At 38.8% G+C, this 144,179-nt stretch overlaps 5 protein-coding genes across 11 annotated transcripts in view; 2 read left to right on the top strand and 3 right to left on the bottom strand.

Annotated features, from left to right (window-relative positions):
- Positions 1–5,339: 5,339 nt before the first annotated feature.
- Positions 5,340–12,710, bottom strand: dtx3 (deltex E3 ubiquitin ligase 3). Of its 3 annotated transcripts, XM_053644046.1 has the most exons (5): positions 11,732–12,710; positions 11,507–11,553; positions 9,186–9,982; positions 8,839–9,056; positions 5,340–7,108 (listed from the first exon to the last, which is right to left on the bottom strand). In XM_053644046.1, exons 1-5 carry the CDS (start codon positions 11,806–11,808, stop codon positions 7,033–7,035), a joined length of 1,215 nt encoding a protein of 404 aa, XP_053500021.1. In that variant the 5' UTR covers positions 11,809–12,710; the 3' UTR covers positions 5,340–7,032. The 3 variants fall into 3 exon arrangements, with proteins under 3 accessions (XP_053500021.1, XP_053500023.1, XP_053500022.1); XM_053644048.1 differs by lacking the exon at positions 11,507–11,553 and having other exon boundaries at positions 11,732–11,804; XM_053644047.1 differs by lacking the exons at positions 11,507–11,553; positions 11,732–12,710 and adding an exon at positions 11,104–11,389.
- A 4,273-nt stretch (positions 12,711–16,983) lies between these two features.
- Positions 16,984–24,749, top strand: ptges3a (prostaglandin E synthase 3a (cytosolic)). The gene is made up of 8 exons (XM_053643867.1): positions 16,984–17,184; positions 19,137–19,250; positions 19,367–19,436; positions 19,822–19,920; positions 20,025–20,114; positions 20,198–20,254; positions 21,063–21,090; positions 21,233–24,749. Coding segments are annotated over exons 1-8 (480 nt in total). The 5' UTR covers positions 16,984–17,182; the 3' UTR covers positions 21,253–24,749.
- A 7,547-nt stretch (positions 24,750–32,296) lies between these two features.
- Positions 32,297–34,861, top strand: mipa (major intrinsic protein of lens fiber a). The gene is made up of 4 exons (XM_053644195.1): positions 32,297–32,888; positions 33,279–33,443; positions 33,600–33,680; positions 34,662–34,861. The coding sequence occupies exons 1-4, from the start codon at positions 32,529–32,531 to the stop codon at positions 34,845–34,847; spliced, it is 792 nt and encodes a 263-aa protein (XP_053500170.1). The 5' UTR covers positions 32,297–32,528; the 3' UTR covers positions 34,848–34,861.
- A 2,551-nt stretch (positions 34,862–37,412) lies between these two features.
- Positions 37,413–90,986, bottom strand: stat6 (signal transducer and activator of transcription 6, interleukin-4 induced). Of its 3 annotated transcripts, none has more exons than XM_053644189.1 (21): positions 90,850–90,986; positions 79,307–79,458; positions 79,032–79,176; positions 75,201–75,281; positions 74,890–75,076; positions 68,545–68,636; positions 68,238–68,386; positions 64,061–64,195; positions 63,567–63,740; positions 56,091–56,178; positions 55,759–55,881; positions 51,792–51,884; positions 50,797–51,000; positions 49,585–49,679; positions 49,368–49,501; positions 48,975–49,148; positions 47,472–47,532; positions 43,706–43,762; positions 43,378–43,407; positions 41,137–41,235; positions 37,413–40,933 (listed from the first exon to the last, which is right to left on the bottom strand). In XM_053644189.1, exons 2-21 carry the CDS (start codon positions 79,438–79,440, stop codon positions 40,867–40,869), a joined length of 2,322 nt encoding a protein of 773 aa, XP_053500164.1. In that variant the 5' UTR covers positions 79,441–79,458; positions 90,850–90,986; the 3' UTR covers positions 37,413–40,866. The 3 variants fall into 3 exon arrangements, with proteins under 3 accessions (XP_053500164.1, XP_053500165.1, XP_053500166.1); XM_053644190.1 differs by having other exon boundaries at positions 37,413–41,025; positions 90,850–90,962; XM_053644191.1 differs by lacking the exon at positions 43,706–43,762 and having other exon boundaries at positions 90,850–90,963.
- A 10,233-nt stretch (positions 90,987–101,219) lies between these two features.
- Positions 101,220–144,179, bottom strand: part of fignl2 (fidgetin like 2) — a 66,215-nt gene continuing 23,255 nt past the window's right edge. The window contains exons 1-3 of one of the 3 annotated variants that reach the window (XM_053644192.1): positions 117,920–118,175; positions 114,543–114,690; positions 101,220–103,381 (exon numbers count right to left, since the gene is read on the bottom strand). In XM_053644192.1, the coding sequence (XP_053500167.1) occupies positions 101,334–103,381; positions 114,543–114,567 (2,073 nt within the window). In that variant the 5' untranslated portion in view covers positions 114,568–114,690; positions 117,920–118,175 and the 3' untranslated portion in view covers positions 101,220–101,333. Of the gene's footprint in view, positions 103,382–111,457; positions 112,004–114,542; positions 114,691–117,919; positions 118,176–144,179 lie in introns of those variants that run through there. The other 2 variants (XR_008388001.1, XM_053644193.1) reach the window with 2 other exon arrangements.

Consider the following 144,179-nt stretch of genomic DNA (forward strand, 5'->3'; position numbering starts at 1 on the left):
TTCCTTGTTTTGCTGTAAAGAGTGGTTATTTTAGTTAAAGTCTGGCAATTATCTTATGACGTCTCTCATCAACTAGACATTTCCATCCATAAAACCACAGCATACCGCAAGTTGTTTGTTTTTCAAACCATTCTGTGTGAACTCTGGAGACTGTTGTGCATGACAGTCCCAGAGATCAGCACTTTCTGAAATACTCAAACCATAGCATTTGTTTTCCCCCCATTCTGGTCTTTGATGTGAACATTGACTAAACCTCTTGACCTGTATCTGAATGATTTATCTGAATGTATGGCCCCATGGAAAAGATGACAATTCACCTATATTTTAGGGGGAAACTGTGCCATGATTCTCCTAGTCTTCTAACCTGATTTGAGAAAGGAATTGTATGATATCTGGCAGAGTTGGAACAGAAATGTCAGGAAGAATGTATGAGGGGTGAGTGTGCTACAGGGGGCCGGATATTACAACTAAGAGGAAAAGCTTTTCAGAGAGCACAAAAGAGGTTGGAGGCAATAATAAAGGCAAAGGATGTGCATCAAAGTTATTAAAAAAACATTTATACCACAATCAGTAAGGGAAATGCAAACTTTGGAAAATATATCATCAGCTCTTTACTATGCATGTCTTACACACTATTTGACCTTTTTTTTTTACTTGGGATGCTGAAGTAACATCTGAAACCGGGCACATAAATATATTGTTGATATAAATTAAATTGCTTTGTTCTCTTCATTTTCTCTTAAGTGTATGTAAACTTTAAGTTAATATTGATGAGCTACAAAGTTCATTTCGAATCCAGAATGTGTTTTCAGATTTAGCAAGGGGTGAGATAGCTAGGAGAGGATCTACAACGTAAGAGATAGAGAGATGGTGGCAGGAGGCACTATTCCAGGGCTGCTGGAGCTCAGATCATGTAATTAAATAGCGCAATGGGGAGGGTGCACAAGGTAGCCCTGCAGAAACCGGCATCTCAGTGCAATAGCCCACAAATGTCAATGTCACACTCATAAAACACTGTTGAAATCTTCTGCACAACTGGCTCAGAGTGTGACAGAGACAGACAGCCACAGGGAGATGCCAAGGAAGGCATGGAGCGAGCCAGCACGTCTGTGCTGGAGGACTTAAATCTAGTTTGGGCTAAAAATATTTTCAATTTCCATCAAAGGACTCATAAGAATGCCTTTAAATATAACAAGCTTAATGTAAGAAGGTGCAAGTAAACTCACCTTACAGATACAGATCAATATTTTCTATTCTTTTCTTTTCTGATCTGCATGATCTAGCTGCTCATTTAGATTGAAACAAAATCTGCTGTTTAATTCTAAACACATGCACGGAGATGCTTAGAACAATCAAACCCGTATTTGCATTCTGGCTGCATTTCAACAGCTCCCTGCTCAAGTCCTCTCGTATAGCCAGCTGGATAATGACATGAGGGCGGTTTCCTGGGGAAACATGCATGCCAAGCAATGACTGAATCAAAAGCTGTGCAATTTTTTTTATGCACACACACGTTGCATCAGCATTTAGGACTGTTTCCTTTTTTTGTTTTTTTTGTTTTTTACACATTTGGTGATGATAGTAGATAGGCCATTGCATTTGTATTATATATGGATTTCTTGAAATAGCTAGAGCTTCAATAAAACATACAGTCCCATTGTTTAGTATTATGTACCTGTGAGCACTGGCATGTCCAAGTTTTTAGACAAGGGATGACATCTAAATATGTAAGACAAGACTGAATTGGTAGAATATTGTATTTGTTCTTGTGGCAAAATTAATGTCCGTATAATGATATTAAAGATCCATCTAGCACCACTGATTACTGGAATATATTTTCTTCCTTCACAAACCCCAGTTCCTTTTCCACATTGGGAAAAGAGAGAGAGAGAGAGAGAGAGAGAGAGAGAGAGAGACATGAAGCAGGATGAGTACAATCAGGAGAGATACCCAGATGGGCCACGATGCACAGTGATAAAACAGCAGATGTCCAAGGAAGCTTTCACACTCTGCTATTGCCCTTGAGTCCAGCTCATCTTTGCAGATATCCAGCATAGTCCATCCTGAGACCTTTAACATCTGGACTTGGTCTGGACAACCACTCTTACACTACACACACACACACACGCACACATGCACACATCTCAGTATCATGGAATACTGCTGCATTCATCTGGTCAGCATTTGAATCTACAGTACACGGGATCAGGACGAGGTACTAATTTCAATAAATGCATGCCAAAAGTGGGATAAAACTCAAGATGCAGCTGGTAAATAGCAGCCATTACTCCACACACCCCCGTGATTCATCTCCCAGACTAATGCTGGCGTTTCTAATAGTCTAATAGTTTCAAATGTTCCAAACATATGGGTAGAGGAGCGGCGCTGTTGGCAACAGCATCACACTTTTTCATCATGCACACAGCTCCAACCACTCTCTTCCACACTCTAGTGGCGATACCAAATGCAGCAATGTGTTCATCAGCAATGCAATTTAAATGCAGCAAAAGAGTATCTTGATTTCAAGGCCTTCATTTCAAAAACTAGTGTTTCCTTTTTCCTGGCTGTTTAATGTCTGGACTTAGATAGGCAATAGTGTTGATTCCAGCCCTTGTGAACTCACCATTGAAGTCTGAATATAGAGTAATTTCACTTCTAAGCTGAATAATGTTGTAGGCACTCGCAAATGCTCAATGACAAGCATTCATATAGACTGTGGTATGTTGCGGGTAAATATTTTTTTTCAAGGCATTCAAAAAAAAATTCTTGGTATTTATCAAGCAACTAAAAATGCAAGACATAATGCAGACATCAATGTAGCTGCATAGCTGCATATATCAATTGTGTGAGCCTTAAGATCACATCAGAAGCCCATTTTAAAGTGGGATGCTTTTAGAATAACAAATACACTGAGCAGAAACTACTCTGCTTTGTTATGCATTTTTCAAATAAGCAGTTTTTTTCAGTCACGTTCGGTGAAAAAACTAAAATATTGTTCTTCCACTACCATCTTGGATTGCAGAGCAGATTTACCAAAGGCAGGGTATGCCATTTCAAGTGTTGTCATTATATGTCAGAGATATGTCTTACAGCTGGAAGGATTTAAAAGCTGATCAGAGAATATGAAAGACATTACAGGCAGTTATATATGCAAAAGGTGGACATACTGTACAAGTTGTGGCTTAGCAGTGGTGCACTGGTGGCTTAGTGGTTAAGGCTTTGGGAAAGTCCTCACTTTTATATTTGCAGTTTCTTGATAATTTTTTTTGTCTTATTAACTACAAGAGAAAAATATGAGACTGACGAGGGGATGAGTGCTTATAGCTTTTGTAACATAACTGATAACATATACTAACTTGTTTTGTGGACATTCTACAGCATTCAATGCAACTATAAATAGATAAATAAAAATTTGTAAACATTGGCAAATTTCTGTAGTATGGAGGAATAATTTGGGATGTGCTTTTATGGGAAAATAATCATCTTCAATGCGGCAACAGTAATTCGTGCACTTCATCACGTCGGGCCACATTACACCACCCTGTCATTGATTATTTTTCTTTAACAGCACTTTATTGTGCTTATTACAGTCAGAAAAGGAAATGTAGACATTGGATGGATATGATTTATTTTCTTTAAATGTGAAATACATAGAACATAGAACCTAAATGTCTCATGTCTACAAATTTAATTGGTCTTCTTCAAATTTAATTGGTCTTCTTTGTTTTTCTGTACAGGGGTGGACAAAGGACTGAGAAATTATACTTAAGTGAAAGTATACAAAGTCTAATTCGAGTAAAAGTTGAAGAATCCAGCCAAAACATGTACTTAATGAAAGTTAAAAAAAAGTTGCTACTTTTAAACCTACTCAAGTATTACATACTAAACAGTAGATGTTTTTACCTGAGGAAATCAAATGAATGCCATGTTTTCATGTGAAAACTGCAATGTTTTGCCAGAAAACGTCATTCGCCATATTCGCAATATTGCATTCGCAATATTTTCCATTAGCAAGAATTTGACTTTCAGTAACTGCTTTATTCAGGTCAGGGTTGCGGAATATCCTGGAGCCTATCCCGGGAACACTGGGCCTGAGCTGGGAAAATCCCAGGATGGAACGCCAGTCCAATGCAGGGCATTATAAACTGAATGCAGTGTATATATACTGTAGTACATATTAAATGATTCAGAACCAATAGCTATAAAAAATCACCAACCTATTTCTTCAGTTAAAACAAGGGTTCCCCTTTTTGGACAATTGGCCCCAAAAGAACATTATTTTATTTGTATTTTTTAATTATTTATAATTTAGGACTTCTAAAATCATATGCTGAAAACATTTAGGTAATATGTTTGTTTTTGTTTTATTGACTACTGTGGTTTCAGTGAATTGATGTTATCGAGGAACTAGTGGTTGTAATGACTCCCCATAACATTTTCAAATAGTAGCACACAAAGTCTGTCCCGATAGAGTGATATTTTTTAATATTCATTTCTAAACCAAATGAATAAGACCACAGAGGAGACTGACAGTTTCTCTCACAACCCCATTTTAAAATCCCCACATGTGGTTGCGACCTCAATTTTGGGAACCCCTGGGTTAAAATAAATCTTGTAATTGAGTCATTTATTTGTTGCCTTACACATCATATTCTACTGGATGTCCTATCAGACCCCTGAATACAAAAGCAATTCAAGAACAAAACTCATCAGCTGTGGGTTCAGAGGCATTGATTACAGGCTTAGTGGCTACAGTGGCTCTCTGACTTGCTTTCATGGAATGTCTGGAATCTGAAGCCACATCCCGTTGATCATTAATAGTATAACCACTATAGAGAGAACATAATCACTAAAGAGAGTGTCCTGAGGTTTCTACTGAAATTTCTCACACAAACGTCATAGCAAATTCATGTCAAGGAAGAGAGTCAATATTCTATACATTTTAATACATAAATGGCTGACAAATGTTAGCCTATGCCTAAAGGCCAGCGTGGTATAATTGTACAGGATAGTACAAATGTCTCATAGATAGAATTCATACTTCTGGAAAAACTGCTCTTCTTTTCATCAGTGCAGTCTAAATGATTGCGTATGGATCTCTTCCTGTTCTGAACATTATCCATATTTATAATCAAATATCCCTAAATTATGCTCTTTTCTTTAATATTCTTTAACTGCCTGGCTGGACTACTGCTGTCTTAGTGACTTCACAAGAGAGAGCAGATCTGCAGATCAACCAATTATGCAGCGATAGCTTTCACTTCCTGTCAAAATTTTACTAAGCAGTGTTTGTGCAAAGACTCCTTAAGCAAGCAATAAAAACTCTCAGGCTGCAGAGCAACTGAACAGAACTCTTTATTCAAGTATGAAAACATAAAGCACATATTGTAGCAGACAGGTCTGTCGCGTACAAATCAACACAGTCATAAAGGCAAATCATGAACTTTGAATAACAATCGATTATCTTTAAGAGGTTTATTTCTTCCTCATCTAACATGAACTGCATAGAATTTTGCATGATCGGTGTCACTATGTCATCCAAAATGTGTTGGTCCCTTAACAGAAAACGAGGAGGGAGATCAAACAAAAAGAAACATTTGAAACAGCTTTACAGATATTCAGTGGAGCTTCTTTGCATTTCATGATGTTATAGTTAATAAACCCTTTCAGAGCCATAATCCTCACATTTCTTTATATAGCAGAAAAGATTTCAAGTCTGTAACGATGAATCAAATCGGACAGGTACTATAATGTTCTCGACTTACTGAGAGAACGTGCTTCAGGTTTCTGGCTATAACCAGTGACCACCTCGTACAGAGAAGTCTTTATCACTTATCAGAACATGCTGAGTTCTTTAGTTAACAGTACAAAAACAGACTGAATGAGAAAAAAAAATGCTACTGCATATTTTTCCATTATACTATTGGGATAAACTTTAACTAATCACATGGACATAGAATCACACTGGTAGTGCGTCACTATAAATGAAGAAAGCCTACTGACATGAAATACATCCAGCGCTTGCTGTTTGCTGGATTTGAGGCTGAAGTGTGATTCTTCCATGGTGAAGAATCCGATTGTGCCTTACATTTGATTTGGGATTAGTCTACAGGTCTTTTTTCCCCATGACATCATATAGAAGTTTTCACATTCAAGTCAACAACAGACATGCAAAAGAAACCTTCCACTTTTCATTTGTTTTTGTGGGTTTTTTTAAAGCTGATCTAATCACAGCAGCAATTCTCGACTTGGGTTTTCCAAACACTAACCAGAACACAAATGACAGATGAATTAATAATAATAAAAACAAGACAAAAGGTTTTTTTATATATATATCTTGAAACATAAGATCTTTCTGGATGAGATAAGAGGAAGCAAAAACGGGGGCATATAGGGACTGACATCAGATTGTTGCCGCTAAACTGGTCTCTACATCCGCAAAATGCTGCGTATCTGGAAAAAGCCCAGAAATCAGCTCCAATCTGTAACAATTAACATACATACATACATACATAACTGCAAAGTGCCTTGTAGTGCTGCTTATGAAAAAATGACCCAGTATGTGTATAGCTAGGGTTTGCTTTCTTGGTCCAGACAATGGCAAAACAAGAACAAGTCACAGAAAACCTTCTGGACAGAAGAAACAGAGAGCAAACAAGAGAAAGCCATTTGCCTAGAACATGAAAACAGTTTACTTCCCTACTACAGCTGAAAGAAGTTAGTCACCACTCCATCTCAAAGTTCAGCAAACCACAGAGCTTTTGATTTCACTCTTAACTTTTCCAAAGTGCCATCTCTGAAGCTAATAAAAGTGTGGAATGCACTGCACTCAATTATAAAGTGTCATTTATTGCAATCACTTTTTGTTCAAACAAAAAGAAACAAAATCAACACAATCTCAGCCGCCTGACCAAACCGGTACTGCAGAATGGCTGTGATTTACATTAACACAGTGAATCACTGGATAGTCTGGGGTCAATGTGGTCCACCTGCCAGGTCGCTAATTGTCCCAAAGTGCTGAGTACCAAAGGATCAATCAGCCGTTATTCCTTTCTCCCGCAACTCCTCTGTCACCCGCACGAGGTATGTAGGATCTGGGTAACCAAAGCTGTAAAAGAAAGAACAGATATAGAATTTTGATTTAAAGCTGCTGTAAATGATGTTTGCTAATCTTGCCAGCTTTGCCCTCTATACCTCTATATAACCCCCCTTCCTTCAACGACATGTGCACATAACTGTATCGTAATATAGCATCATATCCATAGTCTGTGTGGATGTAAGCTTTTCCTCCACATAAGCAATTACACACAGGATTATAAATCAAGAACCTGAGCAAATTGTAGGATTTTAAGGTCTGGGTGTGTCTGTTTTTTTTTTTAGATAGCCAATAAATGACACTTACAACTAAATAGCACCTGATCACATTTAGTAGTATAACATTTTGTTATATTGTACACCCCTGTATATGTATGATGACAAAGTTGAATTGAATTGTTACCTTTTTTTGGCTGGCTAACCAATGTTTTTTTTGGGAGTATAATAAACTACACCAGAATCGACCAAGCAAAGTAATTACTGGTTAAACAGAATCAAATAAATAGAGGTGCCATCATTGCTAGCAAGAAAATCCTAGTAGGCAGAAAGAAAAACAGAGTTTTATCACAAAAACCCTAGCGAGATGGCTTTTTTTCAGCTGTGCAGCATGCATTCGTAAGAAAACAACAAGGCAAAAGTCTAGTGTGATGGTTACTCCATTTTTTACCATGGCAAATGTACATCTTTCATGCCCCACATCATTCACATTCAGTCAGAAAAGCGTTAGCTTTCCGGTGGCTCCCATTTTGGTGTTGCAAGAGGTCAAGACTCATACGTGCTATGGCTAAACCAAAGATCTTGGCACCCTGAATCAAGCTGTCATCAGTTATTAAATTATTCCTACAGAGTACAAAGATATTTTAAAAGGCCAACCTTTATTTGGTCATCTGGATTTTGGTCAAAGGGAACATTTTTATAACATCTTTTGGGAAATATGTGGAAGACAAACATAATACAAACCAAAAAAAGACGTATGTTTAAGGGCCAAATCAGGACAGAGCAAGACCGACCCCAAAAGTAGACCAATGACAATGCCTTTTATTGGTCAGGTCAGTAATGGACATCTTTGGTGATGTCCAAAGTTGGTTCTTACTGGGTTCAAATCTCTCAAAAATTCTTAACTTTCTTAGGCTGTAATCGTGGAACTGAATTGTGTCCGATTTCTCTTCCACACCTTCCATAAGATTAGCAACTACACCATAGTCCTACAGCCTTAAGATAGTGATTAGCTTTCCATATATAGCATACGCTTGTATGGGCAAAATAATACAGGCAAGGAAGACCACCTCTTTTCAGAAAAGGTTCCAATTTCGGACAGTTACAATAATTATCCATGTTCATTTTTATCTTAGTTTTGTCCTAGCATGTTTACAGTGCACTACTACCCATTATACTCCTAAACAGGGAGGGTAAAGACAGTACTGGTCAGAACTAATGTGCATTAAAGTAGGATGTATGCTTCACTTTTTATAGGTATGCTAGGAACAGCGTACAGTACGCGTGACGCAAATTTCACAGACGCATTACGACTATGCGTATACGCTAGCGTTCACGTGAAAAAACGAAGTATACCGGAGCCTTAAGCATGCCCCTGCTTCTAATCAAGTAACGCTGTACTCTTGATGAGCCTCACTATGCTTGAAGGAGATCAATATATCTGTGGCTATCTCACATGACTATGAAACAGGGATTACCACAGCAAATCTGGTTTTATCAACAATACATTCATATAGGATGGCATACCATCGTGGTCCACCCCATATAGAGGTCTTGTGGTGGATATCGTTCCATGTGATGACATTATGCATGCCTGTGGTCATGGAGGTTCCTATAGTGAAAATGAGCCGCTGTTCAAAAGCCCGCCGCAACAGTCGCAACACACGGTTACCCTCGGGGCTGTCCGGTAGGTAGGCCACACGATCTGTGCCTGGATACCGCACCCCAGGGTTCGGGTGCTCTTGCTGGAAAAATAGAATACAATAAAAAAAATATACACAAACTAAAAGGAAGACTGCATTGTGATGATTGCTATTCAGTTCAGTCAAATGGCAGAATAAGACAGCAAATCACAGTAAAGTCGAAATACTTACTGATTGGAACCCTGGTGGGAAACTATAGATAATGCAAATGCAGCCATAGCCCTCATGCCCAGGCAACTCCAGATCTGGGTCTCTTTCCACCATCATGCTACCATTTCCTGGCTGATTCCCAATGAGCTGGCCATAAACGAGCCTGCACACAGGACAAGCCTTCTTCACCTGGAATGCCTGTTCCAGGCAAGAACGGCAGAACGAATGGCTGCACTTCTCCAAAGTAGTCTTCTCCACCATCTCTCCCATGCAGATGGAGCAGATGGCGCTGTCGTCTTCGCTTGAACGGCCTGCTCCTGAATCACAATCCGTCTTTGCTGTGGCTTCGTGCAACATGGGCAAAACGGTGCAGGAGTCCATCTCAGCGCTTTTCCTGCACCTTTGCTGCTGCCTCTGGGATCGACGTGGCTGTGGAGGAGGAGGAGGAAGCAAACTGCCCTCAGCGTCCGTTTCCACCACCCCAATACAGGGTAACAGAGAGCGCTTCCTCTTTGGAGCAGCTTCCTGTTTGGTCATCTCCTTGCGGGCACAGCGGCACAGGTCTATAAAGGCTTTGCGTGTGGCAGGTGAGACTGGGCCTTCCATCAAGCTGGTCCTGCCCTCCACCGGGGAAAGTCTTACAGCACAGCAGCCTCCACGCTCACCACGGCGCACGATGCCAGCGCTCAGTCCCTGTTTATCCTCAAAGTCAAGCAGCCACGGCCTCCCGGCTGCTGCCAGGTAATCCCACACAGCCTGAGACACCAGTACCTCATCACTGCCCTGGCCTGTGCGCACACTCATCTCATCAGATGAAACTAGGCACAGAAATCAAGGTGAGAGGACAAACCCAAAACAATCCTCACTAGGTATGTTTACATGAACCCATTTTCATTGATCTGAATGAATTCGAATCCAATTGCAGATTATGAAAGTACAGTTTATATGTACCTTAAACATTGAAATCCGATTCAAATATGCATTTACATGTGCATTACATATATTTAGAACAAAACTCATACTACTGCACGGCGCAAGATATATATATATTTTATCTGATTGAGAAAATAGTCAGATTCAAACGTTTACATGGCTATTTTTTTTTTCCATATTTACCTGATCATTTCAAATCTACACCACCCCTTTCAATCCGATCGATATTTCATTAGGATCGAGCTCCATCGGATCGATCGAGATGTTTACATGAAGGCTTTTCGATCCGATTTAGCCATCAATCCGATTACTAACGGATTCTTTGGTTGCATGTAACCGTACCTAATGTGTTTATATTAACAAAACAAATGCAGCATGGCTCCATCAAATCTCTTCACACTAAATGTACCTCTACTAAGGAAACCAGGTAGCTAACCATGCTTATTCTATCAAGGTGCCATTATTTCCATACTGATTTATTTTTTGGCAGACATTCTTCAGCACTACATGTACAAATTGCATCAGTAAAAATTCAGCCTAAATGTAAACTAATGTCAATCTAGATTCATATTCCTACAACTTGGTAGCCTATTTTTAAACCCTCCAAGCAGAAGATCGCATGTGCAATCTATTCCTAACTGCACTCGAGAAAACACAGCTTGTCATGTTACCGAGAAACTGGAACCCACAGAGCAGATCCCCCTGAACTGAACATGAAAACAAGGATGTTTATTCCATCAAGCTGACATTATTTTCAGCTTTGAATCAGAGCTCGAGACATTTCTCGGAACTACATGCACGAATTGCGTCAGCAAAAAAAAAGAAAAAAAAAGAAAAGTCGGGCCTAAATGCAAACTAATCTGAACTCAGACATATTCACATTTCTACAACTTGGTAGATTACTTTTGAACAATTCAGGTTGTCGCTACACCAAAACACATACATGCATACTCTTGAACCGCGCTCGAGGAGGGGGAAAAAACATAAAAGTAGCGCACGACGTTACCTTTCTTCTCGAGTTAAACGAGACAGTTAACGAGTCCTTCTTTCCGATGTTGTAGGCTATCAGCACACCTAATCTCTTCACGGAATATTCTAGACTTCTCAACTCTGCTTTTGTGTGTGTGTGTGTGTGTGTGTGTGTGTGTGTGTGTGCGCGCTGCGAGGGGAGTTCATCAGAAGACGTCAAATATCAACAGGCGCTCGCGGCGCAGAACCGAATCAGCTGTTCCTGAACAGCACAAAAACACCGGATAAACAAAGAGCTCGCGCTCCTTTCCCCGCCTCCTCCTCCGCTCAATCAACTGCAAACAGCCGGCATCAAACAACAGTGTTTACTATTATTATTATTATTATTATTATTATTATTACTACAACAATCAATGAGTTACATGGGGAAACTCTTTTACCTTGTGATCCCATAAATTCGCCCTTAACGGCAGGTTTGGATATCACCCTATTACAGAAAAGATATAAAAACAAGATGACTTTTTATTGACACATCAGATAGGCTATGTAGGATCAAAGGACAAAAGAGACGTGTTGCAACTTTCCGTTTTTCATGTCACAATGTTGAACAAAAGAATTAAAAAAAAAAAAAAAGAAAAGAAGGCGTGCATTGTCTTTAATCTCACCTCCTGTGCTGCCGGAAGAGCTCGGTATATTGGTAATCTACAGCACCCGGAAAACGGTTAAGGTCCGATGGAAGCATAAAGACAAGCGTTGCATTGGGGTTACCTTTAGAACACGGGAATTACACGGGATCATGACCGTATCACCGATGCATTTGTTTGGTTAAAGCACACGTCAAGCCGTGCAACGTCCACAGTCCACATTAACGCACGCGCGCTGTGTTTTGGTGTTCAGTTCTCTCTCGGGTTTCTTCCGAGTCCCATCCGTGCACACCGAGGAAATCATGTCCGACTTTATCAGGATAACCGTGTTTATTATTATTATTATTATTATTATTATTATTAGCCTAGTATTAATCTATTTTCCGCTTGCCATAAGTAACCGGTAACATGAAGAGGGTGTCATCTTGATCTAGTTTCCAGGACCCCGTGAGAAGGGAAGCAGGAAGTTCGTCACTCGGATCGTAGCGGATTAAAGTCCAGCAAGAGTCTCTGGGCACTGCACGGCGCCATTTTGAATGGCAGCTTTTCAATAAGTGTGTCGGATTTTGGGGTTGGATACATGCACGAGCCCTCTAACTGTATTCACTAAATTAACCCTGTGAAGCCTGACACATCAAATAATAGGCAGACAATTCACATTTTATAAAATTGAAGTGTTTATTGGACTCTTTTTTACAAAATCCAAAAAAATTATAATAATATAATTTACTTATGATTATTTTTGTATCATATTTGATATATCAGGCAACTATGTCAATGTATTGATCACGGCAATGTTTATTTTAGAAACACAAACAGACATTGTTCATTGCATTTGAAACATTTCAGTTGGTTTAGTTCTTTAAAAAACAACAACAACCCAGGAACCTTTTTACAACTCTAATTCAAAAAAAAAAAATTGGGACATTGTGTAAAATGTAAATAAAAACAGAACGTTATGATTTGCAAATTTCACAAACCCAGCTGCTATTCACAATAGAACATAGAAAACATATCAAATGTTTAAACTGAGTAAATGTACCATTTTAAGGAAAAATTAGGTAATTTTTTATCTGATGGCCGCAGCACGTCTCAAAAAAGTTGGGACGAGGGCAACAAAAGGCTGGAAAAGTAAGTGTTACTAAAAAGAAACAGCTGGAGGAACATTTTGCAACTAATTAGGTTAATTGGCAACAAGTCAGTAACATGATTGGGTGTAAAAAGAGTATCTTGGAGAGACAGAGTCTCTTAGAAGTAAAGATGCGATGGAATCTGGATGGAAGCATATGCTGCTCTAAAACGTGTATATACCTTTCAGCATTGATGGTGCAAGCTGCCCATTCCATAGACACTAATTAGTGATCGACTGATTATCGGTTTCACCGACATTTTTCCCGATATTTAAGAATTTTTCCATTTTCTAATATCGGAAACACGATAAATGGCGTCATCTTGTGGGCGTTTTGAGAATTGCGCGCAGGAGCGCTATTGCAGCACTAAATCTGAGGAAAGACGAGTTAACAAAGGTGTGCACAGATAAAATATACTTGCTTTGCTTTAGTTAATACATTTTATTTAACATAACAGCCATTAATGTACAAATGAGAAATACATAAATGCTTGAAATGTAGTTTAAGCAGCTTGGTGCTAAGAAATAGAGACAAACTCACAGTCACATAAACTGTTTACCTTATCATAGGTACCTCATACCGTTTATTTTAAAAAGACACTTTTTAGTAACAGTGCACTTTTTTTTTTTTTGCACTCTTTCAGACACCTCTATTTATTGGTGTATAAATAACAGGTTTTTTGTTTTGTTTAATATCCAAGGAGGAGAAACTGTTTGTTCAGTTCAGTGATGTTATCATTGTGTCAAAAAGAGAAGTAAAACAATAAATAAATATTGGTTCTGCATATCTGTTATCGGGCACATAAACATGCAAATATCAGTATTGGTTATAACAAAAAAAAAATCACCATGGGTCGATCTCTAGCACTAATGAACCCCCATACCAGCAGAGATGCAGGCTTTTGAACTGAGTGCTGATAAAAAGCCCAAAGTCCAAAGAGGAAAATGTCCCTTTCCTCTTTAGTCCTCTTTAGTTTAGAGGACACAGCGTCCATGGTTTCCAAAAAGAATTTCAAATTTCGATTCGTCTGACCACAGAACAGTTTTCCACTTTGCCTCAGTCCATTTTAAATGAGCATTGGCCCAAAGAAGACTGGCATTTCTGGATCATGTTCACATATGGCTGCTTCTTTGCATGAGAGAGCTTTAACCAGCATTTGTGGATGGCACGGCGAACTGTGTTCACAGACAGTGAGTTCTGGAGGTGTTTCTGAGCCCATGCAGTGACTTCCATTACAGAATCCATCCATCCATCCATCCATCCATCCATCTTCAACCGCTTACTCCTTTTCAGGGTCACGGGGAAACCTGGAGCCTATCCCAGGGAGCATCGGGCACAAGGCGGGGTACACCCTGGACAGGGTGCCAGTCCATCGCAGGGCACACAATCACACACAAATTCACACACCCATTCATACACTATGGACACTTTAGACATGCCAATCAGCCTACCATGCATGTCTTTGGACTGGGGTAGGAAACCGGAGTACCCGGAGGAAACCCCCATTACAGAATCATGCCTGTTTTTAATGCAGTGCCGCTTAAGGGCCCGAAGATCACGGGCATGCAATATTGATTCTTACCCTTGTCCACCAGTTTATGTCCACTAGTTTACCACTAGTTTACATGCACAGCAATTTCTCCAGATTCTCTGAATCTTTTGATGATATTATGTACTCTAGATGATGAGATATTCATAGTCTTTGCAATTATACGTTGAGGAACATTATTCTGAAATTGTTCACAAATTGTAGATTGGTGATCCTCTGCCCATCTTTAATTCTGAAAGGTTCTGCCTCTCTAAGATAGTCTTTTTTATACCCAATCATGTTACTGACCTGTTGCCCATTAACCTCCAGCTGTTTCTTTTTAGTAACACTTACTTTTCCAGCTTTTTATTGAGCTCATCCCAACTTTTTTGAGACGTGTTACGGCCATCAAATTTAAAATTACCTTATTTTTTTCTTAAAATGGTACATTTACTCCGTTAAAACATTTGATATGCGTTCTATGTTCTATTGTGAATAACATATGGTTTTATGAGATTTGCAAATAACTGCATTCTGTTTTTATTTACATTTTACAGTGTCCCAACATTTTTGGAACTGGGGTTGTATTTCTTTTTGAATACTGTACTTCTTTGCCATCGAAAATACACACAAAAAAAACTAATGACTAATACACAAAACTGTGTATTTGGCATTGTGGTATGCATCAGACAGATTGCATCATGAAATGCAATACAATAACAATGCAGTACAAATTGAGGGATTTATTACCTTATATACCTGCTGTATCATATTTGATACACACACTTTCAACACGATTTTACTATAAAATAAGGTACAAAATGTTAAGTAATTATAAGTTGCTTCAATAGAGTAAATATACATATTGAAATATTACTAACAATATAAATGTTATTCTGGCCGTAACTTTTTCGAAATTAGCAAAGATTTCCTTGCCAAAAACTTACATGAGTCGTTACATGAAAGCAGACATTTTTATATGGCCTTTAAAGGCCTACTACTGCCTGCAATGGCCGGTTGGTCCACTAGAGGGCAGAAGACATGTGTCAGATTGCACACAACAGGTTTCTGAGGAAAGTATTGATCATGTTGACGACGTAGTGGTCTCAGAAAATCATGTATCAAATATGATACACATGGCGCTCCAGGAAATGAAGCTTCAGTCTCTAACATATCTAATTCATAGTGAAGGCTTTCTTTGTTTTTCTTTGTTTAGCTTGCATTTTGTGGCTCAACTAGCACTGAATGTATAACAACTAAAGTGCATCACTTTTTAAAAATATCATTCATTCAGATTTATTTTTAAATAATGATTCCTCTGATTAAATTGATTTGGGTCAGATTTGTTATCACAATGTTGCACACTATACACTGTACTATGTGCATTCCTATATACACTGTACAGCTCTGTGTGTGTGTGTGTGTATATATATATATATATATATATCATCCATAAACCCCCCCGCCGAAGTCGAACATCCCAAGGTGGGAAATAACATTGTTACAGTTTGCAAATTACCAGATTAAGAATTTCTGATTCCCACCCCTGGAATACACCTGTTTTAATTGGAAATTTGTTGCATGTAAACACCTTATTCAGAAAATCCACTGAAAGGAGATATATGTGCATGCTCAGTCTGCAAGGAATTGTGGGTGTTAACAGACGCTCAGTGGTAGGCTAGGTATTTAGGAATGGCAACTCCATCATACTTAACCTTAACAACAACTTAACAACAATGAATATAGACCTTAAACGGAATTTGACGTGCATGTAAACATAGTCACTTACAAGGCACCATGAAAGCATCATTAGTGTAGACAATATACCTACCAGCTGGGAGGAAACCAGTGAACCCAGATGAAACTCACACAGACACAGGGAGACCATCCATCCATCCTATTCTATACCGCTTATATTACAGGGTCACGGGGAACCTGGAGCCTATCCCAGGGAGCACAAGTCGATCCATCAGGGCCAATCCATCACAGGGCACACTCACATACACATTCACACACCCATTCATACACTACAGACACTTTGGACATGCCAATCAGCTTACCATGCATGTCTTTGGACTGGGGGAGGAAAGTGGAGTACCTGGAGGAAACCCTGCAGCACAGGGAGAACATGCAAACTCCACACACACAGAACAGCAGCGGGAATTGAACCCCCAACCCTGGTGGTGTGAGGCGAACGTGCTAACCTAGCATAGGTACAGGTATAAGCCAGTTTAGCAAGTGCAGGTTCAAGCTGAGGACCCTGGAGCTGTGAGGCAGCAACTCTACCTGTTGTGCCACCATACTGCCCATGTTCCAAAACAATAAAAATAAAACAGTGTAATGTTAGATGACAGACAAATAAAAACTTTTATATATGTATTTATTTGACCATAGTATTGTTTTGGTATCGGTATCACTTGTTATTGTGTGATACTATTGTCGTTATCGGTCGTGTTAACCTGCTGGGACACGCTGCAAGCTGATCTGAGACCTCACACAACTCTTCCGCCATCACTGTGGAAGAGCAGCGGTTGTGTTACTATGGCGACGTAGCAAGCTCAGTGTGCGCGCGCACGCCTCCTGAACGCGCCGTAGAAGACGCCAGAAAGTGCGAGCTGCGTCATAGCGCGCGCACAGAGCCACGGCGGAGAGACACGCGAGGAGTCAGCAGGAGATTTGCACTAGCGTCCGATTACTGTTGCTAGCCGTTTATTTTTGTGTGTGTGTGTATCAGATCCGACCTCAAGGCTGTTGTTTTTTTAAATATAGATATATATTAAAAAAAGTGTAATTTTGCTGAAAGCTGATCCCGACATGTAAGTTTTCTCCTAGCGAACGAGATGTGCTAACTTGTTAGCTGGGTAGCTCGCGCATAATTAGCCAGCTAGCAAAGAATGTCAACCGAGCTTTCGGTTCAAAACGGTAGAACAGAACACCAACATTCATTTACATTCAAGTGTATATGAAACACCACGACAATACTTGAAGGGACAAAATATATTTAAAGCGGGAGAGGCCGGGGAGAGCATTTTGCTTCAAGTAATGCTCGCTTGCTAATGCATGCTAGCTAATTCAGATGGCTAAACGTTTTTAGAAATGTGTGGCCTCTGCTTAGCGCCTGAGCTAGCTAGTTAGCTAGCTATATAGCAAACTGTACTAACTCATGTGGCATTTACTATTTTATTTTAAAATAGTAGCTCTTCTTCGTACTGCATTGGTAGTCTCTGAGCCACATGGAAAATACGAGAAAATATGCTAGCTAACGCCCACTGCACGATACTGAATTAGATTTACCAGGCTTTGTTTTTCCCCTCTTAATAATCTTTCTGCATGGCTCTCCAAACCTGCTGCATGTGTCTGTCTATACTTTTATAAAGCTTTCCACAGACTCCTGCTGATCATGGCGGGTTTTATTGATCGTTTGCTGTGTGTTAGCTCTATTGTTAGCTAGGCAGTTTTGTCGTGAAAGCGTGATGTTGCAGTATCGGAGCAGCGCTAGATGACGCTAGCTCATCTCAAATCGGCTTAATGCGAGCTCCATTTATTTAAACAGGCGACCTTGAGGTAACGTGCGGCGTCAGAAACGACGTTATCGGCGAAGGAGGATGATAATTCGTGTATCTAGGTTAACAGGACTTTATTTGTGAGGAGTTTTTTTTTTTTTTTATCTGCACATGGCGGTGTTTGGTTGCTAGCTACTGTGCTAGCAGTGCTGTAGACAGGTGCCTGAATGTGGCTAGGGTTGTCACGGTAACGTCCGCTATCCCCTGGCCATCAGGGTCACGCGACATCTAAGTACAAGCTCTGTCTGGGGGAGATCCTGATGTTAACAGGATGAAACTCGCACCGGGACTGGATGAAGTCTTGTCTCCAGGTTATCCTAGGTCACAGGTTCCTCAGGACACAGGAGTACACTGTGTCCTGCACATTTGAGTGTTTTCTTTGCTTTGACACACCTAATTGAACTAATCAGCCATTGTTCAGGTAAAGTAGGTGTGTTCGAGCAGGGAAAGCATTAAGCACTACTCGTGGACCTGTGTGCCAATCCACGGAAACTAATAAACGGTACAGTTAGTCATATTTAAATCTGATTGTTGGTACTAGCTGAAAATTCTGGATCTGTATCAGTTCAAATTTGGTATTTTCCAAATAGATCCCCTGATGTATTAAAGCAAATGTGATGTTGACTGGCCCAGTGCCTAGAATGTGGCCACTGTGGCTCTGATACTTGGATCTCAAGTGGTACTTTCACGCTGGTGACTGAATCAGAGCAAATTTATGCTGTTGGTTCGTTTGGTTTCATATGACACATTATTGAATTAACCAAAACAACAACAAAAATTTGGCCGAGGATTATATAGCACAGGGGAAAAAGTACTAGTAAAGCTTTTGTTCATTGGGCAGAAAAGCAGTGGTGGTAAGCTGAGAGTAAACTAATCTTTGCCAACGGCACCTGGAAATCACAATTACCCAAGCTTGCTTGAAGAGCACTGACTAAATGATTATCCTATATAATAGTATTGAAAAAATTGTGCATCACATCCAGTTTTTGTTTGTAAGTTTTAATATGTGGATATCCTTAATTATCCATGGCATACATGTGGTGGTGTGGCTTGAAAAATGTTACATTTGATTGTTGCATCCTTAGTTTAGATCTAGATCGATCTATCTGCATGTGCAGTTTAGTCCCAAGGTACACTTTGCATGTTGTATTACCTTTGTTCTGTTTCATGGATATGGTCTAAATACTTATTTCTTTATTCAACAGGCAGCCATCAACTGCTAAGTGGTACGACAGACGGGACTCTGTCTTTATTGAATTCTGTGTAGAAGACAGCAAAGATGTTGAGGTGAAATTCAACAAATCAAAGCTTAACTTCAGGTATGTTGTGAAATGCCAACATGTAAATGAAATGGACTGCTTGTCTGTTTGCTTGTGTAGATGCCAGTGTCCTTTCTCATTCTAACTTTTATATATTTGTCATTTTTCCCGTTTAGTTGTGTAGGGGGAGTCGATAGCATCAAATATCATAATGAAGTAGAACTATTTGAGGCCATCGACCCAAATGTAAGTATATTAGCAGTTTTTGGGTTTTTTTGGCCGGGGGGCTGGAGCTGGTGACTAACCCTTAAAACACTGGCACAGCTCTGCTATATCCCTGCTGAAGAAAACAATAGAAACCATCACAGAATTTCTAATGGTCTTCACTACAAACACCATTACAAACCATTAAAACCATTACCAATATTGATCCTTAATGTTATCCACTGGACATAACGTGCCACAAATAGAAGGTAACAAATTACCAGGAGACTCTCAGAGACCATTACAGTTTCCATTAAAACCAATACAATTCCCGTTAAATCCATTACAAATTCTGTGAGGTTTTCTTTTGGGGTTTTTTTTTTGCAGGTATGGTATAAGAAATGAGTTCCTTGTGTGTTTTTTGCAGGATTCAAAACACAAACGTACAGACAGGTCTGTGTACTGCTGTCTACGAAAAGCAGAACCTGGCAAGTCGTGGCCAAGGTTAACAAAAGACAAAGCAAAGGTGGGATTTTGTTTCTTTATTGCTTGAACAAATCAAGCATGAAAATGATTTGGTGGTCAAGAGATGCTGAATCCCTTTTTTTTTTTTTTTTTTTTTAAATGTAGTTCAATTGGCTCAGCGTTGACTTCAATAACTGGAAAGACTGGGAAGATGATTCAGATGAAGAGTTGTCCAGCTATGACCGATTCTCAGAGGTAAGTGTAACTGCTATTTCTATGCTAAGAAATGTTTTACCGAAATAAAATGGCACTGAATGTTTTACTGTTTGTTTCTGCAGATGATGAACAACATGGGAGGGGAAGATGATCTGCCTGAAATGGATGGTGCAGATGATGTAAGACCACTTTCTCATCACGTGACCGAACACTTCACTGTGTAGTCATATTAACACTGATGCACTAAAATAAAAATATCAATCCTGTCCAAAAATTCAGTCCACGCTGGACAGGAAGTCAAATGTTGATTTCTTAAAAAAAAAAATAAAAAAAAAAAAAAAAGAATAAATTGGACTTGCATTAATTATTATTGGTTTTTTTTTTTATTTATACTTTGGGAAGACTAAAAGGATGGTAATCAAGATAAAGTTGTTTTCATTGCACAAGTCATCATAAACATGCATTTGCAATACAGCTCGAGTAGTGCTGGGAAATATGATTAATGAATGGAATAATACAGTGCTCATGGTAATCTTGTTTTAGAAGTGTAATGAAGTGGGGTTTGTGTTAACCATTCTCATAGCAGTTTAATTGCATTGTGGTTTTTATTTAATTCATTTATTTCCTTATTTATTTGTCCAAATTGTATAAATGGCAGTGTCAGAAATAATAAAGTGAATAAAATATTATTTAGGAGTAGAAAATGTTTAGTAGTAATAACAAAAATAATACAAAAGAAACGAACAATAAAGAATGAATAAAGAAGTCTTGGTTAACAGTATTTTTGGTTGAATTTTTATGTATCTCTGTTTAATCTAATACACTTTGAATGGGTTTTATTAATTTGTTTTTGTTGTAAACTCGCTACAAAAATTTCCATTAGCTACTTTTATGCAGTACTTCTGTTCTCATTTTTACGAGCAGCCAAAAAACCAAATGACAATTCAAATATATCTTTGATAAATATGACTTTGTTTGAAATTGCAGGAAGAATCTGCAGATAGCGACGACGAAAGTAAGTGTTTTTTTCCCCCACATCAGCAATAATCTAATACCATAAAAACATGTGCATAAGTCTGTCACACTCTGTGGATAATGTATGTGTTGGTCTGTGTAATATGATATGATTAACCATAATGTCCCTAAATTATTTACAGAGATGCCAGATCTTGAGTGAAGCTGCAAAGGACATGCTGTGGCAGAAAACAAGGATCGTTGTTTAACTGATATTTGACAAAAAAAAAAAGGGTAGTTGTGGGGGGTGAACATTTAATTAAAAAACACAGATCAACACAACAAAATACCTAAATTGAAGCTGTTTTCCAGGCTCTGAGTTTCCCACCAGAGTATACATACCATTGTGTTAATGGCTGTCTTCAAGTCATCAACACTGCTTTCTTTACCTTTTTATTCTGCATGGACAAAGTTCTCCATGATGTTTTGTGGATTCTAGTTATCGTCCATTTACTTAACAGTGGCTGTGGGAGAGGATGGTGCACACACACAGCGAGAGAGAGAGAGATCGCCTTTCCCCAGTGTCAGTGAGGAATCATTATATTGCATATGCACATTGTAATTCCCAGTGATTGGAAAATTACAGTTTCCCCATCCACATTAGACCCCATTACCCAATTCCTGGTTGACAGAAATCTTATTTCAATTTTTATGTTAATTCAAGTCTCAGTTTGTGTGTGTGTGTGTGGGAGTGAAGCATTCTTCTTAGACGTCTGCTTTTTTTTCCAACTGCAAATACTAGCCAAAACATTTACTGGATTTAAATACAGCTACATTCAAAATGGAAGTTGCCTGTTGCGTTTTACTGGGAGACATGTTTTGTTGGCACTCTAGATATTTTTTTTTTCCATGAAATAGGTTGATGTGTAAATGAAATATGTTCAAAGTGCATAGTCCTGTCTGTACACATGGCTTTCCCAAATAATTTCAAGTTAGTAATCCTTTGTCACACTTGAACGTGTAGCAGGCATTTGAGCACTGATATCTTCCATTTATGTGAAGTGATCTAATGTAAGCTTCACCGCTGTACAGAACAAAAGGGTAACTTATCAATAGCTGACCAAATTGTGATTGCACTCCTAATATCAATGCAAGTGTGACTAAAAATGTTTATTGTGCTAACCTGCCACCACAGGTTGAGGAACTTAAGTTTGTTAAACGCAGTGGGGTTTTGTCTACATATTTTTAATAAACTGTCTCTAAACAATTGTTTCACACGTGTTGAGTAACCCATGTAAGTCAAATTTTACTGTTCACATTTATTGGCACCTTTATCCAGTGCAGCTTAAAGGTGAGGATAATTCTCACATTCTGGCAGCTGTCAATTAAAGGAAAAATCCACCCTCAACGACTTGCATGTTAATCTTTATAATGAACATGTGACTTTAGTGTTGGCAAAGATTAACTTTGTAATGAAATTACGAGTCAGGCATGTTGGTCTTTTTTCTTTTTCTAATTTAAGGGTTTCCTATGTTACCCATAATGCTGTCTGCCTACCTGCTGATAGTGATGACATTGGGAATGGGCTGCTTGCACTCAGGGCTATGACGTATTCCCGTTTTGAAATAACACGAAACTCACGTTTCCAGTAGCACTGTGTTTACATTCAGTAAGACAGCAACGTCTAATTTTTTCTTCTTTTTTTTTTTCTTTTTTAAATAAAGGAGTCTTACAATAAAGTTAGCCAATGTTGGGCTAATGTTAGCCTGTGTTTTTGTTTTTATTAATTGTTATTTTCTTACCTTCAAAGTAGTTTATGTATGACTAAGCATGTAGTCTAACACCTTTCTCCACCTTACTAAAAGAGGCTTTATTACGTATATGATGAACGTTATTCGGTTTCAGAAAATCCTGTAGACACCAGGTATTAATAGCATCATTGTCATTATAGAGGATGAGCCTGAAGCAGAAGTATTCGTGCAAGTAGCCCAGTACATAGACTTGTATATAGATGCCACTTTGGCCCATTGCTGCGATATGCCACTGTGTCTGCCATATTGATCCGGGCAAGACTGCTCTATAAACAAAACAGAAGTAAACGGGGGAGCTGTGGATTTTCTGGATAAAAACCACAATAACGTTTACATTTCTTAAACGATTTCAATGGTTTATGATCTACGTGAAGTACAAAAAAATTTGTGTCTCAAGTTCCTTACCATCTCGATATTTAAACTTGGAAAATTATTCGTTGTCAAGGAATTGTTAAAACTCGTGCTTAAAGCATATATTTGGCTTATTTTTCTTGGTTAATAAATACTGAGGTGTCCCTAATATAATATAATGCAATGTACATGAAATGTACATAAAGTTGTTTTTTATTATTATTATTATTATTATTATTGTCGGGAAAAAAATCCTATCTTCTACCCCATCTTTTAACTTTTCTTGTGCTCCAGGTCAGAATTCTGTTAACAAAGCTCGTTTATTTTTAAATACTGAAATAAATCAAACATGGAACCTAGGTGTTCACCTTTTGTTAGCGGGGGGGGGGGGGGGTGTTTTGTTTTTTCCTAGACGGAGGTCAGATTGTTTCCCGCAGCAATGCAGCAGCGCATTAGTCTGTCCAGCTGCATCACCTCATCTGTACCCTCTGCCAAAACACAGGTTCCAAAGCTTCAACTTTCATGCTAATCTTGCAGTCAACACCATCATGTGATCTTGGGTGTCACTGGAAAATGGTAAGTAAGAAAAGAAACTCCTGCCTTTAAATTTTTAAACATTAACAGTGAAACTTGAATGTTACTTATCTTTGATAGTGTTAAAATTTGTTTTCTTCTTCCCCAGTGTAACTGCTAGCAACGGCCCTGTGACATCAGAATGGCTCACAACTGCAAACTTCTCACACGAATAATGAAAATACAGCACCCACCTACAAATTAGCAACAGAATCACATCACAAATGGACTTTTCCTTCTTGGCAGATATTGAAAGGAAAACTCCAGTTTGTGTACCGTGTGCTCTGTAAATGGGAGACGAAACAAATATGGTGGTCCACCAACGTCCAACGCAAAAAGCTCCACCTCTTGTGACTATCTAGCTTTAAGCTAAATTCCAGCAAATTGATGACGCAGAATCCAATTTAAATGTATAACTAAGCAGTTGATGCAGAAAGGCCTTGTTCAAAAGGCCAAAGGTGGCTCTGAAATGCTGAAACCTGGTGCACATTTTATCAGCATGTGATTATATAGGACTCTGATTAGGTTATGGTAACAGTGTTTAATTTAAACTATTACCCTCACTGTTAACAGAAAGGCTGCATATATAGGGTTTACCAGTATACACATGCCTAAAATGAAATGCCTCGCCAAAAAGCCAGACATGCAAGTCCAACATGCAGTGTCTTGCTGACTTTCTCAGTATGAATGAATCACTGAGCTGACTCAGGTCTCAAGTTTAGATTTTTACTTCATTTTTAATTTTGAAGGTAATCAAGTATGAATACTTTCATAACTAAATGAATGCGAATACAGATAGTGGCAGAGTAAGAGGTAGTGTTTTTCTTCTTCTTTTTTTTTTTTGCATGGCTTCTTTTTTAGACGAGAGGAATGCATTGAGATGGAGATACTGCTTGACACTACAAAGATGTAACGACTTTCACTTTCATGCAGGTGCAAGAGAGTGGACAGAAATGCTCAAAGGACAAAAAAAAAAAAAATAGAACATAAGGATGCATTTATAGCACCCTTAGAAAACACCTGGTCAGGTTGCAATGGTTTAAATTAGGCTAGTTTCTTTATATTTGATATAATGAACAAAATTCATTAGAAAGTACGACAGGCATTTATAAACAAAAATAATAACTATAGTCCCACACCCGTCACTATTTGAGAGCAATTAAGAACTTGATGTAGCTGAGGTTGAGAAACTGTCAGAGCCAGAATTCACACTCCATGCTGACAGTGTTAGTTTTTCTGTGTTCAGTGTTTCTGTGGTATGGTTCATATTTAATTAAAAAACAAAACACACCTTCTGGTTAAGGCACAAATCAGGTTTAAAACTACCGATGTAGATATTTTGAGCACTTTGATTGCATTATAACACTAAATTCGCATGTTCAGTGATGCAGTGAATGTTTCTCTCTGCATAGATTACAGAAAGTCATGTGATGTCCTAGCCTAGGACTCTTAGGCATGGTCTTATATGTTGGATAAGACACCATTTGGGTTCAATCGAAAGTTCTGTAAACTTGATTTTTCACTTGAGTCATGCATTTAACTACATGATGAAGCTTTTCTCAAGAACAACAATTACACACTCAAACATAGTTTCATCATGCACAAATTCCACTTAAGATGAAAAAGCAAGTCATTATCATGTGGCGGAACAGAAGCAATCACCTTACTGCATGCCTGAATACACACGATAAGCCAAGTTAGTGGAAAAATGAGGCATGAATATTTCCTCTTTGTGAATCCATCAAAATGACCTCGAGCTCTTTGGATTTCATTCACATTGGCAGTGTTTTAACTGAGCGTTATCTGACACATAATTCAGAGGAGAAACTGAGGAAATCCAAAAGCTGACAAGTTATTAGAGAATATTTACTTCTGAAACTTTTGAACGTTTTTAACTTGCATCGTGTTGCTTGTGATAATGAAGAAAAGGTCTGTGAAGCCCAATATGTTGTTGGTTCAAATATTGTCTTTTTCAAGCTGTTCTGAGGGTATTGCCGTAAACTGTAGAAACAGTAGCAAGACCCCTACGGAAATCTTTTTTATAGACACCCTCACAGAATTTGTAATGGTTGTAATGGGAATTGTATTGGATTTAACAGAAATTGTAATGGTCCCTGTGGGTCTCTACTGGTAATTTGTTGCCTTCTATTGGTGGCATGTTATCTCTAGTGGATACCATTAAGATCCAGTAATGGTAGTTTTAATGGTTAGCCGAGGCTTTGTAATGGTATTTGTAGTGAAAACGATTCGAAATTCTGTGATGGTCTCAATTGTTTTTTCAGCAGGGAAGGCCTTTTCTTGGCGCTGACAGAACAGAACAACCACCAGAGGGAGTCGAAACGTTATTTTCTCACAGAATGCTCCGAGTTTCTAACTCACCAGTTGGAGATGAGAGACGTTTCCTGTACGATCTACCCACTAGAGAGAACCCTTCTGTGATGAAGGCAGAAACATGGAAAAGTTTAACCCATTAACCTCCACTATTCATCTTATTATTTGGCTTATTATTCAGCTTAAGCATATTATTATGTAACTACAGTGAAACTATAGACTGCACTTAGGCAGGGGCGTGGCCAAACATTTTATAATGGGGTTGCCATGATAGACACAATCACTTCACTGCTTTATCAGTCTAGGGCACGGCCAAGTACTAATCTGCATCAATAGAAAATGACATATTGTGGCTCACCTACGTTGGTGCTTGAAAGTTTGTGAACCCTTTAGAATTTTCTGCATAAATATGGCCTAAAACCTCATCATATTTTCAGACAAGTCCTAAAAGTAGACAACGAGAACCTAATTAAACAAATGAGACAAACATATTACACTTGGTCATTTATTTATTGAGAAAAATTATCCAATATTGCATGTCTGTGAGTGGCAAAAGTATGTGAACCTTTGCATGTGAGGTTTAACAAAAACATTCAGTTTCATATCATATGACATTGATATAAATGTCTTAATGGTTCACTAATCTAAATGTCTTAATGGTTCACTCTAGGGAGGCTTTGGTCACCCCTTAGATATGCTCATGCAATCAGATAGCAAAGAAATCCAGGCAAAAGTTGGAGTTGTGCATGGAAGGGTCTGTTATGGCAATAGCCATATTGTAGGCCAAAGGTGACCCAGTAGAAAAAGTGACATAAGGTATAAAATTTTCAGCTGCATTTGTAAACATTTTTGTGCAGGCATTTCTATTTTTAAATTGTCTGTAATGTAAACCTGGTGGAGCTAGATTTAGATGAGTTCACTGTCGACATTTCTGCATAGTGATTTGTGGACCAGGTGATGTGGTCAGCATGTTCCATCATCCATTACTCATTTCCTTTGAAGACATCTGGAATGGCCACCAAGTTCTATGAGTTTAATTGTTTAATTGTTAAAAGGAAATGTCTTCATTTCCTTTGAAGACATCTGGAATGGCCACCAAGTTCTATGAGTTTAATTGTTGTAATGTCTTAACCATAAGGTCCAGCAAAATATTTCACAAAAATCATAATTGAGGGATTGTGAAATATAAAACCTGGGTTTTTTTTTTGGCACTTGCACAGTGCAACATTTTCACATTTTACCCGTTATAAGTGAAGTCTTGTGCTTAGCATTGTGATTGTAGAGTTGGTAGTTAGCCAAAGATTTCCCAGTGGTAATGTGGAGTTTGGGGGTTTGATGTCATGCCAGGAGCATAACATGCTTGGTTAGTGTCAGCATTCTGTCGAAGAGTTAATAACAAAGTCCCCACGCAAGCAGGTTTTTACGAGCCTGCCCCATGCTCTGGATGCTCTGTCCACAAAAGGTGGCTTACCAACACATGAGCAATGTAAATCCACAACACAATAGAAATGCACAAACTGGTTGCCTCTGCAAAACCATCACAACTTTGTCTTACAAAATGCCTGTTTTCATGTGCAAGACTCCCAACTCAGTACTGTCTCAGTCCCAGTGGTGGAAACTAACACAGTACAATTACCTTCTTGCATTTTTTTTTTTAAAATATGTTTTTCTTTTGCACTATACTTTTGACTTAATTACAGCATTTATACTTTCTACATCACTTCATTTACAAACACTACATTTCTTTATAATCATATATGTGTAAAGTCATATTGTGACTTTTTAATATCAGACAGCTTCAATTCCTAACAAATCTACACTTTAGCAGAAGTGACTGAGAATGAGGCCCAGTACCATTACTGTAATCCATATGCTGCTTGTACACTTTAGGGGGTTTGATTCCCGCCTCCACCCTGCGTACTCAGAGTTTGCATGTTCTCCCCGTGTTTCAGGGGTTTCCTCCCCTAGTCCAAAGACATGCATTGTAGGCTGATTGGCATCTCTAAATTGCCCGTAGTATGTGAATGTGAGTATGATTGTGCCCTGTGATGGGTTGGCACCCCATCCAGGGAGTCCCCTGCCTTGCACCCCAAGCTCCCTGGGATAGGCTCCAGGCTCCCCGTGACCCTGTGTAAGATAAGCGGTACCGCAAATGGATGGATGGATATATTACCATACTAGCTAACATTTCAGAGATGATGACTAAAGCCGTTGTTACGTTGTTAGCCTTAGCTAATATTGGTTACTAGTTACCTTCAGTAACTAAAATCAGTCTGTGATTTGAGGCACACCTCTTTTTCTTTTGTCAATCTTTCCTGTACTTAAGGAAATGTAGACGTTTATACTTTGCTACTTTAACTTGAGTGAATAATTTGTAGCTGTACTTTTACCAGAGGATTTATTTATATGAGTAATTGCACTTATACTTGAGTAAAGATTTTCAGTATTTTTACCACCTCTGTTCAGTCCAGATTGAAGGCCTGACGTGAATGTGTAGACAAATGATGATTAATTGAGAATTCATGCTAGTTGTTTTACTAAACTCTCTTAAAATCTCTTCTTTGACAATAACAGTATATTCTCTTCTAAGCTCTAGACATCTGCTATTGATTACACAACAGTTTTTCATGTTGTGTGAACCAGTCCTTTACACTCTTGCACATCTGAGACTGGCTGCACAGTTTACATAATCAATTGTTTTAATCACTGGATTGTACTTTGTCATCTCTAACAAATGTCAGTGGGGGAGCATTCTAATGAAATTGCTCTGTACACATTTGTACACCAGATAAACTTTGTGTGAGGTTCCAGTAACTTCCAGTTGCTAAGTTGCTATAACACTATAACAGCTGTACATCTGCTTACCGTGATAGCTTCAGATTCCTGTACTTGGCTGACAGGAATGGAACCCAATGTGGTTTTCTGCTGTTGTAACCCATCCACCTTAAGGTTCACTGTTTTGTTCATGCTGAGATGCTTTTCTGCTCTCTAAGGTTGTAAAAAATGGGTATTTGAGTTACTATATCTGTCCTCGTAGTTCGAACCATCCATCCATCCATCCATCCATTTTCTTTTGCTTATCTGGGTCAGGGTTGCGGGGACAACAGTCTAAGCAGAGATGCCCCGACCTCCCTCTCCCTAGCCACCTCCTCCAGTTCCTCCATGGGGATACCAATGCGCTCCCAATCCAGACAAGAGATGTAATCTCTCCATCTAGTCCTTGGTCTGCTCTGGGTTCTTCTTCCCGTTGGACATGCCCGAAACACCTCCCCAGGTAGGCGTCCAGAAGGCATCCTAACCAGATGCCTGAACCACCTCAAGTGGTTCCTTTCGGTGCACTCCAATGCACTCAGCTACAAACTGCCCCAGAGCATGCTGGAGGTCACTGCTCGATGAAGCAAACAGGACCACATCATCTGCAAATAGCAAAGATATTATCCTGAGATCACCAAACCAGACCCCCTCTGCCCCTTGGTTTCGCTAAGAAATTCTGTCCATGAAAATCTTGAACAGAATTGGTATCAAAGGGCAGCCCTGGCAGAGCCCAACGTGCTGGAACAAGTCTGACCTGACATTGGTAATATGGATCAGACTCTTGCTCTGGTTGTACAGGGACATAATGGCCTGTAGTAACAGCTCATTTGGGCTGTGCCCGGCAGAGGTAAGGTCCCGACCACCAGGTGCTCACCGACGATGTTGTATTTCACAACAGTCTGTGTAAACTCTAGAGACCGTTGTGTACTAAATTCCCAGTAGATCGACGGGTTCTCAAATACTCAAACCTGCCCATCTGACATCAACAACCATGCCACGATCAAAGTCACAGAGATCATACTTTTCCCCCCATTCTGATGTTTGATGTGAACATTAACTGAAGCTCTTAAACTGTATCTGCATGATTTTTTGCATTGCTCTGCTGCCACATGATTGGCTGATTAGATATATGCATGAATGTGGAGGTGTACAGTTGTTCCTAATAAAGTGGATGGTGAGTGTGTACTACTTGTAAGTTGTTATGTGTTACTGATCTGGATGACTTAAAATGATCCAATCCACTCACTTTTTCCATGTCCAGCATCCTTTCAACACATTCAGTACTATTTGACTTTTCTCTTCTACAGTTGTATATAGTAATGATTTAAAATTCCATTATCCAGTCTGTTTCCTTGAGAAGAACCAGAACTTCCTCAGGGAGTTTTGCTTGCTATTGTCACATCTGGATTGCTCTAAATGGATCTAAATCAGTAAAGCTGCTTTGTGACATTGTCTATTGTTAAAAAGACTTCTCCCACTTTGCACCCAGTGTTCCAGGGATCTGTTCTCCAGATCCTATGAAGCAAATGACTTGTAAATGAGGCAGGTTTTAGTCCCAGGTTTTGGCTGAATAGTTGAGGATAATAGGTAATTGATAGTCTTGGGATTTGGGATCTTTCCCGACCATTAGAGCAGAACTTAACCACCGATCCACCACCCTTTTAATCATTTTTGAAGGACTGGTGTAGAGAAATTGCATATTGTAGGTGAGACAGATCATTAGTGTCTTTGGTCTGAAACTCTTGGAAAAGTCTAAGGAAACTGTAGCTGTCCAAAACTATTCACACCTTCCTTTGTTACCTCTTGTGTAGCAGCTTAAGCTCATTTAATACTGTATATCATAGTGTACCCTTCAAATATACAGTACGAGCATACTGTTCTGAAGCAGGTCAAGCTAAATGTTCTGATGGTTTTACCCTATGATAGCAGTTATTACTCTGATAAATATGCTCTCTAAGAGCAACACATATCAGAGCAGGAAACTGCCAGCACTTTGTTAGCCCTGTGATTAAAAGGCAAATGGATGAGGGCAGCAGTATTCTTTCAGTGTTGTCCTGCTCTGGATGATACAGGCTCAGCTCCAGCCCATCCTCCCCCTCCTGTTCTGCTCCAAACATGGATTTTCCAGAGCTTTATTGCATAGCAGCGGTCAGCACACACAAAGTAAAACTCTGTCTAATCAATTCTGTTCCAAACAAACTAGCACAGTCTTGACCAAGCAGGCTGTGTGGCAAATGATCTTCACACCAGGGGTTATCAAATAACTGTTTTTTTTTTTTTTTAAATCCTTTGCCTTATTATTTAAATTTGTAGAATAATGTTTTAGCTTTATTGGCACCTTAGAGTTTTTAAATCTCTTAACATTTCATTCGCAGTACACATTTTAATACATTTATCATTAGATATAAGTTTACTGATCAGAAATACAACAATTGTGTTCAGTTCAATCATTTCTTCATTCATCTTCAGAAATCAAAGAAGTAAAGCCTTCTATAATTTGCATATTATTGCTTATGTGAAGATGGGTTATTAATTGTTTTGCACAGATTTACTAAAATATGAAGTTCTGGATGAAGAATATTTAAAGGTTACATTTCTGTGAAAGTTCTATTTAAAACGCATGATTAGTATTAGTAGTATTTCAGAATTCCCTTAACCACACACACAGCTATGTATGTCTGGGTCCTCCTGCTTAACAAGACAGTTTGCACACTATTTCGCAGCACTTGATCCTCACTATGAGGGCACTAGAGCTTTTAAAGGCCGAGGGTTTACAATGCAGTCTAGAGAAAGTGACCTCTAAACCATTTCCTTTACTTCTTTAGTTTTCTCTTCACAATGTCCCGGATCATTTGGGGCCTCTTCTCCAGGCTAGGCCTCGTTCTGAATATAATAACAAAGTCAACAGAGATTTTCCACTGTTTTTGTGCATGCATGGTTTAACCAATGGTCAAAAAATCTTAAAAGTAATCATGGTCCTCTATAAATGGTATAAAGGATGAACAACGAGGTTTCTGTTTCAAGCATACTACCTGACCCTAGGAGGGTTGAACTGAGGACAGCGATTGTGGAAGTGTAAGAAAGTGTACACAACTATAAAAGTGATGTGAAAGTATATTGGTACCATTGCGCCTGACAATGAAATAGAGGTTCGAAGGCATGGGTGGGAAAAGGGTTAAGTATTTCTGTTTTGACTCGTATTGTTCACACACCCCTCCCATGGGCCTGCAGGGGGTTGATGGCGTCATTTTGGCCCAAGGGCATTATAAATACCCCCTGCACCACTGGCCCCAACACCGGGGCTGAATGTCTGTAGGACATGCTCTATCTTTGTTTGTCTATCTTTATTAACACTACCCTGCATTCACACAGATGCAGACACCAACAGCCGCCAGTCCCAGACATAAATCTTTATGACAAAAATAGATGATTTCACTCTAAAGTGAGGTGTTAGAGAGGCATTTGTACTTTACCAACTGTTGTTTCTAGTGTACTTCTACCAAAATATATCAGGCTCCTGCAGGTGAATTTAGAGGTGATATTTCTTCTTTAACTCAAAGACACATATCGTTCTCAGTTTACACCCCTCAAGTGTTTTGAACTCGCCTCTACTGCAGCCATGTGGGAGTTCCGGTCCATGTCTTTCTGGCGGGCTGTTTTTGCCGAATTCTACGGCACAATGTTCTTCGTCTTCTTTGGGCTTGGTGCTGCTTTGCGCTGGACCAGCGGTGCTTACAATGTGCTCCACGTGTCCTTCTGCTTTGGGCTGGCAGCTGCCACGTTCATCCAGTCCATCGGTCACATCAGCGGTGGCCATATCAACCCAGCCGTCACCTTCGCCTATGTGGTCAGCTCCCAGATGTCCCTGTTCCGTGCTTTCTTCTACATCTGTGCTCAGTGTTTGGGGGCGCTGGCTGGTGCTGCTGTACTGTATGGGGTGACACCCAACAACATGAGGGGCAACCTGGCTCTCAATACAGTAAGTAACCTGAGCATCTTGGAGAAAGTTTGGTGTGTGTTCATACATTGGACATTTGGGTTTTCCTAAACAAAAATGATGGTACAAATTGTGTACAAAGTCTATTTAGGACATTTTGAGCTATTGCTACGTCTGAAATAGACTGTCCAATGTGTGATTGAATCTAGTCAATATCTGCATGTTTAGTAAGCTAATCAACTGAACCATGCATTTATATTTACATGTACAGTAAACTGAATGAATGTGAAGTGACACGGAATATAAAATGACGATCTGGCCACGATTGCTGTGGATGTGGTCACAATGATACAATTGCAAACTCAGAGTGTTAATTACCACAACAGAAATGCTGATGCTGACTGCTCTGTCCGTATGACTTCCTGTGACTAGCTGCAGCCTGGCGTTAGCCTGGGCATGGCCACTACAATGGAGGTATTCCTGACTCTGCAGCTGGTGGTGTGTGTCTTTGCTGTAACCGATGATCGGCGTAATGGCCGTCTAGGCTCTGCTGCTCTAGCCATTGGCTTCTCCGTGCTCATGGGCCATCTGCTTGGGGTAAGAGTGCAGCCTGGAGAGACTCTCCTACTATTAACGTTCTGTTCTTTCTGTTAGAGACTCATATTATTAGAGTCACAAACGCTGGCTTTTTTGACCATAAAAAGATATTTGTGAAGTTGTGTGAAGTCTAACGTTTCTGTTGAAACATTTTAGATGTACTATACTGGTGCTGGAATGAACCCTGCCAGGTCCTTTGCTCCTGCTGTGCTTGTCAGGAACTTTATCAACCACTGGGTGAGTATGGATTTGGCAGATGATTTTATCCAAAGCAACTTACAAGTAAAAAAGGATATAAGTAAAGAGAATCTGAGCATAGAACTGAGCATAATAGCCCAAAATCTGCTCAGTGAGAACTTACAACCAAAGTCACTAGCACAGAACCTTAAAGGAGCAGTTTATAATTTCTCGAGCTCCCTGGTGCCTGCAAAGTGAGTTGCACTTGCAATGAAAACATTGGCAATTTTGTGCTTCCTCTTCCCCCTAAGGCCCCGTATATACCTGGTATTAACATGCATTCTGGGCGATCCGATCTTAAATGGACAGCGCTAAGTACAGGTGCTAACGCGATCCAATGTGGCTCGGAGATGCACTGTGATCCGATCACTCAAAGCACCTTTGGAGGAACTTTGGGAGACATATAAGCACATATACCACATTTGTAGTGTGAACGCAATAGCACCCCGATGTGCCACAGAGAGCAAGGACCAACTAATCGAATGCGTCATGAGATAGGACTCGCAGGATATTCTTGCCTGAAAACAAATGTAGAGGAAGACTGACATTAATATATGTACACAACACCCTTCCTCACATAGAAATGCTGTATGAAATCCGATCAAAAGCAGTCGCTGGAGACACATTCAAAATGCCAGGCTATGTATTTCAGATGTCCACATGTAATCAGATCACTCCAGACGAACGTTAATACCAAATGTGAACAGGACTTAAGATCACATTCCCAGTCCCAAAGGTTAAGAGCTGAGAAAGTCTGTTCTGGTTCAGTGGTGGAGCTAATTTGTGGGCCAGAAAAAACAACACAGAAGCCAAAAATGCCAAAAATCTATTACATATATTGTATATACACATCTGCTCTAACATATATTTGAAATATTACAGGGCTTGAAACACAGCATCTTTAACTGAATTTCGATAGCCTTAACTGAAATGTTGACGATCAAATCCTAAATATCTATTTTTTTTAAACATCTCTGACAGGTGTATTGGGTTGGCCCTTTTATTGGCGGTGCTCTGGGTGCTCTGCTCTACGACTTCCTGCTGTTCCCACGCATGCGTGGCTTCTCTGAAAGAATCGCCGCGCTCAAAGGCAGTCAACCTGCCGAAGCTGAAGGCCAGCGGGACACACGGGGCGAGCCCATTGAGCTCAAAACACAAGCTCTATAAACAAACAGTCAGGAAAGGTTGGCATTCTTACCCTTATCACCTCACCAATTACCTACACGCTTCACGACCCGCTGTGCCCACATTTATCCCTTTTTCAACCTCACTCTGCATCCGGAGTCTGGGCGTGTTGAAACATCTCCCACATCACTTTAACCTCACCCCTTCAGACTGCATGACCTAGAATGAGGCTTAGTAGAAGACTTTGGCACGTAGGGCGGCGCTCTGTGGCTAAATCTGCTCAGGACAGGAGCGTCTCTCGGAGTTGTAGTTGACTAGGAGTGCGCTACAGTAGTGGACTGCATTCTGCATGCTTTTCCGCTTTCACAGTGTTCTTGAGTGTTCGCTATTGTTTTAGCAAGTTTTTGCTTTTGTTTTGTTTTTATCTTTTACTACATTATATCAATTGAAAGTAATTTCAAGGCAACTGAGACATACTTCCAGTTGTGTGCGTGTGTGTGTGTTTTATTGAGTTTTTATTTTGGCTTTTTATTCCCATTATACTGTGTTTGTATAAGGTTTTATATTTCTAAGTGATAGACACCTCCACTTTATCCATCGGCACATTTTGGTGTCTTAATAAAGCAATAAAACATGAGAGGGCATGCATTACAGTGATTTTGTCATGGATAAGGGGTTTCTTAGGCATAACAAATAGCAGAGTGCCTAAAACCCACCTTCCCCATGATAAACTCACTAACGCATGCCCTCGAGTAGCTTATTGCTTTTATAAAATGGTGACAAAAACAATATGATAAAATCCATGTAAAGCCAAATACTGAATCAGCACAGGGCAGCATAACACACTCAGAGGAAAGTGCTATCTGCCCTCTTCCACATACATGAGTTCACAGATGCCTACGACTGCTTAGTGCCGCTCTGATTGACAAGGGAAATATTAATGCAAATGCAAATGAATGCTTAATGCTTTAATGCTTAATTTGCTCAGTGCTACTCTGGTTTCCAGCTGTGGTGGCTGTGGTATCATTAGGATTCAAATTTGTGATCTGATGAATTTGAAATCATTATTAATAATGTTCACTGTAAACAGTCCTCCATGCAGTGTAGTCTGTTAACAGTAAGCTTTGGTGAAAAGCAACAGAACAGACAAAGATTAGGGCATCTATGGACATAACTTATTCAGATATTAATTGTAATGCGGTCACAGGTGCGCCTATATCGAGGATTTCAGATTTTATCGAGGCGTAGATCATGGCTCAGTCAATCCGAATTTAGAGAGCTGAAACTATCCGTTTTAAAATTAAAATTTTTAATAGGCTTTAGCAGTTTAAACTCATTATTCGAAATCTTTAAATGATAGAAAATGTCAGTTTCTAGTCTCATTTTCCCCCTCATCAACACAACCACAGAAAAGGAAATGTCCCATCTTAGTACACTTGTGTATTATTTCAAACTCATGTTAACTGATGCTGTTTTTGGATTGTGGCTTGTATTCAGCTTGCTCTTTTTTGGCATGCATTTCCTAGTGATTCTCAAACATCCATTTCTATAAGACTTGGCATGCGTAGGTTTATTGTTTCTTACAACTAGTTTGGTTACATCCTGTGTGTTGAGTAGAAGTTTAATAGATAACATCGGATTTGTCATGGACCTCAGCTTATTTTTGTTCTTTTGGTGAAAATGCATGACTCTAGTTTAAGTTCAGCAAATGTTGTTTTGAATGCAAACTGAGTGCATGAAGGTGCAGTGATTTATACCTTTTTTTTTTTCTCTCTTACTGTGGGGGGGGGGGGGGTTATGTTTAACAATTTTTAATGTCTGTTCGCTTTTGTATAATCAGTGCCAGCTTTTCCTACCCAAGGAGGTGATGCTGGTGAGATCTCGAGGTTTCTCCACAGCTTCACTTCTATTAATGTTAAACGTAAATCCTTGGCTTATTTCTTCATTTGTCTTCACGTTGCTGCACGTGTCCTGCTGTTTCAGGAGCAGTGAATACACAGACAAATGCATGCTCTGTTTGAGTGTTTGATGTGCTGCTTTTTATCTCTCTAACCTAAATGTTCCAGTCAGATTCTTCCATGTTTACATCAATAGAAATCATTTTGTTCTCGAGATGTACAGTGTAAAGATTTCCTTATTTTGTAATTCCAAGTGTTCAAACTAGACAAATATACATGAATGATCATTTCATGTCATGAAATGTCTCTTATTTAATAATATCAGAGTGAGGACTGTGTCATCCACATCCTTTTTCCATCTTATTTTCATCTACACTATTCTGTAATTTTGTTACAAAATGGTATACTTGTGTCTTTTCCTGAACTAGACAGGGAAATATCTGAACATTTATATTACAAAGTTACTGCGTATTTCATTTGAACTTTTATTCTTTACAGCCTTTATAACTTTTTTTTTTTGAAAAAAAAAAAGAAAGCATTGTTTTACACTTGCATTATTTAACTAGTTACATTTGACCAAGGAACATTTTATTTAATTTTTTTTTTAATACACGACTTCTCTTCCATAAAAGCACAAAATGTATGCATGGGAAGAAATTAGGAGCAATTTAAGACGACTGCAGTGTGTGTTCATTACAGAAGGCTACTGTCCACGTAGATATTTATTTGCATTTCATTTTGACTCCACGCTTCCTCTTTACAAATCACTCATGGCACAAATGAATATTTTACAAAAAACAAAAAACAAAACAGTATTATTACATTGTAATATCACATTTCTTAACAGAAAGGACATGATTTTTTTCAGATTTAGTAATAATAATCAAAAAAAAAAAAAAAAAAAGACAAAAAAAAAAAAGACTACATGTAAGGCTACACGTAAAACACTGCATTATGATTAAAGGTCCCCTTAATATGAAACACGTGTATGTGTGTAAGACAGAACATGCACCTTGAAGATTTTGGTTATTGAGTCTAGCCCAGTGGTGATCGATCTTACCGGGAAAGGGCCGGTGTAGGTGCAGGTTTTGATTCCAACCAAGCAGAAGCCACACCTGATTCTACTGAAAGATAAGATCAACTGATTAAACAGGTCGAATCTGGTGTGCCTCCTGCTTGGTTGGAATGAAAACCTGCACCCACTCCAGCCCTTGGACACCCCTGATCTAGCCTATGGATGAACAAGTCCAAGCTTATTAACATTTCTTACATAAATCCCTTTATAAAGACAGAAATGATAAAAGTACAGATAGGTTGTATAGAGCTACTGCATAGATTATATCTGCTCATATACCGTCACTTTTATTATGAGTGAATTTTATTATATTCGCAGAGTAGCACTTTGTGTTTGTAAATACTGAATATTACAAATGTCCCAAAAAGGAATGAAAGTAAGGAATGAAAACCACAATTGAAAGTGTGCTAGAGGACAGAGAATGCAGGAAATGCATCAAATTTGACACTGTTGTCAGGAATTGAAGCCATTTTTATTTGACTAAATGGAGGTGATAAAGACACTGAAGTTACGGAACTGCCTGACAAATCTCGACCTGGAGAATTAGAATTTAAATGTGTGGCGGCCTGGGAAAAACCCTTCACGTATACGTATACACTATACGTAGTTCTGTAAACAGATTTCATGAACCGAAACACATCTCTTCTCACTTCTCTTTTTAGAAAACTGCATTTAAATATTCTGCTCCATAGACAAACTATCACTGACAAATTGCAAAGAACAGTAAGGTTTACAATGGGGCATTAGCTATCTCAATTTGATTAAATACAAGCCTCATTGTCATCGCTCCACTCGACTGATCTCTGTTCACGCTAACCTCAGTGGTGAAAATATCGCTGATTAATTCTCAGTTCTGTTTCGGTATTAATGTCTTGTAGTCCATTTAAACATTTCTACTTTGTCCGCTGTCATGTGTTGTACAGTGTGTAAGTGCTCTTCTCTGTTTTGATGATGACATGATGGCGCAAGAGCGTCAGACATTGTGACAGCTGGAATCTGATTACAGAATGAATTGATCAGGCTTATGTCCGATTCATTTCGGCACACAGCTACGTAACAACTTGATCAAAGCGTGACATTTGTCGTGTGAGGAAATGACACAGCTAGCAGGGTTTTAAACCTCTTTACGAGACTGACTCCATACACTGCTATGTTTGTTAAACTGACTTCTCACCCAGAATGTTCTCTTCAGGTAGACACCAAGGCAAGAACGGAAAATACTCTAAATAAAAACATTTCCACATCATTTTGGTAAACATATATTTACTCCTTTAAAGAAGATCTGTCAAAGCATATTATTGGCAGAAAAAACAATTTTTCATAATTTCTGTCTGTTTTCCAGACAGCCAAAGGGTTTTCCCAGACCACCAGAAAAACATCCACCTCGTTGGCATAGGAGCCATTCCAGGAGCACCAAGATCAGAGTTACTGACTACCAACTCTACAAAGTTTAGTGCCTCTGAATACCTTTTATGTGACAATCATTAAAGCCCTTATACTATGACGTGGCACATCCATGCCAAAGAGGAAAAGGGATGAAGAGAATGAAAGGAATGAATGCTTGCTTAAAGCCACAGTCAGGAATTTTATATCAGACAAGTGGAAGACCAACACTGATTGTTCTAATATCATAGAGAGAACTGTTTTGTATGCCCTCATTTACTTAGAACAGAATCAACTGCATGTGTAGTTAGTAAGCTTATTACAGGTGATTTTCAAAGAACTCTTGCCTAAATGATGTCAACCTGTGACACATTTTTCCGTGTGCTTATTTTTCTTGATAGACACTCCCAGAAGCAAAAATAAAGTAAAACTGAATCTTGGTACATGTATGAGTGAGTGTGCATCAAGTGTAAAAAAAAAAAAAAAAAACAGTTGTATATATATGTATACGTGTGTGTGTATAATATAATATATATAAGCACACATACATACATATGTACATATATAAGCACATATATACATGTGTGTGTGTGTATATATATGCCAACATACTAAGGCATAGTGCAAGCAAATTTAATACCTGTGGTATAGTTTCAGTCTGCAGGTAATCACATTAAGGCTGATAAATAAATTCACTCTGAGAGACAATGCCCCAAACTGCATATTCATTACGGTAAACTTGAAAACACATGGTATTTTGCTTACATGAACAGCACAATCCCCAGTAGACCATGTTAGTAATCGCAATTTTTTCCCCCCAGAGTGTATCAAGTTTGACCACATGCAAACCTTTAGTAGAAGTAGTAGGTTTTCTTAATCACTCTAGGACATGTATAAACTGGCATTAGTCTCTGATTGCAAAATCGTGCAGATTCTTCAAGTCGTTCGTATTGCACATTTTGTAGGAGCGTCTGCCAAATGACTACATGTAAAGGAATTTAAAAACCAACAGCCAGTGAAATACAAATCCTGATTTAGCCCTTTTTTTGTAAACACTATGAAAGATGACATTACGAATTCCTCACTGTGGCCTTAAGGAAGTCTGGCATATGACAGAAACTGTGCAAGCTGAGCTGAGTATGTATAACTTCCTTCCTATTAGACGAAAGAAATAAGAAGCATAGAAAGACTGTCTTTGGTTTTTACCATCACACCATTTACAGGCTTAAAGGTACTATAAGCGATTTTTTTGAGTATTTATTTATGTCACACCACGCCCAGTGTGGACAACAGAAAGCCACCATTCGGCCTGATTATTCACATCCACATTTACCACAGGCTACTGTTATGACAAATTCAGTTTTCGTTTACTATTTATATTTTATATTTATATATTTATATTATTTAAATGGAAATTTCCTCTTAAACGTGCCTTTAAGCCTGCATATACAACCCAAACTTAAATATCACAGATGTGATAAATAAAGTTCAGGCAAAAGCGTGCGCACTGTTCTGTACATCCTTAGTGTAGCAGGCCACTAGATATCCTTGATACAACGAAGATGAGCCAGGTTCCATCCCCAGGGAGCTTACTAATTCATTCAATGCCCCAAAGCATGTCTGTGTGTTTTGTTTTTTTTTTCGCACATAATGCTCTGCTTCCGGTTCTGCGCTGGGCTTCTCCTGCAGGCTGCAGTCTTTCGTATCATAACTGAGTGTTCAAATTGGAGAGAATTTCCTCCAGCTCCATGTTACTTGGTGGTTCTGGTGTCCTGATAACAAAAAGGGGTTCCAACTTACCAAATCTGATATTTGCAGCTGTTTTTTTTTTTTTTTTTTCTTTTATTGTTGGTAATTAAAATCCCTGAATGAAATGAGACAAGATAATAAGATGACATGCAGTGTGAAAAAGAAAAGCAAGCTTACGATTAGGGCTGGAAGCGTGTGTGAACATTTGCTGTGTGTGATGACTCACATGTTATTGGTGTAGATGATAGGGTACAATTCTCCTTGGTTGGTCATGGGGGTTTCCGGATATGAGGAAGCATACGGAGTCGCAGGGAGAGAGACAGGACTGCGCAAAAACAGTGAGTCACCCATTTTAAACATTTCAGCTATAATATTGGATCATTAGACAAAGTTTTAAAGGTATAGTTTGGTATAGGTATATTTTACACAGTTTTCTTATTTTTTGATCTGAACTTTTGGACTGAAATTGCAGCACAGCAACAACAGCGGGTGCCGTTAATGTAGATGTATCCCTTCGCAAAACAACGATTAGTATGGTCAGTGTTATAGATTTACCCAAGAACTGTCCCTATATTAACTGATCTAAAGCCAATACTGCTATAAACCAACTGATAAGTAGAGAAGGGGCACTTTACACTGTTCACAGTGTGAGCAGCCATGTTGATTTGACGTCACTCCATAAATGGGGAAAGACTACCCCAAGTTGACAAGTTGAGGAGGGTTTTATTCGGTGGTTTTTACTGGCTGTGGACGGGGAATTACAAGTTGCATCCTTGCCTCGAACACACCAAAATAAAATCTAATTTCTCATTTGTGAAGAAACCGTTTTGTAAAATAGCATGTTAAACATCGAACTATGTGGAACTATATTATATTATCTGCATAACTTCCATCTTTCTGGTACACTTCTGCTTTCCATCTTTGGTACATTGCGTCAAGGGACTTAAATGATACCAGAGGATATCCGAGCTGTCCACCTCCATAACATTACCTCTTTCAGATACGTGGTAAAGTATGGTCACTGACGACATTACTTTTTACGGATGTGTCAACATGTTTCCTGAAAGTATTTTGCTATAGCTTCATTACAAAACTGATGAATAAAACACGAAACAGAAGATTCAACATGTTTTGGCTAATTGACACCATTTGAGGGAATGGGTTTGATTTTTCTCCAAACAAGTCCTTTACCAGGCACATACAGATGTATATGTTTTCAGGTCACAATTACTTTTTAACCTTAAATCACGTTTTTATTGAACCTTTTATCATGTCAATCTACTATTTTAAATAAACTAATTAAGTAAAATAAAGAGAATTCTTAAGAAGAATTGAGAATTTTATCCATTAAAATAAGCTCTATCAAAACCCTTCAGATGATTCAGAATGCAGCAGCACACCTTATTTTCAACCAGCCCAAAGGGACCCATGTCACACCCCTCTTTGTCTCCCTCCACTGGCCTCCTGTAGCTGCCCACATCAATTCAAGGCCTTGATACTTAATCCCCTTCGTCCCGTTTGAGACATAAAGGCCTCCCCCTTGTGTTGTCACCTTAACGTGGTGGGTTTACGTGCCTTTATGACCCTGAGTAACTATGTCGGAGGGGACTTGGTCCCTGATAGGTCTAACCATGCCGAACAGGTATCAGGAGAGGGGCCAGATGAAGGACAACACCCGGTCCTCCAGGTTGGGGGTTGGGCGTGAGGCCAACTACCTCACCCCGTAAAAAATATCACTAAGTTAAAGAAACCAAAGCCTTGATGCTCACGTACAACACCTTGTCTGGAACAGCACCTCCCTACCTCAACACCCTCCTTGAGGTTTATGTTCCCTCCACCTGGTAGTGCCTACTCAGCGAGGCATAAGGTCCCTTTCCAGAACCCTCAAACTGACTGCCCCTTAGTGGTGGAATGAACTTCCAACCTCAATCGAGTCCGTACATGATTTCGCAGAGGTTTTTTTTTCGGTGACTGTTGCAGCCAAAAATGCTTGATTTTGCTGTGGCTTTTTTTTTTCTTTTCTCCCCAAAATTTGTGATGCAACTTGCAGAGATTATTTGTGATTACACCTCTACACTACTCTTTGCTCCTCTACAACTCAATTAGAAATCTTGCATGGTAGCACTACTTTGTTCTGTACTTTGTATTGTTTTCTGCTTGATATATCGTTTTGCTTGTATTTCCTCGATTGTAAGTCGCTTTGGTTAAAAGCATCTGCTAAATGAATAAACATAAGGTACTAAAACAGCTAAAGCTGAGTGAAGATCAATATTTTGCAGTGGTAATAATATAATATGCTTTAAATCTCATTGTATATCATACAGATGATTATCAGCACATGCTTGGTGTCTAACATATTACATCATGTTTCAGTAAAAAACCAACAGCCTATGATTTGTGTCACTATTTCTACCACCAAGCAGCGGCATCATTAAGGTGCAACAATTGTATGAACAGTTGTACTTACGTTTGCATAGGAAACATTGACTCCTGGGACCTAAAGAAACAGGAATAGTGATTAAAACATGAGTTAAAATGTCATAATGCTTATTAAGTGGACTCATTTTTAATAATAAACAACAAGAAAATCTGCCATTTAAAGTTTCACTGTATTAAAATAACTGTGTTCAGTGACTAATGCTTGCATAGCAGTACGAGTAAGATGTCGTTTGTATTTAAACACTGACAAACACTGACAAACGTTCTTTAGCCTGATTTACATTCACCAGGCCAGGTATCTAATAACAAACCAACAGAATGAGTGTGTGAGAAAATGTGAGTGTTTAAATATTTACATGTGGAATTGTTCCTGCATTGATTCAATCTGAGGTATCATGGCAGCTCCATGCTCACTGGACACGAAACACACACAAATCCAGCATAAATATGACAAATACTCTAATTTAATATCTGCCTAATTCCTGCCTCAGAGCATCTTGACTTCAAATATAATAAAAAATATCCATGAATCCATTCGTGAATGTTTTGAAATAATTGTTTAACGGTCCTTGATGTACTGGAACATATTACTAGAGACTACTGGATATGGATCTGGCATTTAATAAGTAAGTAAGTAAGTAAGTAAGTAAGTAAAGTTTTATTTTTATAGCATCTTTTAAAACAATGTTTACAAAGTGCTTTACAGAAGACACATACATACATGCATATGACAGCTGATAAGAAAATTAAATCAGTAGTAAGAAATGAAATAAAATAAAATAAAATAAAAAGATAATAAGAAAATAAAATAAAAATAAAAGGATACAAATAACATCAAGTATGGAAACTGAATGGTTTGAGGAAAGGTCCCGTTGAACAAATGCTCTTTGAGATACTTTTGAAAAGTGCTAAATGAATCAACTGTAGGTGGGTTGTCAGGGACAGGCTTCCTTAGTTTAGGCCCATGGTGACTAAAGACTGACTCACAACTTTTCAGCCACGTTTTGGGAACAACCAGCAGGTTGCAGTTGGATGACCCAAGTGCTCTAGCAGGAGTATATTTAGTGATCATATTAAAAAGGTATGTAAGAGCACCACTATGAAGACGTTTAAAAACGAATAACAGGATTATAAAAGCAATTCTGTAAGACAGTTAGCCTGTGAGGTGATTCTTCAGTCTAGTACGTGTCAGCATTCTTGGAGCTGTATACTGAACTCTTTGTAAGTGATTAATCAAGCCTTTTGGTGAGCCAACCAAAACACTGTTGCAGTAGTCAAGTCTAGATGGCACAAAGGCATGTTTGAGTTTCTCACTATGTGTGGGGGAGAGAATCTCACGCACTTTTAGAGATGTTACGAAAGTGATAATATGCTGTTTTACAAACGTCGCTAATATGTTTTTTAAAACTGAGATCACTGTCAAACACGGTCCCTAAATTTTTAGCATAGTCATTAGCCTTGAGAGACAAGGAGTCTATATATGGCATAAACAACTATCTCTGTGCGTCATCTTCGATAAGTACCTCTGTCTTATCTTTATTTAGCTGCAGAATATTCGGTGACATCCACAAATTTAGGCTCTCTATGCAGTTCACGAGGGTGCTAATCGACTTGTAGGAATCTGGTGCAAGTGAGAGATAGAGTTGTTTGTCATTTGCATAATGAAGGAAGGAGATGTTATATCGATTAAATACAGTTAACGGCAGCATATATATGGAGCATATGGGGCAGTGGTGGCTTAGCGGTTAAGGTTAAGGTGTATCATGGCTGACCCTGCGCTCTGACCCCAGCTTCCTAACATGCTGGGGTATGTGAAGAAAATAATTTCACTGTGCATATGTATATGTGACCAATAAAGACTCATTATCATTATAACAAGGGACTCAAAATTGAGCCTTGGGGAGCACCACAAGATATCTCATGACGTCTGGAAGTGTGTGTACCCAGTGCAACAGAGTACTCCCTGCCACTTAAGTAGGACCTAAACCAATCTAGGACTAGGCCTGATAAGCGAACCTAGTTTTGCGGTCAGTCAAGCAGAATCTCATGGTCGACTGAGGCGGCACTGAGATCTAAAAGAACTAGAATTGACAGATTACCCGAATCCTTATTTTGTTACAGATCATTTAAAACTTTCAGAAGAGCAGTTTCTGGGCTATGATTGCACCGAAAGCCAGATTGAAATGTCTATGGACGTGACCTCGATCATTTCTAGTGACATATGTCATGCGTATATAGTGAGATATAGCGCCCATTGTATTTATATAAAAATGAATATCATCAACATTTTAGCCGATCACGCTGCCTCTGTCATCTCGTCTGCTCTCTGTGTCAGAGGCGGGGCTCAGGCGAAGAGAAGGCGTTACTCGAGGCGTTATTTAGTGATTTCAAAAAGTAGTTATGAGCTGTATGGACACGACTTTTTCAGTTATTTTACCAAGAAATTGAAGATTAGAGATATGTCTGTAGTTACTGGGCACAGAAGAATCAAGATGTTTCTCTTCAGCAGAGGCCTAACAATAGCGTTCTTAAAGGTATGTGGAAAAATTCCTTGCTGGAGGGACTGATTAACAATGCTCAAGATTTCTGGTAATAATGAATTTAAAACCAACCCGAGGGAGCTGGTGGGTAATGAGTCGAGAGAGCAGCTAAGAAGAATTCTAGAAGCAGCTAGAAGAAGTGATATCACCAGAGCAAGCGTGTTAGGGCTGACCACTGAGAAAGAGGACAGACTACATTTAACAGCATTAGGTGGAGTTAGAAAACATACCAGAAGGACAAGTGCTGGCTATGTTTTGGTTTATTATAGTAATTTTATTGCTGAAGAAAGCTGCAAACTCATTGCACTTTTCAGTTGTGAAAAGTTCTGATCTCTGAGGCGAGGGGTTAAGCAGCCCTTATGGTGCAGAAGAGGAATCTGGGGTTGTCTTTGTGGCTGCCAATTAAACATCAAAAGTAAGATTTTCTGGCAGACCTCCTTTCATTGTTAAGCATTTTCAAGTTGTTTTTATAAATAGCTTGGCGAACCATAAGCTTTGTGCGCATTTGTTACTGTATGAGCAGCCATTAAAAGGCACATAAAAAATTAACTGCTTGAATAATTAGGTCATATTTTGAGCTTGAATTTTTTTGAGATTCCAGTTTTCTTGGTATCAATAACGCAATAATTTTGCCTCATATATTTTTGAGAGAATTTTATTTATTTATTTGTTTTAGTTTTCTTTGGGAGCTCTCAAGTGGTGCAACAGAAAAGCATTCAACCTAAGAGGTCACGAGTTCACAGCCATACAGAAGTCTAGAGAGCATAATTGATTGTGGATTCCAGGTGGGAGGGATGGCATTATTTCCTTGCCTGTCAATCACAACAACACTAGCCAATCGTAGGTGGAGGAGGGAAAATAGCACTTTCCTTTAAGTGTGTTACACTGCCCTGTGATGGAGCATGAGCAGAAGTTTGAAAAGATACTGTGGCTGGATTCAGGTGTCTCAGAGCAAGCCTTCACCCTCCCTGGCTGGTAGTTGTCATGTGATGGAGAAGAGCTGGCTGGTGGGTGGATGGGAACTGGAAGGTGACCAAATTGAGGAGAAAATGGGGGAAAATCCATCCATCTATTTTCCATACCACTTATCCTACACAAGGTTGCGGAGGAACCTGAAGCCTATCCCAGGGAACTCAGGGCACAAGGCAGGGGACACCCTGGATGAGGTGCCAACCCATCACAGGGCACAATCACACACACATTCACACACTACGGGCAATTTGGAAATGCCAATCAGCCTAGAACACACGTCTTTAGACTGGGGAGGAAACTGGAGTACCCAGAGGAAACCCCTGAAGCACAAGGAGAACATGCAAAGGGTGGAGGCAGGAATCAAACACTCAACCCCGGAGGTGCAAGGCAAACAAAGGGTTTTTTTTTTTTAATGAAAATGATTTTCCTACAGGAAATGTAAGGTTCTGCAATTGTTTGAATGTGAAATTTAAAACAATGTGTCATCATTTTAACCAGACATTTTGCCTCTGCAGTTGAAGTATGTCAATAATTTGAAAGTTGACTGTAGTTTTGTAGTAATTGAAGTTTTGTTTTTAATAAAACAGACTATTCATGTTGTATTACTTACTGATCCACCACAGTGGTGAGCTTGAATGGCAGGTATCCATCTGGGTGTGGTGCAGACGGAACTGTGGGAAAATCAAAAGCTTTGTTTACATCACAGCATGGTCGTTGCACAACATTATATGGAAATCTTGGAACAGAACAACACTGAAGTAATCACGTTCAGTCTGAAACTTTTCCACTGAAATACACGGGACAGAATTTCTGTCAGTTTGATTTTCATCTTCCATCTACTGATGATATTTTGGACTAATCAGCAGATCCCCTTTACTAGGTGCATCTCTGTATTACTTTCACCAACTTCCTTTTTTCAGACTTTCTTTCTTTTTATGCCTTTTGTTCTGTCTGGTTATCTTTCACTTTTCATGTATTCTTTTCACCAGTTCTCTTCTCCCTTGCTTACATTATTTCATCCCTCTTTCAGTGTAATGTGGCGTTTAACAGCAGTTATCAGTGTCCTTTTTTGAAAATGTGTAGCTGTAAGCAGCTACTGTGATGTACTGAAAGCTGTGATATCAATGCACACATTGAAAACATCTGACTCCAAGGTTCTGGTTAGATCACTTACATGAATCATTTGCTTAATAATAAATTAGAAAGATTACTGTCAAATCTAAACAGCATAATGGTACAGGCTCAATGTTTTGAGAGAAAAGAAGCACAGAAAAGGACATGTTGATAATTTTTTGCAGTTTATATGTCAAGGTGAGAAGAGCTGCATTTAATGAAGCCAAGTATTCGCTCCAAATAAAATCCAGCTGAACTGGAGCCATACTAACGAACATAACTTGCCCCATGAGAAATCCCATGTGCAGCTGTTCCATATTTCAGGAAGAGGAAATAAATAAAACAAATTGCTATAGTGAATAAACTCTGCCTCAGTGCAGACAGGAAATCAGGGACGTGAGAGCAGGAACAGTGCGAAACACAAATTAAGATTTGCATCCTGTGAAAAATTGATGATTTTTTCATAAGATAAGTGGTTGAGACAAAGTGCACAAATAATTTTTTTCATGTACTAACTAAATGTCAATACAAATACTGAAGAATGCCTGGTATGAAACTTCCTGTCATGCACCAGTACAGTGTTCCTCATTTGGCTTGTTCTTAGCAACAGTATGGATGGAAACTGGTTACCACTCATAACATTTACGATACGGTTGGGCATTATTAAATCAATTTCTTTTCACTTTCTCTCCCTCTCCATCTTTCTATACGTGCTTCAGTAAAATCCTGAAAAAAAAAAGGAGGCATGACCCCTGTGCCTTTCAGTTCCAGAGAATGAGATAATGGCGTCTATGCTCGTCTGAATTCTGAATCAGACTAGATGGCATCATACTGAATATCAGCCTACTTTAAAATGTACCTTTCAGACATTGGATTGCTGATCAAATATTGACAAGCACGTTACGTTTCAGAAAAAAAACATCTATTCTAGGATCATACAACTCACAAACTCTCAAACATCAATACGTGATGGGCGTTATATTGTTCCATGCGTACTTGCCTGTATAGAATTTCTTAAATGCTTCGTTCTTTTGTGTTAGTCGTGCAGATCGTCCCGGTGCATTTGAATATACATGTGAGATCAGGTTGATGTCCCGAATACGATCGCCAAGGCCGACAGAGTCCAGGTCTTTTTTGGTGAATGGTTGGATGTTCTGGATTTTCCTGCATCCAGCTGGAGAGAGAGAGTGAGAAAGAGAGAGAAAGAGACAGAGAGAGAGATAGGGAGACGGAGCGAGAGAGAGAGAGAGAGGTTACAACTTATATGTGCAAATCAATGTCTAAAATTAAGGGTGCCAAAATTAAGGACATACAGCAGAAAAGTGAAACAAAATAGACCTTTGAAATGTTTTGACTCAAGCAAATACGAATCTGTCCTTTTCAGCATACATACAATCACTGAGGCCGACATAGGCGATGGTGATTCCGCCAATTTCAGAGTCACTGAAGCGCAGCAGAAACGTGCCACTGGGTTGGTCCTGCAAAATGATGTGAAGGTGCTGCTTCCCAATAAAGCCAAGGATGAGTCTGCAGTGGACAACAGCACAGATTATTGAGAAATGATGTTGTTATGTTAAGTTTACTGGTCAATCTGAGAACACTTCCCATACCCATCACTCCAGTAGGCCTTTAGGCATTTTTTGGTCAGATCAATCACTCCCTCAAACCACTGCCAGAAGGTGAAGTTTCGCCCAGGCAGAACTTCCTGTATCAGAAATAATGAAATATTAAATGAATATTTGTCTGCATATGATCTCACTGGATGTGTGTACCTGAACACTGATAAAACTGATTTCAGCAGTTACCAGATTATTTCCTATATCATATTCTTGATAAAGGCTGTTCAAGTCAATGTAATTTTATTTGAACAGAACTGAAAAGCCTGCCGTTGCACTCTACACACTGCGCCCACTAATATGGGGAAACTTTAATCATGTGACTATAAGGAGGGATAATCATAACACTTACAGGACTATTCTAATCGAGTCAATATGAAGTGTTAGTCAGTCCAAGAGATAAGAGTTAAATAGACCTGTAATCGAGACCAGCAGTGTCAAGTCCAAGATGAGGACTAGCTGAGGTTGAATCAGGAGCGAACCGTTTTTCTGAGGTCAAGCTTCTACTTCAACTAGGCTTTTTCTCATGCACTGTGTCAATGATTAGTCCGTTTTCCATCCACCCATGCATTCATTTTCCATACTACTTATCCTACACTGGGTCGTGGGGCCTGAAGCCTATCCCAGGGAACTCTATTACCCAGGGTACTATTAATACAGACAATTCGGAAATGCAAATAAGCCTACAATGCATGACTTTGGACTGTGGGAGGGAACCGGAGGACCCAGAGGAAACTCACGAAGCACAAGGAGAACATGGAAACTCCGCACACACAGTGCAGAGGCGGGATTTGAACCCCCAACCCCGGAGTTAAGAGATAAATGTGCTAATCACTAAGCTACAGTGCCCCCATAGTCTGTACATTACTCTCTGTTGAGACCGAGACCACTGCCCAAGGCAAATCCAAGGACAAATGCCAATAAATCTGAGACAAGTCCAAGTCTATACAGAATATGTCTAGAGACCAGATTTAAGCTCCACACTTAAAACATCACTAGGAGAATATATATTATGATTTTAATTAAACATATGCTATTAGACAAAAAAAATGTATCAGCTGACTAAAATGCTGAATTACTGATTTACTGTTTAATAACAGATTTAATAAAATGATTTTATTCATTTTTTAAAATTTATAGTACACTTTTAAACACTACTGCGCATGTACATGTGCAAGGTCACTTCATTAATAAGAGAAATAATACCTTATTGAACTGAGCCCAGGATACGGGTGTGTTGCTGAAGTCCTCTGAAATATCGGGCTTGTCAAAGATCTTCTGAGCGAGGCAGTGTAAGTTGCATCTGTCTAAAGCGTGTGTGGTCTGCACCTCGGACATGAACTTACAGCTCAGAGCCTCAGACATTTGACTCCAAGGCACTCGATCAGGCACCACGAACGGGATCCTGTTCTGTGGATATGATGACACAAAAACACTATTCATTTACACGTCATATACCGCAGCACTGTTTAATTCTTGAGTCTGAATCTTGAATCAGAAGTTGTTGATTCATTTTCAATAACAGCTTAACAACAGAACTGTACTTACAAGTTTATTTTAACGCACTTGTAATACGTTATTGTTTCTATACTAACAACTTATACAGGGACTTGTATGGTGGATGCTCCAAATAAGTGGATTAAAAATGTGTACTATTGATATAAAGTTGTCTGTGATGAGGTGTTTATATAACACTTTTGGAATGAGTCTCCAGTCTCAGCACTTTGTAACAATCTGAGGTAAAGCTGAAAATGTTTTCCAACACTGAAAAGTCTTCAGGACTAATAAAGTATGTTTTTTGTTGTTGTTTTTACAAAAGAAAATCTTATTAACATCAAGTGAGGGGAAAAAAGATGAGAAACTGGTGAGGGAGTGACTGCTTACGGCTGTTATAATGAAAGTAATAATAGGAATTTGTTTCCTGGATTAAATGTAAACTATAAATGGATAAAAAGCGTGATGTGTCATTTTGAAACGAATAGAACTAGTTAGCATTGGCAAACTGCTTTAGTATCAGAGAAAAAAAAACATTTTGTGACATGTTGTTATGAGAAAATAATCAACTTCGGTGTGCCAACAGTAACTCTGCTTCACGTAGGGCCACATTATGCCACACCGTCGTTGATTATTTTCCTATCACTGCATGCACTGTGATTGATTCCTTAATTATTTAAACAAGAAACCTTGTCTGTGCTACTCACAGGTTCAGAGAAAGCACAGTCCCAAATGATGGTGGCCATAGCATTGTTCTCCTGACTGCCGTGTACGATTACAACAACGGGAAGTGAGATCACCTACAAGAGGAAAAGAAACACGTCAGACATCACACTCAATAAACAACAACAGACCAGGGGCACTGTTTTATAAAATCTTTTTTATAAAATTTAAGTTTTGATTTGTGTAATTGAATGGACACTGTATCCTAGACCTTCAGTGCTTTTTATGCCACAAAAAAAACCCATTCATTTTTTACAAATCCTTAAAGTAACAAGGCATGTTGAATTAAACAATTCCGCATGGCTATTAGGATATTCTATACAGCTGGTAGTCCAACTGGAAAACATCAAACAGCCAAGCCAGAGACTTTATTCCGGTTAGTTCAAGCTCAATAATTCAGTATAAATGTGAAACAGCTGTGTAAATAGTACTTATCCTCATTTTTTTCTCCATCCTCAGCAAATAGACAGGCAAATCTGTCTCAACTCCCTCAGCCATTATAGCACTTTTAAACATTCAGTTATTGTTATAATAGACACACTGTAATCTAATTATATTCCCAATGAGTATATTCCTAATGTATATTAGGGGAGTATAAAATAATGTATAAAAGGGAGTACCTTTTGAGTCCCTCAAGGTTTCTTCCTCATATACTTTCATAGAGTTTTCCCTTGCCACCGTTGCCTCTGGCTTGCTCATTAGGGATAAATTCATACATTTAAAATGTATATCCTGAATTTATATACTTCTGTAAAGCTGCATTGGGACAATGTCCATTGTTAAAAGTGCTATATAAATAAAACTAAATTGAATTGAATTATTAGTGGTGGGAGAGCAGGTTGGCTGTGAGAACATCTACTCTGCCTCCCGCATGAATAAACGGGTTTCCCCTCTGTCTGCCCCTGCAAGGCGAGTTGTGATATCAAACATTTCCGCATTTTATTCAAATCAAAGCTGGCCCACTTCGGAAAGTTCACCAGCCCAATGAAAATGACTCCATTCGCCGGTGAAGCATGTCTTGACTTTTCACAGACAATTTTTTATGTTTCTTAATAGTCATAAGATGCTGAATGTGTAACAACACACAAATAGTTACACTGTGTTTGCTACCACAGAATGCCTGAGATGCTTTGGGTGTGCGGACATTGGATACAAAAAGTTTGGCTGTCCACACAGAGATGCCACCTGGGAAGCTCATAGGGCGACATGGCTGGGTTACAGCATTAGATACTGTAAATGACCTCAAAGTGCAGAATTTCAGTTTTAATCTGGGAGTATTTGATTGTAAATCAGGTGTAGGTGGGGTTAGTAATTACAGCACTTTTTATACTTTGCCCCCGCCCCTCCCCTTTCATTTTAAGGAACAGAAACTACTGGGACAGACTAACAATCATAAATTAAAGTGTCGTTTTTAATAGTTGGTTGCAAATCTTTGACAGTAAATGACTGCCTGAAGTCTGGAACCCTCAGACATCACCCGACGCTGGGTTTCTTCCCTGGTGATGTTCTGCCAGGCCGTTTCTGCAGCTGTCTTTAGTTCCTGCTTGTTGGCAGCCATACATGCCCATGCCATGAAGTGAAGTAGTATGCTTCAGATCATGAGCAGTTCCTTCATACACATTCTTTTCCCATTTTTCTGGTACAAGTTCATCTTTGTCTCATCTGTCTATAGGATGTTGTTCTAGAACTGTATGGGCTTTTGTAGATGTTTCTGCCTACATGCTGATGGGTGTTCTTCATTTGGCCAGCTGTTGTGAAGGGGCATGTCCTCACTTGGATAAGAATTCTTCTGTCATCTACCACAGCTGTCTTCCATGGTCGTACTGGCAAAGACAGCTCTTTGGATTTCATATTGAGAGTTAACCGCAACAGATTCCAAATGCAAATGGCACACTTGCAATAAACACTAAACACTTTATCTGCTTAACTGTAAGTGAAATAATGAGGGAATAACACACACCTGGCCATGGAACAGCTGAGCAGTCAATTACTTCTGGTCCCTTAAAAGGGGGGACCAAATATACTATGTGGTCAAAAGTTTGTGCACACCTGACAATCACACCCATATTTGGGCCTTCTTTAAACTGTCGCTACAAAGTTGGAGCACATTTTGTATGCTGTATATATTTATAGACCTCAATGTACATTTTAAAGTTTTAGTTGCCCTATGGCTTCCTTCTGTTGGAAATAGTACAATAAAAAAATCACAGGTGAGTTTTGCTATGTGTTCCAATGAGCTCTCTACACTCTGCTGAACATCCCTGCAGGTGGCACTAAGTAGTATGTTTCTTTCTTGGGCATTACCAGTTCTTCAGGTTCTTGAATAAGCTGTTGACAAGCAACATCTGCGGTTCCCTTTATCACCAGAGTGATAAAGCTCAAGCATTGCCTCCAATATAGTCACATGCTCAGCATTTGGCAGACAGACTTATCCAGAGCGACTTACAGGAGTATTTTGCGGTCTCTATCTAAAACACAAAAATCCTCATGCTACTACAAACAGGTCCATCAGGTTGTGTACCATCAACCAGATCTATCTTGTGAATATGGTGTGAATGCTTGTCATGTTATCATTGTGTGATAAAATACCATTACTATTATTACCTCAAGAAATACTGCTTACTGCTTAACATACTGCTTCTTTGTAATTTGAGACCTCTGCATCACATGGGTGAAAAATAAATATTTTGCCCAGATTCGGTTTCTGTGCGTGGTAGAAGGCGCTACACAGGAACCTGTTTTTTTGCTGCTAGTGTAATACCTCAGGTAAGCATTGTTCGAAACAGCATTGCTGACATCACTGAGGAAGTCAGCGTATTCTGACAGGTCTTGCCTACTGACCATGACACAATAACACAAGTGATACAATTTGAACAGATTTGAATACAGCACAACAGGTGTATACTAAACACACAAAACTGTGACAGAACATTAAACAGTAACAGGACTTCCATTTTTCTTTTTCTGTGTGTATCCTGGCAGGATGAAATGCCGCTGTAGAGATTCGTATGTCATATTTAAAAATTTTCACTGATTCATGTAGACCAGTGGTGTCAAACTCAAATCTTGCCTTGAAGAGCCATTATCTAAGGCTATTCATTTTTTAAGATATTATCTAGTCTATTGATTACCACCAGTAACCTAGACTCTGAAAGTAGAACAGAATATTTCTAGGAAAAACATTTCAGACTGTGTATCTACTTTCCAAATATTGAAATTGAACATTTACAAAGTATCTCTGCTAAAAACACACATGTCCTTAGTCTTCCATCTTGTCATTGCTCTATATTATTTTTTCTTCTGTATTATTTTATCCCCCCCAACATACAGTATTTGTAGGCCTTGACACTGTGATACATTTTGGGATTGGGAGTCAGCTGCTGAATCGCACTAAAGGGCAATGCCCGACACGTATCTGAATCTATGTTTTAGACACAGATCTGATTACATCAAACACAGTACACAGGAGTAGATTTTATCCAGCATGGAATGTGGGAAATTGCTATGCGATGAATCTGGTGTGAATTCTAGAGAGTGAAAAAATGCTTAGTTCAAAAATGCTTAATAGTGGGCACTACCATCCGTTTCAATATAATTTTTGCTAGGTTGAGTAGGTCGAGTGAAACAAGGCAGCAGGCCATGTTTTGATCTAGACTGTGTAATCTGAGACACTTATTTAAGCATATGTAAACATGTTGGTCGATTTAATGCCAATATATAATTTCTCTCAGTAATAAGATTGTTTAGCGTGTAAACACACTCCCTGTTTTGTTTCTCTATTCTCTGATTGAATTTTTCAGTGCAAACCATTACAAAGTTTTATATATATATATATATATATATATATATATATATATATATATATATATATATATACACACACACATACACACACACACACACACACACACACATATATATATATAAAACAATGCAAAAATGCAGAGGTACCTGGACACTGTAAGGACTGTCACAGCCTGTGATGGTTATTTCTGTAGTGAAAAGCAAAGCAAACTTCTCCTCCGTTACGGACTCCGAGCCCTTCCTATCTGCACGCTTGATCTTCCTGATGGACTGTAAAAGAGAAACAAGGACAGCTTACAACAACTACCACCAGAATTCTGATCAATTAAGTGTTCTTTCCACCAAAATCAGGTGATGACATCACTGCTCGCTAAATCTTATACAACACTGAGAGCAGAGGGCTAACCCAGCCTTCCAGGAAAATAAGAAAGTGTATTGCGTGTTGGAAAAGAAAAAAAAAGAGCTTATGCTGTACAAACCATATTCCTGAAAGTTGCACATGTGCTCTTGCTGGTTGTGTTGTGTTCTAAGATGGCAGTGCTGTTAATCAGGTCTCCTACATTCTCACTGAAATATAATTAAAAAAAAATCATTGAGAGAGGAAATTAGCTCCTATCATTGAGCACAATGATCAAACAGCAACATAAAATCTATACTCTAGTTATCACTCAAAAAAAACAAACGAACAAAAAAAACAGTCTTCTCCCCCAGCCCAAAAAAAAATGCCAGATAAGCCAAGAGGTATAAATCTGGAATGATTAACAGAAGCAGGTATTTTAACTGACACCTCTGGAAGCCCCGCCCTCTTCCCATAGCTCACATTAATAAGGTTTTTCCTGGTGATTATATCTCGAATTTTCCATCTTGGAAAAATATGGCACAATTGCTTTGGGTCAAGGTATATGGATAATATTTTTGAGTTCATTAAGGTGAAATAAACTCCATCATTAGACAGGTATATACTGTAGTTAACATCAGTTGGTAACAAACATCACTGTGAAAGACTGCGCAAAACAATTTAGTGCAATTGCAATTTCGCCAATTCAAGTACTTTTCCACAAAAAAAAAGCACAAAAAGCTCTGCAAATTGCATCGCAAAATGTGAAAATATCCGAAGCAAAATCATTTTTGGCGGCAACAATCATAAAAAAAAAACTCAGCGAAATCCTGCATGGACTGATCGATCTATATAAGGGATGCGCTTTGAAAAGAGGCACTTTTTCAGTTGATTCACAATAAAGGCAGAAAAAAAAAGATTCAACAGGTCTACAGTGTCAAATCTAATACATTTCATTTTAATGATAACGAAAGTGATTAAAAAGCTGTTTGCTCTCCTGCATCACTCAGCACAGATGCATCGAACAGTGTTATGTTATGTAAATGTAAATGTAAATGTTATGAAGCCTGTAACCGGCGTACAGGTGTCTGGGGAGAAAAAAGCTGCTTGCTTGTCTGTTTCAGTTAAGATGTAGACACACTGTAGGCACACTTTCTTATTCAAAGCTTCCTAGAATAGGAAGAAAGTGTATGTAAATGTTTCTTAAGTTGGTTCAACTAAACATGTTGCAGATGATCATGTAAACTGTTCTCATTCTGTTTAAAGATCTTTTTTTTATTATTATTATTTAGTACTGCCCTTCAGAAGCTACATAAGATATTTACATGGTTCGCAGAAGACAAAATAGTAACAATTTACACAGATCATCGCCTGTTCAAAAGTTTATACCCCCCTGGCTCTTAATGTATCGTGTTACCTTCTTGAGCATCAGTGAATGTTTGGACCTTTTGTAATAGTCGTGTACAAGTCCCTCAGTTGTCCTCAGTATGAAAAGATGGATCTCAACATCATATAGCCGCTGTTGGAAAGGGGTCAAATATGCAGAAGATGTTGGGAAAGCAAAGAATGTGCAGGACCTGGAGGATTTTACTGAAGAACAGTGGGCAGTTTAACTGCTCAGGACAAACAAGGGACTCGTGAACAACTATCACAAATCATAAAAACAGTCGATGATCATCCAGATATCCATGACACACAGTACTAAGAATCAAGCGTGTGTAAACTTTTGAACTGGTTCATGTGTGTAAATTCAGTTATTATTGTGTCTGACTATATGTAAACATCTATTACGTGAAAAAGCTTATTCAGGGCGATACTAAATAAAAAACAAAATGCAATTGTTATGATCCCTATTATTTAAAAATAGAATTAAACTTTTGCAGATTCTGCAAGACGTACGTAAACCTTTGACCTCAACTGCAAATGCTATATGATGTACAAACATTCTCAGAACACACTGACAGCATGCCTGAAAAGCTCCAGAAACCATAATGTTCAGAAAATGTTTTGCGAAACTACAATGTTTATCGGATTCATTTCTGCGAAAGAGAAGATTTGAGATGCAAATGACGGGTCTCGCATTGAAAAAGGCGCTTTAAATGCCAACATGTGTCTGCAGTTCACTGCAGTAAACCTCATCATGGTATGAATTCGCATTTTTCAGTAGGATGCATGTGTTACTGTAGTTCCACAGATGCTGCAGGTACAATCAGCTGCAGAAATATTGCCCGCATTTGTATTTTTCTCAAATCTGAGCGCATTCACAGCAGCTCACTTCCCCCAAATGGCCCATGCTGAGTCGTGTGGTGTCAATTTGTAAGCGGTGTCAGCTTTTGTGGCCAGCAACAGGAAAGAAGGTGATGACAAAGAAGGGCATGTGAACTTGTAAAGACTGGTACAGAAGAAGACACAACACAACACTACTAACAGTGCTTAATTTCTAGAGCGTAAATGAAATGCGCTGGAGGTGTCTTCAAAAGTGTTTCATTCCTTTTTCTGGAAATAAACTGCTTCAATTCTGTCAGCTTTTGTAAGTGTGTTTGTTGGTGCAGTGATGTGTGCTAGTAAAAGGTCAAGTGCAATACATTGGAAGTAAGTAATGCAAATATTCAAACTCCAACATGGGTTTGCATACAGGCTGGTGAGACCTTTCGTCACTTCTGTGTGGTATCAGATGTTGTAATGAGGTATTACAACATTTGTGCTGTGGGCGGATACACAAACTGCATGCCTGGCTATTGCCACATATGATACTTTATCTTCAGCTCATCTTAAACAAAGTGGTGTGTAAGCCATTTGAATATGCAAGTTCTTAAGATCACAATGTATGAACGTGCACTGAGGCATGTGTGTGTGAACACGTGGGGGAGGATGAGCTGAAAAGATGTATCTGTTAAGTGCATACATGTACCACACTGGATACAGTACAGCACGTGTGCTCCAGTTTCTTCATTGCAAGCACGCGTGTGAACTGTGAAATATCTGAAAATTGCATTTTGGGACAATTTATAGCTAAGTGCACTATGATTTTAGTTTCACAGTAGGGTAACAAGAAGTCGATAAAATGCATGTGAAGTAAAATGTTTTTAATTTTGTTACTTTTGTTGTAATTTGTTGTTTGCTCTGGGTAATTTTTCTTACCTGTAAATAGCAAACACTTGTACTTAAGAGTCATAAATGACATGAATCATACCAAACACTAAACAAGTTGGAAGTGGTAAAAAAAGGTGGAAGTAATACAAATCCCATTGTAAGTGGTGTGTATAAAAAAAAAGGGGGGGGCAGGATGAAGGTGAACTCACAGCAAACTATGAACTGTGGTGCAAAACAGGATTAACCAGAATCACGCAGCAAGTCGTCCACTCTGAAGATAGGGATATTGAATTGACAGTTGGTAAAGTACTGGAGATTTAGACCGGCGTAAAAGAAGAAGGGTTCATCTGGATTTATATCATAAAATATAATTTCCCCCATTACATTATTATACCATGATATTTTATTCATTTTCAGTGTAAATGTCATGAAGGTACTTTATGGGCAGACTATTAATAGGGCAAGATTGGTAGAACATGGTAGATCATGCCTTAAATGACAAATTCATGTCATCACTTCACCTGCTACTGTCTGGTATCCAGTTACAGTTTAATTCAGCAGTGTGTGCACTGGTTTTTATTTACTACACATCCTCATCCCCATGAAATCGATTCCTAGTTACACAACTGCCTCAATCCATCTTATCTGACCAGATCTGCTGCTAAGGAGCTCCTGACTTCATTACCGCCTACACTGTTAATCTCCCTGATACTCACAGAGAACACGTCATATTGCACTTTCTACAGCTTCTTCTTTCTCTTGTTGCTTATTCCCTGTTCCTGGAAATACTGTGCTTCTTCTCTTCCTGAACGTCAAATCTGTTCATTGGAATTTCATTCCTGGTTACGACATGGAAACCTTGTAAAATTTCATATTGGGCTCCCAAGTTGCACAACAGAAAACCCTTTTACCCTATCATTGGGAGATCATGAGTCAAATCCTGACGATGCCACGGACGGCCAGGAGTCCACATGCTGTCCTGGGTGGGAGGGATGGCGTTACTCTCTACCATGTCAATCAGAGTGACACTAGATAAATCCTAGGCTTCTAGAGGGCACATAGCAATTTCCTCTGAGTGCGTTCAGCTGCCCTGTGATGTAGTTCAAAAACATGCAGTGGCTGGATTCATGTGTCTTGGAGGAAGCACTTACTAGCCATCACCCTCCTCCATCCATTTGTGGTGGGAATTAGCAAATGACCAAACTGGAGGAAAATGTGGTAAAAATCCGAAAATAAAACCCTTCATATCATTGTGGTCTATCGTCCTCCAGGTCTTCTTGCCATCTTTCTGCATTTCCAGAATATGACACCTCTCCAATCTTGCTTGGAGACAATCTCCATTCCAGTGGCACCATGACCACAGCCATCTTGGATCCTTCGACCTGAAACACTTACAGCCACCACCAACCCAAAAAGCAGGCAACATCTTTGATGCTGTCTTCACCAAGAGCTCTACTGCATTGAATCTCACCGTAATATTTATCCACATATGAGACTATTATTTTGTGTCATTCTCTCATCCACTGATCTTCAACCCTTGAGCTCCCACTGCTTGTACTGTTGCTTTCGTAAGTAACTTCATGCTCTTCTAGTCTGCTCTCATTCCTATCTCCAAAACACTGTCTTTCAGATCTGTCTGTCATCCTGGGTGGTGACCCATCATCAGGGGCACCGCTAGGGTTTCTGGGCCCCCTTGCTAATTTGTACTCCAGGCCCCAAGCCCCCACCCCCCAGTTACCTTTTCTTATTGCCATGTATAAAAACAATCATTATCAATAAGTATAACAATTACTGCATATTTAAAAAGAGACTTTAAAGAATTAAATTTGAACAATTTATTAAATTAACTGAAATTATGCATTTATAACTATATAAATTACTATGAAACTATAAAACTACTACACAAATAACTATATATACACAGTACAAGTAATTAACACCATTGTACTCTCTTTCTCATACATGGACACTATAGAAACTTTGTCTGGATGTCTTTATAAGCTGTCGACTTGTAATTTCTTATTTCCCAAGTACCAAGAACAATGAACTTTACTATTATTATTATTATTATTATTACTATTATTATTATTATTCACTGAGTGAATAAGTTTCACACACCAGCATGTGGAAATGAGCTAAATCTTGTATTGTTCTCTGCTTGATACATCGCTTTGCTTGTATTTTCTCGCTCTGGATAAAAGCGTCTGCTAAATGAATAAATATAAATCAGTGACAGGATCATTGAATCAGTGAGTTGAACTTGAGAATCAAATCGGTTCTATTCGTGAATTAAGCATTCAGACTGGTTTTATCAACGGGAGTCTCCAATTCATTGAAATGAATCGACTCAAACAAACAATTCACTCAAGAATCATTACAACACTTCTCTCATAAACTCACTCGGGACAACTGAAGCAGATTTATATGATTACATCAAATTTCGATCGATTCCTCACAGAAAGCTGTTGCAAGACTTTGGAAATCTTGAATATATACAACACTGGACTAGTTTTATTGTCGTTGGTGCTTTTCCATCCTTTTTGAAGCTCAATGATCCATTACTATTGCTTGATTACATGGAAAAACATACAGTACATACTTGGAAATATTGTGTTCCAACTTCCAAGGATAGACATTGTGGTGAGTAACTGATAGAATTTCTATTTTATGTTAATTATAACAACTTCATATGGGCTAGTTTCAGAATCATAGCACAAAACAGGGAACATAAATCACCTTATTTCTGAAAAACTGGGTGAATAGCTGTCTTCCTCGTCTTGCTCTCTCCTCTTTTTCATGTTTTTCTTTCCTCTTTTGGTGTCACGATTTTGTCTGCCATCTACCTTATGCATGTAACGACTCACAACTGTGAAGTGCCGCATTTCTGAACTTAAGGGGACACACACATGCACTTGGCACAGTCTGAGGGCATTCATTATAGCCATTTAAATACCAAAATCATACAGGAAATATAGGGTCCTGCTGGGCCCCCTGTCTGACCAGGACCCCCCCCACCAGTTTCGGTGTCCCAGCCCATCATCTAAAATCTAAGCCTTGTCAAAACCAAACATAGTCCATCCGGCACACACAGCTAAGAAACTTGGTGTGATGATGGAAGCAACTTTTCCAGCAACTTTGCTGTCTCATAGCTCCAAAGCTCATTGTTGGAGGTCTCTGCTGCAAACCTTTGAGTAATAGCATTTCTGCCTGCTGCCAATATTATGTTTAATAAGTACTTCTCTCCAGCCAGTACTGATTCGGCTATAGAGCAGGTCAAAGATAAAAAACAGGACAAGCTACATGTCTGTTCAAAGAATTCCCTTAATAATTATTTCCACTCATAACAAATTGGTTGTATAACTGCGCATGTCCAAGAATCTTTAAACTGCTTACATTGACCACCTTTTTTTCTGCTCAATAATTTTTGGTATTACTTATAAATTTGGTTAAAATGGTCTCTTTGGTGGCTGATTGTTTTTGCATTGTATACACACACTCGAACACTCTTGTCTTTCAGGTTATGAATTCTTGCAGATGCGCTAAGTGCTGTGTTTCACTGTTTCCAATGTTTTACTAAATGTCTAAATGCTTTTAAATATCACACTACTTGAACATTTTTAGGAAAGTGTGTGCTTTCTGTCTCGTGGGTGGTCTGATACGAGTTGCTCCTATTAAACAGAGTACATTTGTGAATCTGGCAATGCTGAAAAATCCATGTTTAAGTTCATTAGGTGATGGAGTTCTTCCTGTAATTTTGTAATAGTGTAACTTTTTGGAAACGAGTTTCATTTATCATATAAATTAGCACTTGAAAAGTCTCACAATTCAAGTTGTTTTCCATATTTGCACCAAAAATAACACCAGCTTATCAAAGGCATGTAATAACGCTTGCAGTCAGAAAATTTATGAGCCTAGTGTTCGCTCCCAATTCTATTTTCTAGACGCTTCCAAGACTGTATATGGTATAAAAATTTGAGAGTTGCTGGCATCCATAACAATAAAGTGAATTATACAACCTCCGATTCCCTCTTACTTACTGAATCATAAACAGTGGTTTGGCTAAAATATTAAACGTGAAGTATATTTGCTTACTCACTGTTAGAGACCAGTGGCTAGTTAAGTTTAAAATGACTTATTTAAAAGCTTAAATGTCTTTAAATCTGAAAAAAAAAACAAAAAAAAACAATCACGTGTTCGGAGTCCAAGGACTGAATCAAAACACATTTCCCAGATTTACTAGCGTTTCCAGAGCGCAAGAGAATTACCATCAGCCTTGATAAATGGAAGCACGTTCATACAATAATGTTCATTCAGTACTTTGCTCTCCGAGAGGGAATTCCCACAAATGAATCTGCCTCGCTGCAAAAGTGCAAAACAGTATTAACTTCCCCATTAATCTTATTATAGGAACTTACACATATTAAGTAAACTGTGGCATTCTAAAACAAATACATCTATATGGCTAAAAAAAAGTGTACTGTTTACTGCATGACCATAAGTGTGTGTAGAGTTAGGGTTTGCCTACTTTGGTATAAGCCCTTGTCCTATGTTTCTGGCCTGCGACTCGGTAATGATCTGTGCCTTCAGGAGCACCGGTTTCCCAGGGGCCACTTTCTCTCCTAGAAGATAGCGCACAGTGCTGGAGAACTTGGATTGGGTCTTAATCACTTGAGGGGGCTGCTTCTCCACCACCAAGGAGCTGAGGAACCATAGAATAGAATGAGAAACAAATCCATATGCTTTCCTGGCATTTTTCTTTTACATAGGAATATATACTGATTCTACTGAAACTTGTCCCAACATGTTTTTATTGATCACATCTCCATCTGTGGCACCTCTGAGGCAAATAACTGCACCAAGTACTTTCTCACATACATGATATACCTGATACTAGTTCACTGGGTCAGGGACTAAGAGTACGATCAGTCTAAAAAAAACTCCTGTTGGGGAAATAAAACCCAGCCCAAAGGCTAAAGAACAGAATAAGTTTAAACTGAGTGTATACAAGTGTGGATGAACCTTTGGATGAGAGTCTGCAGGAGGCGGTTCAGGCTTTCTTCCAGCTTGTGGATGTGTTCACCACTTCCATGATCCCTTTTGACCAACATCAGCTCCTGTCTCAAATTGCCATTCACACCCAGCAACTGTTCACACCTAAAAAGAGAGAGCAAGAGAGAATTTAAGAACGAGAAAATGAAAGGTGTGCATTTGGCAGACAAATGCAGTAAAAATGAAAAAAAAAAGCAATGGGAAAAAAAAAACAATGAAATGGAAGAGAAAAGGAGTTTACTAGCTGATGCCTTTAGTTCATTGTTATTTGGTTTGGATTCACACTGCACATGATTAAACAAGACAAAAGCAAAACAAAGTATGACGGATATATAAGCAGTGTAGTCTTGGCAATTCCCATCCACTTGCTAACTCACCCTGACAGCTACCAACTGGTGAGTGAGGCAAACTCATGCTTCCTCCGAGACGCGTGGTGCTAACCACTGCGTCTATTCGAACTGCTGCTCAAGCTGCCTCGGAAGAAAGCACTATCTGCCCTCTTTCACATACATGAGCTCAGAGACACCTTACAGACTAGTGTCACTCTGACAGCTAGAGAGACTATGCCATCTTTCCCACCCAGAGAGCACAGCCAGTTTTGCTCCCTTGGCTCCTGGCCACAGACAGCTCTGGGAATATCGGGATTCAAACTTGGGATCTCCTGATGACAGAACAAATGATTTTCTGTTGGGCCAGTTTAGTTATTACTGATTCTAAATTAGTGCTCTTGATACTGTGTAAACACTTTGAAATGTAAACATTTGCTCTTGGCTCTAGCCTTAGCTATCTCACTGTTAAATGGCAATATGTTAAAGATGTGCTTAAACCATGCAAATCAACTTGAGAACAAGAACAGACTCAATGCTCTCACTGACATAACATTACCCTCAGGACACTCAGAGCAACCACTTCCTTACACATTATTTAAACTGTTTTTCAGAATTTTGATTTATTTTTGTCACAGGCTTGAATGATTGTTCCTAATGGTGTTTATACTTACTTATATATTTTACTTATATATTTTATATCATTTTTACGCAATCGTTTTTGCCTATTCTCTTAAGAGTGCCAATAATTCAAGAGCTGACTGTATAAAACTGTATATTATATATATATATATATATATATATATATATATATATATATATATATATATGTATATATATATATATATATAAAATATATATATATATATTTTTTTTTCTTACATGGTTGTAAAACCTGCAAAGTCTTATAGGCCTGATCATTCATTTAGACAATTCAGTCAGGATTTAGCACAGAGACAGCGCTGGTTAAAGTGGTAAATGACCTACTACTGGCCTCTGATCAGGTGTGTGTCTATTTGCTTTGGTTGCTTGTCCTTAGTGCACCTTTTGATACCATTGTTCATACTATGCTTCTTGATAGCCTAGAAAATGTTGTTGGCACTAAGGGAATGGCCCTCTCCTGGCTCAGGTCTTATTTGACTGATCTTATTTGACTGATCTCAGGTCTTATTTATCAGTTTGTAGATGTAAATGGTGACTTCTGTACTCATACTAAGGTAAAGTTTGGTGTTCCACAAGGTTCTGTTTTTAGGGCAATTGCTTTTTTACTTATATATGCTATGTCTGGGTAAAATTATTCGTGAACATGGTATTAGCTTCCACTCTTATGCTGATAACACACAGTTGTATGTTTCAGCAAAGCCAGATGACAGACACTAGCTTAATAAAGTTGAGGAATGTGTAAAGGACATTAGACACTGGATGCTTATTAACTTCTTCTTACTTAATTCTGACAAGACAGAAGTACTTGTACTATCCATGGATGGCCTTTCTGGTTCATCAGGTGTAGCAGTAAAAGACTTTAGTGTGATTATTGACTCCAGTCTTTCATTTGAAGTTGATATAGATAATATTACTAGCATAGCTTTCTTTTATCTCAGAAATATTGCTAATAAAAGAAATTTAATGTCACTACATGATGCAGAAAATCTAGTTCATGTTTCTGTTACCTCTAGGTTGGATTATTGTAATGCCTTACTGTTTGGCTCTTCCAGTAGGTGCATAAACAAGCTCCAGTTAGTCCAGAATGAATCAGCAAGAATCCTTATTATAACCAGAAGATATGGCCACATCACCCCTATCTTATCCACCCTGTATTGGCTGCCAATTAAATTTTGCATTGATTATAAAATACAACTATTGACCAATAAAGCACTGAATGGTCTCATGCCACAGTACCTGAGCAAACTTTTGGTCCATTATGAACCGCCATGTCTACTTTAATCGAAAGGTGCAGGCTATTTGTTGGTACCTCAAATAGTGAAGGTTACAACAGGGGGCAGAGCGTTTTCTTACAAAGCCCCAAAGCTATAAAATAAATTTTAAAAAAGCCTTCCAATTAGTGTTTTGGACTCATATTTGTTTAGTCAAACCTTTTATGAATATTTTTTTCTTAGGTAAAGGAGCACTCCCACTTTCACAGTGTTGACAGTGGTGTGGCTGGTCGCTTTATGTCCCAGAGCTCCCTCATGTCTGTGTTACCATTTGGCTCGCCCTTTCAATTATTAATCTTGCTGGAGTCCTTGCTTGCACTTTGCACACAATGTACCTTGTCCTCAACCATTAAGTGACAAATAGCATGCCTAATAATCTCTCTCTCTCTCTCAAGCTACACATGCTACTCCTGAGATCCTGTCCCCTTCTGCTCTCTGGACCTGCCTGATCCATCCTGATGCCCTAGTTCTCATCACTTGGAAATTACTTGCTGTTGCTGAGGATAGCCCCACATGGACAGCCTAAAGATCAATAAGAATACTGTGGATGGTACCACTTAAAAACCATGAAGATGGCTTTGGACTGCAATTGCCATGAACAGTTTTGCACTTAAGTCTCCATCAGTGAGCAGTTGATAACTTCAACAAAATTGACTTCAGGAAATTCATTATAGTTTGAACTTGGTCATACAATTGCACTTTTTGACCACGTAGTACACAGTTATAGAAGGAAATTTTTTATAATTGCACTATGATGAGGATGGGTTCCCTTCTGAGTATGGCTCCTCTCAAGGTTTCTTCTTCAGATCATCCCAGGGAGTAGTTCCTTGCCACAATCACCTCTGAGTTGCTCATTAGGGGTAATTTTATAAATGTAAAATTTATTTCCTGAATTTTTATGCATTTATATTGCTGCTTTGTGACCTTGTCGCTTGTTAAAAGCACTATACAAAAAAAATTAATTGAAATGTACTGAAGATAAATGTCCTTTTAGATTAGCTATAAGAAGAAGGTAATTCCACATTACGGAGCATTATAAAGCAATGAAGACACAATTTTACACCTGTAAGTAACACCATGGCAGTCTATCCTGTTCTGTCAGTGTCATGGTGTAGCACATGTGTTATACTGCAGTTCTCATTTACATTGCAACATGGCTGAAAGCACATTCAACAACAACAAAGTTGTTCACTGGGTTTATCATCAGTGTAAATCTGTGACGGTTCAGTCCTTCACCCTGCTTCGTTTTTTTAAATAGGAAAATCAACCATACACAGTGAATGTGACGTATTTCTAAGATACTTTTTGTCCACTAACTGAATAGAGAATAAATATTTAGTTTCTAAGAAAGACTCGAATGTTTCTTTGCTGTTCTTGCTAAAGTAGATTTTATTTACATGAGTAAGTAGAATTCAGTAGCTTTTCTGGTATCACTTTCCTATAAGGTCAACAAATAAATAATTTGTACTTTCTTGTACTTTGCATTATTATTATTGCATTACTTCCTGATTTGTGAATGATTAGCGTATTATTCATTAAAAAAGTACTAACACATTATTTATATTTATAACAGCAGCTCTGACCGGCTGCAAGACAAATCACAGGTTTATATAAATGCTCTCATAGTAATATGGTTTAATACATTATCGTTAATTCATAGGGACTTGTACGGTGGATGCACTACACAATCTAAGACTAATAATAAACTGATTTTATAATGTGCTGTTAATTAAAAAATAAAAAGGAATATTATTGATTACGCTTTAGTAGACATTAACATTTTTGAAAAGAGTCCTGTGTCAACGTCTATATACCATAAATGGGTATTACACATTCCTTGTGGTAGGTGCAATCTTGAGACAGAATAGCAAGTTTTTGTAAGCTCACCATGTCTGCAATGGGAGGAGATTTTCATCGAAGCCACGGCCAATGGTGGAGCGAAGCTGCTCCCAGCGCCAAGACTTAATACGGTGGATGAGACGAGTTTGGCACTGCTCCAGATTACACACTGCCTCCTGCAGAAGTTGCAAGCGCGTCTGTGTACACACACACACACACACACACACACACACACAAAAACACATCACTCCATTCACATACCAGAACTAGGTACAGCTGTTTATGCCAGGTTTGTCTCCAAGGTACCCCTAAGGCTAAAATGCTCAGTGAAAGGTTCTTTGTGTTGAGTGTTTACCTTCGTGAAGCCTTGATATTTCCACTCCAGCTGCGCTATGCGGTTCTGTTTGGTGACCTGATCTGGCTGTTTGACCTCCATCTCATTCTGGCCTGTGGAGCAATAAACAGAGAATGATACTTTCAGATTGGGAAGCACACTGAAACAAGGAACTACTGTATAATGAATCATATTTGGATATGGCGAGAGTGGAAACAGGATAATGAGACACAAATAAACAAACTGGTCAGAGGAAAGTAAATAGGAACAGTATATATATTTGTGCTATAACAGATTAAAATGGTGGCGTCAGATTTATTTACAAGTAGTATAATTTATATATTTAAACATTTCCAATCATTCTATTTATCAAGAAAATATATTATTGGGTTAATCTAAACACTTACACTAAATATCAGAAACTGTTGCCAAAATTTGGTGAATTTATATGATTCATCAACATGGTCTCAACTGAAAGTTAACAAGAACTCATTTCATAAGTTACAAATATTAAGCGTAAGGCTGTGAATAGCACGGTTCATAGTTTGTACAGATTTCTTATGCCTTTATCCAAATTAAATCCAATCAAATAACCTTTTTGTGCTTTATACTTGAAGAAAAGCCCACAGAATCAATTACACTACAGACAAATCCCATATAAACACATTCAGAAAATATTACACTTTATAATTTCTGCTATATTTTAAACTATATGTATTCTTTATATGTATGTCCATAAAATTATTACGTGTGATAGACATCGTAGTTCAGTACAAGTCTTACTCTATTCTTCCCTATTATGACTGCAGTGTTGCTACTATTCATGTCAGAGAATTTACAAATGTATGTTTACACATTTCTTATAATTCTTCAATGTGATTTACAGTGGTGCTTAAAAGTCTTTGAACATCTGATTGTCATCCCATTGACTGAAAAAACCTGACTCTAATTTCATCTTCAAATTAACTGCTAATCCTCGAGGTTCCCATAAGTTTGCCACTCACGGATATGCAATATTGGATAATTTTCCTCAATAAATGACCAAGTATAATATTTTTGTCTCATTTGTTTAATTGGGCTCGCTTTATCTTACTTTCAGGACATGTGTGAAAATCTGATGATGTTTTAGGTCATATTTATGCAGAAATAAAGAAAATTCTAAAGGGTTCACAAACTTTCAAGCAACATTGTACATGGACAATATCAAAACCAGTGCAAAACTCCTCTCCTGAAGAGTCTGACATTCCTGGAGAGTTATACACACTAAAAAAACAAAGAGAAGAAACTGCAAAATGGCACGCTACTCATAATAAAATCTATGGCCCTTAATATGGTTAGTCAGGTAATAGTTAACAAACCATTAAAGGTAAATGCATTACTCTAAAACACACAGAACTCACAAAATGTTTTAAACATTGCTATCGCTGTATCAGGATTAAACATCAATGCCGTGAAATGAAAATGTCAGTATTTGCAGGAAGTTATGCCAAAGATTGAATTCTACTACTTTTCCCAAGACAAAAAACCACATTTCCTTCCCAAAAATCCAACTTAAAGAGGGGTTATTTGAATGACCCTAGCCTTCCTGCCAGCTCAAACCAGTGTGGAAGTTCACCTCTGACCTCTCTCATCAGCAAGGCGTTTCTACCCGCAGAACTGCTGCTCATTGGATGTTTTCGGTTTTATGCACCATTCTATTCCATTCTCATGTCCGGTGTAAACTGAAGCTCTTGACTTGTATCTGCATGAATTTATGTACTGCGTTGCTGCTACATGATTGGCTGCCTGCATAACCACATGAACATGCAGGTGTACAGGTGTTCATTATAATGCTGAGGGTGTGTGTATAGCCTAGTACACAGATGGTTTCCAGAGAAACAGTATGTTTCAAACAAATTTACATCAGTTTACATACACGCAAGATGAAGCACATTTGTCCAAAGCATCCTATATTTGTGGAAAAGTTTTGCTTCACTTTTACTAAGTGAAAGTTTTACTTTTTCTAAACTTCTACTAAGTTTTACTTGATTCACTTTTACTTTGCTTGTATTTACTCATTTGTAAGTCGCTAGGGATAAAATCGTGTGTAAATGTACTAAATGCACTATCTGTACTGAAATACGCTGTAGTAACTCCTTGGATTCTTTATTTCCAATGCTTAACTATAATGCTTAACTATATTACATGTTTTTGGGGGTTTTTTTTAACTCTCAAAACTAAGGGTTTGTGTACTCAAAGTTAAAGTTCTGCCTTTTATATTTATGTGAACACTAGATAAGTATTTTAACTGCCATCTCATTTTACATTCTTCTGTATTTACTTTTACTTACTTCCCTATACTTTCAATTCACTTTCCCTTTGCACATTTCTATTTATAATCCTACTAATTTATTCACCGTTGAGTCTTTCTTCCCTAAATGTAAGAAATGTGCTCTACAAAAAGGTCAGTCAGAGCTGATATACAGCATATATTGTTTTTACTGAAAAGCCACATTCAAGTGGATATATATTTCCACTTCTGCCTCTACTAAATCGGTGAATCTGATGAGACAGTCTTTGTAAACCATGTAAACAGGCATAAAATGTTCACTGTCAAAGACCCAAGAGCAGACCGTCTGATGCAAAAAGAAGTCTCCAAGAACCCCAACATTTCATCACAGGTTCTGCTAGTAAGTCTGTTGGTGTCAAATTGCATGTATCTACAATTAGAAAGAGAGTGTACAAATTTGTCCTGCATGGAAGGCATGCCAGGAAAAAGCCTTTGCTGTCTCAAAGAGCATTAGTGCAAGACTACAGCTTGCCAATGAGTATATAGGCAAAGACCAGGCCTTTTGGAATAATGTGCTCTGGACAGACGAATCAAAGATAGAGTTGTTTGGCCACATTAACAGCTGCCATGTTTGGTGCTGACAGTTTTTCAGGAGAAGCTCCTCATACCAACTGTGATGCACGGTGGTGGAAATGTTATGGTTTGGGGTTGCTTCGCTGCTTCAGGGACTGGACAGCTTGCATTCATTGATTCAACTAAGAATTCTGCATCATTTCAAAGAGTGCTTGAAGATAATGTGAGGCCATCTGTCCGAAAGTTGAAGTTGAACTGAAAGTGGACCTTTCAACAGGACAATAATCCTAAGCACACTAGCACATCCACCAAGGAATGGATCAAAAAGAAGAACTGAAGGATTCAGTCAATAATGTGGAAGGCAATTCCACATTATGGAATGGCCTAGACAAAGCCTGGATTTGAATCCCACTGAAATGTTGTGTGGGGATTTGAAACGGGAAGTACATGCAAGAAAACCTTCAAACATCTTGCAAGTGAAAGAATATATCGTGGAAGAACAGTCAGAAATTCCAGCGGGCAATTATGCAAAACGCCTACAAGAAGTTATTTCTGCTAAAGGGCAATACTAGCTTCTGAGGCCAAGGGTGTATTTACTTTTTCTACAGAAGAATATCACATCTATTGATATATCAAAAGATACATCTATCTTTTAAAGTCATATCAACTTTATTAACAGGTACTGTTTCAAAGATGATCAAATGCTTGCTTGTCCAAATACGTCAAAAAAAGCCCAAAATTTAAATATATATTATTTTTATTTTGTTTCATTTATAATGTTAAAAATTACTTTTAGCACAGGGGGAGGATTAAGAAGCAGAATTTGCTACTGAAAATAATTCTGTGAATTTACTGTATTTCTAAATGTATTGTGTGGATGGCTTTTTAATTATCCATCCATTTTCTGTACCACTTATCTTACACAGGGTCACAGGCAGCCTGGAGCATATTCCAGGGGACTCGGGGCACAAGGCAGAGGACACCCTGGACGGAGTGCCAACCCATCGCAGGGCATGGCTGTTTAATCATGTAATATTTTATTTCAAGTGCTTTTGCAGTCTTGCAGCGAGAAAAACAGCCAGAAAAACAAACAGACAGAATGAGAAAGAGGAGATAAAGAAACTCCGATAGCTAACAGAGGAGAGACAGCAGGAACTGGAAAAGGAAAGAAAGATCGTGGAAGAGGAGAGAGAGAAGATGGAAGATAGAAGAACAGCAGATAAAGGAGAAACAATGGAGGGCATAAAACGTGGAGGAGGAAGAGGCTGAGAAGCTTGAGCTAAGACGAGAGATTTGGTGGATGCGGACGGACAGAATTCAAGACAAGCAGCTGATGAACGCCTACCAGATGAGAAGAAGATATTGAAGATGAATAGATGATGATGATGATTTTCTTACTTGTAATACAAATCTTGTTCAGTAGTTTTGTTATTTATAAAATGTGGTACCAGGTGTCTTATTAAGGAAGTAGCAATTGCTCTTTCAGCAGTAATAACATGGCTTTGCTTTTTTGGAAAAGGTGTGATTCAAGTGTACTGCTGATATCGTTGTAGCTATTACAACTTTCTATTCCAACTTTTTAGCATGCTACAATACAACACACACACACACACAACACTGAAAAATAAGCTATAAAAACATAAGTACTTGAAAAAAATACAGCAGTTCTATTATTTCCGGGACTTTGCACTGCTGTTAACCATGTGCATGTTGTTACAAAGCAGCAGATTGTGAAGCACCATGTTGAAAATAACTCCAGAAGGGCATGCCTGTGCAAGAAAATCTGCTTGAAAGTGCAAGGGTGAAATTTCACACCTGACACCTCTCTCCACCTGCGCTGATCCAAATGATCTGTCTTAACATGCAGGGCCACGATGTTTGGCTAAGAGCCCATTGTACCATGTTGGTTCTGTGGTGTAGCTTCACCAACATTGCTAACAAGAAAATCCTAGCAGGCAGAGAGGAAAACTAGATGTATACAGTATATGCAGAAATGCTGTGTTTTTAAGCGAAGCATATAAGCTTAGTTTATACAATTATTACAAAATTAAACTAAAACCTGTATACAGTATGTATACAATACATACTGAAAGAAAATATTAAATGGCGACCAGTTTTGAGTAAGTTACTCAAAAAAAGTAATCCACTACAGATTGCTAATTACTACTTTAAAATTGTAATTTGATTACATTACTGATTACTGAATGTAAAAAGTACTCAGATTACTAATGAGTTTACTTTCACGTTACTTTCAAAACCTATCAAATTTACAAAAATCTACTACAAAGTGAAACTCGTAGTTCTTTCAGTAATTTTAGCGTGCTTCAATGTATGATATGATCAGAAAAGGTTGGATTTCTCATAAAACTTGAGTCGGGTGTTGTCACTGTTTGTAGGACTACCAGACCGATAAAATATAAAACTTTTATAACTAGGCTAGTTTCGTGTCGTAAACTGGAACTCATATAGACATTTACACAACTTGTTTTATTGGTCAGCATAAGAGGATGTTACTGTTTCAGTTTCCTCTACTAGTTAAAAAATAAAAAAAATTAAAATTAAATAAATAAATAAATCGGCGTATATCCATTTTTAATCACACTGACTGTGTGAGCTAGCATTTGGCAGAATTGCCAGAGACTGTCAGCCAATAAGACACAAGTGTTTCCACGTATTTTCCTGTAAACCCTGTCTGATTGGTCTTGCCTTCGTTCACTGAAGATATAAAATTACAGGCGGTCTTCTTTTACTGACGTTCAGTAAGAACCGCTCCAAGTGGAGAATTAGTCAGGGATAAAGAAAAAATCTTCAGGGCAAAACGTGATTTAATTTTAAAAATGTATTTTACTTAATATTGTTTTCTTAATTTGTAACGCAAGTAACATAATTTTATTGACATCAGGAACTGTAATCAAATTGTAATACGTTTCAAATGAAATGCATTACATTACTGCGTTATCAGAAAAAGCAATTAGATTTACTTTATAACGTGTTACACCAACTCTGCTGGCAACACAGCAAATTTTATCCGGCACAGAATTTGAAAAAAAAATAGCTCTTTGGTTTTCAATTGACTCACATGACCAAAGTTCATGGATTCATAACTAAGTTAACCTAGTTAATGTTCTAGATTGTGCCTCTTTCACATCTTGTGTCCTTCATGGATTGGATTTTCTGCCAGGCTCATTTTTACTCATATTCGGTTTGAGCACTGGCACATACAGGGTAGAGGTGTAAATTGAACCCCCAACCCTGGAGGTGCGAGGCAAACATGCTAAAAGAACATAGTTTCTCCCCCGTATCACCATATAGCAAGGATTGAAAAACTGTAAACTCTAGTTGTTGGCATCTCTGTGCCTTGCCTCACTGTTTGGAAAAACAAACCTGGTCAATATATTTAGCTTATAATGTTCTTAATGCACTGTCACTAAGTAAAAGCAAATTAAAAAGTCCATAAGACATGAAGACAAACCAGTCAATGAATCATGACAGAATCATGCACTGCTGCAAATTACATCACATACCCTGCATGGGCTCTGCTTCTTGCTTCTCCCAATTGAGCTCTTCCTGGAGCTGGTGAATTTGCTGACGGCAGCCCTGAATCTCCAATACCTTCAGCACCAGGTTGTCCACATCATGGCTGCTGGTTTCTCTGGGGCGCTGTGGGGTACCATTCGATGGTGCAGGCATTTGTGGAAACATCTGCATGGGCTGAGAAGTAGCAGATATCTGCTGTGAGATGTCTGACGTATAGATCAACGCACATCTGATCTAGGCTTTAGTGTGAACTAGTACGTCTTTCCAGTCTTGGCTGGGAAAAAGAGGATTGGCCTACCTGTCGAAGCAGCTGTCTCTCTTTCCTCAGAATATCTCTCACTGTCCTCACCAGTTCCAAAGGCTGTGACTGAAACATGCCCTGAAAAGCGTTTCAGCAGGTTAGGCTATACGTTCTCATACTAACCGCAATGATATTAAAAATACAGTACATATAAATGCAAGACATTTTCAAACTTGACAAGCATCACACACTCTGAAAGAAAAAGCTAATTAAAATAAGATGCTAAACTGAAACTGTGTAGAGAATCGTGATGTGTTTTGTTTGTGTATGTAATAAAAATTGTTTCAGAAATTAAAACAAAATCTAATATAAAATAAAGGCAACCTGAGTAATGACAAAATATATCGTTTTGAAATGAGAATGTTATTTATTGAAGCAAAAAAGGTTATCCAGTACCAACTGGGCCTGTGTGAAAATGCATTTGCCCCTGTAGTTACTAATTCCCCAAATCTATGAAACTGCATTCATAATGGGGTTCAGCTGGATGGGACACATCCAGGCCTGATTACTGCAAACCCTGTTCAATCAAATCTACACTTACATAGAACTTTTTCAACAGCATCAAGTGGATTAAAAGGTCTTACCCAGTAACACACAATGCCAAAATTCAAAGAAATTACAGAAATGATGAAGAAGTTGATTGAAATACATCAGTCAGGGAAGGGTTGCAAAGCTATTTTAAAGGTTCTGGGATTCCAAAGAACCACAGTGAGAGCCGTTATCTCCAAATGGAAAAACTCGGCACAGTAGTGAAACTTCTCAGAAGTGACCGACCTTGCCATCCATGGAAGAGTGGCGAGGTAAAAATCACTGCTAACCCAAAAGAACATTAAGGCTCTTCTGAATTTTGCCGAAACACACCTTGATGATGCTTAAACTTTTTGGGAGAATGTTCTGTGGACTGATGAGTCGAAAGTGGAACTGTTTAAAAAAACAGGGGTCCCGTTACATCTGGTGTAAACCAAACACCGAATTCCATAAAAAGAACATCATACCTATGATCAAGCATGGTGGTGGCAGTGTGACGGTGTGGGGATGCTTTGCTGCTTCAGGGCCTGGGAAACTTGCAATAATTGAGGGAAACATGAATTCTGCTCTCTACCAGAAAAGCATTTGTTTGCAGCTGTTGCAGCTAAAGGTGGCACAACCAGATATATATATATATATATATATATATCTCTGGTATATATCTCTGGTGTCTATACAGTATCTCACAAAAGTGAGTACACCCCTCACATTTTTGTAAATATTTGATTATATCTTTTCATGTGACAACACAGAAGAAATGACACTTCACTACAATGTAAAGTAGTGAGTGTACAGGTTGTGTAACAGTGTAAATTTGCTGTCTCCTCAAAATAACTCAACACACAGCCATTAATGTCTAAACTGCTGGCAACAAAAGTGAGTACACCACTAAGTGAAAATGTCCAAATTGGGCCCAAAGTGTCAATATTTTGTGTGGCCACCATTATTTTCCAGCACTGCCTTAACCCTCTTGGGCATGGAGTTCACCAGAGATTCACAGGGTGCCACTGGAGTCCTCTTCCACTCCTCCATGATGACATCACGGAGCTGGTGGATATTAGAGACCTTGTGCTCCTCCACCTTCTGTTTGAGGATGCCCCACAGATGCTCAATAGGAATTAGGTCTGGAGACATGCTTGGCCAGTCCACCACCTTCACCCTCAGCTTCTTTAGCAAAGGCAGTGGTTGTCTTGGAGGTGTGTTTGGGGTCGTTATCATGCTGGAATACTGCATACTGATCATGCTCTGGTTCAGTATGTCACAGTACATGTTGACATTCATGGTTCCCTCAATGAACTGTAGCTCCCCAGTGCCGGCAGCACTCATGTAGCCCCAGACCATGACACTCCCAGCACCATGCTTGACTGTAGGCAAGACACACTTGCCTTTGTACTCCTCACCTGGTTGCCGCCACACACGCTTGACACCATCTGAACCAAATAAGTTTATCTTGGGCTCATCAGACCATAGGACATGGTTCCAGTAATCCATGTCCTTAGTCTGCTTGTCTTCAGCAAACTGTTTGCAGGTTTTCTTGTGTATCATCTTTAGAAGAGGCTTCCTTCTGGGACGACTGCCATGCAGACCAATTTGATGCAGTGTGCGGCGTATGGTCTGAGCACTGACAGGCTGACCCCCCACCCCTTCAACCTCTGCAGCAATGCTGACAGCACTCATATGTCTATTTCCCAAAGACAACCTCTGGAAATGACGCTGAGCATGCACACTCAACTTCTTTGGTCGACCATGACGAGGCCTGTTCTGAGTGGAACCTGTCCTGTTAAACCGCTGTATGGTCTTTGCCACCATGCTGCAGCTCAGTGTCAGGGACTTGGCAGTCTGCTTATAGCCTAGGCCATCTTTATGTAGAGCAACAATTCTTTTTTTCAGATCCTCAGAGAGTTCTTTGCCATGAGGTGCCATGTTGAACTTCCAGTGATCAGTATGAGGGAGTGTGAGAGCGGTGACACCAAATTTAACACACCTGCTCCCCATTCACCTGAGACCTTGTAACACTAACAAGTCACATGACACCGGGGAGGGAAAATGGCTAATTGGGTCCAATTTGGACATTTTCACTTAGGGGCGTACTCACTTTTGTTGTCAGCGGTTTAGACATTAATAGTTGTGTGTTGAGTTATTTTGAGAGGACAGCAAATTTACACTGTTACACAACCTGTACACTCACTACTTTACATTGTAGCAAAGTGTCATTTCTTCAGTGTTGTCACATGAAAAGATATAATCAAATATTTACAAAAAATGTGAGGGGTGTACTCACTTTTGTGAGACACTGTATATATATATATATATTATATATATATATATATATATATATATATATATATATATATATATATATATATATATATATAGTTTCTGCAACTGCACTGTTCAGAAAGTAGGCACAAATTAATTACCAGGGATGAAGGTTCTTTGGTAGGAAATGTTCAACTGAACCACAAGACAACAGAACTGGTGATGGAGATGGAGGCATCAGGTACCAAAAATATGTACATCCACCATTAAGAAAGTTCTACACTGCCATGGCCTGAAACCCTGCCATACAAGGAATAAGCCCCTATTTTAAGACTACAATAAAAAAGCCAGACTGAAGTTTAAAAGGCAATGCCACCAAATACTAACAAAATGTATGTAAACTGCTGACCCACTGAAAATCTGATATAGTACATAAAAGCTTAAATAGTCTGTCTCATAGCTTTATTTTGAAATGAACTCTTATGGAAATAAAGTTAATAGCCTAATTAACTTAACACAAGAAATACATGCTAACATGAAAAGTGTGGAGCTGTGAAAAATTTAGTTAAATGTATTTAGCCTGGGTGTATGTAAATTGGTGTATGGTTACAAATACTACTTAGCTGTACGGTAATTTGCAAAAAAGTTTTTGACGTAAATTATATTCATTCATAATATAACGACTTTATCCTGCTGTGTGTTCTGGAAACCACCTGGGGCAGGGCAAGGAAACATCCTAGATGGGATGCCAAACCTCACAGGGCTTCACACTTAGGGGCAATTTAGTGTCACCAATCAAACTCTGTATAGACAGTAACCTGAGTTCAAGATCGATCTCTAAACTCTGGATCTGTAATACAACAAATCTACCCGCTGTACCACTGCACCACCTATATCAGTTTGATTTCAAATGCTATTCAAATCTCTTAAACCAGCAAAATACTTCATTTGAATGCTAAATAAATATTACTTTTATATTTTATGAAAATCACCTTTGACCTATTTTATAAACGTCATCTGAAAGATCAATATGGCAAGTACCATGTTCCTGCAGATGTGCTGGAGCTTGACCTTCTCCACCACATTGGGATTTTGGAACACCACTTCCTGCAGAAGCTCCACCATTCGCTCCAGCAGCTGGAGAGCCTGCGGTTCTTGTTCCAGATTGTTCACGTCAAAGTCCTCCCTGAGACCAAACACACACACACACACACACACACACACACACACACACACACACACACCACATGCTGGATTATCATTGTGTAATTAGCACATTATTCATGAATATCATGAGTGAGAGAATAGAGCTGTACCATCTCTGCTCCTCGATCCAGCTAGCCAGGTAGTGCCTGACGTCTATGGGGAAAGTATCTGTGGGGTAGAGCTCCACCAGGGTCTCATTGGTAAAATAAGGGAGCTTCTGGGAAATCTGCATCCACAGCGCCATAGTGAGGCGAAGCTGCAGCTGTCACAGAAAAATACCACCATGTTACAGCTGAAAGTCTCATAGAGCTGTATTGGGAGGACATTTATTCCCCCCTTTCCTGTTCCTCTGAAGCTCATAAATGTCTTCTTCCAGGGGACTTACTTCCAGGAAGAATTGAAAGCTTTCAATATGTTCACAAACCTGATCCAACTGATCCCCTAACTGTTAAGATGCTACCTGTTAATGGTGTGCTACCTGGTGTGGTAGGCTATCAGAATTGTGAACTGTGCTATGTACTCTGCATAAATGAGCAGGTGTACACTTTATTACACCTCATTTATTGCTCATTTATGCAGTTATCCAATCAGCCAATCACATGGCAGCAGCACAATGCATAAAATCATGCAGATACAGGTCAAGAGCTTCAGTTAATGTTCACATCACTGATGTTCTGTGGGAGTTTTTTGGCAGTTTACAGAGAAAGGTGTGAAACAAACATCCTGTGAGCAGAGGGTCTGCAGGTTGAAACACCCTGTTGATGAGAGAGATCAGAGGAGAATGACCAGACTGGTTTGAACTGACAGGAAGTCAGTGTAGTAACTTAAATAATCACTCTTTACAACTGTGCTGAAGCGAAATGCATGTCACAATGCACAACACATCAAACATTGAGGTGGATGGGCTACAACAGCAGAAGATCACATCAGGTTCCACTCCTGTCGGCCAAGAACAAGGATCTGAGGCTATCATGGGCACAGGCTCACCCAAACGGGACAGTTTTTGTGCATGCTGAGATGCTTTTCTGCTCACCATGGTTGTAAAGAGTGATTATATGAGTTACTATATCCTTCCTGGCAGCTTGAAGCAATCTGGATATTTTCCTCTGACCTCTCTAATCAACAAGGCGCTTGTATCCACAGAACTGTTGTTTTTTTTGTTTGTTTTTTTGCACCAGTGTGTAAACTATAAAGACAGTTGTGTGTGAAATTCCCAGGAGATCAGCAGTTTCTGAAAATACTCAAACTAGCCCATCGGGTACCAACAACCATGCCACAGTTAAAGACACAGAGATCACACTTTTTCTTCATTCTGATGTTTGACATGAACATTAACTGAAGCTCTTGACCTGTATCTGCATGTTTCTTTTGCACTGTGTTGTTGCCACATGATTGGCTGATTAGGTAACTGCATAAATGAGCAGACATACAGGTGTTCCTAATAAAGTGTACGGTGAGTGTATATATAGAGTATACATGCAGACAGGATGTTTTGGCTTTAAAATAATAAATATGACATCAAGCTCTCATACAGTGCCCTCCACTAATATTGGCACCCTTGGTAAACATAAGCAAAGAAGTCTGTGAAAATTGTCTTTATTGTCTTTTGAAGTTTTATTTTAAAAAATTCACAAAATCTGCTCTCATTGATATCAAACAATTGGAAATGGGCATTTTCAATGCTTGTGCTATTTTCTTACAGCCATTTCCCATTTTGTGAAACTCAACAACCTTTTGCTGCACATATCAGCTGTATTCCTTGGTCTTACCCATTGTTATGAATGACTGAGAGAATGTGGCCTATGTGTTCCCTCATATCCCTCATATATTTCCCAAATGCCAAAGTTGAACAATTTCCTTGGTTGAACAATTTCCTGTTCCTAGTCACCCAGGAGTACTTAAAAAAGATGTAAAATATAAATGGGAATATACGTAAACTATATTTTTCCTCACATGAATTCATAAGAGTGCGAATAATTGTTACACACCTATATTTAACAAAGTTGGTTTTTTTTGATAAACCTGTGTTGTGTTTGCAATTGTTTGATATTCATGAGAGCAGAGCATTTTTGTGAATTTTTTTTAAACAAAAGATCAAAAGGTTAAACATTAATGACAAGTTTTTCACAGCCTTCTTGGCTCATATTTACCAAGGGTGCCAATATTAGTGGAGGGCACTGTATTTCTCCTTTTGCATGTTTTTCATCATTTCAGATCCTTTTTGGGGGTAAAGTTAGTGAGTGAATTTGAATGAAGTATGTATCAGCAAGTACTGGGAATATTACAGATAATACGGTCTACTATGCACTTTTCAAAAACAGCAAGAGGGTGTTGGTAAGGCAGGACGACATGGTGGCTGAAAGAATCTCAAAGTGATGCAATTTAATAATACAGTATTTTAATCAATGAAACAGATGTTGACCTCATTGTTATTATATCATTTATGAAAACAGAATATGGATCTAGGATACACATTTTAACCAGAGAAGAAAAACATCACTGATCAATTTTGTCTTTTTTCTCCAAATAATTTTATGCAAAATATTTATAAGATCACTTACAAATAAATTCATGACAAATTATTTCATTTCCGATTGCCAAGATAAACAGAAATGAAAAAAAAAAAGGCAGTTTCCTTGTTTTCCTATTTCCATTTTGAAAAGAAAACTGAATGAACGTGATGTATAGCTACAACGGACCAGTTACACTAGCTCATTGTTCTGTTCTTCTATGCAGCTGCTGTCAACACTTCAGGAACAGCTCATGCTGTCATTCTGAACAGAAGAACACAACAGCATCAAGTTACGCCTCATGATATTAAGTGTTTTTCTGAGGAAATGAAGCAAGAAATGTCAAAAGTCATCTGAAAACTTCCACTGCCAACAAAAATTTAATAAAATGTGCCATTTTTAGACTTTTGTTTCCAATTTCCATCTCTAGAGTTCTTATGCAATATGTAAAAGCAACAATCTCCAATTGCTGCTATAATAAACATCCACCCATCCATTTTCTGCACTGCTTACCCTACACAGGGTCGTGGGAAAGCCTGGAGCATATCCCAGAGGACTCAGGGTATGAAGCGTGGGACACCATGGACAAGTGCCAATCCATTGCAGGGCAAATTCACACACACACACACACACACCCCCATTCACACAATAAACAATTTGCACAATTTGGAAATACCAATCAGTCTACAACACGTCTATGAACTGGGGAGGAAACTGGAGTACCCGGAGGAAACCCCTGAAGCACAGGGAGAACATGCAAACTCCGCACACACGGGGTGGAGGCGAGATTCGAACCGCTAAACCTGGAGGTGCGAGGCAAACATGCTAACCACTAAGGCATTATAGACATATTAGACATTTCCTTGGTTAATATAATGATTACTGGTGAGATGATTTGTTTTGTGCTACACTGTTGGTTATTGATGTTATGGATACCAACTGTTTTCCCATGTACCAAGACATTTTTTTCTCAGTCTCAAAGGAGGTATGTAAATTATACACACACCGATTCTTATTCTTAGTGGTCATAGGTCATAGGTTAATTAACAGTCATGTGAAAGTCTGATATTGTGATGTGCAAATCTGTGTAAAGTTCAGGACCTGTTGCCTCATGTACATTGGTAAATAGTGTGAAAATTTTATGCAAAATATATACATATATAATAATCTTGATCCGTAATTTTAAGAGGTTACATTTCTTTCTGAAACAAGTAAAGAAAAAATAGTATGGCTATTATTTTCCTGCTAGCTGGTTTTACAGGGGAATCTTATTTGTATAGCATGAAATTTAGCAAAACCCTAAATTAATAAAATGCAAGAGTTTAAGGACTTTTTGTGTAACATCTTACAGATCAGCACTCAGCATTCATCTAAGGTCTCTTCTATGTGCTGTAAATTTATTTTTTATGACGCCTTTAACGGCTTTCGCTTTGACTCAAAGCTAACAAGTTATGCGCGTGTATATATTCGAAAAAGTAATCCTCTAACTTACAGGAACGTGCTCTCAACAAGAACAATTGCTTAGGCATTATGTTTACCATTTTCCATCTTGTCCCCACAGGGTTTAAGGTGTTTGATGGACGTTATCCTGTTATGTTATGTACACCCAAAACTCTCCGTCTAGGGATTAATAAAGTATTATCTTATCTTATCCTGAGACGTGGTATTTTGTATAATTGTCGAGATGTGAATATGTCTTAAAGGTTGAGCTTTAAAAATAAATAAATAAATAAATAAATAAATAAAAGTAAACCCACAGGCTTAATAACACTGCCACACCAAATAAGTTTCTGTACTATTGAGAATCACAGGTTTAAAAAAGATCAGTGTGTCAGGCTTAGTTAACAAAGGGTTGTCGGCATTGTATAATTTACGTACAGGAACAAGGCTCGTCCTAACTTTTATTTGTGCAAAGGAGTACATCCTGTCACCTTATCTCCAGTTAACATGAGGAGACCAACCACACAACATAACAATAGAGGGTATGTTTTGGCAGTGTTTTAGTTGCAGTCATGGTATAGGGAAACCTATAGCCTACAGGAAGACCAACTAAAACATAAACACAAGACAATACAACAGCCACCAAATTAACATATTATATTCTCTTCTTAATCCTGCAACAGGTTTGGTTGGGTCGTATAATTCCATGTAATTTTGCTTTAGCTGGTTGTGTAACTGTTATGTGAAAGATCCAAGATGTAAAAGTACTGTATCTAAAAACATTAGATTGAACTGGTTGTGGCTAATGCAGGTTTGACATGGTGTTCAATGGTTATTTTTAGCTCCTTGTTGCTATAAGATGCTACATGTTCGTGTCATAATAAAACAGAATAAGAAAACCCCTTTTGTCTTCTGAAAACATTCACAAAACTCCCTTTTATCTGTCATAGAGCCTGTTATAAGACCTGACATAAGAGCAGGAATTAGAAAGGTTACAAGGGAAATGAAAATGAAAACCGAAAAATGACTTTATTCACTATATCCGAAAATCCAAACATCTCTAAAATGTTCCAGAGTGAAAACGCTAGTTTGGAAAGGACTAAACCGGTGATAAAGTCATTTTTCCGTTCCAGAGTGATTTCAAGAAAATGTAGCCTAAACTTAAACATTTTCCCAATAGGCCAAAAGTCCTGACCAGAATTTGTCACTTCCTGTACACCTTACTACATGAAGATAACATGACGTTAAACAGCCGCTATAGCAACGTTTTCATAGAAAATCCATGTTGAAAGTATTTTGCCTACACTTCCGCAAGCAGCAAATCACATTGCAGAGTTGAAGGGTACTCTGAAAATGTTCAAAATAAATACACGTTTCTGGTTAAAATGCAGCGTTTGGTTTTATTTATACACCAAGCTTCCAATAAGCTTCCTACAAACAGTCCCTTCAGGATTTTGTGATTGCAGAAATGAACGCAAAATCAAGCAAACTCCACAATATTCGGAAGAGCTTGCAATTTTTCAAATTTACCGCAGATTTGGGCCAAGATGCATCATGTGACGTCATCACAACGCGCATTCAGCTAAAGCCATCTTTGAGTCACGTGCGTCGAACATGACTACAACTGAAAGGTCTCATTTACCAACAAACATCACTGTAAAAGACCATGCAAAACAATTTTGTGCCAATTCAAGTAGTTTTCCGCAAAAAAAAAAACGCCGCAAATTTCATCACACATTTTGAAAAAAGCCGCAGCAAAGTCAAGCATTTTTTTGGCTGCAACAATCACAAAAACACTCCGTGAAATCCTGTTTGGACTGCAAAAACTGGTTTCCGACTCAAGAAGGGCATGCAACACTGAAGCAGGAATCTAAAAATATCATTTCTATTTGGCAGGCATGACTTAAAAGGATGGGTTTGATAAAAACAAACTGACAAAAAAATTTCTATTCACTTCACATGATGAAAGGGTGAGAATGATTAACTATTCAATTATCATACAATAGCACATTAGCTGATGAGTCACACTTTTTTTTAGTCTCATATTTCACATACACCACTCTAATCTCGTTCTAATACGTTATCATTTCTATAGTAACAGATTACACGGGGACTTGTAAGTCGGACACTCCACACAAGTGGGTTAAAAATGTGTGTAATCACCGATATGGTGAAACTTTGTGCTTATATAGCATTTATGGAAGGAGTCTCTGCTATCAGTGCTTTGTAACAGTCAGAGGTAAAGCTGTAACTAATTTTTCTGGGAACGACTGTTTATAGCTGCTATAACACATGTAATAACAGGAAGTAACTTGTGGCTGTTCCACACCATTAAATCTAACCATAAACACATAAACCTTGGCCATCAGTGCTAGCAAACTGATGTGGTATAAGAAGAATACAACACTTCGGAAGATGCAGTTATAAGGAAAATAATCAACTTCAAAAACTTCTTCAAGTTCGTTTGCATCACACCAACCCATCACTGATTATTTTACTAAAACAGCACGCCCCAAAGTGTTTTATTTCTTACCATAATTTTCAACATCTACTGCTGTTGTTGTGTATGTAATATACAGCTTAGAGATATTTTCAATTTTCAGATATAAATGAGTTCTTTTCATTTGGCACAAAATTACCTATCATTAAGGCTCCAGTTATTGTGTATAATCAACGACAGTGTCTTTACTGACAATAGTTTAGCGCTTGGTGTAATAAATGATTATACGTTTTTATTTTACAGATTAAAAAGCCGCCACACGTCAGTAAGAAACGCGCCAGACTGGAGTTAGGTACACAGGGACTAAAGCCAGGCTTTGATTAGTGTCAGTGCAGTTAAAGCTTTTATATAAAGAGACAGGCAGACAAATCCAAAATGTAGGGCAATATCACGGTCACAAAACAGGTGAGGGGTCAGGCGATCGGCAAACAACATAAACTAGGCAAGGATTGAGAAATGCGAGGACAAAACAGGATCAAAACCATGAAACGCAGAACAAGGCTCAAAGCCTCGGTACGGGTCTGGCAATAAACATGCAGAAACACGCAATACTTCGTCCCAAACAAGGACACACCAGGGGTTTAAATATACAACGTAATCTAAACGGATAGAACGAAACAGCTGAGACATTAGGAAATAACTAATAACATAACAGGGGTGGAGGTCATAACAGGACAGAAACAAAAACAAAACACACGTGTAACAGTAAACCGTCAATGAAAACACAGACGCGCACGCTGTCTGTGCGCTGAATGCACGGGCAGGCAGAGCAAGGGGAAATCCGTGACACTTAGACAAATTACACTGACTGGTCTATTTAAAAAAAAATAAAAAATAAGTAGGAATCGACATTCTACACTCAAACCGTGATTAACCAAATTTCGCAAATTTCGTTTCTTTAGTTTCACAGTGGAGCTTTGAGGCTACTGAAATTAAAATATTATTAATAACTAGCATCAGATATCATATATTTTAAACAACTTAAACATTGTCAATCATGGTTGTCTGTGAGCTCGTGTATGAGGAAGAGGGCAGAGAGCACTTTCCTCTGAGCATGATACACTGCCCTGTGACAGCATGAGCTCAAAAAAACTCAAGCAAATCTGCTTTACATGTTGCCTTTACCACCTTTCTCTACAACTAAATGCTAACCATTTATGCGAGTGTGTGTGTGTGTGAAACAGAAAGGATAATCCTCAATCTTAAGAAAGAATGTGCTCTCTTATTTTTGTATTGCGTTGCACACTAACAAAAACATCAAGCAGGAATACTGATTATGAAGATTAAGAATAGGCAAACGTTTGATATTAAGAAACTAGCCAGACTCGTATTTGGTACACATGGCCAAATGCCAGGCTTCGTTGAGACAGATTACACTGACTGCTCTATTTAAAATAAATATTGATCAGGTTTTTTTGTTTGTTTTATAATGCAGCTCTGACATTAAAAAGTAATAGAAGCTTATGGCATACTAGCATAATGTATCCTATATTATAAACAACTTAAATGCTGTCACTAGACAAACATGGGCCTCTGTGAGCTCACCTACAATGGATATAAAAGTCCACACACCTCTGATAAAATTGCAGTTTTTTTGTTAAGTGAAAAATGAAACCGAGATAAATCATGTTGAACATTTTTCCACAGTGACATTACTAAGAACAGGAAATCCCTCCACAATAAACAAAGTGGCTGTGGCTCAGGTGGTAGAGCGGGTTGTCCACTAATCGTAGGGTTGGCGGTTCAATTCCTGGCCCACATGTCTCCACATGCCGAAGTGTCCTTAGGCAAGACACTGAACCCAAGTTGCTCCAAATGGCAAGCTAGCGCCTTGTATGGCAGCTCTGCAGCCATTGGTGTGTGAGGGTCTGAATGAGAAATAGTGTAAAGTGCTTTGTAGAACAGTGAAGCATGGTGGTATCAGCATCATGCTATGGATTTGCTTCTCTTCAGCTGGGACTGAGACTCTATTCAAGATAGAGAGACACATACCATCTATCTATTTTGGCACAAATCCTGCAGGACTTTCTTAGACAGTTGAAGATTTCACCTTCCCGCATGATAACCCAAAGCACAAATCCAAGTCAACAAGATTAACATGTTGGAATGGCCGAGCCAGAGCCCAAATTCTATTGAAAATCTGTGGAATGACTTGAAGAGGGCTGTGCACAGGACATCCCCTCACAGTTTGATGCATCTGGAGCATTTTTTCAAGGAAGAGTAGAATAAAAAAATATTGCCAAACCAAGATGGGTGTGCACACTTATGCAACCAGGTAGTTGTAAGCTTTTTCTTTCCCGATTTTTGTTTCATTATGTCACAAAATGATCTGACATGATTTATCTTGGTTTCCTTTTTTACATCACAAAAACCTGGCATTTTAACAGCACCGTGTAGACTTTTTATATCCGCTGTATGTGGAAGAGAGCTGATAGCACGTTCCTTCGAGTGTGTTACTTCACCTAGTGATGCAGCGTGAGCAGCAGTTAGGAAACATACACTGGCTGACTTCATGTTTCTTGGAGGAAGCATATGTTAATCTTCACCCTCCTCAGTTGGTAGGTGTTGTATGATAGTGAAGAGCAGGCTAGTGGATGGGAATTGGTAGGTGACCAACTTGAGGAGGAATGGTGTGGAAGGGGGTGAGGGGAATCCTGATTGGTTGATTATATTGCAGCTAAACTGAAAATCTATAGAAATTACATGCCCACAAAGCTTTTTTATATAAAGAAAACACATGCCAAAATTCAGTGGTGATTTCTAGCTTTAATAAAACAAATCTCAACTATATCACATGAGTGCTTTGATTTCCATCATTCCTATGATATGGCAGTAGTGCTCGTAGCAACGCAAAACCAAAACACATAAGAATGTATCAAGAATGAGTCATCAAGAGAGGCTTTTAGTGAGGGGAGTCCCACAGAGATGTGAAAGGTGCAGCATTTGCATTTTGTTGCATGCCTCTGACTGTATATGAATCACGAGTTATAGCTTTGCTTTGTCATTAGGTGCAATCATAGCCGGGTCAAAATGATGATATAATATAACATTATGGTTATAAATTGTCGCAATTAAATTTTCTGAGATATTGAAGCATCACAATACCTTTTAATGCATTTTTATACAATCACAAACTCAGGTTTAAAGTAGCTTATTTGATGTTGTCTGGATCTTCATATATTCTACTTATTGTATAAATCATAGAAATATCTTCAAGTATCATGCTACGATATTTGAGTCACATCACCCACTCCTAGTTACAGTGCAAAACACACGTCATAAAATTGCATAATGTTGTTCTACGTTGTACAGTATCCCATGAAAAGCAGAAATGATAACCAATGGATGCACATAACCGCCATACACACACTCAGCTTTGCATACTTAAAATATATATATATACAAGTTTGTTTTGGTGCAAGTATCCGTTTTAGAGTATTAACGTCAATTGTATAAAACGGGTTGCTGAATCTCAATACAAGCAATGGTAAACGAAATGAATGCTCATAGAAAGGAATGCACAGTATGGGAAAATCATCCACATACATCAACATTTCTGCATGATACATGTTGAGGACATACACAATGTACAGTATGATATTATATTTAGGGATGTGACAGTGTGAAGGTACAGTGTGATGCTATATAGATAATGACGAGGTCACAAAAATCAGTTTGTTCTTAGTCAACCTAAACCATTCAAAATATGCTCAGGGTTTTGAAGAATAAATAACAGAAAGAAGAAAGCAGGGGGAAGAAAATATATTGTTTTTATAAACGACTAAACGGCTAAGACTGGTCAGCTTTGCTGTGTTTAAATGTGCTATATAAATAAAATGTACTTACTTATTTACCTACATTCTTGGCACTTACTAAGCACAAACCAGTGCTTTAAATGTCTGAACTGCGATCACAATGTCATACAACATTTAACGTACAGATATAATATTACATCCAACCTATTATTATTACAAACAATGGTTAAGAACAAATCAGATTATAAATACACCAATACTTTCTCAAACCAGTTATTGAAATGTTTAACCTGATCTCAGTGCTACATGGCATTTCATGTACACATACTGTGTGCGTGTGTGTGTGTGTGTATATATATATATATATATATATATATATATATATATATATATATATATATATATATATATATATATTATATTATATACACACACACACACACACACACTTTGATATAGTTAGTTAAAGCTGTGAGATTGGAATATACAGTTCCTGATACCAACCCAGTACATTTGTGCATAAGTTTTGTGACCTCTGTCAGACTTCACAGCTCTTGGTCAGTCATTGGTGATAAAGGTGCTTCCCTTTAACCACAAAATACACTTAACAAACTGACCTGAAGTCAGTTAAGCCTTGTGCCTTTATATAGTTCATTATGACCAGTCGTGTACTAATACAGTGTTCAATAGTCAGTCATGTACTAATGCAGTGTCCAATAGTCAGTCATGTACTAATGCAGTGTCCAATAGTCAGTCATGTACTAATGCAGTGTCCAATAGTCAAAACAGTACTACAGCAAACAACACCCTGGAGGTGTTTATTCTGAAGTGGTGGATAAACCAGGTCCTATATAAAAGCTGGGTGGGTCACACAGAGGAAATAAAAAACTATAGCACATGCAGTGGAGAAGGAACAGAAAGTAGCAGGCTTTCAGTCTCTCTAAAAAAATGATTTGTTTCATGATTATAAGTAGCCACAAATTACTACATAACCTACATAAGGCTGTGACTACTACTAAACTCGTGACACTGAGAGACATTTTGTCTAAACATGTGTCAAAATCCACAGGTCTCAACTTGACCAAAAGATATAATAATTCCTAAAAAGGCCTGTTCTTCTAGGCCTGGCTTTCTCGCAGCGTCAAATCAATCGCGTGTAAAGTGGCTTTACTGTAAACTAGTTGAACTTAAACGACTGCGATAGAGTTAAATAAATACGTGTATATCTGTGTTGCGATCTTGTCCCTGGTGGCATCGCTTATATAAAACAAGCTGCGCTGAATACGAGCTAAATGCGTCGGTTTAGTCGGTGTTTTATCATCATCAGCCTTTTCTCTCTCTCTCTCTCTCTCTCTCTATTCGAGTCTGTTTTTACTGTACAGAGTGACAGCGGAAATGTCTGATATAAAGAGAAAAGGAAGAGAAAATGGTGCCCTTGTTAAACTTACCTTTCGTTGTCGCCAGCTCTTATAAGCATGTAAGAGAAATAAGAAGTGTGTGCTCCTTCCGCGTATGCGGTGTGTGTGTGTGTTGTTGTCTCCCTTCCCAACTAGACTCTACTTTCACTTTCCTGTCAGTAGCACATACAAGAGCTTGTCCTGCCACCCGGAGGACACACACACACACACACACACACACACACACACACACACACACACATATCATTTAGACAAGACAAAACTGAATAATTTGTTTGTTTTAATTGTTTTAATTGAGACAGTAATATGTTTAATGTGTTCAGACAGATAAAAACAATTCTTGTCTTTTTTTAAAAAGCTCTGTTTACATTAGAACAAGTTTTAACAGTCAGTCCAAACACTTCATTTTGTTGATGCTAACATGTCGACGGAATAACCGACTGGCAGTGTGAGCTGACACAGTGCGACAGTAAACTAAATTACAGTCGCTGCAGTCCAATTACCGTAATGTGTGTATTATTAGAATGTAAATTTAAGACTCTGGCGTCATGGTGTGGGCGGGGCGAGATACCGTCATTTCAGCTCGAAGACTGAACTGTTTCCAGTAAGAGGTTTGTTTCGAAACATTTCCGGGTTTTTTTTTTTGGTTTTTTTTAACTCTCTTTTCTCCTTTTCTGTTTTTCTCTTGGAAATGCCCACTTCCGACTCAGGTGAGAGACTGAGAAGACATACAGTTTACTCGGGGTTTTTTTTTGTTTTGTTTTGTTTTGTTTTTAACAGAAAACATACAGTTCAGAAATGACAGAAATGAAACCTGTCGGTGTATACTTTGTAAGAATCCCTTACTGTTGTGTCACATTTCTCCTTGCCCCTTCAACATAAGCATTTGGGTGTGAAATTTGCACGATTTTGCAGTATTTATGATCCTAAAAATAAATTGAACGAGAATAAAAATTGGATCAGGGTGTAATCCAGGTGCTATATCCTGTCATTTCCAAAAGAGGGCAGCAGCTCACCATGTGTTAAATACGAGCTCTCTCTCTCTCACTCGCTGTCTCTCTCTCTCTCTCTCTCTCTCCATCCATCACAATAACTAGCGGTTTGTTCATGTAGCTGAATGTTTCTCAAGTGGGGTCTGCCATGTAATTGCTATTTATCAATCACGCTGTCTACTATCTATCTATCTATCTATCTATCTATCTACTACCATCTATTATAATAATAATTATTCATTTTCAGTAACTGCTTTTTCATGATCAGGGTTGCGGTGGACCCACACACTTGTTCACACCTATTGGCAATTTTAGTGTAACCAATTCACCTACATGCATCTTGGTCAACATTGGGAGGAAACCAGAGAACCTGGACGAAACCCACACAAACACAGGGAGAACATATGAAACACCACACAAACAGTAACCCAAGATGAGGATCAAACCCAGAATCCTGGAACTGTGAGGTGCTGTGAGGTGACTCACTGCACCAAAGTGCTGCCCCAATCATTATTATTGTATAAAACTATATATTATGATAGTTATACAAGAAGTGTCAAAATATACAGCCCGCTGGGCATGACTGGTCCAATAATCCGGCCCATAAAATAAATTTAGGATCCTCAATCTAAACTGTGAACTGTAAGCCAAAGATTTGAAAATAAAAGAAAAAAGAGTTGTTCTCTGATATATATAACTAGGGAGGAAAATAGAGCAATAAACTTGGGGCCATGAACTCAGCTACTGAAAAAAATTTCTTTCCAAATAAATTTAGAGGTTTCATTTCAATGGGGTGAATACTTATGCAATCACACTTTTTATGTTTTTATAGGTAAATAATTTTGGAAACTGGGGGCTCCCCCACTTAAGTCCTCTGTGACAGGCTCCAGACTCCCCAAGACCCTGTGTAGAATAAGCGGTACAGAAAATGGATGGATAATTTTGAAAACTATATTGATTTTGCCCCACATCACTATTATGGGCTTTATTTTTTGTGGATTTGTGACATTGTTAAGTTTATAAAGATTGCTACACTACAAAATGCGGAATGTTCAAGTGAGTGAACACTTTGCAAAATTTATATGTTATTGGTCACTAAACTGTTTGGGTTTTTTTTTTGGTCCAGCCCATCTCTCATTGGATTAAGTGTAATGTGGCTCATTACCTAAAGTGGGTTTAACATCCCTGATTTAGAGTACTCAATGTAACTTGGCCAGGATAGACCGTTGAGGGCGCTGTTTGAGAGGGTGCTTAGACCCCGTCACATACAGTTATATTATAATGATGTTTAAAACCTTATTTGTCTAATAACTTGATTGTTAAAAATGCCTGTTGCTTTTTGTTTGTTTGTTTTTTAAAGTTTATTTCCTCATTTAAAACTCAATAAAAAGGAAGTACATGTAATTTCAACTAACTTATTGTAATCAACCTGAGAAGGATGCTGTTAACAACACAGACTGTTTCGAATCTATATTCTAACACAGTGTCATGATTGTACATGATTTGGGTTCTGAAAAAGTGAACATTTCAAGAATAAAAAAAATGTAGAATGGCTTAAATGTATCTATTTACCTCAAAAGGTGTGTGGGCTCACTGATCTTTAATGTTTGGGACTGATTTATTGGATGATGAGAAATTGGATGAATCATCTGCTGCCTACATCTGGTGCACAGAGCTTTCAGTCAGGTCGTCTGTAAAAACTGTGGGAAAGTCCAAGAAATACAATCCATAAGCCTCTACAACTGACAAAAAAAGGTTTCATGGATCACTAAGATGTTTTAAAGAACCAGAAGTGAAACTGACTTTAACAGTATAATGTAAATCTTACAAAGCTGTGCTGTTTTTAGACATGTATTTATCAAATTTTTATAAAAGGTTTTGTGAGTAATATTTTGTGTGTCTGTGTGTGTGTGTGTGTGTGTATGTGTGTTTTGGTGGGGGTGTAAGGTTGAAGAGGTCTATTTGAGGGCATTCCTCATATCACTGCTCATTTCCTGATAGCACCGTGATGACTTTGGCCTGCGTGTTGTGATAGGTCAGCAGAACCGAACGCAACCTTCATGAGATTGTTTTTCATGTCCCATACAAACTTAAACAAAACCAGTGGTTAACCTGATCAATCTCTCACTGATTGGCTGTGACAGGATCCCACGTCAGGTTACACAGTTGGTAAACATTAGATTTTATCAAGATGTGTAACTAAATACCTAAGTAAGGACACAATTTTATTTTTACGACTTGTAAATATGTTGGATAGACAACATGGGGCAAAAAACCCCCCTACAAATCCTAATCCTTTAGAAATCCTTTACAATGTTGTGCACATAAATCGATAATCAGTAATATGAATAATGGTTTTCACACACAGGAAAATTTGAGGAAAGATATTTTGGTCAACCATAAACCATGCAGTAAGGTTAATTGACCATTTGGGGTCCTTTACCACACTAATGAAGTGGGGAGAAGTAGGCTTATTTATGTTAAAGTTGGCTCTGCTACATTCTTTGGCCCCTTCATCAGCGCTTGTGAAGCTGTGATTATTTCAGGGTCCTCTTAGGTAAAGTCGCTTTACGGAGGGGTTAACACATCTGGAATCAATAGCAATAGGCTGAGTAACTAGAGGTTTTTGGGGGGGAGAAGGGTCTACAGGTTAGGCTAGTTACAGCTTTGGCCCTGAGGGTCTGTATGTCCCTGACTTCAAAATAGACTTGATTGCTCCCAGCTGGCAGCTCTAACTCACCCGGTGTCAGAGCTCTCCTCTGATGTCAACCTTGTCAGTATCAAGGCTAGACAGGACAATGTAGAGCCAGAAACAAAGCATATGGGCAGAGATACGTTTTCTGGCTGCGTTATATTATTTGTGGGAAAACTGCAGAGTTGGACGCTGTATCAGTTCCCTTCCTTTGGTGAAAATGATAGCATAACTCTCAGAGTCTAAATTTGCAAACAGCTAGACTGAATGACAATCTATGTATACAAACACTGTCATTACATATTACAGAAGACAATGAAACAAAGCTGATAACAGTTCATACAGGATTTCGTGGAGTTTTTTGTTTTTATTGTTACGGACAAAAACGTTTGAATTTGCTTCGGCTTTTTACAAACATTTGTGAGTTTTTGTGCTTTTTTTTTTTTGCAAAAAAAAAAAACTACTTGAATGATCAAAATTGCAATTGCACAAAATAGTTTTGCACGGACTTTCGCAGTGATGTTTGTTGGTAAATGAGACTTTTAGCTGTACTCATGTTCAACACGCGATAAGCATAGATACATTAAATGTCTCTCTTTCAATAAAATTGATCACAGTTATTTATACACCAAAATGTTTCTTACCACATGATACGTAAAAAATTCTTCAGATTGGACTTATAGTACTTGTTGAAGAGGTAATTCGGTAACACTTTCTATGAAGTCCATACATATAATGACCTATGAATACATTTATAACTTGCTATAATGCATCCATAAGGTATTATATACTGTACATCTTTAACATTATTTATGAAATGGCTTTACAGTTTATAGTACTGTTATTTTTTAAATTGCTATCAGAATGCAATATAAGCAGTGTTTATAACACCAGTACTGCCCCAGTTTATTAGTGCCTTATGCTTAGTCACAGACACATGGACAAGTTCATGGTTATTGACAAGACGTTTGTAGTATGATTTTCTTTGATAATCTCTGAAGAAAATCAGGTCTCATAATGCACTGTACAAAGCTGCTTGGTTTCTCTGGAAGTGGTTTTATAATGTGTTAAGAACTGTACTTATATCATGTTAACATTTCATCATACATATTATAGATGGCTATAAAGACTAATGCCTTTTATTATACACCTAACAATGTGTATAATGCTTTATGAATGCATTATGGCATGATATGAATGTGTTTATATTTCATTATAAGTATGACCTGTTACTGATCATTCTTTAGGAATAAATTTTTAAGCACATTTCCATGGTTATTAGAAAGAAAAAAAAGCATATGTCATGTGCTAAGATCTATTGAACTCTTGGTAAAAGACACTAATTCATTTGCTTAATTATTCAAAAAAGGCATATTGAATTTATTCTGCAAGTAGACTATTAGAGAATATGTACAGCTTTAGTTATATATAAAGAGCAAATGAGAAGCTGCTAAGCCCAAGCTCTCTGTCATCTCTCATAAAAAGAAGTTATAGTGAGAAGAATTCACAGTGTAATAGAGTAATTACAGTGCATTTTTGTTAGAGACAAAATAACCTGATTCATTTATGACTCCTGTTGTCTTTCTTTCCCTTTTCTGCTCTTGTAGTATGCTTTTAAATGCTGATGTAATTCCTTCCTTCAGCTTCAGTCAATTGTGATTTCAGCTGAAAAATGCTGAGAGCTGCAAAAGGTCAAGTTCACGCTGTACAGGTCAGATATCCATCATAATGCACTAGCACAATTGTTACCATGGCAAACCAGATTATGGTGTAGCAGTATTATTAAATAAATTTACATTTAGATTAATGTAATAGTATTGTTTCAAGTTTTGGAAATACAAAAGAAGGAAACCAGTTTATGTCCTAAACCCATGTAGATTAAAAAATCATTTCATCCTCCAATATTATTTTTATGTTAATTTTATTAGATATAGGCAGCAATTTGTGAAAATATATGCAAAGAATTAAATATCCTGATTTTTCTGTCTCCTTGCTACCAACTTTTCATTTTAAAAAAAGATTTCTGTATGACACAAAGTCAATCTCAGTGGCCCTTCCTAAACCATGATGCTCATTAAAACCTGTACAGATTTACTCTCAGCTACTGTAAAATATTTTCATTTTGAAAATGTTGCTAATAAAATGCCAGCATTGTTATCTATTTAAAATACACACCAATGATTCATTTAGCATTATGCAATATCTAAGTAAAAGCTATGCCTCTCAACCTGAGACAGTTTTAACTATAAAATAAATTCCAAGTACAAATTTATTATCATGATCACTTATTTAAATGTGTACAATGATATTTTTTATATTTAGGTTGCTATTCCTGATCTTTCCTCCAAAGAGGAACTAGTTCCAAGTTATTTATAGGCTGACTGACGTCTGGATTCAATCCATTCAAATTAAGTGAGCAGACAAACAGGCTACTAGCTATAAAAACTCAATAAAAAATACCTAACTTTGATAATGGTAGGTTGTAATTTCCACCGCTGTAAGTAACTACTGTAGGTTTTAAAAAATCGCACACCCACTGGGTGTCCCAAGACCCCACTTTGAGAACCACAGGTCTAAATCCTTCACTGCTACAGGATATGATTTTTTTTTTTTTAACTCACCTAGCTCTAGCACGAGTCTTACCTTGAATTCTTCTGAAATATTCAGTGTGTTAAACAGCACTTCAAGCGAATCAAAAGGCTGAGGAAGTCTTGCTTGAGAAAGTCAGTCTTGTTATGCAGAAACTGGTTGCTTTTCTCTCTTCACAGCCTCCAGAAGGTGAGTGAACCAGCCCATTTATATCATATGAAAATATTAGTAACATGTCATTTCTTCCTTAACCCTTGGTTACACCTTCCCCTGCTTTGAAAACAGTGCCAATCCTGCTGAATAATCTTTCAAAACACTGGCACAACGGGTCAAACTGGTACACAGTCTTTGCCAAGTGGTACGTTATTTATACAATAAACGTTTGAGATTTGTCTTACTTTTGTGTTATAGTCTTAAAACCTCCTATCTGTGACACAGCATTAGTAGCAGTAATTCAGAAACTTAAATCTCTACTAGTGCTTTACCACAGGCAAAGATGATGTGTACTAGTTTGACCAGTTCTACCTGTGTTTTGGCAGCTGGTCAAACCAAACTAGATTCTTCAATGAAAACGTTTTCTATGGAATTGTGTTCCAGGGCTTGTCGAACACTTCACACACAGATTTGGCCCTAAGCAACCTACAGTCATTCTGGAAAATGTCAAGTGTAATGTCTGGACATGAAGCACAAAAAGCAGCCTCAAAATCTGGACAACAACTGACAATCCTGTTTTATGTTCATTTACATGTGCAACATATTACCATTGTATAATAAGACACAGCTATTGGTAGATGCAACTTGTGTTTTATTATCCATCCATCCATCCATCTTCTACCGCTTACTCCTTCTTCAGGGTCGCTGGGGAACCTGGAGCCTATCCCAGGGAGCATCAGGCACAAGGCGGGGTACACCCTGAACAGGGTGCAAATCCATCGCAGGGCACAATCACATACACATTCACACACTACGGACACTTTAGACACGCCAATCAGCCTACCATGCATGTCTTTGGACTGGGGGAGGAAACCGGAGTACCCGGAGGAACGTGCTAACCACTAAGCCACCGTGCACCCTGTTTTATTATTATTATTATTATTATTATTATTATTATTAATAACAATAATAATAATAATAATAATAATAATAATAATAATCAGATAGAGAACAGTTACTATTCTGAAAAGGGTTGGCGCCTTCATAGTCCTTTATGATTTATATTTTAACAAAGAATGACTCATAATTCTACCTCAATAATTATCAGTCAACAAAGTTTTAAACATATATTTGCAATAGTGTATAGCAAGCCATTTCACAGTATAGTATTTCTTCTATAAGCTGGATATAGTATTGTACTTTAGTACAGATAAATGCTGTTACTTTCCATGGACTGCCTATTTTTGCAGAAAGAAGAGCTGGATAAATAATAAATTATATATTTTCTTTACCTGTTATTTATTAGGCACAGCCCTATAGTGATATCATGGTACTTTATATACAGAGATGTGGCACCTCAGCTATTAAAGGTATGTTTCTTCACTACTAACTTAATCTGAAGCTCCTGAAACGCATCTATATTTTTTGTAAATCTTTTATTAAATCTAGATTGCTTTTTTCTCTTTTCTTTTCGCCTCGTACACCGAGGTCATTTGAGGACAGAAGTGCCGAACAAGGTCAGGCCACTTATCTTGGTAACCTGCCAACTGCAGTCATGTAAGCTCCTCAACCACACACAGCGTGAGAAATAAACCCAGGTCAAAGGTTGACATATTCTCTTTAATAATGTGTGATATTTTCTCTTAAAATACAGCCTTTTTTGAGGTAGACCATTACAGTTCAAGAACATTATCATTTTCAAAACAGACATCAAAAAGACATGAAATAAATACTTTCATGTACAATATGTTGCAAAAAAAATGAGGTAGAAATGGTTACAGAAAATGTACAAGAACAAGAACCTAGACCAAAGTTACTGTACTAACAGATTCAAAACAGCTAATAAATGCCAATTTTGTTGAACAAACTGCTTCATGAACATTCCTGTTCAATTTCAACATTCCTGTTCAATGAAGAGTTGGTATGCTCATATTTGGAACAAAAAGGATACGAATCTCATGAGTCATATAAAACATAGTCTCTCAGACTTTGAGACTAGAAGTGGGCAGTGCTCTGTATTGTGTCTATACTATAACATGTGTAGTCAGAGTGCAAGACTGCTGGTTTTTGTACTTTAACGTCGGTCCAGATCAATGTGTATGCAGAAGATCATCACGACTGACCCACATTCTATGTCATGACAGAAGCCACCAGCTAAGATTGAATGGTGCTATAGGGTTCAAGGAAAATGATGACCAAATGCAAAAAATGATGATGGGAAGGAAGGAGTGAACTACAAGCTCCATCAATCCCTTACAATACAATCCCTTGTAAATGTGATGTATGATTATAATGTTCAGAAATGATTTGCGTAACTTTTGCAGAACAATGGCATTGGCGCAAAAAGTAGCATTTGGAGTAAAAGCCAAAATCATTAACATTGGTAGAAGCTTTTGGATTGTCTACATGTAGAGTGTGTCAGCAGTGTGTGTACAAGAAACTGCATGACACAATCGATTATTAGACATGATTAGTTGCCAGTTCTATACACATCTGCTCTGATTAATCTTTGGGCTGGTTTCTATGATCTGAAGGGTTATAATGCATTACGTATGTATCACGTGTTTATGAAATTGATCAAACATATGTATTCATTAAAATCAAATTCGTCATGGTTTATGTAAAATGGTGGCTTCTAGTTCTAAACAGTTTGTCCAACAAAACCAAGCATCCAACCTGCCATCTACAAGAACGTTTCATGAAGACAATCATCACTCCATCAAAATCTACATCCAAAATAAATGGAAAGGATGAAGGAAGTTTGTATTTATATAGAATTACAAAAATTGTGGATTTTTATGGCATCAGATATCCCCTGAAATACCTGAATTACATTCAACGTTAGTCTTTGTAGCATTTTCAAGTTTTCTCCTATGAGGTAATACCACAGCTGCAGTGTGTGCATGTCTGTGACCACTCTCTCTCTCTCTCTCTCTCTCTCTCTCACAACTCTGAACCATCTCAATATTCACTACTAAGACCCTAAGGTTACATACATTCGTTATCATTTCTGAGGTAAAGAAATTTTTCCTGAGTATTTCAAACAAGACTACATATACTAAGAAAAAAAAATAGTACGCAGAAGAGAAAATGAGACTTTTTTGCTTTTGCATTTCCAGGGTCCAAAGAGACTGTCTCAGGAAATCAGAAATCTGGATGAGGAATGTGAAATGGACTGCTCGAACTCGTGGTTAGGGGTTATGGGTTTAACGCCCCAGAAAACTGTGGACTCTATATTCCATGTGTGTGTTTGGTTTGTACAACAGATTGTACAGACAGTAAGGGCCAGTCTCTCTCTTACTTCCTATGTCTTAATACTATTTGGGTAGCAATGCATACACTTTTCATGAAAAGACCGTGCTTTGACAAAGTGCACACGACATGACCACGGTCTAACAATGAACTTGTTTCGCACAATATTGTTGGTTTCAAGCAGGTTGCATAACGGTGGTTGCCTTTTGGTAAAATGCTGTCAATAGGGCAGGTATCATTTAAAAGCGATATGGTGCTCTTTCATCATTTTTGGTCAAAAACCGTTCATTTGCTCCAATATGTCCCAAACCGTTTAACACCAAATGATCAATTTAGAGTAAATCAAAATAATAAAAAATATAATGCCATTGGAGCAGACAGGCAATAAATAGAGATCCTGAGAATTGCAGTTAATGGATGCATTATTAATATAATCCAGGTTCATTCCAGGATCAAGGCTGATCAGAATTCTAGTGAAATTCCAGAAAATATTTAAGATTTTCTATTAGCAAACAACTAACAATTTCCCCCTCTGATAAATGCCTAATATTTCATTTCTTTGGGGAAAAAATAAAGTATATGTTTATTTATAGAAAAACAGCACACCATGGCATGTTTCCAAGACAAAAAAGTGTTCATTCTAAAATGCCTTTTCACCGTAAAATTTAATCTCCCAAAAACAACCCCAACCCCCCCCCCCCCCGCCCTTTTTTTGGCTGCAAATTATGTAGCTACAGAAAGAAAACAGAAAGAGGAAAAAAAGCAAAAAGTACCCACGAGGCTTTCTACCTCAGCACAAAGATAAGCAGTCCTGATTCCAGTGGCTGAGCTGTCTCTTAGTGGCTATACACCTTGCTCCATTCCATACAAGTGTCCAGTTCTTTGGGTGCCCCTTGCGGTCGCACCTTGCAGAAAGCGCTCTCGAAGTCTTTGAAGGCTGGCGAGGAGAGGGGAGCACCAAGGCCGTGCATCTGACCAGTGCCTGAAGCTGATGCTGAAGCCAGGACCTGCTGACCGAGCTGGAGCAGTTCACGTACAGTGAATCCATCGCAACGCTGTAGCACAGCAGCCAGCTCCTGTTCACTCAGACTGCAGCCATGAGGCCCAAGAGCTTGCAGCAGCAGCTGCCTGCGCCCACTACCATCCGGCAGGCTGACATGGTAGCGCTTGGCCATGCAGTGCAGCAGTGGCTCTTTCAAAAGCTCTGGGTGGCGCGTGGAACACACCACCAGCACCAAGCCACGCTGCACCTTCTCCAACTGAGCCTGCAGCTGCTGTCTGAGACCCTCGTCATCCTCGAAGGCCTCTAACTCACTCAGCAGCAATACCGCTGGCTGGCGCGCTGAAGCCACTGAGAATAGCATGCCCAGAAGCTGCTCGGCCTCAGCCTTCCACTTCGAAACCAACGTGGCACCACTCAGCCTGAAGAAAGTGGCCCCAAGCTGAGTGGCCATGGAGTGCACCAGTGTAGCTTTGCCACCTCCTCGTGGTCCAAACAGTAGTGCTGTTCGGGGAGGCCGAACGGAACTGTCAGAGCGCAGTGCTGGCCACAGCAGCTCCTCTTCCAGAACTGCTTTAAGACGAGCATGGCCAACTAGATCTGACCACAGTGGAGGAAGCGTGCAGTCCTGTAGCTCATTGTTTACCACCTCCAACAGTCGCTGCTCTGTACTCTTCAGCGGCTCAGAACGCTTGAGTGAACGCTGTTGCTGTAGAAATCCATGCTCGGCTCCTCCGTTCTCTCCTGTCATGGCTGTTGGGGGGCTGTAGTCACCAGCTGTTCCATATGCTGGCGAAAGCAGAGGCTTCAGGCCACTGTATTTGCCCACCTCGTCACCTGCAATGCCTGGCTGAGACCCAGGTTTGGTGGGCTTGAATGCCTGTGGGTCTGCATTTGCAGCAACAAACCCATTCCCTCTGCATTCTGCTTTGTCACCCACACTGTATGGTGAGTCTCCACCAGACTTTAAGGCTTCATAGCTATATTTCCTATAGCGTGAATTCCCATCCCCCTCTTCCTCTTCAGGGGTCATTTCAAATGCCTTCCTCTTTAGTGAACCTGCTGTCTCCGAGCTGCCCAGGCTACTGTTCTGGTAACTGTAGCTACCTCCTACCACTGTAGGCCGTGAAGTGATGGGGGTTGGAGCAGCTATACCAGACGGAAGGTAAGGGGGAGTTGGGTGGCTGTAGGTGGGCGCGAGGCTGGTCTGGTGGGGGTAGGTAGCAGGGGGGTAGTTATAAACAGGTGCAGAGGGTGTGTAACTGGGCAAGAGGGTGGGCCCAGACTGCAGGGCATGAAGTGGTGCTGTTGGAAGTGCTGAGCTGCCTTGGGGGCAGTATCCTGACGAGAGGTAGGTACCATTGTAGCTGGGCGGGTAGTCACTGGAATGGGGACCACTGCATGAACTGCTCCCACTGTAGCCTGAATCTGACAGATTGCTGCTGCCTGCAGAGACGCTGCCTGAGCCAGGTGGCATTGTGGGTGCAGGTGCCACCTTCAGACCATCGTGGGTAGAGGGGGGAACCAAAGGGTAAGTTGAATCAGTGCTGTGTGAGAGGGGCCAGGGCTCCAGTTCATTCTTCTGGCTGCCATTGAGAGCCCCAAAGGCGCCAGGCTCAGGGTAGGCACCCACAGCAGGGCGCTCATAGGCTGAATCCAGCACACCTGAGTACTTTTCGGCATAGCGCTTAAGCAGGTTGGAGGCAGTGAGGGCTGAGATGTCGTCATTGGCCCAGGCATAGCTATAGGACCCGCGGCCACGTGCCGAATACAACTCAGGTTTGTGGGCGGGTGAGGAAGTGGTGGAGGACACATCCAAATGCTGCTCGGGCCACTGGCTCAGGGGCTGGGCATGCTCCGGGTTCCAGTGCATCTTCAACAGACCTGTTTGATACAAACAACCCAAGTCACAACACAGAACACTGAGGAGACAATATTATTTTGAACACATTGCCCATTTTGGATGATTGTTGGCTAGGTGGGCATGAGATGATAAAACAACATTTAACTAAATTTAAGCCAATTGTCAAACACCTTTTAATCCTTTAAAAAAAAAAAGAAAGCTATAGATGCATGTATGATATATTAGTTTTACAGTATAAAGTGATTGAATATAACTTTATGAAAACCACAAATCTTTATGAAAAGAGTAAGAAATTATTTTTACTTTGTTGCTCCAGTATATTACTGTATTACTTTTTACTGTATTGCTCCAGTGTTCAAAAGTTGTACAAAACTACAGTTTTTGTAATACATTTCAGAATTCGGCAATTGCCCTTAGACTTCCATGACTGTTGTTTTGAAGTTTCCATTCATTTTTTCAGTATTTGAAACTATTTGGTCTGTAGTCATAGCTCATGCAATACAGTTCAGTGGATAGAGATTATACAGAGTATTCCTTTACATTTTGATGTGTCAGCGCTTATGAACTATACATTTATACATGTTCTGTATACTGGGGTATAATATATTCGGTAGTAAAATTTTGCCTAGCTCTAGTGAAGACTGGTTGCTGGTTTTTGTGATTGTTAGTTGATAGGACCAAACTTGCACAAACACACAGAGAAAGAAAGAAAGAACATCTTTGTATTCCCCTGAGTGTAAAAGGGGTGGACTTGTGTTTTCCCCACTTAGAGCACATAGTTGCCATGTGCTAGCATCTGCAGCCCTCCCTGAGGAGCCATTGTTATCACAAAGTGTATGTTTGACTGAACGCCTGCTGTCCATCCCCTGCACCACATCGGCCTGTCCACAAAGCAATTCTCTAAAAGCCTTGTCCAGCCAGGACAGAACGGGAAAGAGAATGGGGAGGGAGACAGTGGGGTAAAGAAAAAAGGGGGGGAGGGGCAAGCGGCATAGAATAGATGTGCTATTCATCGGCTGCTTCCCATGAAACACTGGGAGAGTGGAATGTCTTTTCCTCTGGCTATCTGCGGCTCTGGACCCTGTGATTCATTACACTGCCTTAATGTTGAAGGGATGAAAGAGAGACCAATAGAGTAATGACTGGGGAGAAAAACAAAACAAAAATTTCTCTCTGCAAATGTGCCCCCCAACCTCCCCCAAAACACCATCTCAGTGAAACTCATTTTTATTATACACCATTGATGGCTCAGTACAATCAGTGAGATTCTATGGTGTATGCATTTTCATCAAGTCGAAAGAAATCACACTGAAATCCATATTGGAAGGTGATTCGCTTCTCTTTGCACAGGTATTAACTTGAAATTCCTTGCATAGCTCGGCATTATTGAACTGTCACAAATCGGCCCGAGGTGAGACCTATAGCGAGAAAGTGTAAAGGTAAAAGAATAAAGTCTGTGCGGCTTTATTACAGGTGAATTTTTTTATTTACATTTTTTTTATTCAGAAAGTTATGATTCATTATTCATACTTCTGCAATTGTGTGTGGGGCACCACTTGCTTTATTGCCATTTAAAATCAAACCTCTAATATGCTGCCTTCTCCTTCAGGCTTTCTCCTAAACTTTGCCCTCCCCCTTTCCTCTCTCTCTCTCTCTCTCTCTCTCTCTCTCCAGATGGCCACTGCATTACCTTGTGCTTCATATTTAACTCCAATGGCTTCAACGTTCCCACACTGCAAAGAAGTCCTGTGTTTAAATATACGTCCTACTATATGAAAACGAGAAAGAGAGCATGAAGAGGGTTTGAGGCTTGGAGTTGGAGGTCATTGTCCAGGTTGCAGAAACAGTAGACGTCCTGCAGGACATTCCCATCTGCAGGCTGGTAGGAGCAGAGCTGTGCGGAGCCCAATAATGGGGCCAGTGTGTGACAGAGATGGATGGCAGCCCAGGGGAGCTCATAAAACCTGCAGCAGGGAGGGGAGGGGAGAGAGTGGACAGCAGACGCACTGGCCAGTGTGTGTTTGTGTGAATGTGTATATGTGTGTGTGTGTGTGTGCGCATATGTGTGCGGACATGGCTTGACATTAAGGAACTCAGCCAAACTGCCGTCCACTCCATCAATATACACGAGGCTGTGCACACAGGCTCCCATATGCATGCACAATCACATATAGACACGCTCTCTGGCCAGAGTGCCTGCTGTCCACTAAGCCTGTCACCCACCAAAACCCCTCCCTTTCCCAGACACAATCTCACGGATGAACCATTTGGTATGGAAGAATATATTCCTGCTCCCATGAAGCATAGGATAAAGACCAGGCGTTGACCTTCATCCCCAGTACCTCCACAGCTCTCTTTTGTCCTCTAACCTCACTGAACATTATTCCATCCAGCATTAAATGAACTGGACACAAGCTGCAGCTCGCAATTACACCTTGGTGTGCGCTCAGATCCTGCTCTAATCTGGCTGGGGTTTCATCCACACTCATGAGTCAATCATAGCTGTGCTGCAGATCATTTATTCTAGCCCTGGAGAACGAACAGTGAGTACAGTATGGTGGATTTTAGAAAACGAAATCATTTTGTCAAAGAGCTAACTACTAATGCGTTTAACGTAAATGAAATATAGACACTTTCCCTCAAAGTGTAGTCTCTGAAATTTGCTTCTTTTTTTTTTTTTACTGAAGCTGCAATTGTAAGTAAAAAGGCTTTAAGGTAAGATTTCCATCACGTTGTTAGCAAAGTCAGTTGTGACAAATCTTGAGCACCAAACCGACTGATTAATATCATTTCAGGAACATTGTGTAGATTTCATTTCTGCCAACAATGTTTTGAGAAAAAGCATTATTAGAACATTTTATGAATGTCCTGTAGTGCAGCCTTCAGAAGGCAAAATGTTGCATTAATAAAGTTCAAGCAAACCTCAGTGACTCTCTTTGTGGTTAGATTTGCTAACAAAGACTTAAAAACACTTAAGCTCACTCCATATATGTCATTCCAAACACAGCGATATCCATATGACCAGCTCTGGGTTACATGTCACCCTCTGTAGCTGTAATCAACATGGGAAGCTTGCGAGTAAACAGAGGCGTAGCAGTTGGGTTAAGAAAAGAAGATTTCTCTCACCACCAGGCCCTATTGTCCACATGGACCCTTGCAGCCGCTGCTTTGTGAGAGGCAGACTCAGAGGGCCTGACGCAGCCACTCTGCACAAGACTCCAGGCCTGGCAGAGAGACAGATGTTTCCGCTGACCGCCTTACTGTCTCTGTGTCCATTGTTGCAATGGCCAGTCCAGCAGACGTCCCCTTAGCCTGACAATTCTGTTGGTTCTGAGACAAAGGAGAGGGATCCTATTGTCAGAGGCCTGCCTAATTATGGAAATCTTATTAATCTATTCAGCCGAGGTCCACCGACAGCTTTTGTGGTGCTCTGGGATTTATTGAGGGAGTTTGGGGTGTATGTGTGTGTGCACTTCGTATTGCATCTCTTTATTTTGTAAGGAGTGTGTGATGAAGATAGTGTGCAGGCACTGTTTTGGGGTTTGACAGCGTTAGAGTTCAGCATGGAGTATGTTGGGGAGGTGTGAACCACAGCCCCACAGTCAAACCACCTGCTATCTGATTTTAGATAGAAGCCAATACCACTGTTTTCAGTAAAGCAGAAGACGTGCCATCAAGAAATGACTGAAGACTCTTCACTCTTAAGGCTATTCTGTGATGCTCATATACTTGCGGTTACTCTTTCAGGTTCAGTTTTTATTAGTGTGTACTATTAGGTATCTTGACAAATCATTTCTTGTATGATAGCTTGGTTTAGTTGCTGCTCCCTCTGTTCTTACCACAACCACAATTACCACAATTTATTTTGCCCTTGTTTTTCAGCAGCTGGTAAAAGGCAAATGTTTTCTGCAAACTCGACAGCAAATAAAGACAAGAAATCTTTTTTTTTTCTCAATCAAATTCTCCTCACATGTGTGCTTGAAAATCAGAATCTGATTTTCCAAAAATATGACTAAGGTTGGTATCAGAAATTGTTGACAGCACCAAAAATAAACCACCATTAAGGGAGGTTAAAGGACGAAAGCAATGATTGTTCCCTTACTTTGTTTAGAAATAAATGTAATCAGTTTTTGTCTAAAAATTTACCTGCACTGCAATACTCAGCATACGCATGGATACGTAGTGTGGATATGCAAATGCGACTATGGATCAGATTTGGTCATTTGGAATTTGTTATGCGGTAACTGTCTAAAAAAAAATCCGATTTAAGGAATAAATCAGACTTGCCTTGCTGTCTGCGAAAACAACTCAGTCGCATCTTCAAACAGTTCAGTGCTTGGATTGGATTCCACCTCAGTCAAACGAATAACATAAATGTTATTCATAAATGTAAAGAATTTCCATTGTGATCAACTAAGCCCTTGTTTTTTTTGAACCCATAACAATGTTAAACTCTTTCAGCAGAGCGTGTGTGTACAAGCAAGCTACTCCAGTTTTCTGTAACGTGAGAAGAGCAGGCCAGAAGCAGTTTCACAGCTCCCATGGGGACCACAAGCCATCTCTCTCTCTCTGTCTCCCTCTTTTTTTCTCTCTCTGCTTTTGTTTTCCTGTCTTGAGGAACAAAACCTACTCTCATGCTACATGCCTTCTGGGATAGGCGACCATTAAAGTTGGCAGAGTGTGGAGAGAGCTGCTATGAGTGCGAGCAGGAAGAATCAATCCAATCAAGCAGGATCATTCACACACTCCTGCCCCCTCATATCCTAATAAACCACTCTAAAGATGGAGACCCTATAATACTCACCGATTTTTATTTTTTTTTTTAATCCATCTGTCAGTTTTTAAACAATACAAAATTATATTAAACCTCAACAGACCCCAAGAGAAGAGTATCTGAGTGAAAATGTTCCACAATTTTTCTGGAGCTCGTTGTGGAATACAACAAGCTCACATATGCCTTACAGGAAGCCTTTTTCTGTAATTTACAACAGAGTGCACAAGGAGAAAAGAAAGAGGGATTCGAAGCAATATACAAAAAGTTGCAAATACTTAGAAAGAAAAAGATGGAAACAGAGGGAGGCTGTGTTGTTTACATGAATTAATCATCTCAGAGCTCGAAAGATAAGACAAGAGCCTGCGTTCCAATCATTAGCTGATTTGTATTCGGGTCAGATGTTGGAGAATCAATGATTTAGGCAGAAAAGACTCTAAAGGGCTTTTAAGTATGAAGCGAAAGTGTGGAAGAAAAAAAAAATTACAAATATTATTTAGGATTTACATCAAATCTCCTTTTTGATCAAAATGAAGAGACATTTAAAATGTATCTAAAAATCCCATATATTGTTTATCAGATAAAAATATAAAGCTAGTGCTGGTTACGTTGGTATATCCAATTAGATCATTTTGCCTACCATGTTTAATTCTTTTATGGTTGACAGACAATACGGAGCCACACCTAGAATCCATTACAATGTCTGTAGGGTTTAAAATGGAGGATTAGAGTACAGCTACATTCAAGCCAACAAAATATAACATCTGCAAATTCAGAACTATTTCTACAACTCATATGATGAGACTAAAGTGAGGAGCAAGGTTAGAATTTATAACTTACAACTTTCTTACAACTTGAATCACATTGTCATTATTCGCTTAAATTCACATTAAAAAAAAACCCGGACGCTTCTGCAGAAATACTCTCAAATATAAGAAAAGCTAAATATATTTCACCAAAATAATCTAGAATTACAGTGGGGGAAATAAGTATTGAACGCGTCATTTTTTTCAGTAAATATATTTCCAGTGAGGCTATTCACATGAAATTTTCACCAGACTTTGGTATTAACTCAAGAAATCTACACATTAAAGTCCATAAACGAAGTTATGTGTAATAAAGAGGAATGACACAGGAAAAAAGTATTGAACACGCTAACTGAAATGTATTTAATACTTAGTGGAGAAGCCTTTGTTTGTAATGACGGCTTCAAGACGCTTCCTGTATGAAGAAATTAATGGGCCGCAGTATTCAGGTGTGATTTTGGCCCATTCTTCTAAACATTCTGTCTTTAAATCTTGTTCAATTGGATTCAAGTCAGGTGATTAACTGGGCCATTCTAATGCCTTGATTTTTTTTTCTCTGAAACCAGTTGAGAGTTTCCTTTGCTGGAAGGAATCTTTGTCCTGCTTGAAGGTCCACCCATCTTATTTCTTATTAAAATTATAAATGTAATTTTTCACTTTCGGGGGGTAACCAGATTAGAAAATGCTAGAACTTGTGATTGAGATGTTCAAAAGAGAAGCATACAGTATTTGAGTTCATGTAACGTTCAGAATGTGTGATTTATTTTGCATGTATTTCCTGGCTGAATACTGCAGCGTCTAAGGCTGGAAAATAATAAATAAATGAAGCACCTCATACAATACCCTGTCATTACTTATAGGCCATGTCTAATTGAGCATTGCTGAGAAAATTATTATAAATCTATGTGTTAGTCACAGCGATGTGATCAATCAAAGGAAACACAATCCCTGGGCAGCGTTCACGCTTTCTCTCCGGAGCTCATCTGCTCTTTCTTTTCATGGCCCTAAAAAGATGTAATAACAGAAGAGTTGGAGGGCTCTTACGAGTTTTCACACCTGCTGCCCAGCGCCCTCCCAACCGTGCACACATCTATTCACACAGCCCATGCAAGATCCCTAGAGGAGGGAGCCTATCTACTGAAGTGGCAGTGAAGGAGCTTCTCTATCCTCACTCTTGCCCCACCCCTCCCATCCCTCTCTCTCTCTGCCAGCTCTATGTAATCTCTGAGCGTTTGAAGGCATTATCACTCCTCCGTTTGTCACACTGTAAGTGCATGCAGGCGTGTTAGATCATTCCTGATCCGCTCTGATTAGCTACTAGAACCACAAAACCATGATGTAAGCTATTGAACTGATATGAATACAGAATGATAAGTGCACTACTGGAACATTTTGCAGCGCGGCACTTGTTACAGTTAAAAAGAAAGAAAGTGCCTTATGAACACAGCACAGCTTTACTTTATGACCATAATACCATTTAAAAGATTTAAATATTAGGCAATAATATAATAAAATTAAGCTACTGGTGTTTTTATAATAATAATAATAATTATTATTATTATTATTCCTGAACCCAAACAAGCAGGTATATGTGTTTTGTATCATATTAACATACCTTAAAAATAATTATTATTATTTCAGAGTAACTTTGATAGTAGTTGATACCATAACCATAAAGTTGCATTGACTGAATGTACATTCTTTAATGTTGATGAAATCTGTAGGTACCACTTTGTAGCTGATTATTAGTGGCCAGCCGCACGAAACAACAGCTAGTTGCATTGCTAGATGCTCATAATTTTAGAAACACCCCCCCCCCCCCCATCAGCTAATTTGTGTCCACAAATGGCCAAAAGCCAGGCAACCCCTCCCCTTTAAGAAAAACAGGGTCCCTATTCTGTGTGGCTGCAGGCTGGGTTTAGGTCATTGTGTCCACTAATATATCAAAGAACAGCTGTCCTAAGGCTCGGTGATGACCAATCGCCCCCCTCCATCTGTCTCCCTACCCTTACCACCAAACCTCTCCTGAATCTCCCCCTTTTTTCCTTCATCCCCTTCTCTGAATCCTTTTCCTCACTGTTCTTCTACCCCCCACCCCCTACCCCCCCTTTCCAATCCCACCCTTCGTGTTTCATTCCCACTTGGCTAAATCCTGTGCCCTCTCTTTCTCTCTTTGTTTATTTATTGACTCTACAACTGAGTGGGGATTTTCTTGCGTGCCAACAAAACAAAATGTTAGCGGCCCTAAAGCCAGATTCCTTGAGGCACTAGATTCTGCATCGTGTCTATTTTTGCCTTAATTAGGAGCTCTATCCATTGGGGGGGTTGGGTTGGGGGGGGGGGGGGACTGCGGGTTCGGCTACGGAGATCAGGCAGGCAGGCCACCCAAATGAGTCTAAGCAATAATTAGGAGCGTAATTGCAACAGCCCCGGGTCTTAATGAGCTCTCCTGCATGGCGGTGAGTTGATGAGAGAAAGGCGAAAAAAAGCAGAAAGCTTTTCTTTCTCCGTCACCCTGTTAGCTCCTCATCCCACATAGCGCGCACCTCTGTGAGGCCTAATTAAACCCCATTCACACCCGCCGCTAATGACCCCCATCCTTATTCACACAGACACTTCAGCGTGCCGCCTGTTTACTCAAGGGCCCCTCCAGAGCCGTATTCATCTTCGGTCGCTCTCATTAGGGTTGTGAGATGCGCCACTCATCCAGAAGAGCCCAGCATACCCCATTCTCTCAGAGCTTCAGAGCTTTAATGACTTAACAGATGCAATCAGAGTGCTTCAGTAGGCCTGGCATTTTTTTTATTTTTTTTTTTGCAAGGCAGAAAAGAAATGAGGTCATTGTGAAGAAGAGGTGCCGGCTGTATTCATTTCGCTCTTCAAAAACAAAAAGGATCCGCTGGACAGCGGGCCTCTGAGCAACAAGAGTTAGGGCACTCGTGGGCTGCTGGCCTGGGACTGATTTAGGAGTGTGTTTGAAGTGTAGATTACAGATTCTTTGCACCAAATCCCTACAGGAGTATCCGTGGCCCCAGGAATCTCTCTCAGATTTCCCTCAGGTTTGTCTGTTTAAAAGTGTAAGAAGAGTTAACACACATGAATGGTGTGAGGAGACAATATGTAGAAATGAGTGAAAAAGTAACTGAATATGTGTGTAACATGTGTGTCTGTGTGTATATGAGTATGTATGTGCGTCCATGCATGTAAGATTGTGTATGTGGTAACCACTTATGCCTGGGATGTGTGGTCAGGAACAGTGCCTGATGGTGGGAACGTTCAACTGTTCCACAAAGAAAATTCCAGCAAGGATGTTATACTATTCACATGTATACCACATGGGGTGGGCTTTCTCATGTGCAGCTTACAGGTGGATTTGGCACTTTGCAATATTTAAAGCAATACGCCAGCATTTTTCTATTTCATCCCCAAAGGAATAATGCAAGAATTATTTGTACTGAGAATAAAAAAATAAAAATAAAACCTGTTTATTTGGAAGTTACTAATTATGAAAGTCTAAAGTTAGCTGTTACATATCATTAAAACATTTCAAATACATCAGTTATACAAATAAATTCCAATTAACTTTCAATAAGGTTTCACCATACACATATCTGACCCACAAAACTGTATGTAACACATAAAACCAATCTCTAAATCTTTAAAATTATGAATTATACAGATTTGCTTCATTTACAAATATCTTGGAGTGAAAAATTCATGACCATGCTTGACAAAATTTGCACAGAGGTTTATTTAGTGCCACAACAACTGCTCTTAAACCTGCATTATAAGTGATTTCTGATGAAACAGGTTTTCAGTATATCTAAATGTGTAGAAATTCTTGTCTGTGGTAATTAAAAATAAAATAACACAGGAGAGGAGACAAAACTAGGACACAAAAACTGCTTTTAATATGCAGTCACCTACAATAAAACTATATGTAAACTATCGGGATATTAATATCATATCGTCACATTGTACAGTTCTTGTACACCACTGAGTAAATCTGAGAAAGAGAATCTAAGCAGAACGTATCAGGACATGTAAAAGATAAATGGCCGTTAAGTCTTAGGCTAATGTCTTAGGGAAGGAATCTGCGTGTGTTTAAGTGGTTAGAGCGTAAACATGAGGGATATCTAACACCCACATGTGCAGTCCTAACATTCACACTACATGCTCAAGAACACAAACACACGCACACACTCAGAAGAACATCCTGTTCTCATCAGCCAACGCCAACAAAGAGCAGTAACACACAATGAGCAGGCTCTGTCCAAATCCACTGGTCACTTCAGAGCGGGCTCAAAGGCTCAAATATGATGCGTCTCTGAGGAATGCAAGATATTCCACCAAGTCTTCGTGACATTCTTGAAAATCAATACCCAAACTGAGAGGGCTTGTGAAGTACAAAGTGAGAGTTTATTGAGTAAATATATGGCTTCATGCTGTGTTTACTGCATTATAATGATGCAAAAAGCTTGCTCAATTGAGCTCATTATAGAACCAAAGGAGAAAAAAAAGAAAGCTTCCATTGCGATTATGTCATTCTGGGCAAGGCAAAAATGTGGCCTGTCAAGAACTGTTCAGTAAGGATCCGTCTATCAGAATGACTAAATTGACAAGTCTGGGCTTAAGCCGGTAAGTAAATTCCAGTACAAAAGATGCTCTGAGCAACTACTGCCTCGCTAACTTTAAGAACAAAAGTGAGATCATCAGGACTGATAATTGCAACATGTACCTCACCTGACACCGTCCTTCTTTTAATGCATAACACAATTCTCGTCTGTATCAATCAACAGCAAGAGAATATAGGTGTAAAAGTATTTAAACAACATAAAGTGAGCAGGACGAACAGCCATTTGCCTGCTGCAACACACACACACACACACACACACACACAATCCCATTCAAGCATAAAAAGGCCTCCGTTCATTATTATGTAATTACATCTCCAATTGACGGTATGGCGTGGCGGTTTGATTTCTCTCCCTCTTTTCATGTAGCTGTCACACCGATAAAGCGGAGAGGAGGTGAGCCGAAGAGTCGGGTTAAAGCAGCTCCTCGGGCTGCTCGCTGAGAAAAAAAGCACCATGCTGGCTAACAAACAAAGCTGTTTTGATCAGGGACTGCGAGGAGCTCAAATGAAGAGTGGTGGAGAGGGAGGGGGGTGTGGAGATGTGGAACGGGGACTAAAACTGGACATGTCAGTTATTAGGTCGCCCGAGCAGAGAAAGCAGGGAAAACTGGGAAGGTGAGTGGGATTTGTGAGATGACACTGTCAGAACTGCAGGGATTCTACTGCTAAAGCCATCAACTAACCTCCCTCCCCTCCCTTCTCCGCCTCCCACACACACACGCATACACACACACACAAAATTATACACCCTTTGCTTTTTCCCTCCAGCATGCACATTCTGTGCAATGCTCTATATCTATATCTAAGGTATACAAAAATAGTCAATTAGTCTTATACAGCTTATTCACAATATTTGTTATGTGTTAATGATTTTCCACCTGGAATGTAGCACCAGTACTTTAGCACATACTTCTCACTGCAAGGAACATATGGAAATGATGTTAAATATAAAGCATGCGTGAACTTACTATAGGGAACAATAGGACTCAGCATTCTGCGGATGTGGTCTAGATTAAGGTGACACTTCTGCAGAGAAAGCCAGGTTAGCGTCTGTGCGTCTGTAGTCCATCACCGGCATGTGCTTGCACTAGGACACTAAACATCCAGATCCACTTCCTGGGACAGGACGAGATTCAGTTTAGCGACAAAAGAAATCCAACGTACTCAAACACCGATGTGTATTGCGCAAATATGCCAAATGCTGAAAGTTTGATAAACAAATCCGACTCCAAACGGAATCTGATATTCATGGAGACTTGCGCTCGGACTCGCTCCCTCTGTGGGCTGGACACACACAGGGGGTATTCATTAAAGGCCTGCACGTAGGCATTAAGCTGATTGTATGGCTGTGTCCAGCTTCTAAAGAGGCCTTTCTAAATCTGCCTCACAAAAAGCCCCATGCATACCACAGTGCAGCAGCCAACCGCAATAAAGAGAGCACTATCACAAGACTGTGCACATTTCAAACCAGTTTGTTCAAAGATCTCAGCACTTGCTTTACAACCCACATTTTCACTTTAACACACTTACTTTTCCCAATACAATCCTCAAATTTCTTATTCTCTAAAATACCTAAGTGTAATAAAGACAAACACCGTGAATAAATAAAAAATAAATACCTGCAATTAATTAATAAATAAAGGTTATTCATATTAATTAATAAATGAACTGTTCACATGAATCCAATTGACTTGAATTGCTGTATTGAAAAAAATAAAACATTTTGGGTCCTATAATATTGAGAAAACTGAAGTTCTAATCGACATTTTTCTGATGTTTAAGTTATTCTAGTTACTCTATTTTAAATTATTCTTAATTGAGATTGAAGTTTATTCAAAACACAAATAATAAGAAAAGTAATAAGAAAGTAACTTTAATGGGTTATAAGCATAAACAGATAAGCATAAACAAATAAAGGATCAATTCTCATCAATGTATTGATGAAGGTATAACGCAGAGAAATGTATATAAACATTACTTACAAGGGAAAAAGTTCTCATATCTGAATTACAGATATTTTTCACTTTTATACCATCTTATTAATTAATAAGGAAACAAAAAATTGTGAATTGTGGAAAAAGTGACTATCCCGTGTGTCCACTAAAAAAGCTCTAAAACACTGTAATCTTATACAACAATCTAAAGCACTAAGATCTCAGATGATGACAATGAAAGAAATTCCCCTGTAAAAACACTAAAATATACAACAGCAAATTTATATATATATATATATATATATATATATATATATATATATATATATATATATATATATATATACACACACACACACACACACACACACATATATATATATATATATATATATATATATATATATATATATATATATATTATATATATATTTATATATATATATATATGGGCTTAAATGCACTGTGCTAAACGCTAAAACATTTTTTAAAAGCTCAAACACTATACTATAAAACAATGAACACTAAAATATACAAGATTGTACTCAAAGACTAAAAAATATTTAAACACTGTATTAAAACAACATAGAAAACACTGAACTAAAATACAGAAACTGAGCTTAAACAAGAAAATCTAAAACATTAAACTCAAACACTAAATCACTCAACCTAAATACTAAAATATTGAGCTTGAGGATTAAAATATAAAACTCTGAACTCAAACACTAAAATATATACACGGAGATCGAAAACACTGAGCTCAAAGACCTAAATATAAAACATTAAATCTACAACACTCACCTCAAACACTAAGTTAAAAAACATTGAATTTAAACACTAAAATATAAAAACATTGAATTTAAACACTAAGATTTTAAAACATAAGCTCAGACATTAAAATAAAAACATTTTGCTTGTATACAAAAACAAAACACTGAACTCAAACACAAAAATTTTAAGCACCAAGTTTAAACACTCGAATATAAACACAGACCTGAAACACAGAAATATAAAACATTGAGCTCAAAGGCTAAAATATAAAACACTAATATCTACAACATCCACCTCAAACACTAAAATATAAAACACTGAACTCAAATGCTAAAGCTCAAAACAACACTCTAAACACTGAGATCTGAAACACTGACATTAAAAACGCTGAAATTAGGTCTGTCATGATTTTAAAATTTGTTTTGGTGATCATCACTCACATAACTGTGATTAATGAGTTGAGCTTGAACTCTTTACAAAACAGTAATACATGCTAATGTGTTACAATAAACAAGGTCCTATAGCTAAATATCTGAGTAAACAGAACATGCACTGTACCTGTCATATTTGATGCATATATATATATATATATATATATATATATATATATATATATATATATATATATATAGTTTATAAATGAATAATAAATCAAGAATGAAAAAAATCAGGAATGAAACATTTTATTGATCTGGAAATGTATGAATTTGGAAATATTAATGATTAATCACAACTATCTCAAATAGTTAAACAATCATTTAACAATAATTACATAGTAATTGTGACACACCTAACAGTTTAAATCACTGTGGTCTAAACCACTAGTTTTCTGAAACGCTAGACTCAAGCAGCTCGGTGCTGAGGATCTCAGAGAGGAATGCCATTCCCTTTCAAGAGAGAGCACTGAGGAGCTAACACATGAATGAAAAATATTACATAATCATGCCAGTCAAACAATGTGGCTTCTCACGGTGCTCCTGGAAGCCACTCGCTCCGCTCTGACACACCATGCAGGACAACACACACTTCCTCTGACATTCAACAGTATTGAAAACATTCAATACTGTTTCTATCATAAAGTACTCTTTATCAATGAACTCAAAAATATAGACAAATTTTTACTTAGTATTGGTGATTTGTTGGTTCCAACATCTTGCATTTTTCTATTTTATTATTATTATTATTATTATTATTATTATTATTATTATTATTAAACTTAATTTGCATTGAAAATGTAAAGTGAAAACCTTGAAGAATGCAGATACCACTGAAAAGATCCATGCATTTTGCAAAATTTAGACTTAATTTTGACGTTGGTACATTTTCTCAGACGTGTGAGAAAGCTCAGAAGAATGAGCACTGACACTGTCCTGTTTTCCCAACTCCAGAAACACAAATGCACACTTCTTCAAACCTTGATACAGTGATCGTGAGAGTGTATAAAGAGACACCTGTGTGCAGGAAAGGAGAAAAACAGTAGAAATCAGACAGATAAGCTGAGGAGGAGAGGAGGTGTGGAAAGAACTCACACAGCACAGTTTCAATCCAACTTATAACTGAGAGCAATGCTGCCTGCTTTCTTCAAATGCATCCTGAATCAATCTATCAGGTAAGAGAGAAAGAGAGAGAACATGACTTACCTATTCATGCCTGCATTTCTCTATCAGATTTAGAACAGATAGATAATCCCCGCTAGTCTGTGCATGCACGACTATGTTTTTCCACGTACGGACTAAACACCACTCTACTCTCTCCCTCTCTCTCTCTATCGCTCTCTCTAGTGACAACACACACATACACTCAAACACAATTCCCTTCCCCCATCATTCCCATCCCCCTCTCCCTCCTCCTTCAGTCCTTTTTGTTAAAAGTATTTAAGCAGAGAGAGAGAGAGAGAGAGAGAGAGAGAGAGAAAGAGGGAGAATGAGAGAAAATGAGAGGTGGGCAGCAGGGTGGGGGGAGCTGACCAATCAGAAAGAGGGAGCAGCAAGGATTTTGTTTGCCATCAGAGTAGGAATGGACGATATTATTGATTTTATTTTTCAATCCAATACCAAGTAATATCATACTAATATCCCAATATCAATACATTTTTCTTGTGTACATACAAAAGGAAATTTTTAATTTCTACAGAAATGTGAATTTCAATAATTATATGTAAAATCAATAATTTGTGACTTTTTAATTATAGAAATAATCCATAACATGTACAATACACGTTCACACTCCTGAGACGGCAGAAGGAGCGGCTCAACATCTCTGAGATTAATGCTGCATTCAAATTACTTTGGAAGTGTGACATTGGAATTGCATCACTTTTGACCTACAAAGTGTGTCCCTGTTTGTCTTTTACTAGCAACAAACTAGTCAGCTAACTGTGATGATTGATGTATATCTAAGGCTACGTCCACATTAATCTGGATAATTTTGAAAATGCATCTTTTTCTCTATGTTCTGGCCTCCCGTCCACACTGAGACGGCATTTCTGTGCAGCGAAAACTTAATTAATGTCACTTTGTACAAAGTAAATAGACTGAAAGTAAATAAATGCCTGATGGGAATGACACAGGCCAAAGCTTGTTACATTTTTTAGGCATGCGCATTATAGGGATGTAAGCGTTTTCAGACGTTTCAGTGTGGATGAGCAATTTTTGGAAAACATTTGAAAATGATAGTGTAGACGGAGAGCGTTTTAAAACAAAAATTCAGTTTTCACATCTATCCGGATTACTGTGGACGTAGCCTAAAGCAAATACTTGTATATACTGAGCAACTAATTTAAAAGTTAAAAAGTGCTGCTTTGTTTTGTAGAGGCTTTTGTTGTGTTCTGATTACTGATTACTGGATGAATGAGTAAACCCCCCCGGGTGCCAATCAGAGCACCAATAATGAGGAGACAGGTGATCAGCTTAACATCTTGTATTGGAGGTAACCACAGATGTATATTCAAAGGTGTAGGTAGTCTGAGAATTAACAAATACAATAAAGAAATTGAATAAAATAAATAAATATAGAAAATAAGTATTTACTGTTCCATAATACAAGAGGTGTCTCCAATGTTCCTTAGTGAAATTTCTGTATATAGACATATTTAAATGCACAGAAACAATGCACTTAGCAGAAAATACACCCCATAAAGGAAATTTTGACATTAATAACATGCAGTGCTCATATATGGATAGGCTAGCCATGCAAATGCGCAGCATTCAATGGCGCAAAATGGCAGTCACTCGTTCGGCATTATAATCACATACAGATTACTAACACAATGCTAAGAACACAGAATGTCCATCCCCATATAAATAAAGACTGAATATCGACATGGAAAATGACATTACTAAGCTGGATGCTACCGAATGATAGCTACATATCCGGACATTCCCATATAACCCATAAACTGCGGTTAACACAAATATAAATAAAATGCATGCTTACTATAGGGTTAATGACTAAGACAATACCTCATCAGCAACAACCATAAACGAACAGGAATTTTGTGCACTTTCAACTACGGCTCAAAACAAATCACTGTGATGCAAGCGGCAGCTCAACTTGCAACACAGCTCGCCGTCAGCTCAACTCGGAATTACACTTCACCCTAAAAGTCCCTCCTGAGGAGCCTTTGATACAGCTGCCTCCAAAGATGCGGAGCAACATTTCTTCCATGAAAGGCGACTCAACAAATCAGGGTTGGTGGTATTAGGACCATCCCGTGATAATGCGGGCAGGATGACTAGGCGTGCTACCGGTCTAGTGTACACTTGGCCTTTTATCTCCACGTCAGCTGACCTGACATGGCCATCCAGGTTTAGGTGGGTCTTGATGACACGGGCCAAAGGCCATAAGCTCAGAGGTAGTTGGGGGTCTATGAGCATGACAAACATTTTTTCCTTTCAGTCAGGAGATGAGGCCTGCCATTTCTGCCGGGTTTTGAGGGTAGGAAGGTAGTCTGATAAACCTGGACCAGAATCCGTCCGCTAGGACCTGGGAATGTCTCCAGTGCCGGCGACTCCACATCTCCGATTCCGGTTAAATCACTTGAGGCAGCAACCCATCAGGCTTCCCCATGAGGAGACTATTTGGTGTCACCAGGTCAGCATCTGCCATGTCCGACAACACATACCCTAAGAGTTTTGAGTTCAGGATAGCCTCGACTTCTAGCAAGACTGTCATTAAGAGTTCCTCAGGAACTGACTGTGCACCCACATCCGCGTACAAGGCCGATTTAATTGATCTTATTACCCGCTCCCAAACTCCACTAAAGTGGGGGGCCGATGGGGGATTGAAATGGAAGCTGATTCTCTGACGGGCAAGCTGATGCTGTAGGTTGGGAGCCAGTGTGGCTTAAGCTTCCTGTAACTCTCGTTCACCCCCTCGGAAGTTTGTTCTTTGATCTGACCATAACTCCGATGGTGTCCCTCTCCTGGCGGCAAACCTTCTGAAAGTCATGAGGAATGAAGCTGTACTCATACTAGGGAGCAAGTCTAAGTGCACCACTCTGGTGGTCAGACATTTAAAGAGAATACCCCAACGCTTCTCTATGTGTCTTCCAATTTTGACCAGCAAGGATCCAAAGCAGTCTACTCCAGAGGAATGGAAGGCAGGTTTACAGAGCCGGTGACACGCATGGGGCAGATCGGCTGGGCCCTCCACCGGCGACATTCTGGGCAGTAATGCTGAAACCGCCACGGCCTTCACGGCCTTCACGGCCTCTTAGGATCCAATAGTATCTCTGTATTTCCGCAAACAACTGTTCTGACCCAGAATCGTGTAACTGATGTTCATAATGGTGAATGATAAGCCAGGTGACTAGGCAACTACTACACAACTACTAGTCCAGGCTCTTGTTATCTCAAAACTGGACTACTGCAACTCACTACTCTCGGGCCTCCCGGCCAGCTCCATCAAACCCCTCCAGATGATTCAGCTGCTTTCAGCAGGCCTCATCTTCAACCAGCACAAGAGAACCCATGTCACACCCCACTTCATCTCCCTCCACTGGCTTCCTGTAGCATCAAATTCAAGGCCTTGATGCTCACCTACAAGACCTTGTCTGGAAGGGCACCCTCCTACCTCAACTCTCTCCTGAAGGCTTACGTTCCCTCACGCAATCTGCAAACAATCACTGACCGACGCTTAGTGGTACCTACTCAGTGTGGCTCAAGGTCCCTTTAAAGAACATTCAAACTAACTGTTCCTCCGTGGTGGAATGAACTTCCAACCTCAATCCGGACCACAGAATCTCTCACCATCTTCAAAAAACAGCTAAAGACCCACCTCTTCCGTGAACACTCAACCAACCCATAAAAAAAAATTTTTTTATTACTCTGGCACTTACACCTCTACTCTGTGCACTTTGCTTCTTCTGGAACTCAATGAATGGATCTTGTATGGTAGCACTACTTGTATTGTTCTCTGCTTGATATATCGCTTTGCTTGTATTTTCTCATTTGTAAGTCGCTTTGGATAAAAGCGTCTGCTAATGAATAAATATGATGTAAATGTAGATGATTAGGATCCAGGACCAGAGGATGTAAAGTGGAGTTCTCAAAATCTGCGGCTCAACTCAAACAATCTCCGACCCTGATCAGACCCCTGGACGGTAATATTTCAGGGGCTAGGGTGACTAGTCAACACCTAGAACTGACTGACATCCCAGATACTAACCGTTTGTAATCCTCTGGGAAGGATTCCTGCTGCACTAACTTAAGGATAAGGACCTAAACCTAGCGGTAATCCTCAGCCTCTAGGGGAGTTCCTGGAGCTAGGCTAGTCCAAAGTTCCTGGGCAGTGATGTCCAATAGTTCCTGCCAGATATTGTAGTTCCATCCATCAGAGTTGTTGGAGGAGGGAGGTAAAGTAGTGATCCCACAAAAGGCAGACTTCCGCAGCTCGACCCGGTCCACTGTAGTCTCGGTCCTGGGGATTATTGGCCATTCTTTGGGATCCTGGAGTAGGAAGGAGAGTCCTTGAGACCATCGGATTGGTGCAGCAAGGTGCTGAAGAGGTTTCCCTTTCGTGGTCATCAGCAGGGTTGGTCACTGAGCTTAAATGATGCCAAGAACACTTCTCAGTCAGAGTTTGTGGGAAACTCTGTTTCCCACAAAGACTCGGTATCGACAGGACTCTGAAGTCAACCACCAGAGGACTGTGGTAGAGTCCGTCCACAGAGAAGTAGCCTCTATATGTAGGGTGAACTCTGTTTTGTGTAACTTAGCCAACTGTGCTACGACTAGACTTCTATAGAGTTCCAGTCTTGGAATGGAGTGAGCTCATTTGGGAGTGACGCAGAAGGGTGCTATAATGATGGACAGGTAAGTCCACTCCATATGCCTGCTAGGAGGCGTCTGAGAAGATATGTACCTCATGGGTAGCTCCATCCAACCCAACCTCAGGAAGGACATAAGGCCTGGGAAAGGTGATATGAGGAAGGTATTTGAGTTCATCCTCCCATGCACTTCAGGCCTGGAGGAGCTCAGGTGGCAGGTTAGGGTCATCCCACCCTCTCTGCTTGTTCCACAGTTGCTTAATGATAACCTTCACTCGAGTCGTGTAAGGTAGAAGCCATCCCAGAGGGTCATACTGAGTAGCTAGGACTTTATATATGTTCCTCAAGGTGAGAGTCTCATACACTATTGGTCGGTGCTTGTAGGACAAGGTGTCCGTCTGCCAGTTCCAGTTCAACTAGGGGTCAATGACTAACACCTTGACGATACCTTGTCAGTAACAACCATAGACAAACAGGAATTTTGCGCACTTTCAGGTATGGCTCAAAACAAATCACCGTGACGCAACTTGCCGTCAGCTAAACTCGGAATTATACTTCACCCTAAAAGTCCCTCCTGAGGGAGCATTTGGTACATACTTTGTTTACTGCTGATGCTGTAAGCAGCCATGTTGCTTTGACACCACTTGCTGAACTGAGGGTTGCGGAGACCATCAAGTAAGTATTTCAAGTTGAGGCACGTTTTCTTTGGTTTTTCCTAGCCAGAGGTTGGAGTTTTGGTAGACTCCAGCAACACTCTCAGAGAAAAGGGTACTAAACTGTATCGTGGTGGTACCATCAAGCATACACCTTTAACCTTTAGTATGTATTATATATATAACTAAAACTAGTTAAATGTTAAATTAAATTAAATTAAATCTCTCTCTCTCTCTCGCTCTCTCTCTCTCTCTCTCTCTCTCTCTCTCTCTCTCTCTCTATATATATATATATATATATATATATATACCAGGTGAAAGATACATATTAAACATAGAAAAGATGTTCCCTTGAGGAAACCACCCCATCGACAAGGAATGTACAGTTTAGTCAGAGTGTGTTGGCTCCGAAATTCACTCTGGGTCAATATTTTCTTTTTCAGGGTCAGATTTGTTTAATACACAGTATCAATATACTTTTATTGCAATCCTTTTTTAAAACAAAAAAACAAAAAAAAAAAACAGAGATTTAGTTTTGAGCTGATGGATGTCATCCGTTATTTACACTGACACCACAGCTGTGTGTATTCTTCCTGGCACAAAACATTCAGTGTGTGACAGAAATGTAACTCTACACTAACAGACTAAGTAAATCTAAATAATTTCATCTGCAGCACTTACTGTTGACAGTAAACGGGACAGCATTAGTGAGCAGCTCTAACAGTCATGGGAACTGTTTTATAACTCCATGGTTATTACTCTGGTTTGAGGTTTTCCTGAGGTTTTCCTGTTCAAATGCATAAAACCACAGTTGCGGCTTCCCATGTGTCCAAGAGCATGAACCTACCTATAGGTGTGTGTGTGTATGTGTGTGTGTGTGTGTGTGTGTGTGTGTGTGTGTGTACGTGACAGAACTATGTTTGCATGCCACTCACTGTGGGAGGAGCTAAGAAGATTTGCTTACACACACTTCCTCTTGTTATATTTCCACATGGACTGAGGTCTGTGCTCTGAGATATATTTGGAGCCTTCAGCAATTTTTAATGTGTGTGTGTGTGTGTGTGTGGGTGTGGCACTGCAGCACAGCTGAGAGTCTGTTTTTGGAACACTGTGCTGTCCATCTTACTACTTCTACTGATCCTGTTACACACATGCCTGAATACTTTAGACCTGGGTGCCACAATACACAGAGAGAGAAAGAGTGTGAGCGAGAGAGAGAGAGGGAGATAGAGAGAGAGAGAGAGAGAGAGAGAGAGAGATAGATAGATGGATATATGTTGAAAGAAAGTGGGAGAGTGAGTAGTTACCTCTCCCACCTTCCTAGAAGCCCTTGCAGTTATGTTTAGTCTTTCTGTTTGTGTTTGACTTGTGGTGTTTGGTGCTTGGCGTTTGATGTTTAGTGTTTGTTGTTTGGTGCTTGATGTTTTATGTTTAGTGTGTTCTGCTTGGTGTTTGATGTTTAGTGTTTGTTGTTTGGTGTTTGATGTTTAATGTTTGTTGTTTGGTGCTTGGTGTGTAGTGTTTGTTATTTGGTGCTTAGTGTTTGATATTTAGTGTTTGGTGTTTGATGTTTGTTGTTTGGTGTTTGATGTTTAGTGTTTGTTGTTTGGTGCTTGGTGTTTGATGTTTAATATTCGTTGTTTGGTGTTTGATGTTTTATGTTTAGTGTGTGGTGCTTGGTGTTTGATGTTTAGTGTTTGATGTTTAGTGTTTGGTGTTTGATGTTTAGTGTTTGGTGTTTGATGTTTAGTGTTTGTTGTTTGGTGCTTGATGTTTTATGCTTAGTTTGTGGTGCTTGGTGTTTGATGTTTAGTGTTTGTTGCTTGGTGTTTGATGTTTAGTGTGTGGTGCTTGGTGTTTGATGTTTAGTGTGTGGTGCTTGGTGTTTGATGTTTAGTGTGTGGTGCTTGGTGTCTGATGTTTATTGTGTGGTGCTTGGTGTTTGATGTTTAGTGTGTAGTGCTTGGTGTTTGATGTTTAGTGTGTAGTACTTGGTGTTTGATGTTTAGTGTGTAGTGCTTGGTGTTTGGTGTTTAGTTTTTGTTGTTTGGTGCTTGGTGTTTGATGTTTAGTGTTTGTTGTTTGGTGCTTGGTGGTTGATGTTTAGTGTTTGGTGCTTGGTGTTTGATGTTTAGTGTTTGTTGTTTGGTGCTTGGTGGTTGATGTTTAGTGTATGGTGCTTGGTGTTTGATGTTTAGTGTTTGTTGTTTGGTGCTTGGTGTTTGATGTTTAGTGGTTGTTGTTTAGTGTGTGATACTTGGTATTTGATGTGTAGTGTTTGTTGTTTGGTGCTTGGTGGTTGATGTTTAGTGTGTGGTGTTTGGTGTTCTACCCCCAAGCAAGGTCCCAAGTGAGCACATGGCCAGTTTCCACGCCAACTCCACACAGCAACTTGCTCCATCAGCATCTATAAAAACTATCCCTTTGTCTAACCCAAGCCTTTTATTCAGATGCCTCTATTCAGCACTGCTCCAATTCAAAAGAAAGTTCTGCACAAAAAGACTTAGTCGACACTATTCTCCACACTGCTCTAGTTCTAAAAAAAACCAAAAAAAACTACACTGTCATGTCTACTTAGTGTTTTAACTCAACCATTTTAAGAAATGTCCTAAATGCTAGAATGTCTAAAATATCTTGATAGTAATTTTTTTTTAATTACTATTCAGGTCATGTAAATTTGGTGGCCAAGGAACCTGTGTATTACCCATAATGCAATAGAGGTCAGTTTTAACCAAGAGAATTGTTTTACAAGTGTTAAAATCACATAACTTGAGTAATGAAATAAAGTGTAATGTGAGTTATATGGCTTCTCTGTCAGCTTTCAGCTGAGAGTATTGATTTATCTTGAGTGCTACCTCATGGTCCCTGCTAATTATGACTAATTAGCAGTTACCATGAGGTAGCATTCAAGATAAAAAATTTGTGATGTTCTTCTTTGTAACTCTGCTTTGTGGTTCAGTGTTTTCCTACATGCTTGTTTTCTTGATGACTATTAACAACTCATATAATAATTTTTAAAAAAATATCATACAGTATGGGGCACACCGTTAACCAGTTTAGTGCAATTGTGGACAGTAAGTAAGTAAAGAAATAGAAAATATTAAAATAATAATAATCAGTCCCTCCAGGATTTCGCGATTTTGTGATCGCAGAATCAAGCAAATGCAGCAATATTCAGAGGAGCTTGTGATTTTTTAAAATTATCGTAGATCTTCCACAGAGTTGGGCCAACATGTGTCATGTGACATCATCACAACGCGCTTTCAGCCAAAGCCCTCTTCGAGACACGTGCGTCAAACATGAGTACAGCTACATTTACCAACAAGCATCACTATGAAAGACCGCAATTTCAAAAAAATAAAATTTTGCGCAATTGCGATTTCGCCAATTCAAGTAGTACTGAAAGCTGCATCACAATTTTTTTTAAAAGCCACAGCAAAATCAAGCATTTCTGGCCACAACGAAATCCTGTACGGACTGAATAAAGAATTGTGTGAGGGAATTATACATACCTCAGAAAAATAAGTGCATTAAATATAAAAGTGCATTAAATATACAGTAAATAAAATGTAAAAAATATGAAAAGATACAACAAATCTAAACCAGAGAAAAGCTAAAGTAAAATTATGTTTTAAAATAAACGTGTTTTAAGCTACTAGGCAGGTATGTTTTAAGTTACATTTTAAGCTGCTAACAATTATTTAAACTTTTTTTTTCCAGTTAAAATCCAACAACTCAACCTTTTACAAGCGCAAAACAACATTTCAGGTCCAATTCATTAAGATAAAATAGGCTACTTTTTTTTTTTAGCTCTCAGAAGACACGCTCAGTCAGGTAATATCCAATTTGCCTTACATGAATATAATCAGCACAGTGGTTCGAGAGCTAGGCTTTATTCTGCATTAGTGATTAGTCATGCAGTTTTGTTTCCCCAGGCTGACTGTAATACAGGGATGATTGTGAGTGTTTAGTGGCATGTTAGCAGGGTTGCAAGAGGATGTCTATTACAGCCCCGGGAAAGAAAAACAAAATCTGCCATTTGTGCTGAGGCAAGCACTCTGACAACTGCAAGCTTGCTGAGAGCAGCACTATGGGTGAAGAGAGATCAGAGAAAGATACAGAGGGAAGCTTCAGCTAGTGTGAGTGAGTCTGACAGGTGTCACTCCACCACATCATCCAGCAGTCGAACACAAAAGCATGGGGAGTGAAGCGCTTAAAGGAAAAATCCACCCTCAGTGGCTTGCTTATTCAATTCTGAGTTGACTTTTTTGCAAGAATATGATCTATTTTTAATTTAGTTAACGGTTTCCTACAGTACCCACAATGCCATTCGACTGCCTGCTGATAGTGTTGCCAGTGAGATTTAGCCTTTGCTTCATCTCTACCTATAGAGTGTGATCCAGCAGCACTTTAGTCCTTTAGTCTGTCTAGCTCTCTCACCTCACACTCTATGAAAACAGATCAGCTACCAAAGCATCGACATTAATTTTAATATCACCATCAATGCCATTGTGCTTGCCATTGTGTAGATCGCTAAATAGCGCAGTGGAATCTCTGCTGTAACTCAGCATGACTGTGTCTTATTGCCACTTTACATTCTGGAACTTTGAGTCCAACTTTTGCTGTCTCCACCACTTCTATGTTGGATTTCTCCTTAATGTGACATTGAACATCATTGCAAAATGGTGAGAAAAGAAACTCTTCCTTTTTTCAGAGCTAACAGCAAAATCTGAACGTTATCCCTTATGTTCAAGATAGCTAAAATTTCGAATTCAAAAATACAGCACCAACCAACAAATTAGCACAAAAGTTTCAAATTAATATTTTGAATGCGCTTCTTGAAGGTGTAGAACACTATATTCAGGCCAGCTTTAGAAGCTCAAGAGTGTGAAGGTTCAAACGGAACTGGTTTACTGACCCGCAACACAGCGTGGCTTGTAGGTCATGACTGACAATGATCTGAGCGTGACCTTGGTCATTCTGCACTCCATGTTTGTCAGGTTCCTTTGCTGCTTGCTGTACAGTGCTGGGGTTGGGCTGCTCTCATAATGGCCTCATTATGAATCAGGCTAATAAGTCATTTGGCAGAGTGAGCTCATCCGTGCTCAGTGATCACCCCCACTGCCTCTCATTAGGTAGGCAGATGAACCAAGCTTTTCAAGCAACCCCCTCAATGAAGACGCAGCCGTGCTGACGTACCTTCATTTTATGTTCTCTGTGGTTTAGCAGCATAGGTGCTGCTGTCTAAAATTCCAAGAGAACATGTCAGACTAGGTTTCCTTTTAGACCGCAGCCGGGGTGACAGCTGCACACAGCTCGCTAGGTTTGTTTAGGAAATAATGTCAACCTTTTTTTTTTCTTGGCTTGATCCGAAAATAAGGAGTCTATTATTAGGAAGGACCATTCTGGAGAGAATGTCCCTACTGAAGACATGTGCTCTCTCTCTCTCTCTCTCTGTGACTGAGACATGCTTGAGCTATAAACAGCTTGATCTGAATCGAGGTAGAAAGTTCAAAATTAGGGCTAACACACTTGGTCACACAAAGAGGCCACAACCTCGAAGACTGTACACTCCTGGGTAAAAAAAAAGGGGCCAAGCCCAAAAATGCAAAATATTAAGCTTTTAATGGTCTTAACATCAAATCATTGGTCAGAAAATTAGCAAGAATTAAACAAATAGATAAAGTTACTTAATATAGGATAGCTTTTCCCCTGTGGATAGCTTTTTACATTCATTTTATTTATTATTTTTTTTATTTTAACTTTATTTTTATTTTCTACACCCAGACATGACCCAAATATAAATGATTTTACCTTTGCATACAAAAAGACTATATAAGTGACTTTCCCTGTTTCTAGCGTTTCCGTGCAGCAAAAGTAAATGAGTAAAGTAATTAATTAAATTCATTCTTGTTAATTTCTGACCAATTGAAAACTTAATATTTTGCCATTTTTGGGGTTGGCCCATTTTTTTTTTTTTTTTTTTTTTTTTGCCCAGGAGTGTAGTGGCAATATTTATACAAGTAGCAAACAAAAACACTAAAAGACTTCTGCTTGGAAGTAGAGGATCATGTGACCATGCTCTTGTTCTTGCATTGTTCAAAATGGAGCTGAACGGTGGAAAAGATTCTGTCATTCATTCATCTTCAGTAATCACTTTATCCTGGTCAGGGTTGCTGTGGATTCAGAGTGTGTCCCAGGAACACCAGGCATGTGGCAGAAAAATGCATTCAGAATGGGATGCCAGTCCATCGCATGGCACCATGCACAGATATTCACATCTACGGGCAATTATAATTATCAGTCCACCTACTGGCATTTTTATGGGAGATGGAAGGAAACCGGAGAACCTGGAGGAAACCCATGGACATGGAAGAACATGCAAAACTCCATAGAGACAGTCATCTGAACTCAGGAATGAACACAGGAACCTGGAGGTGTAACCATACTTGTCTCTGCAGTCATGCTGTGAAGTGGCTTTTTATTGATTTTTGTGGGTTTGGGGGGGGTTTTTTTCACATTTTCCCAGCAGAAAACGTGCACAAACAGAAGTAATCTGTCAGTGTTTATCCAAAGCACGTGTGAAAGTAAGCATGTGTGTGTGGGGGGGTGATAATCATTTGCAGGCAGCACCGGTGTGGTGATATGATTTCATTAGTGGGGCCGAGCGACCGTCAGGGCCATGGTGGAGATTAGCCCTGGCTGAAATCCAAACCCGGCACCAGTTGCCCTGGCGAATGGGGCTGTTCTGAAGGGTAAGGGGAGAGAAGGGTCAGCCAGATTATTACTAGGTGTTTCAGCTGTTTATTATTCCAATTTCTTCTCAAACAGCTGAAAATTGAACCATTATGCAGCAACTTGGAGCCAAGGTGGATTTGCAATTACTTATGTTCAGAAGTGTGGGTTAAGGGGTGATAAAGGATAAACGGATCAAGCATTGATGTCGTTTCTTACCCATTTATTCCCTCTCTGTTTCAGCTCTCATGCTGACCACAGGGACGAAAGGAGCACTGCCAAGAATCTACAGCATCCTCTTTACTAAATCCACTCATATTCATTGAGGCACCAGATGATAATAATCTGTACAAAGACCATGAGTTGTAGAAATAATGGAGACTTCCAGTGTCAAGATATAATTGTCCATACCATTATTATTGCCCACACCAACATTTAATCCTATTGTAGAAAAGGATTTTAGGATTTTTTTTTTTTATTATTATTCCCCATTAGTACTCATTCCCCATTAGTACAATTTCAAGATAGTCCTTTGAGAAATCACTTTCTATAGACATCTACAGTTTACATTTGTTTACATCTATTTTAGTTAAAATGGAGAAATTAGAAAAGTTTACATGCACACATTCTTTCTTTCTATTGTAAGAAAAACATGTTACATTGAGTAATTAGTACAAAATTAACATGTATGTAAATTTTTATCCATTCATGTTCTGTACTGCTTATTCTACACAGGGTCGCGGGGGAGCCTGGAGCCTATCCCATGGAAAAAAACCTTCCACAAGGTGGAAGGCAGCAGACATCATGGACAGGGCGCCAATCCATCGCAGGGCACAATCGCAGGCACTTTCACACACTACGGACAATTTAGAATTGCCAACAGCCTACAATGCATGTCTTTGGACTGGGGCAGGAAATTGGAGTACCCGGAGAAAACCCCCGAAGCAAGGGGAGAACATGCAAACTCTGTGCACACAGGGTAAGATTTGAACCCCCAACCCTGGAGGTGCGAGGCAAACATGGTAACCACTAAACCATAATGCCCCCTGTAACTACATCTACATACTAAGTTGAACATACACTGATAGATTTTATTGCACATTAATGAACTCAAAACATTCTCCTTTACCTTTACAGAATTCAAAGTCAAGGCTTCAAGGGGGTGTCGGTTAACATCGGACAATTCCTTTGCAATTGTCAATCATTCCCAATTCATATGCTGATTGGCTAATCTGACAATTTTATTGGGGGACTCGGCGTATTTCTCATACCAGTGTAGAGGTCCTCCACAAAATGTGTTAAAGTTGGCAGGTCTGCATTTATAGACCTAAAATTCCTTCTCCCATAGAAACCAAAAACAGAGGAAATAAAATAGAAACCAATTTTACTATACTGGAAAATCTGATACACTGAATTTACTTGATTCAGTGATAAAATATCAACAAAATTATGATTTTTAGATTTCCAACTGTGCAATTGCACTATTTAAAAAAAAATTACATTATACATTTATGTATATATATATATATATATATGTGTGTGTGTGTGTGTGTGTGTGTGTGTGTGTGTGTTTTCAGTTTATCACTTTTTTTCTGAATACATTCATTCAGTGTGACTGTACCACTGGGCATAAAGCTGCTGCTCTTATCACACTATCAAACTGAAATCGAGATCTCTTGCCAAAGCATTAATGGAAAACGTGAAGCCAAGCTTAGCATTATTCCCTCCCGAAGTATTTCAGGCAGAATTGAATGTCCGCTGATTGAAGTGGCAGAGCTCCTTGTTGAGCTGAAAGAGGAGTCAGATGCTACGGCTTTAAAGCTCTAATTAAAGACAGAGGTGGACTAATCCGCCAGCTCCAGGGCTCAACTCCAGTTACTCTGGCTAACCATTCCCAATATTACCATTAGTAAAAGGTTTAACTCAACAATAAGTGTCACAATGTGGGTCAGGGTGTGTAAGAGGGGATAGAATGAAGGAAAAAAAAAAACAGGCACTGTTTCATTTGGTCATAACATTTTGAAAGTAGAGTATAGAAAAAGTAGTAGAGAAAAAAAAACATACCAATTTCATGAATTTATATTTAGTGTATGGTGATGTAAGAGATAATGTATGAGATAATAATTATAATCAGACCATTTTAGATAATCTATCCAGCTAATGAATCATTAACCCCTTAAACTCAAAGCCTCCTCTGTTATTCCTATTTAAGCATATTATTCAGTAACTACTATGAATTATTCAGTAACTACAGTGAACACAGAGAAACAGACAGAAACAGACAGCTCTTGGGGGTTTAAAGGGCTAGTCTATGCTGAAATTATACATCAGAATTATTATAGCCTATGCAGCCCAAATATAAATGAAGAAATCAACACTTTTTAATTCCTCCCCCAGAGTTTTTTCCCTTATAAGCCAAAGAGAGAGGACTGACTTTGGCGCCACAGTTGCCTGTGTGTTATTTGAGACGTGCTGACTGTTGGAACTCCATCCGGGCCGTTGTGTTACCGCTCTCCTCACAGCACCTGATGGCAGGAACTCTAAATATAGCTGTCCATATGAGCTGACATAAGAGAGCAGGAGACAGAGGAACATTTACTAAAGAACGGCCTTGCTGTATATTTATATGTAGCGCATAACTATTTTCAGGTATTTATAAATGAAAAACAATTATTTAAAAAATTAATAACATTGCTGTTTCCTTCACTTTATTTACATTTTGATATTGATAAAATGATTTATGTGTGCAGCACATCCAGTCATTGTGAACATTCCTGGAAAGCATATAGCATGTTGTCTAAAAATTCAAAAGTTCAAATGCTATTTAAATAAAATGAGCAAAATCCCATGCTATCAAGTGCTGTCGATTTTCTCTCCGTTTCTCCATGATGGATAGTTGAGGAGGGACGCTACTGACATATTGATCAGGGATAGATTCCATTTCAGAAAAGACAATTCATCTGTCAGGATTTTATCTGATGCATGGCACTAACAAGCGGAGATCGATGACGCGGACGCGTGCTGCCAAATACTGCTCACCACACACACGCAGCAGCCACAAAGAAACTCTTAAGACAATTACAGAGCCTGGCTCAGCCGTCGCTCTACAGAAAGAGCCTGAAGCTGTGAGAAACAGGGGCCTATGCAGCCAGGAATAGCGTCTGGAGAAAGACACAGAGACGGCACTGTGAAAGCCACCCACAATGCTGAGGAACCTGAGGAACGGAGCTGATCTTGCCTAGGGCTCTGTGCTGAACCCACATTGACAATTTCCGAGTGTTTTATCAATAACTACAAGCGTTTAGATTAGGAGAATAGAGTCCCATGGCCTATTAATAAATAAAAATAAATACACATATAACACAAAATAGTACAAAAGTAGAAACTTAAAAATAGTGCAACAGGAAAACTTTAAAAAGAAAACATTGAGTCCTAGAAATACAGAAAGCACTTTGTATGGGCAACATAAGACCAGGAGTGTCATTTAAGTTATAAATGTGATGTTAACATTCTGTTGGACAATAGCTAATGCTCGGTACTAGGTATCCTTCATAAACAATACTCAATCCACTATACCATCTCATTGGTTTCTAAAGCACTACTGCACCATTGTTGTTAATTTGCTGTAATATTTGGGTCATTTTATGAAAGTTAAATATAGCAACGTGACTTGCTAGCTAGCCTCCAGCCCACTAGCTAGCCTCCAGCCCACTAGCTGGCATCCAACCCACTAGCTGGCCTCCAGCCCACTAGCTAGCCTCCAGCCTACTAACTAGCATCCAGCCCACTAGCTAGCATCCAGCTCACTAACTAGCATCCACCCCACTAGCTAGCATCCAGCCCACTAGCTACCATCCGACACACTAGCTAGCATACAACTTGCTAGCTAACCAACAGTATAAAAATAATATATACTGTAATAAAGGACATTTAATAAAGGACATTACTAAACATCTGAAATATTTTAAACATTGAAATAATTTTTAAAAACCTCCAGCAGTAACAGTCATTATTTCTGAAACATGTCTGACAGAGTTAGTCAGTCCCTATCCCCTCTAACAACTCAGGTTTGGAAGCTGCTGTCCTGTTCTTGTATTGATGATAGAGAATGTATAGCTATACAGTGGGGCTCAATTTGTTTATAAAAATTAAGATAAACAGTCTGTCAATTTTTTTAGATGGACTGTTTTAACCCTGCTTTTTAATTCTTTTTGTAGTGACCTGTTAAAGCTAATATATAATAACTAGCTAGAACTAGCATACCTCACCAAAGTTAACATATACTATATATACATTATGCGGTATGTAAAATGATTATTTTTTAAATTATAAAAATATAAAAACATGTTTTATAATCATATGGAAATATTACTTTTCCATTCATATAAACATATATACATGACTGCTTGATGAAGAATGTATGATCTGGTTGGAATCAGATCACTATGGAACTATGGGACTCGTTTTTGCTGCTACAGTATACTTGTGCTGCTACATTACACAATAGCTCACAGTTTACAGTCTATGTTTACAGTTTACAGTCCATGTTCTGTGTATCTGTTGTCCTGTGCATTTACTGTCCTGTGTATTTATTGTTTTGTTATGTGTATTTATTTATTGTTTTGCACTCATCACACACTGTTGTGTATTTGCACTTTATATAGTCCTGCATACTGTTCCGTGTTGCACCATGGTCCTGAAGAAACGTCATTTTATTCCATTGTATGCAAGCTATATAGAGGGATGACAATAAAAACCCACTTGACTTGACTTGACTTGAATCAGAAAGGAACGTTCTAGAAGATCCAGAAAACAACAGACGCCCGAGCTCATTTGGTCCGCCTCAGTCACTGTTTCCAATGACGGCGCACAAACAGGCATCCTGTTTCAGGGCTCACTTTCTAGTCACACCCTGAGAAATGATCAGAAAAGACAGAAGAAAGACTTTGCTGCTGTGCAAAATGAATCCTACATCAAACGTTTCTTTTTACGATAAAAGAGGTGTGTAATTATTATCATTTGCTCTGTGATAAGTAATCACGCATATGTATTAAATAAATTTAAACAACAGAGGCAGGTGAGCTGAGGCAATATGAGGTTGTACTACAAAAACCCGTCCCAAACCAACGGATCCGGTAAACACAAGTGCTCGGTTCTCTCTCTCTCTCTCTCTCTCTCTCTCTCTCTCTCTCTCTCAGATAATCTGCAGCAGGTGTTTTGACGGCTGACTGAAATAGATTTTTTCAATAAAGCTTTTCCTCCTAATCAGCAACCTTTTTCCCCCCTCCTCAGTTGCTGACCAATAGAAAAAAAAGATAAATGCCTCCAATTCAGTCACCCCGTTCTCTTCCGTGTTGCGCTCAGATCTGATCCCACATTAAACCTGTAATAGCTTCCAGGCCTGCAAGGCATGATTCCAATTCAGTGAGCCATGTTATATGAATGAGTTTTCCTCAAATGCCAATATTTATGCACATATATTCTGACTGTGCAGCATTATTGCACATGTTCTGCTTTCGAGGATGGACCAGATGCTGCTGACATATATTCAGGAAATATTTCCAAATCTGCAGACACACACACACACACACACACACACACACACACACGATATATATCTGTACCTAGATGGAATATTAATACGTTCAATCAAGATGTTGGCTCTTATGATGAAGTCTCAATTTCCATGTTTCCTCTGGATACGTTATTTGCGTTTTCAAACATTCTGTATCCAGGGACACCTTTAAATGTAAATTCAATTCCACAGACCCCCTCAGGAGAGATCTCTTTCATGAACGTTATTTAAATGTGCACGTATTTAAGTGTGTAGTATTTTACATATTCATTAGAGCCATAGAGTGTTCTATTCATGAATTTCTACTGACAGAACACATTAGATCTAAGTAAACATTATTTATAGTCTTGCTAGTCCTCAAATTTTTGAGGTTTGGGTTAAATCCCTTCAATTCAAGTGACTAGTCAAACAGAAAAAAAGCTATAAGGATTCAGTAATAATTATACTAATGATAACTTGGTGGATTATGGTGGATAATGGTGGATTGTGATTTCCACTACTGTAGGATATGTATCTGTATCTGTACAGTGCTAGTGCTCCAAGTATTTGTATCTTTATCTGTATTTAGATTTATAGTGTAAGTGGGTGTGACCTAGAGTGGAAGGTTTGTTTATGAGAACCTTACCGCTATGCCCCTGCAAAAATTGAAAATTATAACAGCGAATAGGAATTTGCAAATCAGAACCTTATTCAACCCTGGACTTCAAGTTCAACCTCATCTATATCACTTCAAGTTCATAATTGGTCTCAATCAGATGCTCTGTGGAACTTTCTGGCAAACTTTAAATTTAATGTGACTGAGAAACCTAAGGAAGTATCTTTCAAAAAGTGTCTTTCTCAAATCAGCGAACTGCCACCTAATAATATTTTTACAGATTCACTTTAGTTTTTGAGTTTGGTACATTCCAGAAAGATTGCAGGAAAACATGCACAATGAATGTACAAATCAGTATTTTTTAAATGATGTAAATGATTATTTTATTGGACACCCAGCAGAGATACTGTATGCTGCCCTGTACACAGTGCATTGTACATGTAGGATATATTTCAGACAGTTTGTCCAGAAATATGATAATATTTAGGTCGGGCTATTGGAAAAAAAAAAACTGTTGATAGAGCAAAAAAAAGAATTGTGCACCTACTGTTCATAAATGAATGTTGTCTTTACCCTGTGAACTCTCACTCTCTTTGCAAATATTAAATATAAAAATATGTACTAAAATCACAGACCCCCTGTGTGTTTTATGCTTCACAGACCCCACTTTAAGAACCACTGCTCTATGATATATCAGATGTTAGCAGCAAATAATGAGTAAAATTGATTATTGAAGAATATTGTAACACATTATTTCTAAATAGAAATATTATTTCTTAAATAAAGCCAGTGGTTTGCACAAAATCACATGGTGAGATTCTCAGTTTGTAACTAAAAGCTGAACTGAAATCACAGTACTGTTGAGAAGAGAACGGAAGTGTCTCGAACCCCCAGTTTATCCTGGAGGGATGGGACAGTTTAGACGTGCATTTTCCCCTCCTGCTACCTCGACCAAATCAATCACCCTTTCAGTTTCCCAGTGTCCTTCTTCCCCAATCATTTGTCTTTAATTGAGTTCAGAATAAGTCATCCATCAGTGATTAATCTGATTCACAGTTACAGTGACAGCACGTGGTCTGCAAGATCCATTTTGTGGTTAGTTTTTTTTAACTCTGATTATCAGTGACCAAAAAGGACTTTCATCATTGTACTGAAACACATTCTGATTTACAATAATTGCAGGACACTTACATGACTTATAGTTGTTTACTACTGCAGCAAAACAGAAACATTCCTACAAATTGATGCTTAAAAAATGCTCAGATTACTTAATTCTAAGGATTTCATTTCTTTTTATAATGGGATAAAAAAAAAAGACCCCATCATACAAACTGAAAAAAAGAAAAGCACATACATAGGTTTTCTCTTTGTATCCATCAACCTCTATCCTCTAGTTATTTTCCATTGTACAGCTGTATGAATGATTTTCAATTCCAGACATACAGACATTTCTATAGAGCTGCAAAGGGTTATTCAGTATATCCAATCATTTAGTATACTGCAGACATTTCAAACTGTTCCCTGATTTACTTCCTCTACTGTACTCGCAAAGAATGGCTCTTAATTCACTGTGCACAATGAAAGTAAATTGTGAAGGGAAACAGCCCATAGTGTCCATTCACCCATAGTGTCTATGTACAAAATGTACAACCCATGTGCAGCATAAGACTGTTATACTTTATAACATCAAGATTTGATGTCATTTTCTATCTGAAATTAAATTACACAATTTTCTAAAGACAAAAAGATCAGAAGCAAGACTCTGTAAAGTATACATCCTAAGATTGGATTTTAAAGGTATACTCCATGTATTTTTCAGGCTAATCATACCTGGGGGACTTGTACGATTACCACAGACAAAAATCTTGAATGGACGTCTAATGGACGGCAGTTTCTGAATTCCGTCAATAAATTATAAAAGATATGACCTTCAAACAACTACAATTGCTACACTTTAACTTAGGACAATTAGAGAAGATCTTACCAATGTCCAAATTTATATTTTTATTTATATAATACGTTAATTTCTTCTAGGGCTGCAACAATTCCAACTCCAACTACTCCAACCCCACACCCGAGGTCAGGATCAGACCAGGAATTGTGAGGAAGCAATGCTATCCACCCACTGTGCCATCGTGCCTCATGTGAACAATACAAAAAATCTCATTCCAATTTATCTATTTACACTTTCCCAAAGATTCTGTGGTGTCCAATGCCCATCAAACCTTTGTCTTTCTTTTTAGCATTGAAAGACCGCATAATGTTAGAGCTTAATTTACAAAAATATGTGATTACAGAATAATTCAGGAAATAATTTCCAAAAATATGTTTTTCAGTAGTATTTATTGACTGCCCCAACGTTTGCCCTTAGACTTCCATTATTTTTGCGTAAACAAGTTTTCAGTTTTTTTTCTCATTAAGTTTTCGTCTGTGGTAAATGTGCTTACACTGAGGATAGGGATAATAATGATCTCCAATTTCTATAGCAGTACCGGTGCAGAAAAAATACATACATCATGATCATTTTGCCCTTGCACTTGTAAACCTTTCACAATTCAGCGGTATTGATAACTGCTCACATTCCCTTCTGCTGACTGTTGTAGCTTTGTGACATTAGCTCATTCTCTGTCCTTTTGTCCTTCAACATGTTGAATTAATAGCTCATTTACATCTCCATCACATGACTAACTCGGTAGATGGTTTATACTGGAAAAATGTAGCCAGCCATTACAGAAATATTCTCCAATATAACTTACCTTACACAATGTGTTAAAGACTAACAAAGCCTTATGGGAAAAAAAAGTTTAAGTTCAAGTCCAAATAGCTGTTTCTCAAGAACCGTACGGCTGAACAAGAATTTTGTAGGGTGCATCTGTGTGATAATCTGTAAGGTTTTAGCAGTCATTTGACAAGGTTCCCATTAAGCTATCATCATGAAATATTCATGATGTTTCAGGGAAGGACCTACTAGTAGCTGATACAGTCTCGCTCAAAATGGCCAAAGTGGGATATATTAGGCAGCATGTGAAAAGTCAGTTCACTTGGGAGCAGGCAAAATGGGCAAGCATAACGATCTGAGCGACTTTGACAAGGGCCAACTGGGTGAGAGCATCTCCAAAACAGCAGGTCTTGTGGGGTGTCCCTGGTATACAATGGTTAGTACCTACCAAAACCTGTCCAAGGTTTTGGTAGGTACACAATTGGTGAACTGGTGACAGAGTCATGGGGGCCCAAGACACACTGATGCACATGGGAAGCGAAGGCTAGCCCATCTGGTTCAATTCCACAGAAGAGCTGCTTTAGCATAAACTGCTGGAATAGTTAATGCTGGCTATGATAGAAAGGTGTCAGAACACACAGTGCATCACAGCTTGCAGTGTATGGGGCCGCTGATCGGTCAGAATGCCCATGCTGACCCCTGTCCACCACCGAAAGCGCCTACAATGAGCATGTGAGCATCAGAACTACACCATGGAACAGTGGAAGAAGGTGGCCTGGTTTGACAAGTCACGTTTTCTTTTACATCATGTGCACAGGTGCGTGTGCATCACTTACCTGGGGAAGAGATGGCACAAGGATGCAGTATGGGAAGAAGGCAAGCCAGCAGAGACAGTGTGATGCTCTGGGCAATGTTCTGCTGGGAAACCTTGGGTCCTGGCATTCATGTAGATGTTACTTTGCCATGTACCACCTACCTAAACATTCTTGCAGACCAAGTACATCCCTTCATGGCAACGTTATTCCCTAAAGTCAGTGGCTTCTTTCAGCAGGATAATGCACCCTGCCACAATGCAAAAATCGTTCAGGAATGGTTTGAGGAACATGACAAAGAATTTAAGGTGTTGACTTGGCCTCCAAATTCCCCAGATCTCAATCCGATCCAGCATCTGTAGGATGTGCTGGATAAACAAGTCCGATCCATAAAGGCACCACCTCGCAACTTACAGGACATAAAGGATCTGATGTCTTGGTTCCAGATACCACAGCATACCTTCAGAGGTCTTGTGGAGTCCATGCCTTGACGGGTCAGAGCTGTCTGGGTGGCACAAAGGGGACCTTCACAAAATTAGGCAGATGGTTTTAATGTTAAGGCTGATCTGTGTATTTATATACTATTGTTGTAGCTGGTACAGCGGAGGAATCTCCTATTCCATATGTAAGCAGTGCTGCCACAGGGAAATTAAATCTGCACACTTCCTTATTCTCCATGACACTGTGAGGCCTCTGTAATTAGTCCAAATAACACACGTGGTGCTCACATTCTGTTCTCAACACAACAGTTTTCAGAAATGTTGTTACTTTTTTCTACATTTCTACAAAACAAGTACAAAACAGGAAGTGTTGAAAATGTTAGAATTTAATACATGTTCTAGTTCCCCAGTACTGTTAATACCTTCACAGTTTCTTTCAGTTCTGCCAAGAAAGCTGCAACTGTCTTTTTTTTTTAACAAGTATTTTCAGAAAATGAGTTCACGTAGAGCCAATTACATACCGAAGTCATTGTCAATGACCTAAAAAGCAGGGTGCCTAGAGGTTCTATTTCTGGAACATACAGCACTGACAGGTAATGGACCTCTGTGAAGTAGCACTGCAATTATCGCTGTCACGTTGTGTAATATATCTGTTGTGTAATATATCTGTTGTGTAATATATGTGTTTTCTGGAAGACTATGATGTCTCTAGGAGATGCTTTCGTTGAGATTCAAGTCTCATTTTGTTTTAGGGGCATACTTTCACTGAAACTGTTAGCATTAATAATGGCTAGCAGCCATCAATTAGCATGGCTTGTTTGCATAACACTAACTGCTGGTTATGTTTATTCATTAGCAAAACAAACATGATAGCTAAACTATTTCCTTACAGCTTTGTGCATTGAAACTTTATCCATTTTTGTACATCTACAACCAAATTAATGAATATGACATATATAAATAATACTAATGCTAACACACACTAAGCAGCTGAGATTGTGCTAACCAAAATGTAGAAAGTTCACAAAGTTAGTCAGTAAACATTTTTAAACACATATTCTAACACATCTTTACACAAATGTAAGTGTGAACATGGTATATTGTACTCACTCATTTAATCTGAGGGTTAAACAACCATAGCTGAAGTCATTTGTCTCTGAATTAATCACTGTTCACATATGTACGGGTGATTTTAATAGGAATTCTTTTCCAAGATCCAACGCTTGCCCTAACCTTAATATTGCACACATTACCTTATTATCTTTTCGCACATTTGATTTGTTATCTTTTCATACATTTGATAGCAATGTTCACTTATGTAAGAGTGATTTTAATAGGACTTCTTCTCCAAGCTCCAAACTCTTGCCCTAACCCTATAATGTTGCACACATTACCTTGTTATCTTTTCACACATTTGATTGTGTAGCATGCTAGGAATTGGCAATAGTAATATTGTAATGCTAGTGTTAACATAAATTAGTGTATCAATCTAACTACATGTACATCTGAACAGTTATTACATGCAGTCAAATCTGTTATAAATGACAGATTGCGATGTTTCATAAAGCAGAGTAAACATGCAATCAAGATCCAGTCCAGTGATTTCAGGTGGTGAAAGATCCTTCTATGGCTCTCACTTCATGTGTGTTAGCTTTGTTCATTGTGTGCTATTGATTGAGTCATGTTTAAACTTGTGACTAAGGCTTAGCTTGTCCCTCTCAAATAAATCACAGTATTGACTGTACAGTTTTCAATAAAGGTAATGACAAACATCTTTCCCCACTTTTAATAGAATGGAGAAGGCTTTTGTTTGCAGGCACTGATGTCACACTAGGACTGGGCAGTCTGTCTCACTGCAAACCAGTCTTTAATGAAATATATTATCGTCCATTAAGGACATCTTAATCGGAGATATTGTTTATGTCAGGGACTGAATTTTTATGGATAAAATGAGCAATAGCAGATGACTTGCAGATGAGTGCTCTGTCAGCTAATCCTTCAAACCATGGGATGTTTTCTTTACAGGAAAGCAAAAAAAAATGCCAAATATATTTTTATTATATATAATTGTTTTTTTATTTTAACAACTAAAATGATGAGTGAAAAGCATTATAAAATAGCCCACATCGTCATTATTATTGTATGATTTCATGACCTTGATTTAGTATCACATGGCTTTACCTGCTAATGTAAAAATGAAGTTAAATAATAATAATTCTAAATAATAGTAGAGCTGGAGCAAGAGCTCTTTTTTAATAAGCCACATATTAATAAGGGTGGAAGCCATATTTTTTAAAAATTAACCCAAATTTGCAGTGATTAATGTAATAATTATATCTATGCGGCAATGCATTCGATTCCTATTAGAGAAGATTTCAATGCTTGCAGTCTTCTCAGTCATATAGGCTACCACTGTATTAGTCACTTGTATGAGGCAAGACATTTAACAAACACAAATCCATGGAAAATAAGATGGCCATCATAAATTTGATAGAAGTAGAGATGTAAAATCAACACGGAACTGCAGAGAACATGTCCAGCCGGGTTTATCAAAAGTATATATATTTGATAAATATAGGTGTGCAACAATTATTGGCACCCCTATGAATTCATATGAGAAAAATATATTTGAAGTATATTTCCACTGATATTTTACTCTTTTTTTTTAGTACACCTGGGTGACTAGGAACAGGAAATTGTTCAACCATGACTTCCTGTATCACAGGGGTATAAATATGAGATAACACATAGGAAAAAATCCATTAGTCATTCATAACAATGGGTAAGACCAAGGAATATAGCTGTTATCTATACATACATACAGTCATCCCAGTAATATATTTTGTGAAATTATTAGAAATGAAAGAAATGGGAAGGATGTAATACTTTTTAATTTTAGATGGTGCTAAGATTCCCAGCTGTCTCTTTTTTCAGCCTTTAATCTTTTCCATGTAATGATTTGACGTTTCTTTGCACAGTACTTTCTGAATTGTGCAAACTGTGTAAATCATGTTATCACGTTTATTTTGCAGAGACAAGCAATAATGATATATATATGGCTGCCAAGCAAAATCTGATGCAGCCCTAAATGCAGCAATATTTAATCACATTTTCGAGTTGCATTCAGTTGCATCATCATGTTCTGACATAAATTCTGACAGCAGTGTTGCGGTATGTTACTGCAGTGTGAGTGGTGAGTAGTAATGTTTCTGTCTAAGGCAGAGCAGAGGAACAATCACCTGTGTATCTGATGCCAATGGACAGCCTCATAATCAATAAAAAGCATTGATTATGAGGCAGCAGTGCAGGCTCCTGCTATTCTCAACCTGACTGAAAGAGACTCCACGCACAATTTAATAATAGTCCTATATACACCAGCCAGAGGCATTGAACAAATCAGATATAACTTGAATAGCAATCTCTTCAACTGGATATTAGCTCCATGGGCATATTAGATGGCTAGTGAGACAAAGAAAGAACACCATCACCACCACAATTGAGTGCCTCATATAAAACAAAATGTGCAGTAAGAGACACCATTTCCACACTCCACTAGCATTTATGGGCCTTTACAATCTTACACCAATGAACTCACACAATCATCTAACCAGAACCAGAACCATATAGTACATAACAAACTTTATACAACGGTGCTGTTGAATGCTCAATTCTGATTGGTCAGAATGTGTTGATTACATTTCTATAACAGCAGCTCTGACATTATCTTTCTATTAATGTGCTTGTTCTAAAACGTTATCGTTTCTATAGTAACGGCTTATACAGGGATTTGTATGGTGGACACTCCCCTTACGCAGATTAGAAAATGTATGTAATCGCTGATATGGTTTCAAAGTCATTCCAGAACATTGAACATTTAAGGAAGCTATAAATGGATAAAAAATTACAATGCTGTTGTTTTTTTTTAAAGTACAATATTTATCAAGTAAAATTTTTTATCATTGTCAAAGCTGTGGTATGAGAAGAATAAGTACTTCAGGACATGCTATTATAGGAAAATAATAAATTTCAGATGGTAACAGTAACTATGCTTCATGTCGGGCCACACCACACTACTCCACCCTGTCATGGATTATTTTCTATAA

This window comes from Ictalurus furcatus, chromosome 15, assembly GCF_023375685.1.
Source record: "Ictalurus furcatus strain D&B chromosome 15, Billie_1.0, whole genome shotgun sequence".
Lineage (NCBI taxonomy): Eukaryota > Metazoa > Chordata > Actinopteri > Siluriformes > Ictaluridae > Ictalurus > Ictalurus furcatus.

What these genes read in the sequence shown, in the direction of transcription:
- dtx3 (XM_053644046.1), bottom strand. Translation starts at nt 11,808, where the DNA reads ATGCTTCCATCGGACCTTAACCGTTTTCCGGGTGCTGTAGATTACCAA. An exon ending in CTCTTCCGGCAGCACAGGAG is followed by an intron (nt 11,554 to 11,731) that starts GTGAGATTAAAG and finishes TTTCTGTAATAG; the next exon opens with GGTGATATCCAAACCTGCCG. An exon ending in ATATGGGGTGGACCACGATG is followed by an intron (nt 7,109 to 8,838) that starts GTATGCCATCCT and finishes TTTCTTTTACAG; the next exon opens with CTTTGGTTACCCAGATCCTA.
- ptges3a (XM_053643867.1), top strand. An exon ending in TAACAAAAGACAAAGCAAAG is followed by an intron (nt 19,921 to 20,024) that starts GTGGGATTTTGT and finishes TTTTAAATGTAG; the next exon opens with TTCAATTGGCTCAGCGTTGA. An exon ending in TGCAGATAGCGACGACGAAA is followed by an intron (nt 21,091 to 21,232) that starts GTAAGTGTTTTT and finishes AATTATTTACAG; the next exon opens with AGATGCCAGATCTTGAGTGA.
- mipa (XM_053644195.1), top strand. Translation starts at nt 32,529, where the DNA reads ATGTGGGAGTTCCGGTCCATGTCTTTCTGGCGGGCTGTTTTTGCCGAA. An exon ending in GCAACCTGGCTCTCAATACA is followed by an intron (nt 32,889 to 33,278) that starts GTAAGTAACCTG and finishes TCCTGTGACTAG; the next exon opens with CTGCAGCCTGGCGTTAGCCT. An exon ending in TCATGGGCCATCTGCTTGGG is followed by an intron (nt 33,444 to 33,599) that starts GTAAGAGTGCAG and finishes GAAACATTTTAG; the next exon opens with ATGTACTATACTGGTGCTGG.
- stat6 (XM_053644189.1), bottom strand. Translation starts at nt 79,440, where the DNA reads ATGGCGCTGTGGATGCAGATTTCCCAGAAGCTCCCTTATTTTACCAAT. An exon ending in AATATCAAGGCTTCACGAAG is followed by an intron (nt 68,387 to 68,544) that starts GTAAACACTCAA and finishes GTGTGTACACAG; the next exon opens with ACGCGCTTGCAACTTCTGCA. An exon ending in ACAGTCCTTACAGTGTCCAG is followed by an intron (nt 51,885 to 55,758) that starts GTACCTCTGCAT and finishes TTCCTCTTGTAG; the next exon opens with GTGATCTCACTTCCCGTTGT.